This window comes from Lagenorhynchus albirostris, chromosome 2 (assembly GCF_949774975.1).
Source record: "Lagenorhynchus albirostris chromosome 2, mLagAlb1.1, whole genome shotgun sequence".
In the NCBI taxonomy this organism is placed as follows: Eukaryota; Metazoa; Chordata; class Mammalia; order Artiodactyla; family Delphinidae; genus Lagenorhynchus; species Lagenorhynchus albirostris.
In genome coordinates this window covers 45,584,603-45,728,781 of record NC_083096.1, presented here as the reverse complement: position 1 = coordinate 45,728,781, position 144,179 = coordinate 45,584,603, and the positions used below count along the sequence as shown (strand labels likewise).

At 37.9% G+C, this 144,179-nt stretch overlaps 1 protein-coding gene across 3 annotated transcripts; it reads right to left on the bottom strand.

Moving 5' to 3' along the window:
* Positions 1–51,137: 51,137 nt before the first annotated feature.
* On the bottom strand, positions 51,138–142,150 carry EDEM3 (ER degradation enhancing alpha-mannosidase like protein 3). 3 transcript variants are annotated; one of them, XM_060131743.1, is made up of 21 exons: positions 141,881–142,150; positions 137,314–137,359; positions 124,198–124,298; positions 123,626–123,665; positions 119,255–119,367; positions 118,134–118,287; positions 113,328–113,462; positions 110,522–110,627; positions 97,888–97,985; positions 96,145–96,270; positions 95,857–95,940; positions 94,694–94,777; positions 94,030–94,154; positions 89,786–89,951; positions 89,379–89,533; positions 87,951–88,107; positions 85,704–85,895; positions 84,229–84,394; positions 81,962–82,147; positions 54,687–55,117; positions 51,138–54,090 (listed from the first exon to the last, which is right to left on the bottom strand). In XM_060131743.1, the coding sequence occupies exons 1-20, from the start codon at positions 142,039–142,041 to the stop codon at positions 54,708–54,710; spliced, it is 2,805 nt and encodes a 934-aa protein (XP_059987726.1). In that variant the 5' UTR covers positions 142,042–142,150; the 3' UTR covers positions 51,138–54,090; positions 54,687–54,707. The 3 variants fall into 3 exon arrangements, with proteins under 3 accessions (XP_059987726.1, XP_059987744.1, XP_059987737.1); XM_060131761.1 differs by having other exon boundaries at positions 51,138–55,117; positions 88,008–88,107; XM_060131754.1 differs by having other exon boundaries at positions 51,138–55,117; positions 87,951–88,104.
* Positions 142,151–144,179: the final 2,029 nt, after the last annotated feature.

The window sequence follows — 144,179 nt, the reverse complement described above, 5'->3', positions numbered from 1 at the left end:
AATCTTCGAATAAAGGCTTTCCACCTGAGACTGTTTGTGGTCTGCTCTGCCAGGTAGGGTCCCAGGCAACCTGCTTACCAATCTGAACCTACTGGACGGTACAATGAATGGAGTTTATTCCCTTTGAATTAGTGTCCTATCCGTTTGCTAAACATGTTACCCAGATGCTGTGCTTGTTTCCTTCCTGGTGAGGGTCCGCTTGAAATTTCCAGGGCTACTTGGCCTGATTCCAGGCCCATGGAGAACTGATAGCTTCTTGGTCCACTTGTGCAGGAATCTCTCATGAACAGTAGGTAAGATGGTCTGTTGTCCCCAGGTTGAACTTTTCTCAACCTTTCATTCTGTAGCTTGAAATCAGTTTTTGGATTTAGCTGCTTATATTCAAAATAGAAGCCTGATAACTGATTCTTATAATGAACCAGCATTTTACACCCCCTTCAGAGGTGGAGTCAGTTAAATATTGTTTCTGGAAAACACACACAATTTTCTTTTTTTAGTCAAGGAGTGGTACCAGATCGAACAATGTTATGTTTTATGCCCTTTGTTAAAAATACGTGCTGATTTATGGCCCCTTTATGATCCTGGCAAAGAATGGCTGCATTCCCACCTGCTGTTGAGAACAGAAAAGAGAGTGCTCTCTTGGGCACTGGTAATCAGGAACCAATTGTGCGGCTTCTACCTCTCTACCTTCTGGTAGAATGACTTAGCAACAATTGCTGCTAAGCCCAGATCATTTTTGGCATATGTTCTTAAAAACATAATGTATCTATTTACAACTCCAGATAGCAGGTGAGCTCATTCAATTTCCTAGAGTTTCATTTTGTCGTAGGAAAGAATCTTTGTACTCTATTACAAGTTAATCACTAAAGGGATGTTGCCTGTAAGCTTAAATTATACATAATGGCCCATCTCTGGGAACCCTGCCTCCCAGATAATGAGCATTAAGCTAAAATACCATCATTTAGTTCACATGAAGCCTCTTGACCAGGCCCACCTGTGAATGACTGCAGGCAGGAAGAAATTAACACGACCCCTCCGGAGGCTGACGGGAACCAGGAAATGTTTGGCTTTACTCCCTCCCCTTTTAGTATAAAAGAAGCCTGAATTCTAACTCAGGCAAGATGGTTTTATGGCGGCACAAGCCTACCGTCTTCTCGGTCTGCTGGCTTTCCGAATAAAGTCGCAATTCCTTGCCCTAACAACTTGCCTCTCAGTTTATTGGCATGTTGGGTGGTGAGCAGTGTGAGCTTGAACTCAGTAACAATTTTTGGTGGGCAGCTGGCCCCAGTTGGGGAATTTGGGGTAAGGTTCTAGCAGCTGCCAGGACCACTTGTCGTGAGGACCTGCCCTTCAAAGTCGAAGCAGCACCCGCTGCCCCAGAGCTTGGCAGTTGGATCAAGGAATCAACATTTAAGAACCAACAGGCTCCATACACTAGGGTAAGTCGCTCCGGTGTGTGCAGCTGGAAACTTTATTTTCTCTCTGTTTGGGGCTTTTGCTCCAGAATAAGCAAGTTTGTTTTGTATTTGAGTGGGGTACCCTGTTGGAAAGAGGGAAGGGTTGTTGGACTTTTACCTGATTTGTGAACCGGTTCATTTCTTTGGATGCTAGCATTTGTGTGTGCTGTTTGTGTTTTGCCTTGTATTCCTGTCTCAAAAAATGGGGAATATTTCAACTATCCCTAAAAAGTCCTCTGAGGCACATTTTGCATAAGTGATCTGATTACAGCCATGAATCCATGAGTGAGAAGATACTGTTTTATTGTAGGTGCTATTTTATTGTAACAATGTGTAGTCCCAGTACCTGTCAGGATCTCCAGAGGGGTTTAGGCAGGATTATCTTGGGACCGTGTGCACTGTGTACTGCTACCCTTGCTGTGTTAATTACATCATTTGCAGTCTCCTGTGTCTGTGGTATACGTAAAACCCCAAGACCAAACTTGAGGGTTTATTTAGGATTTTCTGTTTTGTTCTTTGGATTGTTCATTTCAGTTTGTTTGGTACTGTTTCTCCATGTACAACCAAATCAGTTTTGTGATATTTAAAACGTTTACTGATGCCAAATGGGGGAAAGGAACAAAAAAGAAAAAACCTGTCTGTGGGACATTCCCAGGGAGAAGAGAAAAGTTCTACTTGGTTCCTAAAATCATCAAAAGCCCTAGCCCAGAATTCAGCCTCGTTGGTTGATGCCAAGGCAAAAGGGCATCCTTTTAATGGTTAGAGATGATCAATTGCTATTCATGGTTTTACAGTGGCTTTTGAATGACTCTATAGCTATTTGCTGAAGTGGGGAAGAATGACGAAGTCCTTTATATGCAAGCATTTGTGCTACTACATCAAGGAAAGTAAGGAAGGGAATGAAAGGGAGGATATGTTGCTTCAAACCTTAATTCCTCCACCTGGGCTAGCAGTCTTAGCCGCTCTGATATATCCACTCCTTCCCCCACCTTCCATTCGTATCTAGCCCCAGTTCCTGACACTGGGGCTCAGGACTGCCCCTCCTTATAGGGACCAATTAGAAAATCCTGTGTTAGCTCCTGGGTTACAGGGATTTGGTCTGGTATTGCCATCTAAGACCTGACAAGGCACCCAGGTTGGGCCAGGAGCCACTCTGGGGCAGAGCAATTTCCTTTATGTTTTTATCTCATGGGAGGCTAAATGCAAATGACCAGCCGCCTGGGTTTCTCAGGCTTGTTTAATTGGGAAGATCGCAAACCTCCTTACGGGAGGATCCTCTACACTTGAAGCGCATTTGGCAGTACCCACAGCTGAACCAAATTGGGACCCCAGTGAGGGAGGAACACCACTATTAGGGCTTCTTTGTGCATCTTTGGCAGGGCTTTAAAAAGGGGAACCAAAGCAAAAGAGTTTGAACAGAATTCAAGAAATGCAGCAAGAAAACGAAGACCCCTCTGAATTTTTGGAAAAGATTTATCAGGCCTACAGACAGTATACTAATGCAGATCCTGAGGCCCCTGAAAATATTAGAATGGTAAACTTGACCTTTTGGGGCAAAGTGCCTCAGATATCAGGAGAAAGTTGCAAAGATTAGATGATGCATTTGGAATGAACCCTTCTCAATGGGTAGATGTTGCTTTTAAAGTGTTCAACAGGGAACAGCGACAGAAGGAAGATGCAAAACGAAATGCCACTTCCGGGGCAGCAGCATTGGATGCCCGGAAGGTGAGTAACCCCGAGAGAGAAGTCACCACTGGGGAAGGAACAATGTGCTGCCATAAGGAGGAAGAACATGGGAAAACAGATTGCCTAGACTAAAACAACATAAGCTAAAATACCATCATTTAGCTCATATGAAACATCCTGACAAGGCCCTCCTGTGAATGACTGCAGGAAGAGAGAAATTAAACTTCCCCTCCAGAGGCTGACTGGCCAGGAAATGTTTGGCTTTACTTCCTCCCCTTTTAGTACAAAAGAAGCCTGAATTCTAGCTCAGGCAAGATGGTTCTTTGGAACACAAGTCCACCATCTTCTCAGTCTGCTGACTTTCTGAATAAAGTCACTATTCCTTGCCCCAACAATTTATCTTGCAATTTATTGGCCTGTCATGTGGTGAGCAGTATGAGCTTGGACTCGGTAACAATTTCACAACCAATTTCTACTGGAAGGAACCATTGCCGTTTAAAACGAGATGTGTGACAGGTATGTTAGAATTTTTCTGTAGATGAGGTAAATGTTTGCTAATTAGTACTCTGAATTTTTCTTCATTGTGCTCTCTGGTGAAAAACTTGAGATTCTCTGTGTGTGTGTGTGTGTGTGTGTGTGTGTGCATTTTGGAAAAATCTTAATTATTTTATAAAAAGACTCTTGGTCCTGCCCACAGGATATGCCTCCCTCCAACCTTTTTCTTTCTTCTTTTCTCAAGTCTTTCAACACCCATTATGTACCAGGCACTGTGCTAGGCACACAAGACAATGGTGAACAAAAGTGGCACAGATTCCTTCCCCCTAATAATTTTACTCATGTTGAATTAAGAGTCTTATGTTCAGCTCCTTAATTTTTATCAGAAGAGTCAAGCCTTATTTCCCACTTGGCTGGTCTTGAAATCACATGGACCTGCCTTCTGCAACATAGAATCCACGTCTGACTTCATCTCATATAACTCTGCTGTTCCAAAGTGTGTTTCAGATCTCTACCTCTGTTACTCTTAGACCTTAAGATCTAAACATTGTCAATGGTCTCTAAACTTTCTTTAAAATAGAGGACTATTGGGAATTCCCTGGCAGTCCAGTGGTTAGGACTCTGTGCTTCCACTGCAGGGGGCACGGGTTTGATCTCAGTCAGGGAATTAAGATCCTGTAAGCTGCATGGCCAAAAAAAAAATTTCTTTTTCATAAGAAAATTGATTTTGGCCAAATATGTTAAAGACTTTTTGAAGCTACTCTATTTCTATCTCAAAGTGGGTTTCTAACTGCCTCCCTGACTCTCCTTTCTCCAGAGCGCTGAGGACCCTGCTAAACCTAGTTGGAAAGCCACTGTCCTGAGGCAGGCTGATTTACCTTGTAAAATTGCTGTGGAGCTCTGCCTCTGGGGTCTGCCCTCTAGGCTGAATGATAATTCCAGGCTGAGAATCAGTTTGGCCCTCAAGCTTATCCTGGTTGTTTTTCTGTATATTTAAAAGTGGGCTGCCTACCTTTCTCAGAATCAATGGGCAAAATCACAGATTCTCATGTCCATCTGGTGTTCTGTATCATGTCACAGGCTACTGCAAAGTGATAGAAACTAGGACTCAATTTTGAAGGGAGAGGCAAGCAGTGCTGCTGTTGAAATAGGTTTTCCAATTCTTATGGTTCTGAATTTCTCATTCTCTGCAATGCTTGTTCAGGGAACCCCTCACCCCACTTAGTGTAACCGGCAGGTTCTTACTCTGTAGCCAAGAAAAAAGAAAACACTAGATAGCAGGTCAGTTCTCTGATATTTGCAGAGGATTGCAAGGTGAGTATTTTAGGAACATACTGCAGAGAATAAAAATGATACATCTGGTCCAGTGTTTGTATTTCAGGAGAGAAAGAGGAAGAGGTGGAAAGACAGAGACAAAAAGAAAGAGAGAGAATAAGAGGTTTCTAATTTTAATTAGAATTCTAATTCTAATTATTCAGAATAATTTCACCATCTGCTGGAAAGAGTCCTCATGGCACAAAATTCTGCAGTTTTCCTACTTCTCACACCCCCACACTGTTTCCAACTCATTGCTAGAAGAGGGTTTCTAGAGCTAGAAGAAGGTGAAAAGCTGTTAGTGGAGGAATAGTTTTATATACCACTTCCTGTGCCCCGAATCTTTCCTGGAGTTTGGGGGAAGGGAGGGCAAGGCAGTTTTGTTTTTGTTCTTAGTTTGTTTTAGAAACCTTCTTTTCCTGAATATAAAAGCAATACATCTGGCGATACCAAATGCTGGTAAGGATACAGATTCATAGGATCTCATACGCTACTGGTGGGAATATGTATGGACTGATGCGACCACTTTGGAAAAACAGTTTGAAGTTTCACATACCCTATGACAAGCATTTCCACTCACAGGTTTATATCCAAATTGGTATACAGGGACACTGGGAAGACATGTACAAGAATATCCATAGTACTGTTCATAACAGGAAACGTCTGGAAATAACCTAAAATACAGAAAGAACAGTAATATAGTTGCACAATAGAATATTGCATAGTAATCAAAATAGATGATCTCCAGTGGCATACACATCAATACAGATGAATTTCAGCAATATTAAGTGAATAAAGTCCTAGAAGATAATATATAACATACTACGCTCTTAAAGTTGAAGCCACCAAGATAAAAAAATATATGGCTTATATAGCTTTACAAAAGCATGTATCCATATACAACTTTATTAAAAGGAAAAGAAGGGAATTATGAGATTTGGGAAAGTGGTTATCTTTTTTTTTTTTTTTTGTGGTACGCGGGCCTCTCACTGCTGTGGCCTCCCCCGCTGCGGAGCACAGGCTCCGGACGCGCAGGCCCAGCGGCCATGGCTCACGGGCCCAGCCGCTCCGCGGCACGTGGGATCCTCCCGGACCGGGGCACAAACCCGCGTCCCCTGCATCGGCAGGCGGACTCTCAACCACTGCGCCACCAGGGAAGCCCAAAGTGGTTATCTTGAGTAAAGAAAAGTAGTGAGTGGGATAGGAGAAGATTCATGCCTAAATGCAAATTTTTATTTTAGTCCCAGCTTTTAGATTTAGTATAGTGTGTATGAGTACTTACTACACTGTAATAAACAAATGAATAAATAATGGCTATGCATGGACAAATGAGGAGGCTGTTTACTGAATTGATTAAGATTAACCCAATTCAGAGTGTCTCTGCATCCGAAAGAAAAACTGAAAGCTAAACTCATACATTCCTGTGAAGAATTTAGAACCTCGGCAAAGAATGGAAGAAAGACTCATCCCTAATTGTATCACTCCAGAGATAATCATTATTAACATTTTGGTATATTTCCTTTTTTTTATTGTTTTTTTTTTATACTTCAGGTTCTTATTTGTCATCAATTTTATACACATCAATGTATACATGTCAATCCCAATGGCCCAATTCATCACACCACCATCCCCACCCACCTACGGCTTTCCCACCTTGGTGTCCATACATTTTTTCTCTACATTTGTGTCTCAACTTGTGCCCTGCAAACTGGTTCATTGGTACCATTTTTCTACGTTCCACATACATGCGTTAATATACGATATTTGTTTTTCTCTTTCTGACTTACTTCACTCTGTATGGCAGTCTCTAGATCCATCCACATCTCAACAAATGACTCGATTTCGTTCCTTTTTATGGCTGAGTAATATTCCATTGTATATATGTACCACAACCTCTTTATCCATTCGTCTGTCAGTGGGCATTTAGGTTGCTTCCATGACCTGGCTATTGTAAATACTGATGCAATGAAAACTGGGGTGCATATGTCTTTTTGAATTATGGTTTTCTCTGGGTATATGCCCAGTAGTGGGATTGCTGGATCATATGGTAATTCTATTTTTAGTTTTTTAAGGAACCTCCATACTGTTCTCCATAGTGGCTGTATCAATTTACATTCCCACCAACAGTGCAAGAGGGTTCTCTTTTCTCCACACCCTCTCCAGCATTTGTTGTTTGTATATTTTCTGATGATGCCCATTCTAACTGGTGTGAGGTGATACCTCATTGTAGTTTTGATTTGCATTTCTCTAATAATTAGTGATGTTGAGAGCTTTTCATGTGCTTCTTGACCATCTGTATGTCTTCTTTGGAGAAATGTCTATTTAGGTCATCTGCCCATTTTTGGATTGGGTTGTTTGTTTCTTTAATATTGAGCTGCATGAGCTGTTTATATATTTTGGAGATTAATCCTTTGTCTGTTGATTCGTTTGCATATATTTTCTCCCATTCTGACAGTTGTCTTTTCGTCTTGTTTATGGTTTCCTTTTCTGCGCAAAAGCTTTGAAGTTGCATTAGGTCCCATTTGTTTATTTTTGTTTTTATTTCCATTACTCTAGGAGGTGGGTCAAAAAAGATCTTGCTGTGATTTATGTCAAAGAATGTTCTTCCTATGTTTTCGTCTAAGAGTTTTATAGCGTCTGGTCTTACATTTAGGTCTCGAATCCATTTTGAGTTTATTTTTCTGTATGGTGTTAGGGAGTGTTCTAATTTCATTCTTTTACATGTAGCTGTCCAGTTTTCTCAGCACCACTTATTGAAGAGACTGTCTTTTCTCCATTGTATATCCTTGCCTCCTTCGTCATAGATTAGTTGACCATAGGTGCGTGGCTTTATCTCTGGGCTTTCTATATTGTTCCGTTGATGTATGTTTCTGTTTTTGTGCCAGTAGCATATTGTCTTGATCACTGTAGCTTTGTAGTCTGACGTCAGGAGTCTGATTCCTCCAGCTCCGCTTTTTTCCCTCAAGACTGCATTGGCTATTCGGGGTCTTTTGTGTCTCCATACAAATTTTAAGATGATTTGTTCTAGTTCCATAAAACATGCCATTGGTAATTTGATAGGGATTGCATTGAATCTGTAGACTGCTTTGGGTAGTATAGTCATTTTCACGATGTTGATTCTTCCCATCCAAGAACATGGTATATCTCTCCATCTGTTGGTATCATCTTTAATTTCTTTCATCAGTGTCTCATAGTTTTCTGCATACAGGTCTTTTGTCTCCTTAGGTGGGTTTATTCCTAGGTATATTATTCTTTTTGTTGCAATGGTAAATGGGAGTCTTTCCATAACTTCTGTTTAAGATTTTTCATCATTAGTGTATAGGAATGCAAGAGATTTCTGTGCATTAATTTTGTATCCTGCAACTTTACCAAATTCATTGATTAGCTCTAGTAGTTTTCTGGTGGCAGTTTTAGGATTCTCTATATATAGTATCATGTCATATGCAAACAGTGACAGTTTTACTTCTTCTTTTCCAATTTGTATTCCTTTTATTTCTTTTTCTTTGATTGCTGTGGCTAGGACTTCCAAACTATGTTGAATAATAGTGGTGAGAGTGGACATCCTTATCTCGTTCCTGATCTTAGAGGAAATTTTTTCAGTTTTTCTTTTTTTTTTATACATCTTTATTGGAGTATAATTGCTTTACAATGGTGTGTTACTTTCTGCTTTATAACAAAGTGAATCAGTTATAAATATACATATGTTCCCATATCTCTTCCCTCTTGCATCTCCCTCCCTCCCACCCTCCCTATCCCACCCCTCCAGGTGGTCACAAAGCACTGAGCTGATCTCCCTGTGCTACGCGGCTGCTTCCCACTAGCTATCTACCTTACGTTTGGTAGTGTATATATGTCCATGCCTCTCTCTCGCTTTGTCACAGCTCACCCTTCCCCCTCCCCATATCCCCAGGTCCATTCTCTAGTAGGTCTGTGTCTTTATTCCTGTCTTACCCTTAGGTTCTTCATGACATTTTTTTTCTTAAATTCCATATATATGTGTTAGCATATGGTATTTGTCTTTCTCTTTCTGACTTCACTCTGTAAGATGGACTCTAGGTCTATCCACCTCATTACAAATAGCTCAATTTCGTTTCTTTTTATGGCTGAGTAATATTCCATTGTATATATGTGCCACATCTTCTTTATCCATTCATCCGATGATGGACACTTAAATTTTTTCCATTTCTGGGCTATTGTAAATAGAGCTGCAATGAACATTTTGGTACGTAACTCTTTTTGAATTATGGTTTTCTCAGGATATATGCCCAGTAGTGGGATTGCTGGGTCATATGGTAGTTCTAGTTGTAGTTTTTTAAGGAACCTCCATACTGTTCTCCACAGTGGCTTTATCAATTTACATTCCCACCAACAGTGCAAGAGGGTTCCCTTTTCTCCACACACTCTCCAGCGTTTATTGTTTCTAGATTTTTTGATGATGGCCATTCTGACTGTTGTGAGTTGATATCTCATTGTAGTTTTGATTTGCATTTCTCTAATGATTAATGATGTTGAGGATTCTTTCATTCTTTTAGTTTTTCACCACTGAAAATGATGTTTGCTGTGGGTTTGTTGTATATGGCCTTTATTATGTTGAGATAGGTTCCCTCTATGCCCACTTTCTGGAGAGTTTTTTTAATCATAAATGGGTGTTGAATATTGTCAAAAGCTTTTTCTGTATCTATTGAGATGATCATCTGGTTTTTATTCTTTAATTTGTTAATATGGTGTATCACATTGATTGATTTGCGTATACTGAAGAATCCTTGCATCCCTGGGATAAATCCCACTTGATTGTGGTGTACGATTCTTTTAATATGTTGTTGGATTCTGGTTGCTAGTATTTTGTTGAGGGTTTTTGAATTGATATTCATCAGTGATATTGGTCTGTAATTTTCTTTTTTTGTAGTATCTTTGTCTGGTTTTGGTATCAAGGTGATGGTGGCCTCATAGAATGAGCTTGGGAGTGTTCCTTCCTCTGCAATTTTTTGGAAGAGTTTGAGAAGATGGGTGTTAGCTCTTCTCTAAATGTTTGATAGAACTCACCTCTGAAGCCATCTGGTCCTGGACTTTTGTTTGTTGTAAGATTCTTAATAACAGTTTCAATTTCATTACTTGTGATTGGTCTGTTCATATTTTCTGTTTCTTCCTGGTTCAGTCTTGGAAGGTTATACCTTTCTAAGAATTTGTCCATTTCTTCCAGATTGTCCATTTTATTGGCATAGAGTTGCTTGTAGTAGTGTCTTAGGATGCTTTGTATTTCTGCAGTGTCTGTTGTAACTTCTCCTTTTTCATTTCTAATTTTATTGATTTGAGTCCTCTCCCTGTTTTTCTTGATGAGTCTGGCTAATGGTTTAGCAATTTTGTTTATCTTCTCAAAGAACCAGCTTTTAGTTTTATTGATCTTTGCTGTTGTTTTCTTTGTTTCTGTTTCATTTATTTCTGCTCTGATCTTTATGATTTCTTTCCTTCTGCTAACTTTGGGCTTTGTTTGTTCTTCTTTCTCTAGTTCCTTTAGGTGTACGGTTAGATTGTTTACTTGAGATTTTTCTTATTTCTTGAGGTAGGCTTGTATAGCTATAAACTTCCCTCTTAGAACTGCTTTTGCTGCATCCCATATGTTTTGGATAGTCGTGTTTTCATTGTCATTTGTCTCTAGATATTTTTCGATTTCCTCTTTGATTTCTTCAGCGATCTCTTGGTTATTTAGTAACCTATTGTTTAGCCTCCATGTGTTTGTGGTTTTTACGGTTTTTTTCCCTGTAATTCATTTCTAATATCATAGCATTGTGCTCATAAAAGATGCTTGATATGATTTCAATCTTCTTAAATTTACTGAGGCTTTATTTGTGACCCAAGATGTGATCTATCCTGGAGAATGTTCCGTGCGCACTTGAGAAGAAAGTGTAATCTGCTGTTTTTGGATGGAATGCCCCATAAATATCAATTAAATCTATCTGGTCTATTGTGTCATTTAAAGCTTCTGTTTCCTTAGTTATTTTCATTTTGGATGATCTGTCCATTGGTGTAAGTGAGGTGTTACAGTCCCCCATTAGTATTGTGTTACTGTTGATTTCCTATTTTATAGCTGTTAGCAGTTGCTTTATGTATTGAGGTGCTCCTATGTTGGGTGCATATATATTTATAATTGTTATATCTTTTTCTTGGATTGATCCCTTGATCATTATGTAGTGTCCTTCCTTGTCTCTTATAACATTCTTTATTTTAAAGTCTATTTTATCTCCTATGAGTGTAGCTACTCCAGCTTTCTTCTGATTTCCATTTGCATGGAATATCTTTTTCCATCCCCTCACTCTCGGTCTGTATGTGTTCCTAGGTCTGAAGTGGGTATCTTGTAGACAGCATATATATGGGTCTTGTTTTTGTATCCATTCAGCAAGCCTGTGTGTTTTGGTTGGAGCATTTAATCCATTCACGTTTAAGGTAATTATCGATATGTATGTTCCTATGACCATTCTCTTCATTGTTTTGGGTTTGTTTTTGTAGGTCCTTTTCTTCTCTTGTGTTTCCCACCTAGAGAAGTTCCTTTAGCATTTGTTGTAGAGTTGGTTTGGTGGTGCTGAATTCTCTTAGCTTTTGCTTATGTGTAAAGCTTTTGATTTCTCCATCGAATCTGAATGAGATCCTTGCTGGGTAGAGTAAACTTGGTTGTAGTTTCTTCCCTTTCATCACTTTAAGTATATCATGCCACTCCCTTCTGACTTGTAGATTTTCTGCTGAGAAATCAGCTGTTAACCTTACGGGAATTCCCTTGTATATTATTTGTCATTTTTCCCTTGCTGCTTTCAATAATTTTTCTTTGTCTTTAATTTTTGCCAATTTGGTTGCTATGTGTCTCAGCATGTTTCTCCTGTATGGGACTCGCTGTGCTTCCTGGACTTGGGTGGCTCTTTCCTTTCCCATGTTAGGGAAGTTTTTGACTATAGTCTCTTCAAATCTTTTCTCTGGTCCTTCCTCTCTCTCTTCTCCTTCTGGGACCCCTATAATGCGAATGTTGTTGCATTTAATATTGTCCCAGGGGTCTCTTAGGCTGTCTTCACTTCTTTTCCTTCTTTTTTCTTTATTCTGTTCCACAGCAGTGAATTCCACCATTCTGTCTTCCGGGTCACTTATCCGTTCTTCTGCCTCAGTTATTCTGCTATTGATTTCTTCTAGTGTAGTTTTCATTTCAGGTATTGTATTGTCCATCTCTGTTTGTTTGTTCTTTAATTCTTCTAGATCTTTGTTAAACATTTCTTGCATCTTCTCGATCTTTGCCTCCATTCTTTTTCTGAGGGCCTGGATCATCTTCACTATCATTATTCTGAATTCTTTGTCTGGAAGGTTGCCTATCTCCACTTCATTTAGTTGTTTTTCTGGGGTTTTATCTTGTTCCTTCATCTGGCATATAGGCCTCTGCCTTTTCATCTTGTCTATCTTGCTGTGAATGTGTTTTCTTTCCACAGGCTGCAGGATTGTAGTTCTTTTTGCTTCTGCTGGTATATTTCCTTCTGGCTACTTTTTTCTAATCCCTATTTTTGAACAAAATTGTAATCATGTTTAAACAGTAATCTTATACTTTACACTTAATATTATATAGATTTTCCCATGTGATAAAATAATCTGAATGTTTTTCACAGCTGAATAGTATTACATTATATGTATGCATCATAATTTAACAAATCCTTTATACACATTTATTTTGGTTCCACTTTTTTTTGTTATGGGTAAAGCTGCAATAAGCAATTTGCACATAAATCTAGGTGCCTTCTCTGATTTCATTAAGACTCTTAAGAGGAAAATCAAGGTGTGAAAATTTTTTAGTTATTGTCACATGTTGATAAATTGGAGGGCACTATTTCTGTGAGAAATTGAATAAGATAGTGCACATAAACGTGCCTAATATATACATGACAGACCTTCAGTATCCGTTGGATATGAAGCTGCATATAATTACAAGGTTAGTTAGAATATATTGGAAAAGGATAAACGAATATCTTCCTCATCTACCAGGCTATGAAAATTAGAAGACTTAGTATTGTGTCTTAACTTTTAGTGGAAATACAAGTGCATGCCATGGGAGTTTATTTTTATTAACTTTATGTTGCATTAATGATAATATAATTTATATATCATGTTTATTCTTTCAAAAATGTTTTCATATGCATCATCTCATTTGCTTTCCATGACAATCTTCTAAGGTATGTTAAATCACCCCCACTTTACAGATGAGGAAGTTGACACATGGGTTAGAATACTTACCCAAGATTATGAAGCTTAAAACTGAGTTCCAGGGACTTCCCTAGTGGCCCAGTGATTAAGAATCCACCTGCCAATGCAGGGGACCATAGGTTCGATCCCTGGCCCGGAAAGATCCCACATGCCACGGAGCAACTAAGCCCATGCACCACAACTACTGATCCTGCCCTCTAGAGCCCATGAGCCACAACTACTGAAGCCTATGCACCTAGAACCCATGCTCGGCAACAAGAGATGCCTCCGCAATGAGAAGCCCGTGCAGTGCAGTGAAGAGTAGCCTCTTCTCGCTGCAACTAGAAGAAGCCCGTGTGCAGCCAAAAATTAAAAAACAAAACAAAACTGAGTTCCAATTTCAGCAGTGGCAGAAGGGCTTATACTGAATGACTATTCTGAAGATAACACTTATACACTATGGACAAAATATTTTACCTAGTTGTTTCAAAGGCACCAGAGAAAAACTAAAAGCAGGCAGAAACTGAAAGGGAAATGTTTAAATCCAATAACCTAAGTTTCCACCTTAAGAAACTAAAAAAATAAACTAAACTCAAAATACATGGAAGAGATGAGACCAAGATAAGAACAGAAATCAAACAGAAAAAAAGCTGTGAAATTTAACACAACCCAAAATTTGTTAATTGAAAAATTTAATAAAATTGCTAAGCCTCTAGTGAGACTGATACAAAAAAAAAAAGGAAACAATTTATCAATACTGAAAATGAAAGAGGGAGTATCATTACAGATTTTACAGACAGTAACAGAATAATAAGGGATTATGGTGCACAACTGTCAATAAACTCGACAACTTAAATAAAATGCACAAATTCCTTGAAAAACAGCTCGCCAAAACTGACAAAAGAAGAAATGGAAACTCTGAATATCCATATATCTGTTATTTTAATTGAATTTTTTATTAAAACCTTTCCACAAAAAGGATTCCAGATCCAAACGGTTTCACTAGTAAATTCTATCAAACAAACAGTGAAGGAAGACATAACACCAATCTTAAATTCTTTCCAAAATTAGAAGAGGGAATATTCCTAACTTGTTTTGAGGCCAAAATAATCCCAACACAAAAGTTTTTTAAAGACAATACAAGAAAAGAGAAAAAAGCATATCTCTCATGAATAGTGACACAAAAAGTCTTATCAAAATATTAGTAAGTCAAATTCAAAAAGAAAAATACATCATTATCACATGAGGTTTATCCCTGGAATACAAGGTTGGTTTAATATTCAAAAATTAATCAGTGTAATTCACCATTAATAATATAAGAGAGAAACCACATGATCATTTAAATAGCATTAAAAGCATCTGACAAAATTCAGCAGCTATTCACAATACAATTCTCAGCAAATTAGAAATAGAGAGAAGTTACTCAACCTGAAAAAGGGCCTCTCTTAAAAAAAACTAACATCGCATATAATAATGAAATATTGAGTACTTTCTCCCTAATTTCATGAACAAGGCAATAATGTCAACTCTCACGTCCTCTATTCAACATTGTACTGGAGATACTAGCCAGTTTTATGTGGCCAAACAGTGAAATACAGTCATCAAGATTGAAAAGGGAAAAGTTGTCATTTTTTCACAGATAGTATGAATGTTTACATAAAAATTCCTGTGGAATGTACAAAAAGTTACTAGAACTAATAGGTGAATCTAACAAGGCTCTAGGATATAAGAACAATATACAAAAATCAATCATATGTCTACATATTAGCACCAATATATAACATTAATTTTTTAAATGTAAATAAAACTTTAAGACAATTTTATATCATAAACACAAAATAGGAATCAATTTAATCAAAGAAATGCAAACACTTTACACTAAAAACTACAAAATATTGCTGAGAGAAATTAAAGACCTAATTAAATGGGCAGATATGCCATGTTCATAGAAAAGATGACCCAACGTTAAAAATGTCCATTTTCCCAAAATTTCATCTCTCAATTCAGTACAATCCCAATCAAAACCTCATCAGACTTGTTTTTTGAAGTGACAAGTTACTCGAAAATTTATGTGGAAACGCAAAGGACCTAATATAACCAAAACAATCTTGAAAATAAGCTGGAGGATTCACACTACCTAATTCCAACACGAACTAGAAAGCTACATTATTAAAGAGAAAGTGAAATTTGCATAATTGCCATAAGAACCTGTTTAGTGTGACTGTGTAAGTATTGTTTAAGGCTCATTTCTGTGCAGTCTATCATTTCTTACCTCAGGACAAAAATGACCTCTCTCTATTTAAAAAACAAAACAAAACAAAAAGAGGCAGTATAGCATAATGGAGTGTTTTCCAAAATAAAACTCCCATACCACTGATCTGAAGATGATTTTAAGTGGTAGACAAGTATATTTATTTTTAACAGTCATGTATTTAAAGTTTATGCATGCTTAATGTTAAGAAGAATCTTTTTCCCTTAGTGATCATATAAAGTTTCCTTCTGAAATAAATTGAAGTTTTTAAAAAAGCAGATGGATTTTAGGACTAATACGGGAATGCTAACACCTCATTTCAGAATTAGGCAGAATTACCTGTCCCAGGACAGGCACAGCAGGAAAACCCAGACTTCCCTTCATCCACACACCTCTCCCCTCATAGGCTTAGACTCCTTTTACTACATAGTAGAAAGTAGACTGGGAATCATGTTTTCCATAGATAAGTTGGCTCTCAATTCAGTGATCTGGTGACATGGAGAGGCAAGACCGGTGTTACCTTAGGGAGGCTCCTCCCCATGGAAACACATGGAGTAGAAAATGTGTGCTCCCCCCGCCACACACACACACACACACACACATACTGGGCATAGACCTCCCAGCATCACCGCTTTCCCCAGCATCCCTGGGCCCAGTTGTTGTCACTGAGTCTCCAGAGACTGAATTGAATGGCTGACACCACTCTCATGTGAATAGATTCCAGGTAGATCCTGCCTGGAATTCAAAGCTCCAACTCACAGAATTTAAACTATAAGTTCACCCATGGCTGCAAGAGAGGCTGCAGAAGCAAGACCGCAGCAGAGAGCTTTTATTTCTACAGCGGCAACGCCATGGTTTGTGAGATGGAGCCCACCTAACAGAGAAAATGGAGGAAGGCATGTTGGGCAGAGAAAGCCAGGACTCTATAGGGGAGAAACCAAGTCTCAGCAAAGTTTGGTGACTTGCCAAGGTCATGAAGCAAGCAAGTGGTTCTGCATTTATAACATCAACTTCTTCCTAAGCAAGTTCTGGGAACCAGAGGCTTCAGGAAGGAATTTTGGTTCTTTGATGTAAGAGGAAATTTAGGAACAAAAACAAAAAAGATGCACCTCTCAGGAGCCAAGGAAAAATGATGTCCCAAGCTGAATCTGTAAGGCCCAAGGTTATGCCGGGGAGATGCTTTCCCCTACCTTTTCCGGGGAGATGAGTTGTGCAAAGTCCTTTTTTGATGGTGAGATTAGAATTCCTGGGAAAGTACCTTTGTTTTTGTTTTCCTTGTAAATTTAGTGTTTTATTAGAATAATTATCTTTTTTTTTAAGTCTCTTCTTCCTCTGTTCCCATATAGCTCTTTGGCAAATTTGGGCTCTTTCTCTGGTTTTAGAGCTTGTACAAAGAGGCCAGCACTCTGCAGCTCAGACACTCTGGCAGTGGTCATACCACCCTCTCTACATGGTGGAGGTTCTCCCCTATAATGCAGTTGCTTGGGTGGTCACCCTGTTTATCTCAGCCAGACTTATTAGGAGGCAGCCTTAGGGACTGCGTTGGAGAGCTAGTGAGCGTCCCTGCTTGGCAGGCCTGCTCCTGGGGATTCGTGGTGTAGCAACTACACTGGAGAACAAAAGCTGATGTCCCCAGTTCAAGCCTTCCCTCATGTGTACTTTGTTTCATGCCAGGATTCAATTTATGACTCCAGTCTCCAGTCACAGGAGATCTGTATAAACAATCCAGGCCATTCCTTATTGTTTATCCTCCAAATACTTGTCTTTTGAAAGATCCTTATGATTTCAAGGAATATTTTCTGGTGTTTTTTGAGAGATTGAGATGATTAGGTCTGTTTCCATTGGTGGGATGCTCTCCCTACATCTCTGCCTGGACCAATCAGAGGTTGAAGGACATATCACTGGGCCACAGCTGCCACTAGTGATGACCAGAACTGATTAATACAGTTAGAGTTTGTAGGTGGAATTCAAGGGCAGCAATCTGCTGGGAGAGAGGCTGACGCAAGGAGGGGACTTGAAAGCACATTTATTGGGGTGGCCAAAAACTTTGTTCAGGTTTTTCTGTAAGATGTTTTGAAAAACCCAAACAAACTTTTTGGCCAACCCAGTTACATAGCACTTTATACATTAGCTGATGATAACTATCATGTTGAGATCCCACAGTGAGTATGGCACTGAGCTAACTGCTTTTAAACACAGCTGTTCTTTGAGATAGGTTCTATTATTATACCCACTTTACAGATGGGGAAACTGAGAGACCCAGTTCAAGGTCACATAGAGTAAGGGGTGGAGCCAGGATTCTAATCTCAGCAGTCTGGCTCCAGAGTCTGTACTCAACTTCTACATCCTACATAATAAAGATTGAGAAAATCTTCCCTCCCCCAGCTCCCCTTGGTGTCACCACTAAAACCCTTCAAGATATCTCTCCTCTCCAGTATCTCTGCACCCCACCTCTACTTTACTTAGCCAGAGTGTGTTTATTTGAGTTAACTCCAACTGCTAAGCCTCAGTTTTCTCATTGGTAAAATGAGAATTATAATGGTACTTGTCTCATATGGTTGTGTAAATTCTAAGCATGGGGTAAACATCCAATAAATGATCCTTGTTATTACAAGCTATTAGGAAGTTTTACAGAAAATACTGGCTTAAAATGAGATGTCTCTGGCTTCATTAGTCTAGAATTCTCCATCACTGCTTTACTAATATAGAGATAATCAGGTTGTTTATCATTCTTTCCTGCAGCTCTCTGTCTTACTCAGAATTTCAAACTTAGAAATTTCAGACTCAGCGATTCAGGTCTAAAGGGCACCGTTTTGCCATCACCGCAAAGCAAGCTTGGGCCCCCTTGGGTTTTTGAGACCCACAAGAGGGTCCTCCCAGCAGAGGATCTTGGTCTCACCACTTGAGCTCTGCCCACACACATGTTAATTCAGATGGATAACAGCACAAAAGAAAGTACACAGCACATTCTTTCATTAATGGGTTTATTCATCAGGAAAGGAAGAGAATAAATGCTGCCAATGAGAATAGCCAGTTTTCAGGGAATTAAAAGACATTTTAGCTTGAATGCGCTAAAAGTTTAAATAACCAGCGATAAATTATCTAAGTTTGTAGTTTTCAAACTGTGTTCAGTGGAGCCCTGGAGTTTTGCAAAGGTACCTCAGGGGCAGAGCTGAAGTTAGAAATTATCTTACCGGCTGAATGTTAACTTGCAAAGGAATGAATATACTGAGACTATAAAGCATGTGGAATGTCATTGAAACAGAAGAACCAGAACCTTCCTGCATCCTAAAGGCAACATCAGTCCTAGATATGTGTGACCTTGGTCAAGTCAATTCCCACCTCTGGCTTCTGTTTCTTTTCTGTCCAAGGATGAGAATCAGCGATGTGATGATCAGAAAGATCTTTTGGCTCTAAAGCTCTGAGACCACTACCTGTTCTCTTCAACATCTACTTCCAGCAAAAAATATTTTTAGGATTATCTTTATACAACTCTCTTCAAAGCTGATACATCATTTCTTTGACATTTCTCAGTGATTGCAAATCCTAGGTCATTCAGGATAAATGTGATTTTTGGAACTGACCAAAACAAAACCAAACAACACCACCAAAAAAACCCAAAACAAAAAAACAAAAAACCCCACATTCACTATTTCAGAACCAGACTGTGAAATTCATATTTTATGGCAAGACAGGAAAAATTTAAACATAAAATGATTTCTCTGCCCTTTGGCCTCCTCTTTCCCCTCTGCTGTGCATTGTGTATCTGCGTTATGCATCGACCAAACCTCCCCACTGGCAGAAATATCTGCTCATCCATAAAGAGCAACATTCTCCTAGCATTGACAAGAAAACTCCTTAGAAGATAACATTCCCTTCTAATCTTGTAAGGGGCCACAATGACCCAGAACCCACTACCCGCTAGATTGTGTAAACTGTCAATAATATACCATTTAATGGATAACCCTCTGTCTCAAACTTATATAACAGTGTTTTGACTTCTAATGGGCAGAACAGTTCTCTGAGTTTTCTGAGCTGTTCCTGGGTTATAGTCTTCAATTTGGCTCGAATAAAATTTTACATTTCTTTCTCTTAGATTGACTGATGAATTTTTTCATCGACAAAGTATTTCATTTAGTGCTGCACAAGTGTTTAGTGAGTACATTTCAAGAGCCAGGTACTGGTGTAAGTGAGACAAAGGTGAATAGGCCAGACTTTTCTGTTTTCTCAAGGGGGTCCCAGTCCAGTGATGAGCTGGTGAAACACACTTGTATTAATTTCTTTTGTGGTTTATAGATGTCTCCTAGTTCTGGCCATTCTGACTAGAGAAGACAAAATGTTTAAGCCAATGATTAGAGAAACGAGTAGTTGCCTTGGAAAGAGGGAGAACTCTCTCTCCTGTCTACCATTTGGAAGGGTTTTTTATAAATATCCTCTAGCTCAGAGACCATAACGCCTGAATCTGTAAGCAGTGCCTTCTTCTATTCCCACCCCTTCAGTAAGTGCAAAATACCTTCAATTCCCAGATCCTTTTGCTGGCTGGCTGGTTGGCAGTAAAACATTGTTTACAAGGATCTCTAAATCAGCCTCGTTGGGCAGCCATATTACACTTGGTTCAAATGGATCATTGTACAGAGATAGGAAAGGCAACCTGTGTAATAGAAATCTGATTAATCTAGGCTCAAGTCCCAGATCCATCTAACTGGCTTTGGGGCTTTGGGCAAACCAGTTAACTTTGCTGAATTTGATTTTTCCTTATCTATAAAATGAAATTACAGACATTTCACAATGTTGCCAAATGGATAAGGAATCACCTCTATTGAGTGCCCACTATATGTTAATACCTAGTGAGGATTCAAAAAGTGGAGGTGGCGTGGACATATATACACTACCAAATGTAAAACAGGTAGCTAGTGGGAAGCAGCTGCATAGCACAGGGAGATCAGCTCGGTGCTTTGTGACCACCTAGAGGGGTGGGATAGGGAGGGTAGGAGGGAGACGCAAGAGGGAGGGGATATGGGGATATATGTATTCATATAGCTGATTCACTTTGTTATACAGCAGAAACTAACACACCATTGTAAAGCAATTATACTCCAATAAAGTTGTTTAAAAAAAAAAGTGGCAGTTCTTTTTATTATCAGGTCTGCAAGGAGGGCGTTAGTCATCACACTGCCTGTGAGAGGAAAGCTGACCTGGATCAGTTCTCTTAGCGTTGCTGGAACTTGAGGGAATCACCATTGAGCTGAGCAGAGGCTTATAAAGGTATCCTAGGTGGGTATGTGGCTCTGATGGGGCTCCTGGAGATGGGGAACTCCCAGGAACAACAGAAGGAAGAAGTTGAGGTGAAGCTGAGTCAGCATTCTGGCCAGAGCAGTTGATGGAGGCAAGGTCTGAACTGGTACCTCCATGGTTGACATTGGAACTGTAGGAAGGTGAATGGATGAGGCACATTTTTCCATTGACTTACTTGATTAAGCCAGTCACCTATAGTATTTGGAAAGCCACATAATCACCATCTGAGACGTTAAGCCATCAGAAAATCTCAACAGTTGGAGGAGGCCTTCAGTGTCCCTAATAGATATAGAACTGGATATTGGCAATTGGTCCCTTGAAAATGAAGTCTTCTCTCCACCTAGACAGGTGGAGGTAAGGGTCTGCCAGCTCAGAGGTTGCAAACTGGAGGCTTTTGTTGTCACATCTGTTTTGACTTGAACAGTGTTTAAAATAAGGTTTCACTGGGATTTCTGGCTTTTCTCAAATGTTAGAAGGTGGAGCTACACCGAACCTACACTCTGGTGCACCAGAGGTTCACTGACACCAACTCTTTTGGGGTTTCAGGTTATTCACAGCTCCTTCCTTGAAATGATTATTTCTTGTGGTTTTTATAACACTGCTCTGTCCTCATCTTCCTCCGCCCTCTCCATCTGCTTTTCCATTCTGTTTCATACAAGCCCTTCTTCCTCTGCTAGTCCTTAAATGCCAGCAATCTCAGGGCTCTGTTTCAGATCCTCGTTTCTTTTCCCCAGTCCACATGCTTTTCTTGATAAACCTCATCTCCTCCCAGTGTTTTGAATCCCAGCTATATGATGCTACAGGCAAGGAAAACCTTAACCTTCTTCCCTTCTAGGTTCTTTGGCTGGTCTAATAATTAAATTGACATAAGACAGATTAACAGTAGAGAAAACAAATTTAATTCCTATGTACAGGAACTCATAAAAATATGAGACTCAAAGAAGTGACCAAAGTAGGAAGCTTTTATACCTTTTAGACACAGAAACAAATTGCGAAGAATTGACGAGACAAAGTGGTTTGGGCTTGGGGTTAGCAAATTAGTGACGAAATAAAAGATTTGCTTATATAGCCTTTCTTGTCCCTAAAGTGCCTGTCTTTGGCGATAAGGATGTCTTGTGCCCTCCTGGTACAGGGAGGGTAGCTTTGACATGGGAGATTTATTTCCTGCTTTCAGGAGGACAAAGGAGGGTCAGAGTGTCCTTGCACTGACTGTTTCTTAAGTGACTTTAATTCAAAATAATCAATATGCCAAAGCAGCATATTATGGGGGTGGCATATTCTGCTCCCCTTCATTGCTGATGTCCACAGTAGCACGTGGTACAGAGGGGACTTGAATTGTGCAAAAGCACAAGATAGGAGGATTCTGGTGTGATGTTTTTCTTTTTCCCTTTCATCCTTTAACTGACCTAGACTGTTGTTATGTTTTTTTGCGGTACACGGGCCTCTCACTGTTGTGGCCTCTCCTGTTGCGGAGCACAGGCTCTGGACATGCAGGCTCAGCGGCCATGGCTTACGGGTCCAGCCGCTCCGCGGCATGTGGGGTCTTCCCAGACCGGGACACGAACCCGTGTCCCCTGCATAGGCAGGCGGACTCTCAACCACTGCGCCACCAGGGAAGCACTAGACTGTTTTTTAAAAATTTTATTTTATTGAAGTATAGTTGATTTACAATGTTGTGTTTAATTTCTGCTGTACAGCAAGGTGATTGTTACAGATACATGTATTTTCTTTTTCATATTCCTTTCCATTATGGTTTAGCACAGGATACTGAATATAGTTCCCTGTGCCATACAATAGGAGGACCTTGTTGTTTATCCATTCTATATATCAATTGTTTGCATCTGATAATCCCAAACTCCCAATCCATCCCTTCCCCAAGCCCCCCTTTCTTGGCAACCACAAGTCTGTTCTCTATGTCTGTGAGTCTGTTTCTAAGATTAGTTCATTTGTGTCGTATTTTAGATTCTACATGTAAGTGATATCCTATGGTATTTGTCTTTCTCTGTCTGACTTACTTCACTTAGTATGATAATTTCTAGATCCATCCATGTTCTTGAAAATAGCATAAATTCATTCTTTTATGTGGCTGAGTAGTACCCCATTGTGTGTGTGTATATCATTTAGGTTGTGTCCATGTCTTGGCTATTGTGAACAGTGCTGCTATGAACATAAAGGTGCATGTATATTTTTGAATTATAGTTTTGTCTGGATATATGCCCAGGAGTGGGATTGCTGGATCATATAGCACTCTGTTTTTTCTTACAGTTGTCCACATAGATTAATTTATTATCATTAATGGACTTCATTCATTTATCATTTCCATGCTGGGGTCTGTGCTGTGCACACACAGATAAATCAGGCATCATCACTACCTTCGGAATTCACACTCTTGCCAGGAGTTGAGGTAGGTAGGTAGGACGTAGGGAACCCAACACATACATAGTTACAGCCCAAGGTAATGGGACAGCAGCCAAAGCAGGTACGAGGCTCTCTGTTGGCCCTGGCTGGAGTGATCACAGAATCCTTCCATAAGGACAGGTGTTACACATCTGTGCATCCATTTGATTGTACAGATATTCACTGAGCACGTCTCTGTGTCAGACACTGCCAAAGCTGGGAGGGGATCTAAAGATGAATAAGAGTTGGTCCCTGCCTTTAGGATCTCACACCAGAGCAGATGTGAGTGGGAGCTGGGGAAGGGTGGGTGCACATAACTCATCAATGTCTTTACATGAGGCAGAGCGTGAGAGGTGGTGAGAGCAGTATGGCCGGGTGCTGTAGGGGTGCCCGCAAGGAACAGGGATTCTGCTCTGGCAATGGATATGATGGCCTCTAAGTCGATGTTTGGAGGCTTGAGTAGAATTTTCATGTGGCAGATGGGGAAGGGCTTTCTGGGTTGAGGGAACAGCCTGGGCAAAGACATGGAGGCCAGAAACTTCAGGGCACATTGAGGACTACTGGTGAGGACCAGCCTTGGTCATGAGCCCATTGGTCACGTGACCATTTATGACAGCCAGTGCATGGCTGCAGCACGGATATGGGGTGGGGTCGGGGCAGCCATAGAGTGAGAGATGAGTCTAAGGAACTTGGCAGTAACTAAACCGTGGGGGCCTTGAATGCCATGCCAATCTCTTGGGCTCTGTTCTGTAAACACTAGTTTTTTGGTGTTTTTTTTTTTTAACACACACACACACACACACACACACACACACACACACTGTATTTTATTTTTACAAGGGATAAATAAACTGTCACCAAGCATTGTAAATGGATGACCACAGCAAAAGCAATGATTGCAATTACCAAACATGAAACACACTCATACTATGTCATAATATTGACATTCAGTCCAGTAATCCTCCACTGTAACAGCTCCTTTACTTTGCAGTGAAAATTGATTTGTATATTTTTTGCCTCTGAGTCCTTGTGGGATTTTTTTTTATTCAAACAGAAAGTCACAAATTATAATCATCCTCATCAGTTCACTCAGTCCCATGTAATTAATTTTTTTCATCTTGATCTATTGTTAGCACTTTTATGAATTCATCAGTTTTCCATTAGAGTTCTGAAAATGCTTATTCATTCAGTTCAGCAGTATAGTCAGTTACCAGAAACCTGTACTTGTCAGAGTCTTTTCCATGAATTCCTTGAAGATGAAACCCTTTTATAGGAACATTTTTGCAAAAGCATCAGAGTACACCCAGAACTGTCTGTAAATGACAAAAGACTTAGAAATGACCACGGTTAAACATTTGATGAAAGTTGATAATAATGCAACTGACAAGGAAATTTAGTTATTTCTGAGATACACATTTTAGAGTAATAACTAGAATTATGACTTAGAACATATAAGATTTTTAGAAATTTCATGTAATGTCTGAAACATTTATATTAACATATTTCCATATAAATAACCCAAGGAAAGTTTAGTATTAGTTGGTTTTTTTGTTTGTTTGTTTTATACTGCAGGTTCTTATTAGTCATCAATTTTATACACATCAGTGTATACATGTCAATCCCAATCGCCCAATTCAGCACACCACGATCCCCACCCCCACCGCGGTTTTCGCCCCTTGCTGTGCATACATTTCTTCTCTACATCTGTGTCTCAACTTCTGCCCTGCAAACCGGTTCATTGGTACCATTTTTCTACGTTCCACATAAATGCGTTAATAGACGATATTTGTTTTTCTCTTTCTGACTTATTTCACTCTGTATGACAGTCTCTAGATCCCTCCACGTCTCAACAAATGACTCAATTTCATTCCTTTTTATGGCTGAGTAATATTCCATTGTATATATGTACCACATCTTCTTTATCCATTCGTGTGTCGATGGGCACTTAGGTTGCTTCCATGACCGGGCTATTGTAAAGAGTGCTGCAATGAACATTGGGGTGCGTGTGTCTTTTTGAATTATAGGTTTCTCTGGGTATATGCCCAGTAGTGGGATTGCTGGATCATATGGTAATTCTATTTTTAGTTTTTTAAGGAACCTCCATACTATTCTCCATAGAGGCTGTATCAATTTACATTCCCACCAACAGTGCAAGAGGGTTGCCTTTTCTCCACACCGTCTCCAGCATTTGTTGTTTGTATATTTTCTGATGATGCCCATTCTAACTGGTGTGAGGTGATACCTCACTGTAGTTTTGATTTGCATTTCTCTAATAATTAGTGATGTTGAGAGCTTTTCATGTGCTTCTTGGCCATCTGTATGTCTTCTTTGGAGAAATGTCTATTTAGGTCTTCTGCCCATTTTTGGACTGGGTTGTTTGTTTTTTCAATATTGAGCTGCATGAGCTGTTTATATATTTTGGAGATTAATCCTTTGTCCGTTGATTCGTTTGCGAATATTTTCTCCCATTCTGAGGGTTGTCTTTTCGTCTTGTTTATTGTTTCCTTTGCTCTGCAAAAGCTTTGAAGTTTCATTAGGTCCCATTTGTTTTTTTTGTTTGTTTGTTTTCATTTCCATTACTGTAGGAGGTGGGTCAAAAAAGATCTTGCTGTGATTTATGTCAAAGAGTGTTCTTCCTATGTTTTCCTCTAAGATTTTTATAGTGTCTGGTCTTACATTTAGATCTCGAATCCATTTTGAGTTTATTTTTGTGTATGGTGTTAGGGAGTGTTCTAATTTCATTCTTTTATATGTAATGGTCCAGTTTTCTCAGCACCACTTATTGAAGAGACTGTCTTTTCTCCTGTCCAGTTTTCCCAGCACCACTTATTGAAGAGACTGTCTTTTCTCCACTGTACATTCCTGCCTCCTTTATCAAAGATAAGGTGACCATATGTGTGTGCGTTTCTCTGAGCTTTCTATCTTGTTCCATTGATCTATGTTTCTGTTTTTGTGCCAGTAGCATATTGTCTTTTTTTTAATTAATTAATTTATTTATTTATTTAATTCTTTATTGGAGTATAATTGCTTTACAATGGTGTGCTAGTTTCTGCTTCATAAGAAAGTGCATCAGTCACCCACACACATATGTTCCCATATCTCTTCCCCCTCGCGGCTCCCTCCCTCCCACCCTCCCTATCCCACCCTTCTAGGTGGTCACAAAGCACTAAGCTGATCTCCCCGTGCTATGCGGCTGCTTCCCACTAGCTATCTACCTTACGTTTGGTAGTGTATATATGTCCATGCTACTCTCTCACTTTGTCACAGCTTACCCTTCCCCCTCCCCATATCCTCAAGTCCATTCTCTAGTAGGTCTGTGTCTTTATTCCTGTCTTACCCCTGGGTTCTTCATGACATTTTTTTTCTTAAATTCCATATATATGTGTTAGCATATGGTATTTGTCTTTCTCTTTCTGACTTACTTCACTCTGTATGACAGAATCTAGGTCCATCTACCTCACTACAAATAACTCAATTTCGTCTCTTTTATGGCTCAGTAATATTCCATTGTATATATGTGGCATATCTTTTTCATCCATTCATCTGATGATGAACACTTAGGTTGTTTCCATCTCTGGGCTATTGTAAATAGAGCTGCAGTGAACATTTTGGTACATGACTCTTTTTGAATTATGGTTTTCTCAGGGTATATGCCCAGTAGTGGGATTGCTGGGTCATATGGTAGCTCTATTTCTAGTTTTTTAAGGAAACTCCATAGTGTTCTCTATAGTGGCTGTACCAATTCACATTCCGACCAGCAGTGCGAGAGTGTTCCGTTTTCTCCACAACCTCTCCAGCATTTACTGTTTCTAGATTTTTTCATGATGGCCATTCTGACTAGTGTGAGATGATATCACATTGTAGTTTTGATTTGCATTTCTCTAATGATTAGTGATGTTGAGCATTCTTTCATGTGTTTGTTGGCAGTCTGTATATCTTCTTTGGAGAAATGTCTAGGTCTTCTGCCCATTTTTGGATTGGGTTGTTTGTTTTTTTGTTATTGAGCTGCATGAGCTGCTTGTAAATTTTGGAGATTAATCCTTTGTCAGTTGCTTCATTTGCAAATATTTCCTCCCATTCTGAGGGTGGTCTTTTGGTCTTCTTTATGGTTTCCTTTGCTGTGCAAAAGCATTTAAATTTCATCAGGTCCCATTTGCTTATTTTTGTTTTTATTTCCATTTCTCTAGGAGGTGGGTCAAAAAGGATCTTGCTGTGATTTATGTCATAGAATGTTCTGCCTATGTTTTCCTCTAAGAGTTTGATAGTTTCTGGCCTTACATTTAGGTCTTTAATCCATTTTGAGCTTATTTTTGTGTTTGGTGTTAGGGAGTGTTCTAATCTCATACTTCTACATGTCCCTGTCCAGTTTTCCCAGCACCACTTATTGAAGAGGCTGTCCTTTCTCCACTGTACATTCCTGCCTCCTTTATCAAAGATAAGGTGACCATATGTGTGTGCGTTTATCTCTGAGCTTTCTATCCTGTTTCATTGATCTATATTTCTGTTTTTTGCCAGTACCATACTGTCTTAATTACTGTAGCTTTGTAGTATAGTCTGAAGTCAGGGAGTCTGATTCCTCCAGCTCCATTTTTCTTTCTCAAGATTGCTTTGGCTATTCGGGGTCTTTTGTGTTTCCATACAAATTGTGAAATTTTTTGTTCTAGTTCTGTGAAAAATGCCAGTGGTAGTTTGATAGGGATTGCATTGAATTTGTAGATTACTTTGGGTAGTAGAGTCATTTTCACAATGTTGATTCTTCCAATCCAAGAACATGGTATATCTCTCCATCTATTTGTATCATCTTTAATTTCTGTCATTAGTGTCTTATAATTTTCTGGATAAAGGTCTTTTGTCTCCTTAGGTAGGTTTATTCCTAGATATTTTATTCTTTTTGTTGCAGTGGTAAGTGGTAAATCAAATGTTCTCTTGATTTTACTTTCAAATTTTTCATCATTAGTGTATAGGAATGCCAGAGATTTCTGTGCATTAATTTTGTAACCTGCTACTTTACCAAAATTGTTGATTAGCTCTAGTAGTTTCCTTGTAGCATGTTTAGGATACTCTATGTATAGTATCATGTTGTCTGCAAACAGTGACAGCTTTACTTCTTCTTTTCCGATTTGCATTCCTTTTATTTCCTTTTCTTCTCTGATTGCTGTGGCTAAAACTTCCAAAACTATGTTGAATAATAGTGGTGAGAGTGGGCAACCTTGTCTTGTTCCTGATCTTAGTGGAAATGGTTACAGTTTTTCACCATTGATGACGATGTTGGTTGTGGGTTTACAATATATGACCTTTATTATGTTGAGGAAAGTTCCCTCTGTGCCTACTTTCTGGAGGGTTTTTATCATAAATGGGTGTTGAATTCTGTCGAAAGCTTTCTCTGCATCTATTGAGATGACCATATGGTTTTTCTCCTTCAGTTTGTTAATATGGTGTATCACATTGATTTGTGTATATTGAAGAATCCTTGCATTCGTGGAATAAACCCTACTTGATCATGGTGTATGGTCCTTTTAATGTGCTGTTGGATTATGTTTGCTAGTATTTTGTTGAGGATTTTTACATCTATGTTCATCAGTTATATTGGCCTGTAGTTTTCTTTTTTTGTGACGTCTTTGTCTGGTTTTGGTATCAGGGTTATGGTGGGCTCATAGAATGAGTTTGGGAGTGTTCCTCCCTCTGCTATATTTTAGAAGAGTTTGAGAAGGATAGGTGTTAGCTCTTCTCTAAATGTTTGATAGAATTCACCTGTGAAGCCATCTGGTCCTGGGCTTTTGTTTGTTGGAAGATTTTTAATCACAGTTTCACTTTCAGTGCTTGTGATTGGTCTGTTCATATTTTCTATTTCTTCCTGATTCAGTCTTGGCACGTTGTGCATTTCTAAGAATTTGTTCATTTCTTCCAGGTTGTCCATTTTATTGGCATAGAGTTGCTTGTAGTAATCTCTCATGATCTTTTGTATTTCTACAGTGCCAGTTGTTACTTCTCCTTTTTCATTTCTAATTCTATTAATTTGAGTCTTCTCCCTTTATTTCTTGATGACTCTGGCTAATGGTTTATCAATTGTGTTTACCTTCTCAAAGAACCAGCTTTTACTTTATTGATCTTTGCTATTGTTTCCTTCATTTTTTTTCATTTATTTCTGATCTTTATGAATTCTTTCCTACTGCTAACTTTGGGGTTTTTTTGTTCTTCTTTCTCTAATTGCTTTAGGTGCAAGGTTAGGTTGTTTATTCCAGATGTTTCCTGTTTCTTAAGGTAGGATTGTATTGCTATAAACTTCCCTCTTAGAACTGCTTTTGCTGCATCCCATAGGTTTTGGGTCGTCGTGTCTCCATTGTCATTTGTTTCTAGGTATTTTTTTATTTCCTCTTTGATTTCTTCAGTGATCACTTCGTTATTAAGTAGTGTATTGTTTAGCCTCCATGTGTTTGTATTTTTTACACATCTTTTCCTGTAATTGATATCTAGTCTCATAGCGTTGTGGTTGGAAAAGATACTTGATACAATTTCAATTTTCTTAAATTTACCAAGGCTTGATTTGTGACCCAAGATACGATCTATGCCGGAGAATGTTCCATGAGCACTTGAGAAAATGTGTATTCTGTTGTTTTTGGATGGAATGTCCTATAAATATCAATTAAGTCCATCTTGTTTAATGTATCATTTAAAGCTTGTGTTTCCTTATTTACTTTCATTTTGGATGATGTCCATTGGTGAAAGTGGGGTGTTAAAGTCCCCTCCTGTAGTTGCGTTACTGTCGATTTCCCCTTTTATGGCTGTTAGCATTTGCCTTATGTATTGAGGTGCTCCTATGTTGGGTGCATAAATATTTACAATTGTTATATCTTCTTCTTGGACCGATCCCTCGATCATTATGTAGTGTCCTTCTTTGTCTCTTCTAATAGTCTTTATTTTAAAGTCTATTTTGTCTGATATGAGAATTGCTACTCCAGCTTTCTTTTGGTTTCCATTTGTATGGAATATCTTTTTCCATTCCCTCACTTTCAGTCTGTATGTGTCCCTAGGTCTGAAGTGAGTCACTTGTAGACAGCATATATATGGGTCTTGTTTTTGTATCCATTCAGCCAGTCTGTGTCTTTTGTTGGGAGCACTTAATCCATTTACATTTAAGGTAATTATCAATATGTATTTTCCTATTCCCATTTTCTTAATTGTTTTGGATTTGTTATTGTAGATCTTTTCCTTCTATTGTGTTTCTTGCCTAGAGAAGATCCTTTAGCATTTGTTTTAAAGCTGGTTTGGTGGTGCTGAAGTCCCTCAGCTTTTGCTTGTCTGTAAAGGTTTTAATTTCTCCATCAAATCTGAATGAGATTCTTGCTGGGTAGAGTAATCTTGGTTTTAAGTTTTTCTCCTTCATCACTTTAAATATGTCCTGCCAGTCCCTTCTGGCTTGCAGAGTTTCTGCTGAAAGATCAGCTGTTAACCTTATGGGGATTCGCTTTTGTGTTATGTGTTGTTTTTCCCTTGCTGCTTTTAATATGTTTTCTTTGTATTTAATTTTTGACAGTTTGATTCATATGTGTCTTGGCGTATTTCTTCTTGGATTTCTCCTGTATGGGACTCTCTGTGCTTCCTGGACTTGATTAACTATTTTCTTTCCCATATTAAGGAAGTTTTCAACTATAATCTCTCCAAATATTTTCTCAGTCCCTATCTTTTTCTCTTCTTCTTCTGGGACCCCTATAATTCGAATGTTGGTGCATTTATTGTTGTCCCAGAGGTCTCTGAGACTGTTCTCAGTTCTTTTCATTCGTTTTTCTTTATTCTGCTCTGCAGTAGATATTTCCACTATTTTATCTTCCAGGTCACTTATCCGTTCTTCTGTCTCAGTTATTCTGCTATTGATCCCATCTAGAGTATTTTTAATTTCATTTATTGTGTTGTTCGTCGTTGCTTGTTTCATCTTTAGTTCTTCTAGGTCCTTGTTAACTGATTCTTGCATTTTGTCTATTCTATTTCCAAGATTTTGGATCATCTTTACTATTATTATTCTGAATTCTTTTTCAGGTAGACTGCCTATTTCCTGTTTATTTGTTAGATCTGGCGGGTTTTTATCTTGCTCCTTCATCTGCTGTGTGTCTTTCTGTCTTCTCATTTTGCTTGTCTTAGTGTGTTTGGGGTCTCCTTTTTGCAGGCTGCAGGTTCGTAGTTCCCGTTGTTTTTGGTGTCTGTCCCCAGTGGCTAAAGTTGCTTCAGTGGGTTATGTAGGCTTCCTGGTGGAGGGGACTAGTGCCTGTGTTCTGGTGGATGAGGCTGGATCTTGTCTTTCTGATGGGCAGGTCCACGTCTGGTGGTGTGTTTTTGAGTGTCTGTGGCCTTATTATGGTTTTAGGCAGCCTCTCTGCTAATGGGTGGGGCTGTGTTCCTGTCTTGGTAGTTGTTTGGCATAGGTTGTCCAGGACTGTAGCTTGCTGGTCGTTGAGTTAAGCTGGGTGTTGGTGTTGAGATGGAGATCTCTGGGAGATTTTCACCATTTGATATTATGTGGATCTGGAAGGTCTCTTGTTGAACGGTGTCCTGAAGTTGGCTCTCCCACCTCAGAGGCACAGCACTGACTCCTGGCTGGAGCACCAAGAGCCTTTCATCCACACAGCTCAGAATAAAAGGGAAAAAACATAGAAAGAAAGTAAGAAAAGAAAGGAAAAAGAAAGAAAGGAAGGAAGGAAGAGGATAAAAGAAAATTAAAGTAAGAAAAAATAAAGTTATTAAAATAAAAAATAATTATTAAGAAAAAAAATTTTTCTAAGTGAGAAAAAAAAAAAAACATGGACGGATAGAACCCTAGGCCAAATGGTGAAAGCAAAGTTATACAGACAAAATCTCACACAGAAGCATACACATACACACTCACAAAAAGAGGAAAAGGGGAAAAAATAATAAATCTTGCTCCCGAAGTCCACCTCCTCATTTTGGGATGATTCATTGTCTATTCAGGTATTCCACAGTTGCAGGGTACATCATGTTGATTGTGGAGCTTTAATCCGCTGCTTCTGAGGCTGCTGGGAGAGATTTCCCTTTCTTTTCTTTGTTCACACAGCTGCCAGGACTCAGCTTTGGATTTGGCCCCGCCTCTGTGTGTAGGGCGCCGGAGGGTGTCTGTTCTTTGCTCAGACAGGACGGGGTTAAAGGAGCCACTGATTCGGGGGCTCTGGCTCACTCAGGCCAGCGGGAGGGAGGGATTTGGATGCGGGACGAGCCTGCGGCGGCGGAGCCCAACATGACATTGCACCAGCCTGAGGCGCGCCGTGCATTCTCCCGGGGAAGTTGTCCCTGGATCCCGGGACCCTGGCAGTGGCAGGCTGCAAGGCTCCCCGGAAGGGAGATGTGGATAGTGACCTGTGCTCGCACACAGGCTTCTTGGTGGAGGCAGGAGCAGCCTTAGTGTCTCATGCCCGTCTCTGGGGCCCATGCTTTTAGCCGTGGCTCACGCCCATCTCTGGAGCTCCTTTAAGCAGTGCTCTTAATCCCCTCTCCTCGCACACCAGGAAACAAAGAGGGAAGAAAAAGTCTCTTGCCTCTTTGGCAGGTCCAGACTTTTCCCCGGACTCCCTCCTGGCTAGCCGTGGTGCACTAACCCCCTGCAGGCTGTGTTCAGGCAGCCAACCCCAGTCCTCTCCCTGCGCTCCAACCGAATCCTGAGCCTCAGGTCACAGCCCCGCCCGCCCTGGCGGGTGAGCAGACAATCCTCTCAGGCTGGTGAGTGCTGGTCGGCACCGATCCTCTGTGTGGGAATCTCTCCACTTTGCCCTCTGCACCCCTGTTGTTGTGCTCTCCTCCGCGGCTGTGTAGCTTCCCCCCTCCGCCACCCACAGTCTCCACCCACGAAGGGGTTTCCTAGTGTGTGGAAACCTTTCCTCCTTCACAGCTCCCTCTCACTGTTGCAGGTCCCATCCCTATTCTTTTGTCTCTGTTAATTCTTTTTTCTTTTGCCCTACCCAGGTACGTCGGGGAGTTTCTTGCCTTTTGGGAGGTCTGAGGTCTTCTGCCAGCGTTCAGTAGGTGTTCTGTAGGAGTTGTTCCACGTGTAGATGTATTTCTGGTGTATCTGTGAGGAAGAAGGTGATCTCTGCGTCTTACTCTTCTGCCATCTTCCCCCTCTCCGTCCTTAGTCTATTCTTCCATATTGTCTTGATTACTGTAGCTTTGTAGTATAGTCTGAAGTCAGGGAGTCTGATTCCTCCAGTTCCGAGTTTTTTCCTCAAATGCTTTGGCTATTTGGGGTCTTTTGTGTCTCCATACAAATTTTAAGATGATTTGTTCTGGTTCCATAAAACATGCCATTGGTAATCTGATAGGGATTGCATTGAATCTGTAGATTGCTTTGGGTAGTATAGTCATTTTCACTATATTGATTCTTCCAATCCAAGAATATGGTATGTCTCTCCATCTGTTGGTATCATCTTTAATTTCTTTCATCAGTGTCTTATAGTTTTCTGCATACGGGTCTTTTGTCTCCCTAGGTAGGTTTATTCCTAGGTATTTTATTCTTTTTGTTGTAGTGGTAAATGGGAGTGTTTCCATAATTTCTGTTTCAGATTTTTTCATCATTAGTGTATAGGAATGCAAGAGATTTCTGTGCATTAATTTTATATCCTGCAACTTTACCAAATTCATTGATTAGCTCTAGTAGTTTTCTTGTGGCATTTTTAGGACTCTCTATGTATAGTATCATGTCATATGCAACCAGTGACAGTTTTACTTCTTCTTTTCCAATTCGTATTCCTTTTATTTCTTTTTCTTCTCTGACTGGCATGGCTAGGACTTCCAAAATTATGTTGAATAATAGTGGTGAGAGTGGACATCCTTGTCTCCTTCCTGATCTTAAAGGAAATGCTTTCGGTTTTTCACCATTGAGAATGATGTTTGCTGTGCGTTTGTCGTATATGACCTTTTTTGTGTTGAGGTAGGTTCCCTCTATGCCCACTTTCTGGAGAGCTTTTATCATAAATGGTGTTGAATTTTGTCAAAAGCTTTTTCTGCATCTATTGAGAAGATCATATGGTTTTTATTCTTCAATTTGTTAGTATGGTGTATCACGTTGATTGATTTGCATATATTGAAGAATCCTTGCATCCCTGGGATAAATCCCACTTGATCATGGTGTATGATCCTTTTAATCTGTTGTTGGATTCTGTTTGCTAGTATTTTTTTGAGGATTTTTGCATTGATATTCATCAGTAATATTGGTCTGTAATTTTTTTTTTTTTGTAGTATCTTTGGTTTTGCTATCAGGGTGATGGTGGTCTCATAGAATGAGTTTGGGAGTGTTCCTTTATCTGCAATTTTTGGAAGAGTTTGAGAAGATGGGTGTTATCTCTTTTGTAAATGTTTGATAGAATTCACCTGTGAAGCCATCTGGTCCTGGGCGTGCATTTGTTGGAAGATTTTTAATAACAGTTTCAATTTCATTACTTGTGATTGGTCTGTTCATATTTTCTGTTACTTCCTGGTTCAGTCTTGGAAGGTTATACCTTTCTAAGAATTTGTCCAATTCTTCCAGGTTTTCCATTTTATTGGCATAGAGTTGCTTGTAGTAGTGTCTTAGGATGCTTTGTATTTCTATGGTGTCTGTTGTGACTTCTCCTTTTTCATTTCTAATTTTATTCATTTAAGTCCTCTCCCTCTTTTTCTTGATGAGTCTGGCTAATGATTTATCAATTTTGTTTATCTTCTCAAAGAACCAGCTTTTAGTTTTATTGATCTTTGCTACTGTTTTCTTTGTTTCCATTTCATTTATTTCTACTCTGATCTTTATAATTTCTTTCCTTCTGCTAACTTTGGGTTTTGTTTGTTCTTCTTTCTCTAGTCTTTAGGTGTACGGTTAGATTGTTTACTTGAGATTTTTCTTGTTTCTTGAGGTAGGCTTGTATAGCTATAAACTTCCCTCTTAGAACTGCTTTTGCTGCATCCCATGTGTGTTGTATCATCGTGTTTTCATTGTCATTTGTGTCTAGGTATTTTTTGATTTCCTCTTTGATTTCTTCAGTGATCCCTTGGTTATTTAGTAACGTATTGTTTAGCCTCCATGTGTCTGTGTTTTTTACTTTTTTTTGTTTTTTTCTGGTATGCGGACCTCTCACTGTTGTGACCTCTCCTGCTGCCGGTCACAGGCTCCGGACGGCATGCTCAGCGGCCATAGCTTACAGGACCAGCCGCCCCACAGCATGTGGGATCTTCCCGGACTGGGGCACGAACCCGTGTCCCCTGCATCAGCAGGCAGACTCTCAACCACTGCTCCACCAGGGAAGCCCTGTGTTTTTTTTTTTCCCTGTAATTCATTTGTAATCTCATAGTGTTGTGGTCAGAAAAGATGCTTGATATGAGTTCAATTTTCTTAAATTTACTGAGGCTTGATTTGTGACCCAAGATGTGATCTATCCTGGAGAATGTTCCATGCGCACTTGAGAAGAAAGCGTAATCTGCTGTTTTTGGATGGAATGTCCTATAAATATCAACTAAATCTATCTGGTCTATTGTGTCATTTAAAGCTTCTGTTTCCTTGTTTACTTTCATTTTGGATGATCTGTCCATTGGTGTAAGTGAGGTGTTAAAGTCCCCCATTAGTATTGTGTTACTGTTGATTTCCTATTTTATAGCTGTTAGCAGTTGCCTTATGTATTGAGGTGCTCCTATGTTGGGTACATATATATTTATAATTGTTATATCTTCTTCTTGGATTGATCCCTTGATCATTATGTAGTGTCCTTCCTTGTCTCTTGTAACATTCTTTATTTTAAAGTCTATTTTATCTGATATGAGTATAGCTACTCCAGCTTTCTTTTGATTTCCATTTGCATGGAATATCTTTTTCCATCCCCTCACTTTCAGTCTATGTGTCCCTAGGTCTAAGGTGGGTCTCCTGTAGACAGCATATATATGGGTCTTGTTTTTGTATCCATTCAGCAAGCCTGTGTCTTTTGGTTGGAACATTTAATCCGTTCACGTTTAAGGTAATTATCGATAGGTATGTTCCTATGACCATTTTCTTAATTGTTTTGTGTTTGTTTTTGTAGGTCCTTTTCTTCTCTTGTGTTTCCCAGCTAGAGAAGTTCCTTTAACATTTATTGTAGAGCTGTTTCGGTGGTGCTGAATTCTCTTAGCTTTTGCTTGGCTGTAAAGCTTTTGATTTCTCCATCGAATCTGAATGGGTTCCTTGCTGGGTAGAGTAATCTTGGTTGTAGGTTCTTCCCTTTCATCACTTTAAGTGTATCATGCCACTCCCTTCTGGTTTATAGAGTTTCTGCTGAGAAATCAGCTGTTAACCTTATGGGAGTTCCCTTGTATATTATTTGTCATTTTTCTTTTGCTGCTTTCAAATATTTTTCTTTGTCTTTAATTTTTGCCAGTTTGATTACTATGTGTCTCAGCATGTTTCACCTTGGGTTTATCCTGTATGGGACTTGCTGTGCTTCCTGGACTTGGGTGGCTATTTCCTTTCCCATGTTATGGAAGTTTTCGACTACAATCTCTTCAAATATTTTCTCGGATCCTTTCTCTCTCTCTTCTCTTTCTGGGACCCCTATAATGCGAATCTTGTTGCATTTAATGTTGTCCTAGAGGTCTCTTAGGCTGTCTTCATTTCTTTTCATTCTGTTTCTTTAGTCTGTTCCGCAGCAGCGAATTCCACTATTTTGTCTTCCAGGTCACTTATACGTTCTTCTGCCTCAGTTATTCTGCTATTGATTCCTTCTAGTGTAGTTTTCAGTTATTGTACTGTTCATCTCTGTTTGTTTGTTCTTTAATTCTTCTAGGTCTTTGTTAAGAATTTCTTGCATCTTCTCGATCTCTGCCTCTATTCTTTTTCCGAGGTCCTGGATCATCTTCGCTATCATTATTCTGAGTTCTTTTGCTGAAAGGTTGCCTGTCTCCATTTAGTTGTTTTTCTAGGGTTTTATCTTGTTCCTTCATCTGGTATATAGGCCTCTGTCTTTTCATCTTCTCTCTCTGTGAATGTGGTTTTTGTTCCACAGGCTGCAGTATTGTAGTTCTTCTTGTTTCTGCTGTCTGCCCTCTGGTGGATGGGGGTATCTAAGAGGCTTGTGCAAGTTTCCTGATGGGAGGGACTGGTGGTGGGTAGAGCTTGCTGCTGCTCTCTCTGGTGGGCAGAGTTCAGTAAAACTTTAATCCACTTGGATGCTGATGGGTGGGGCTGGGTTCCCTCCCTGTTGGTTTTTTGGCCTGAGGCAACCCAACACTGGAGACTACCTGGGCCCTTTGGTGGGGATAATGACAGAATCTGGGAGGGCTCATGCCAAGTAGTACTTCCCAGAGGTTCTGCCACCAGTTCCCTGTCCCCACAGTAAGCACAGCCCTCCCTCCCACCCCCGACCTCTGCAGGAGACCATCCAACACTAGCAGGTAGGTCTGCTTCAGTCTCCCCTGGGGTCACTGATCCTTCCCTTGTGTCCCAATGCACACACTAATTTGTGTGTGCCCTCCAAGAGTGGAATCTCTGTTTCCCCCAGTCCTGTTGAAGTCATGCAATCAATTCCCACTAGGCTTCACAGTCTGATTCTCTAGGAATTCCTCCTCCTGTTGCCGGACCCCCAGGGTGGGAAGCCTGACGTGGGACTCAGAACCTTCCCTCCAGTGGGTGGACTTCTGTGGTATAAGTGTTTGCCAGTCTGTGAGTCACCCACCCACCAGTTATGGGATTTGATTTTACTGTGATTGCGCCCCTCCTACCATCTCATTGTGGCTTCTCCTTTGTCTTTGGATGTGGGGTATCTTTTCTGGTGAGTTCCAGTGTCTTTCTGTTGATGATAGTCCAGCAGCTAGTTGTGATTCTGGTGTTCTTGCAAGAGGGAGTGAGAGCATGTCCTTCTACTCTGCCATCTTGGTTCCTCTCCTCCATATAGCACTTCCATTTTTAGTTTTTTGAGGAACCTCCACACTATTTACCATAGTGGCTGCACCAATTTGTATTCCCAGCAACAGTGTAGAAAGATTCGCTTTTCTCCACACCCTCTCCAGCATTTGTTATTTGTAGACTTTTAATGATGGCCATACTGATAGGTGTGAAGTTGTACCTCATTGTAGTTTTGATTTGCATTCCTCCAATAGTTAGCGATGATAAGCATCTTTTCATGTGCCTATTGGCCATTTGTATGTCTTCTTTTGAGAAATGTCTATTTAGGGCTTCTGCCTGTTTTTTGATTGAGTTTGGTTTTTTGTTGTTGTTTTTCAGTTGTGTGTGTATATATATATATATATATATATATGTATATTTGTAAACATCATTATTGGAGTATAATTGCTTTATAATGGTGTGTTAGTTTCTGCTATATAACAAAGTGAATCAGTTATACATATATATATGTTCCCATATCTCTTCCCTCTTGCGTCTCCCTCCCTCCCACCCTCCATATCCCACCTATCTAGGTGGTCACAAACCGAGCTGATCTCCCTGTGATATGCGGCTGCTTCCCACTAGCTATCTATTTTACATTTGGTAGTGTATATATGTCCATGCCACTCTCTCACTTTGTCACAGCTTACCCTTCCCCCTCCCCATATCCTCAAGTACATTCTCTAGTAGGTCTGTGTCTTTATTCCCATCTTACCACTAGGTTCTTCATGACCTTTTTCTTTTCTTTTCTTAGATTCCATATATATGTGTTAGCATATGGTATTTGTTTTTCTCTTTCTGACTTACTTCACTCTGTATGACAGACTCTAGGTCCATCCACCTCACTACAAATAACTCAATTTCGTTTGTTTTTATGGCTGAGTAATATTCCACTGTATATATGTGCCACATCTTCTTTATCCATTCATCTGTTGATGGACACTTAGCTTGCTTCCATGTCCTGGCTATTGTAAATAGAGCTGCAATGAACATTTTCGTACATGACTCTTTTTGAATTATGGTTTTCTCAGGATATATGCCCAGTAGTGGGATTGCTAGGTCATATGGTAATTCTATTTTTAGTTTTTTAAGGAACCTCCATACTGTTCTCCATAGTGGCTGTATCAATTTATATTCCTACCAGCAGTGCAAGAGTGTTCCCTTTTCTCCACACCCTCTCCAGCATTTATTGTTCTAAATTTTTTGATGATGGCCATTCTGACTGGTGTGAGTTGATATCTCATTGTACTTTTGATTTGCATTTCGCTAATGATTAACGATGTTGAGCATTCTGTCATGTGTTTGTTGGCAGTCTGTATATCTTCTTTGGAGAAATGTCCATTTAGGTCTTCTGCCCATTTTTTGATTGGGTTTTTTATATTTTTGATATTGAGCTGCATGAACTCCTTATAAATTTTGGAGATTAATCCTTTGTCAGTTGCTTCATTTGCAAATATTTCCTCCCATTCTAAGGGTTGTCTTTTCATCCTGTTTATGGTTTCCTTTGCTGTGCAAAAGCTTTGAAGTTTCATTAGGTCCCATTTGTTTATTTTTGTTTTTATTTCCTTTTGTCTAGGAGGTGGGTCAAAAAGGATCTTGCTGAGATTTATGTCATAGAGTGTTCTGCCTATGTTTTCCTCTAAGTATTTGACAGTGTCTGGCCTTACACTTAGGTTTTTAATCCATTTTGAGTTTATTTTTGTGTATGGTGCTAGGGAGTGTTCTAATTTCATACTCTCATATGTAGCTGTCCAGTTTTCCCAGCACCACTTATTGAAGAGGCTGTCTTTTGTCCACTGTATATTCTTGACTTCTTTATCAAAGATAAGGTGTCCATATGTGCGTGGGTTTATCTCTGGTCTTTCTATCCTGTTCCATTGATCTACATGTTTGTTTTTGTGCCCATACCATACTGTCTTGACTACTGTAGCTTTGTAGTATAGTCTGAGGTCAGGACGCCTGATTCCTCCAGCTCCATTTTCTTTCTCAAGATTGCTTTGGCTATTCGGGATCTTTTGTGGTTCCATACAAATTGTGAAATTATTTGTTCTAGTTCTGTGAAAAAATGCCAGTGGTAGTTTGATAGGGATTGTACTGAATCTGTAGATCGCTTTGGTAGTAGAATCATTTTCACAATATTGACTCTTCCAATCCAAGAACATGGTATATCTCTCCATCTATTTTTGTCATCTTTAATTTCTGTCATCAGTGTCTTATAATTTTCTGCATACAGGTCTTTTGTCTCCTTAGGTAGGTTTATTCTAGATATTTTATTCTTTTTGTTACAATGGTAAAAGGCAGTGCTTTCTTAATTTCACTCTCATATTTTTCATCATTAGTGTATAGGAATGCCAGAGTTTTCTGTGCATTAATTTAGTATCCTGGTACTTTACCAATTCATTGATTAGCACTAGTAGTTTTCTGGTAGCATCTTTAGGATTCTCTATGTATAGTATCATGTCATCTGCAAACAGTGACAGCTTTACTTCTTCTTTTCCGATTTGGATTCCTTTTATTTCTTTTTCTTCTCTGATTGCTGCAGCTAAAAATTCCAAAACTATGTTGAATAATAGTGGTGAGAGTGGGCAACCTTGTCTTGTACCTGATTTTAGTGGAAATGGTTTCAGTTTTTCACCATTGACGACAATGTTGGCTGTGGGTTTGTTATATATGGCCTTTATTATGTTGAGGAAAGTTCCCTCTATGTCTACTTTCTGGAGGGTTTTTATCATAAATGGGTGTTGAATTTTGTGGAAAGCTGTATCTGCATCTATTGAGATAATCATATGGTTTTTATTCTTCAATTTGTTAATATGGTGTATCACGTTGATTGATTTGCATATATTGAAGAATCCTTGCATACCTGGAATAAACCCCACTTGATCATGGTGTATGATCCTTTTAATGTGCTGTTGGATTCTGTTTGCTAGTATTTTGTTAAGGACATTTGCCTCTATGTTCATCAGTTATATTGGCCTGTAGTTTTCTTTTTTTGTGACGTCTTTGACTGGTTTTGGTATCAGGGTTATGGTGGGCTCATAGAATGAGTTTGGGAGTGTTCCTTCCTCTGCAATTTTTTGGAAGAGTTTGAGAAGGATAGGTGTTAGCTCTTCTCTAAATATTTGATAGAATTTGCCCGGGAAGCCATCTGGTCCTGGGCTTTTGTTTGTTGGAAGATTTTTAATCATAGTTTCACTTTCAGTGCTTGTGATTGGTCTGTTCATATTTTGTATTCCTGGTTCAGTCTCGGCACGTTGTGCATTTCTAAGAATTAGTCCATTTTTTCCAGGTTGTCCGTTTTATTGGCATAGAGTTGCTTGTAGTAATTTCTCGTGATCCTTTGTATTTCTGCAGTATCAGTTGTTACTTCTCCTTTTTCATTTCTAATACTATTGATTTGAGTCTTCTCCCTTTTTTTCTTGATGAGTCTGGCTAATTGTTTATCAATTGTGTTTACCTTCTCAAAGAACCAGGTTTTAGTTTTATTGATCTTTGCTATCATTTCCTTTATTTGTTTTTCATTTGTTTCTGATGTGATCTTTATGATTTCTTCCCTGCTTCCAACCTTTGGGTTTTTTTGTTCTTCTTTCTCTAATTGCTTTAGATGCAACGTTAGGTTTGTTATTTGAGAAGTTTCCTGTTTCTTAAGGTAGGATTGTATTGCTATAAACTTCCCTCTTACAACTGCTTTTGCTGCATCCCATAGGTTTTTGGTCATCATGTTTTCATTGTCATTTGTTACTAGGTATTTTTTGATTTCCTCTTTGATTTCTTCAGTGATCTCTTGGTTATTAAATAGTGTATTGTTTAGACTCCATGTGTTTGTATTTTTTACAGATCTTTTCCTGTAATTGATATCTAGTGTCATAACATTGTGGTCAGAAAAGGTACTTGATACGATTTTAATTTTCTTAAATTTACCAAGGCTTGATTTGTGACCCAAAATATGATCTATCCTGGAGAATGTTCCATGAGCACTTGAGAAAAATGTGTATTCTGTTGTTTTTGGATGGAATGTCCTATAAAAATCAATCAAGTGCATCCTGTTTAATGTATCATTTAAAGCTTGTGTTTCCTTATTTATTTTCATTTTGGATGATCTGTCCATTGGTGAAAGTGGGGTGTTAAAAGTCCCCTACTATGATTGTGTTACTGTAGATTTACCCTTTTATGCTTGTTAGTATTTGCCTTATGTATTGAGGTGCTCCTATGTTGGGTGCATAAATATTTACAATTGTTTTATATTCTTCTTGGATCGATCCCTTGATCATTATGTAGTGTCCTTGTTTGTCTCTTGTAATAGTTTTTATTTTAAACTCTATTTTGTCTGATATGAGAATTGCTACTCCAGCTTTCTTTTGATTTCCATTTGCATGGAATATCTTTTTCCAACCCCTCACTTTCAGTCTGTATGTGTCCCTAGGTCTGAATTGGGTCTTTTGTAGACAGCATATGTACGGGTCTTGTTTTTGTATCCATTCAGCCAGTCTGTGTCTTTTGGTGGGAGAATTTAATCCATTTACATTTAAGGTAATTATTGATATATATGTTCCTATTACCATTTTCTTAATTCTTTTGTGTTTGTTATTGTAGGTCTTTTCCTTCTCTTGTGTTTCTTGCCTAGAGAAGTTCCTTTAGCATTTGTTGTAAAGCTGGTTTGGTGGTGCTGAAGTCCCTCAGCTTTTGCTTGTCTGCAAAGGTTTTAATTTCTCCATCAAATCTGAATGAGATTCTTGCTGGGTAGAGTAATCTTGGTTTTAAGTTTTTCTCCTTCATCACTTTAAATATGTCCTGCCAGTCCCTTCTGGCTTGCAGAGTTTCTGCTGAAAGATCAGCTGTTAACCTTATGGGGATTCGCTTTTGTGTTATGTGTTGTTTTTCCCTTGCTGCTTTTAATATGTTTTCTTTGTATTTAATTTTTGACAGTTTGATTCATATGTGTCTTGGCGTATTTCTCCTTGGATTTATCCTGTATGGGACTCTGTGCTTCCTGGACTTGATTAACTACTTCCTTTCCCATATTAGGGAAGTTTTCAACTATAATCTCTTCAAATATTTTCTCAGTCCCTTTCTTTTTCTCTTCTTCTTCTGGAACCCCTATAATTCGAATGTTAGTGCGTTTAATGTTGTCCCAGATGTCTCTGAGACTGTTCTCAGTTCTTTTCATTCGTTTTACTTTTTTCTGCTCTGCAGTAGTTATTTCCACTATTTTATCTTCCAGGTCACTTATCCGTTCTTCTGTCTCAGTTATTCTGCTATTGATCCCATCTAGAGTATTTTTAATTTCATTTATTGCATTGTTCATCGTTGCTTGTTTCATGTTTAGTTCTTCTAGGTCCTTGTTAAATGTTTCTTGCATTTTGTCTATTCTATTTCCAAGATTTTGGATCATCTTTACTATTATTATTCTGAATTCTTTTTCAGGTAGACTGCCTATTTCCTGTTTATTTGTTAGGTCTGGTGGGTTTTTATCTTGCTCTTTCATCTGCTGTGTGTCTTTCTGTCTTCTCATTTTGCTTGTCTTAGTGTGTTTGGGGTCTCCTTTTTGCAGGCTGCAGGTTCGTAGTTCCCGTTGTTTTTGGTGTCTGTCCCCCAGTGGCTAAAGTTGCTTCAGTGGGTTATGTAGGCTTCCTGGTGGAGGAGACAAGTGCCTGTGTTCTGGTGCATGAGGCTGGATCTTGTCTTTCTGATGGGCAGGTCCACGTCTGGTGGTGTGTTTTGGGGTGTCTGTGGCCTTATTATGATTTTGGGCAGCCTCTCTGCTAATGGATGGGGCTGTGTTCCTGTCTTGGTAGTTGTTTGGCATAGGTTGTCCAGGACTGTAGCTTGCTGGTCGTTGAGTTAAGCTGGGTGTTGGTGTTGAGATGGAGATCTCTGGGAGATTTTCACCTTTTGATATTATGTGGAGCTGGACGGTCTCTTGTTGAACAGAGTCCTGAAGTTGGCTCTCCCACCTCAGAGGCACAGCACTGACTCCTGGCTGGAGCACCAAGAGCCTTTCATCCACACAGCTCAGAATAAAAAGGAGGAATAATAGAAAGAAAGAGGATAAAGTAAAATAAAATCAAATAAAGTAGGATAAAATAAAATAAAGTTATTAAAATAAAAGATGATTATTATGAAAATATTTTCAAAGTAAATAAAAAATAGAAAACGGACAGACTGAATCCTAGGACAAATGGTGAAAGCAAAGCTACACAGACAAAATCTCACACAGAAGCATACACATACACACTCACAAAAAGAGTGAAAGGGGAAAAAATAATATATCTTGCTCACAAGGTCCACCTCCTCAATTTGGGATGATTGTTTGTCTATTCATGTATTCCACAGATGCAGGGTACATCACGTTGATTGTGGAGCTTTAATCCACTGCTTCTGAGGCTGCTAGGAGTGATTTCCCTTTCTCTTTGTTCGCACAGCTCCCGGGGTTCAGCTTTGGATGTGGCCCCACCTCTGCGTGTAAGTCACCTGAGGGCGTCTGTTCTTCACTCAGACAGGATGGGGTTAAAGGAGCAGCTGATTCAGGGGCTCTGGCTCACTCAGGCGGAGGCAGGGAGGGGTATGGAGTGCGGGGCGAGCCTTCGGCCACAGAGGCCAGCGTGACATTGCACCAGCCTGAGGAGTGCCATGTGTTCTCCTGGGGAAGTTATCCCTGGATCACAGGACCCTGGCAGTGGCGGGCTGTTCAAGCTCCCTGGAGGGGAGGTGTGGATAGTGACCTGTGCTCGCACACAGCCTTCTTGGTGGCGGCAGCAGCAGCCTTAGCGTCTCATGCCCGTCTCTTGGGTCCGAGCTGATAGCTGCGGCTCGCTCCCGTCTCTGGAGCTCCTTTAAGCAGCGCTCTTAATCCCCTCTCCTCGTGCACCAGGAAACAAAGAGGGAAGAAAAAGTCTCTTACCTCTTCGGCAGGTCCAGACTTTTCCCCGGTCTCCCTCCCGGCTAGCCGTGGCTCACTAGCCCCCTTCAGGCTCTGTTCACGCTTCCAACCCCAGTCCTCTCCCTTTGATCCGAGCAAAGCCGGAGCCTCAGCTCCCAGCCCCCGCCCGCCCTGGTGGGTGAGCAAAGCTCTCGGGCTGGTGAGTGCTGGTCGGCACCAATCCTCCATGCGGGAATCTCTCTGCTTTGCCCTCCACACCCCTGTTGCTGCACTCTTCTCCCCAGCTCCAAAGCTCCCCCTCCGCCACCCACAGTCTCCGCCCACGAAGGGGCTTCCTAGTGTGTGGAAACCTTTCCTCCTTCACAGCTCCCTCCCACTGGTGCAGGTCCTATCCCTATTCTTTTGTTTCTGTTTTTTCTTTTTTCTTTTGTCCTACCCAGGTGCGTGGGGAGTTTCTTGCCTTTTGGGAGGTCTGAGGTCTTCTGCCAGCATTCAGTAGGTGTTCTGTAGGAGCAGTTCCATGTGTAGATGTATTTCTGATGTATCTGTGGGGAGGAAGGTGATCTCCGCATCTTACTCTTCGGCCATCTTCTCCTCCACGTCTTGTTATTGAGCTGTATGAGCTGTTTGTACATTTTGGAAATTAATCCCTTTTTGGTTTCATCATTTGAAAATTTTTTCCCATTCTGTAGGTTGTCTTTTCATTTTGTTTGTGGTTTCCTTTACTGTACAAAAGCTTGTAAGTTTGATTAGATCCCATTTGTTTACTTTTGCTTTTATTGCCTTGGGAGACTGACTTAAGAATTAATTGGTACAATTTATGTAAGTTTATGTTTTGCCTGTGTTCTCTTCTAGTTTTATGGTGTCATGTCTTTAAGTCTTTAAGCCATTTTGGGTTTATTTTTTGTATGGTGTGAGGGTGTATTCTAACTTCATTAATTTACATACAGCTGTCCAACTTTCCTAACACTGCTTGCTAGTGATGGACTGTCTTTTCTCTACTGTGTACTCTTGTCTTCTTTGTTGAATATTAATTGACCATAGATGAGTGGTTTATTTCTGGGCTGTCTATTCTGTTACATTGATCCTTGTCTGTTTTTGTGCCAATACCATGCAGTTTTGATTACTGTAGCTTTGTAGTATTGTCTGAAGTCTGGGAAGGTTATGCCTCCAGCGTTGTTCTTTTTCCTCAGGATTTCTTTGCCAATTCTGGGTCTTTTATCATTTCATATAAATTTTAGGACTATTTGTTCTAGTTCTGTGAAAAATGTCATGGGTAATTTGATAGAGATTGCATTAAATGTGTAGATTGCTTTGGGTAATATAGCCATTTTAACAATATTAACACTTGCAATCCAAGAGCATGAGATATCTTTCCACATCTTTTTTTTTTTTTTTTTTTTTGCGGTATGCGGGCACCTCACTGCTGCGGCCTCTCCCGCTGCGGAGCACAGGCTCCGGACGCGCAGGCCCAGCAGCCACGGCCCACGGGCCCAGCCGCTCCGCGGCATGCGGGATCCTCCCAGACCGGGGCACAAACCCGCGCCCCCTGCATCGGCAGGCGGGCTACCAACCACTGCGCCACCAGGGAAGCCCTCTTTCCACATCTTTGAATCATATTCAGTTTCCTTTATTAATATTCTATAGTTCTCAGCATATAAGTCTTTCAACTCCTTTGACCTAGACTGTTTTTATTTTTAAGACCATAATGTTCATTTTGGAAATTTATCCAAACACAGCTAGTTATAAATAAACAGAAATTGCCTATAATCCAGAGATAACCATTATTAATATTTTGGTTATTTAAAGGAGAATTGTTTGCTATGCTGATATCCATCACTATCCTCTCACTGTAAGTTCTTTTTCTTCATGAGCTCATTATCATATTTACTTACTACTTTATTTTCTATCTTCTTTACTATGTTTAGCCCACTGCTGCAAACCCCAGGCCCTATAATAATGACTGGGACACAGGAGGTGCTCAGTAAGTTTCTGTTGAATAAATGAGTCTCTTTTTATATATAGAACAGAGCTGAGGTCATACTTTACATACAGGTCTAAATTTTTATTCATTTAGCATTATATTTCATCATGCCACTGACTAGTTTAAAACCCTTTCTCATTACCCTTAGAGCAAAGCCTAAAATCCTTACTACATCCTGAAAGATGTTGGTCTTTGGAAAGACACACAATCCTTATCTTTGGAGCTACAGCATCTCAAATCCTCAGAATCAACATAGCCCAGCTCCAGGCTTTCCTTCCCATTTTCTCCCTTCCAGCCATGCAGGGCTCCTTATAATTTCCACCAACACACCATACCCTCTCTTGTCTTGGGGCATATTCGTTTTCTAGTGCTGCTGTAACAAAAGTACACTGGGTGGCTTAACAACAGACATTATTTTCTCACAATTCTGGAGGCTAGAAGTCCAAGACCAAGGTGTCGGTAGGGTTCATTTCTTCCAAGGCCTTTCTTCTTGGCGTATAGATGGCTGTTTTCTTCATGTCTTCACATGGTCTTTCCTCATGCGTATCTGTGTCCCAATCTCCCCATCTTATGAGGACACCAGACACTCTAATTACCTCATTTAACCTTAATTACCTCCTTAAAGATCCTGTGTCCAAATACAGTCACAGACTGACGTATTTGGGATTAGAACTTCAACATAAGATTTTGGGGTACATGATTCAACCCATAACACAAGGCTTTGAACTAGTTGTTCCTTCTGTCTCTCCTCTTATTTGAGATCTCAGCTTAAATTTCACTTTTCAGACAACTTTTCCATGACAGCGACCAGACTAGGTCCCCACTTTATATGCTCCCATAGCATCAGTGTCATCCCCTTTTAAAACCCTCATCACGGGCTTCCCTAGTGGTGCAGTGGTTGAGAGTCCGCCTGCTGATGCAGGGGACACAGGTTCGTGCCCCGGTCCGGGAAGATCCCACATGCGGAGCGGCTGGGCCTGTGAGCCATGGCTGCTGAGCCTGCGCGTCCGGAGCCTGTGCTCCGCAGCGGGAGAGGCCACAACAGTGAGAGGCCCACGTACTACAAAAAACAAAAAAACCAAAAAAAACACAACCCTCATCACATTTGTAATTACTTGTTCCATGTCTGCCTTTTGGATTCGACTGTAAAATACATGAGAACAAGACTTGGAACTGTGTTGAACATCACCTTCTTCCCAGAGCTTAGTTCAGTGCATGGTGAATAGGAAGGGCAATAAATCTTTGCTCAATTAATCCAAATTGAAGAGCATGCTCTTAGATATTAAAAAACTTTTTATAAACATTGTTTTAATGAATGCACATTACTTTTATTGATGGGCCCTACTGTTCTTAATATTTACCCCATAGACATCTATATTATATCCAAATTTTTACTCTTATTCACAATATTAGGATGGAAATCTGTATCTGTCCCTCTATTTCCTTAGATTCCTAGTAATAGGTAAACTGAGTTAAAAGGAAATAAACCATTTTAAGGCTTTAATGTATACTGCTGAGTTGATTTCTAAAAAGATTGAACGAACTTAATACTTCTGTTAGCAGTAAAAATAAAACAAAAATAAGCATAAACTGATGAAAAGTATATGGAAAAGAGCTTGTTAAATAAAATCTTGAATATTTTATTGCCCAGTTTCTCAGAAAGGAATGTAAATCTGTTTTGTAGGTTTGGGGGAGAATTAGATTTCTGGATCTTGAGGCATCCCTGTGTATGTATGGTGTCTGACATTTATTTTCACAACTCCCAGTGATGGAGATAATTTAATGCTCCCTTCAGTATTAGAATACACATATGGGAGGGAATAGTAAGGCGGGGGTGGGTGGGAAATCCTTCACCTTTGTGTTTGAGTCTAGCGGCCTGATTTTTCTATTTTTCAGTACCTCTAGTTCGAGTCTGGGGGTTCCTGCTCTCTAATTATCAAAGTAGAAAAAGTGGATGATTGTCCTAGAATATGTGTAGGGAAATTTCCATCAAAATAAATGCAAATAAAGTCATGTGGATTCAGTAGGTAGAGAAGTTGGTGGAAGTTGAAGTCATTCTCATCTGCATCTATTTTCTCAATGAAATATATGTGGTGAGGTCATCACGTGAGTGACAGGAGGAGCATAGGATATTTGAAAAGAAAGGTGGTGTGAAACTGTAGTCTCAGAGTGGGAAAATAAATTAGCTAGAGAAATGTGGTTGGAATTGCGGGAAGTATTGAATCTCATTTGAGATTTGTGTTCATGATTTAAAGTCAGGCCAGTCAGTGCTGGTGGTGTGATTTCATCCAGTTCCAACAGCTACTTAAGTTTAGGTGAAAATCAGTGAGTAGTTGGGTTTAATAAGATTTAAAGTTTTGCCAAGTTTGTTCAAAAGAAGAAGAGACATTAATGGTGGGTAAATTGGGAAGTGAGGTCATGGGGAGGGGTGATGGATTCTGAGAAACTGGAAGAATCAGTGGATTGTAGGTCCTGAAGAACTATCCAAGTGAGTGGACAAGACTGAGTTGAAAGTAATGATTAGAGACTGAGATCACAGGGCTTAAACATATTTACATATTTTGTTATTAATATTAATGTAATAAGACACAATTGGGGCTGGAATTCTCTTAGCTTAAGACCTCAGGTAATAAAGGACTAATGAACAGATTAGTCCTTCTAAAGGTAGCAGCTGTCTAGGACTGCCTTGAGAACTTCATCTGCTCTACAGTGGAGGAAGCTGGATGGGAGAGTGGGGAAAGGTTTAGGACAAGCTAGCTGGCAGTGTTTGTCAGATTGCCTCTTGACCCAAGGTCAATGGCTTTTCCCAGAAATTGGGAAAAGATAAAGTAGGGGGTTCTTGTGTAGGATGTGCCTCCAGTTGCTGCACAACTCCAACACCAGCGTGGTGGTGGTGGTGGTGGTGGTGGTGGTGGTGGGAGGGTAGCAGCCAGGCCCTTGGTGTTGTTCTTCTTCCTCTATTTAATGACTTTGGTTCTCTCCCTTAACCTGTGAGGAAGGTTTTCAATCTTTTAAGAAACCCCATCCTACTATTACATCCAAAGTATTTTTTCGTTATTACCTGCTGCTGCTATTTCTTAAGACGGTACCACTTCTTAGACAGCTGAGACTGAAACAAGGATAGAAATGCGCTCTAACACCATAGGACTTCTAAAGTTATTTCTCCCACTATCATCTGGGATGATGAGTGCATTCTTTTATGGATTAAGAGAATCACCAGGGTTCTATCAATCAGTGGCCTCCCATTGACTACTTCACTGTAAAGGATGGATAGAAACTGTAGACCTCCAGGCTTATTAGGCTAACTTAAGAGCAAGGCTTTGAGAAGTATAAGCCTTCCTAGCAGGTAGATGCTGACACTTACTCGTTTCAACCCTTAAATTACTTAGCTTCTCTTAGTAGACAGACCTCTTAAAGCTTGCTTTACCCAGAAAAGAGAAGCAACCTCCCCTTTGAAATCTTCCAAGAGATACTCCTGGATCCTTTAACTCTTCCTGAAATAGCGGTGCTTTGTCCTAGAGGAATGGAGGCACGCTGAGACTGGAATTAATGCCCAGAGAACCTGAGAATGGATGCTAACATTTCTAAACTTCAATCCCAGGTGGGGAGAAAGTGGTCAGGTGGGAAGGTAGTGGCTGAGCAAAAGGTGAGCAGAAACTGAAATGGGGGTGGAAGGAGGGGTGAGAAGGACTGAGAAAGGAAGGGAGAGGGTGGCACACCGGAAGGAGCATAGGCTCTGGAAATAAACCAGGGCTCCTGTTCCATTGCCCAGGCACAAAATGTCGGACTTCATGTAAGATGCTTAGAACTTGTTCAACTCTCAGCTTGCTGATCTTAAAACAATTATCAATAAATAATAGTGATTATTATCAGATCTTTCAAGATATCTGTGTTCAGAAACCCTGGAACAGTACAGATGAAAAGCATAGTATCACAGTATCTGAAAGTGGCTGCTAAATGAAATGGTCTCACTGGAATTAACAAGAGAGGTCAGTATTACTCTTGATAACAATATTAAAAGGACAAATGATTTTATTAAATATTAGTAAACTCAAAAAATAAACACGTTACCAATATTGACACTGTGAATTACTAACTCCACTCTGAGGGTCCTAGTTGAGTTGTGGAACTGTTCAACATATGTTTGCATGTCTATACTCTAAGTTGTCCCCCAAATTTACTCTCGTAGGGTAAAATGAAAATTAAAGGGACGACAGTGGTGAAAAAAATTTAAAGATATCAAAGTATAAAGATATGCAAAGTGATGCTAAAAATTAAAATTAAAACTAGACCAGGATATTTACATATTTTATTAATCTTTACAATCAGTCATTATAATCAAATACACAATTATATACAAGGATTATATACATTTTGCCCAGACTTTTACATCACAGTACATAGTTTCCCTTAGAAATATTGTATACATTTATCACCAAACAATAAAATCCAACAACAGTAGTGTTACAGCACCTGTTAGTACAGACATCTTTTTCATAAATTACATCATAAGAAAATATACGGCTGTAAATTGGGCTTTTAAAAATGTCTTTTATAAAATCTGAACATACAATATTTCATTCACAGAATGTTATTTTTTTCTATGTTCTGACTGAAGCCTTGTGCATAAAACGACCGGTTGGAATATTTATTAAATGCCCCCACCCCCGCCTCTACAATTATAAGCACTATTTGAATTACTGACGCTGAGCTTTCTTTATGATGAATTTGGCATGGGGTTTGGTGAGGGAACAAATGCTGGTTTTACTATTATAAGGGCTGTGAGATGGTAATTTAAATTTAAAAAATCTCGAGAGCATATTAGAGAAGTTAAAATCACAGAGTGCACAATTTTTTATTTTACCCTCTTAACACTGTGAAGAAAAAGGGAAAAGTATAATGTTAAAAAAAAAATTGTTCTGAAACAACTGTATTCTTGTTGGAAGCCTATTAAAAGTTAAAAAGAAAAAAGAAAACCTACCCAACAAAATATCCCATCCCAAACATATCTGGTAAATTACAATTCTTTCACATCTAAAACTTTATGGGAAAAGCACTGCAAATTAGGGTATATCATTTTAATGGACCTTCCTAAGCAGAAAAAACTATAACATTTTTAGTAGGTAAACAAGTGAAGTTTTAAAACTTGAAAATACCTGAATTAAATACTTTCTCTAATATCTAACTTTTAACTTTCAGATAAAATCCTTACTTGATTCCGGGTTTGTAAACATTGTATAAATCCTTCTTAGTCAATCTTATGGCTGTGGTGATCACTTCAGCTCTATCTCTATGCAGTCAACATCTAACTGAGGTAGACCAGATGTTTCTAAAATTCAGGGTTACATAGAATCCCCTGAACCTTTAGGAAGTAAATAAAATGCTATAAAAGATTTAAAAACAAAACATTTTAAAAAATGCCTAATGATGTTGAAATTTTTTAACGAAATAAAAAACTTTGTGGCAGTATGTCAGTTAAGAATGGAGAGTCAATGACAATGTTGGAGTTTTGAAGCTGAACACTATACCTTCTTTTCCTAGCTAGGGAAACATCACATATAATTCCTTCTGGGTATTAAGTATAATTTGTTTCCTTTCTGGGTATTAAGTATAATTTTTTTCCTTTCTTTTTTTTAAGGATTCATTTTTCTAAACAAGCCAGCAATTTGCTTCTAAACCACAATGAATTGCAACAACTCCCCCTAATGGCCAAAGAAAGGGTAAGTGGCAGTAAGCTGGCTTTTCCTTGTATGCCACAAGATCTCTGCTGGAAATAAAATTATGTTGCTTTGATAACTTAGAAAATTTAGATTTAGACAACAATGGCTCTGAGATACAAAAAGAAAATCAAATCAATGTATATAAGGCTTCTGTAATCCAAGTCTTAAAGGAACATCTCCTTTTCTCCAAGCCCCAGTCCTATAAATCAAGGCAAGTCAAGTAATTAAGCTTCAGCTATTTTGGCAGCTTTGCAACTAAGATGAACAAAGCACTATGTCTATCCTTCTGTATACTATATGTATTATAGTTCTATCTTCTTACACCAAATTTCACATGCAGAGAGACTAAAAATATCCATTTTGGTGTCAGGTTTAATTAAGGGCCAATAAAGGTCTGGTATACTACTCTTTTTTCCCCCCCTCAAAGTGAATTCTCTATTAGGTTTATTACTCACTGACCCAATTAAGTTTAGCTGGAATTTTTGAAAGCAGCTATTTATCCCCTTATAAAATAACATGTTTACCTGGGATCTAAGACATACTGTACATGAATATACATAACTACAATACAGCACTGCTGTTCTTTTAACAGCTCCATATACAGTTTAAGTTCATCAGTACCTCAAAAACTATGTTTTAAGAAAAAGGGTTGTTATACAATGTCATGGTACAGAAAAAAGAAATTAAGTCTCAAATATTCCTTTAGAACTGGTTCAGGTAAGTTTAAAAAAATAAATAAAATGAGTAAAGCCATGATTTCAATTACAGGGCTGTCTACAGATATCAACAACAAAGTTTTTAAAACTTAAATGTGGCCAGCACCAGACTGCCACACACACACACACACACACACACACACACACACACACACTCACGCAAAGGAAAAAAAATTCTCATTAAGCTATATGGCTATACGTTAGTTGCTACTGTGTGTTTTACACAGGTTACTGTAGACTAATTTTCAAGTCCATATCAAAAGGAATATTTGTTTAAACAAAAAGCAAACTTAAAAAAACCATGATTCAACAGAAAATGTGACAGACTCCTTAGGTGCAACTTTAGAAACTAGTTTCAAAGGAGGAAAAATAGTAGTTACTCCAGAATTTTTAGATCACTACCACAGTTTTATCATGGCTCCCTAAGATAGAAAAATGGAACAAAATGTATTCAGCTATTGGCAACATAGGCCTTGTGGCTCAAAATGCATTCTAAACATGGGATGGAGTAAGGCTGATGGCTAGAGGTAATCACCTCCAATGAAATGAACTGGAAAAGATTTATAATTTACCCTACAAAGATATAACTTTAAGTTCCATTTCAGAGTAGTCACAGCTTTCCTTATGGAAGGCCCAATGGCAAGTTCATATTGCAACATTATAGTTTCTCCCTTGCTCCATTTTTCAAAAGTATTAAGTAACCAATTTCCACGATATATGACCTTTTTACCTGGTCCCAATGATTAGTCTTTATGCAGAGAACTCACTGAGAAAGTACACTGGCTTCACCTTTGGTTTAAATGAAAAGGACACTGTTAAAGAGGGGAAAAAAAAATCAAGTCATCTTGATCATGTTACACAATGAAGCAAGTGAAAATGATGAGCAAAGACTGTTTCCACCATGAATGTATTTGCTTCATAACCACTTAGGTCACTTTTGAGTGTTTCTGTGAAGGCAGCATAACCAGAATGCCCAAAATACTCCTATGTGTTTTCCCCAAAGAGCCTCTAACCCCAGAACCAAGAAAACCGAGAGCTTCCTTCAATTAGAAAGTTGTACAAATTCGTATTCCCCACCTCACAGTTAACTGAATTTGTTTCTTATCTACCGTCTAGAGAGTGCAGAAATCTGGTTCCTAGAAACGCCCAATAATCTTTTCTTGGCCTGAGATGCAGCAGGATGGTGCAATGCTGTCACCTGAGGGGGAAACTGTGAGTTTGCATTTTTGATGGGACAGTTATAAACAAGGTCAGTTCCAACACAGCATGTTCCAGATTCCTATGATAACTAACTCTCCCAGTCAGAACGTGGTTGTTCATCACCATACTCAGAGCCTCCCATGAGAGAGCCTGCTTAGTATCAGGGTATCTATTATCCACAGTTTACCTTCTCTCTTGAAATACCTACCACCAGGTAGACTTTAGTGAGTCAGAGCTCATCCTTCTCCATCATTTCAAATGCTTCTATATCTTCATTCCAGTCTGCTAATATGGAGTCTATAGGTTGGACCTTTTTACCCCAGCTAACATTAGGATTGGAATCCTCCTCAGTTTCTGATTGTTCTTGAAGTTGGTTATCTAAATCTGTACATTCATCATCAAGACTTGTAGTCTCATGGTTTTCCGTGGGATTAGAATTCTGTTCAGAAGGAGAAATGCTTGCAGCATTGTCCGTATCTGCTGGAGACAAAGATTCTGGGTGAGAGTTTAGAGAACTTTCCTCAGGAGACTCCTGACCAACCAAATCAACCTCCTGAGAACCTGATGCAATCTGTTCAGCACTCTGATTCTGAGAATCATTTTCAGAGGATGGTTGTTCTTCATTTTCCATCTCAGGATCTGTAGATGAAAGAAACAAACTTCATGCTACTTTCCCCACAAAACATGTACTATCACAGTCTCAAAACCATACTGGTTTTGATAATAAAAGTTAAAGAAAATCATGTTAATGCAGAATGACTCTAATAACTAATAAGACTGCCTTCAATGGGTATTAGTAAGTGTCAAAAAATATACTAAACAATAATACTATGAAAATGCATATAAATTTGTATTATGTCTCAGATTTATTAAATATTTAAGTTCAGGAAAGCCTGCACATGAGAACATATTAAATAGAATACATTTTATTTTAATTATTTATTTTAAACATCTTTATTGGAGTATAACTGCTTTACGATGTTGTGTTAGTTTCTGCTGTATAACAAAGTGAATCAACTATATGAATCAACTATATGTATACATATATCCCCATATCCCCTCCCTCTTGCATCTCCCTTCCACCCTCCCTATCCCACCCCTCCAGGTGGTCACAAAGCACTGAGCTGATCTCCCTGTGCTATGCAGCTGCTTCCCACTAGCTATCGATTTTACATTTAGTAGTGTATATATGTCAATGCTACTCTCTCACTTTGTCTCAGCTTACATTTCCCCTCCCCGTGTCCTCAAGTCCATTCTCTACAACTGCGTCTTTATAAATAGAATACATTTTAAACAGCACATGACATTGCTGTATTTTAAGATAATATTCTTTGAAAAATGAAATTCCCACTCAGTAAACCATGAAAATGCAGATAATACAAAACTTTGAATGATTCATGGATATCAATGTGATTGATCAAATACAATATTTTCATAAAACCAGATTATTTACAAAACTTCTATTTCATTATTGGAGATCTATGAATTCTAAGATATAATCATCAAATCCACTGGAAAGATGAAAAGCAGTTTAAACTTCTTGTAATGAATATAAAATAAAACCACTAGAGGCATTTTATTTAGGGCTCCTACAAGAAAGTGCTTAAATATTAGCGTCGACACCCACATGCTGCATTCTCAGACTCTGCAGTCAGTTGGTAAAGATCTCCCGAGTGTCCACCGTGTGGCAGACACTGTGTAAGGTGCTACGGATAAAACGAGGTGAAAACAAACATCTGACCTGCCCTTCTGAATCTTATAGTCCAGCTGGGGAAAACAACGTTTAGGAATAATCACACAATAGAAAACTCTGTGACACATGTCATGGTGTTAGGAAAGAATATGGAGATTTGAGGGCTTCCTTCAGAAAGTGATACTTAACTGTGATATAAAAGATAATCAGAGTTAATTAGTCAAAGAAGAAAGGGAAGATGGACTTATTATAAAACCAGAAAAACTGAAGGAAAATACAGGCATTCAGGGAGGTAGAGGAGGGTGTGTATCCATATACCCTAATTAGGTAGGATTACCTGACTAGGGAAGTTTAAGATAGTTCTTAGGTGGGGTTTGTCAGGGGGAAGGAGGGCAAGGGGGAGGAGTCCCCACACATTCTCTCAGCTGTGGAAAGGGTACATTTTAATTTGACATCAAGGCAAACTATGGTGGGGCCCAAAGAAAAGAAAGCAGTGTCTGGCTGCTTAGGGCTCATTTAGGCTAGGCTACCCTAAGTTTGAGGGAGAAGGGAGAAGAACCTTCAACTTTGTTTCTAGATTGCATTAATCTAGCTTAGAAGAATAGGAAAAAGTGTAAGGTTATTTCTTCTAGTAATAAAGACTGATTTTGGCAAAAAATCACTCTAGGGTTACATGTTATATAATATTATTTTGGAAATCTAGTTAATAAAATGGAATAAGAATAGTATAGGCTCCAATCAAGATGGCAGCGGTGAAGAACGTGGAACTCACCTCCTCCCACAAATACATCAAAAATACATCTACAAATGGAACAATTCTCACAGAACACCTACTGAACACCGGCAGAAGACCTCAAACACCTGAAAGGACAAGAAAGAGCTCTACGTAACCAGGTAGGACGAAGCAGGGAAAAAAAAAGAGGAAGTGGGACGGGACCTATGCCCCTGGGAGGGAGCTGAAAAGAGGAAAGGTTCCTGCACCCTGGGAAGCCCCCTCAGATCAGCTGGGACAGAAAGGCAGCTTCAGAGGCGCAGAGGAGAGTGCAACAATCAGTTTGTGGCAGGCAGGAGAGAGACCCACACAGACTGCTGTACCGCGCTACCCTGCGCACCCCAGCCTGAGACATGTGCCCGCTGGTACAGGCAGGGGCCGAGTGCTGATACTCAGAGTTTAGAGGACAGACCTAGGGAGAGGACTACTGTTGGATGTTCAGAGAAAGCCTGAAGGGGCTGGAGTGTGGTATGGCTACAGCCGGGGGTGAAGTCCAGACCTGCCACAGAACTGAAGAGCCATTGTCAAGTGGGGCACAAAGGGAAGGGGGCCATGGCAGCCCCTTTCTCCACATGCCAGCCTCTGCCTCCACAGACTCTGGGACACTGCACACCAGCCACAGCCTCAGGGGCTCCAGACTCAGCAGATTCCTGCAACCCAGCTGCCGCCTCAGGCTCCCACCTGGGCGGGCTCAGGGGTCCCAGCCACCGCCTAGGCTGGCACCTGCACCAACCACCACCTCGGCAGGCCCCAGGAGCAGACACCAGTGAGCTGCCCACGCACAGAAACAGGCCTGAAACCACAGCTGAGCCCCAGGGGCCGCGTGACTTAGGATGCAGGGTTGCAATCTCTCCCTGCAGCCGTGTGAGCCGTGTATTTACACCTTCGCTGCTGGCTTTGTAAATTCAGCATCTGCAGGACATCCGAGTAGACAATAGGTGCTCCCATGCTGGGCTGGGTCTGGCCTTAGCAGCTGTGGGCTTTGCGGGCGCGTGCACATGGGGGCTGGGCTGGGCCTGGGTTTGAGCTGCCTCCATAGCTCCCACAGCAGGTCCAGGTGTGCAACTACTACAGTCCTGGGACCCGGCTTTAGTGGATCTGTGCTGGTGGCCTTGTGAAAACAACACCTGAGGGACACCAGGGCTGATTGCCAGCATTCCCAAGGTTGAGACGGGGCTGAGGGCAGTATACTTTGTGAGCCCACACAATGGGTGACAGGTGACACAACAGAGCACACTCACTGGTGAACAGCTCTGGTAGAGGAATACTCAGTGGCTCCTCTCCCTGTGGGAACGCTCCAATCCCACCTACCTCACACTGCAGCTCAGAAACGGATCTGGGGGCTTCTACTCCAACAGCTAGGGAACAGACCCAGCCCCTGACAGGGAAATAACAACCACAGAGCAAAAGAGGAGGCCCCAATCAATATCCAGTGCAGGCTCTGGTCACCACAACACCAGTCACACCTCCTATGAAGGGGATAACAGCCAGCATACACAGGAAAGAGGCAACAGGCATCCACACTAAAAACAGCCCTCACACCAAAAAATATTAAACCCACACAGGCTATACAGGGACGCTCCCACATAAAAACAGCTCTCCAAGACCACATAGATAATTGTTTCTCCTAAACTCATAGAGCAAGAGAAGTATAAGTAAAATGAAGAAGCAGAGGAACCACTCCCAATTACTAAGATCAAGAGAATTCCCCTGAAAGAACAAACAATGAAACAGGCCTCTTCAGTCTAATAGACATCGAGTTCAAAAAGGAGATAAGAAGGACTATTGATAGAAATGCAGATTACTATTACTAGAAACTATAAAAAGGAACCAAGAAAAATTAGAGAACTCATTCACTGAGACAAAAGCTAAGCTAAAGGCAATGAATAGCAGAAAAAATGCAGAAGAACAAATAAGTGATCTGGAAGATAGAATAATGGAAATCACCCAGTCAGAACAACAGAAAGCCACATGAAAAGTAAAATGAAAGCAATATAAGAAAGCAATATAAGAATAAATAAAGCATGCCAATGTACACTTAGTAGGGATCCCAGAAGAGAGAGAAAACAGGATTGAAGATGTCTTTGAAGAAATTATGGCTGAAAACTTCCCAAACCTAACAAAGGGAACAGATATCCAGGTACAAGAAGCACAGAGGGTCCCAAACAAGATAAACTCAAACAGACCTACACCAAGACATATTATAATAAAAATGGCAAAAGTTAAAGAGGATTCTAAAGGCAGCAAGAGAAAAACAGAGTTAATTAGAAGGGAAACCCCCATAAGGCTATATATCAGTTGCTTTCTCTACAGAAACATTGCAGGTCAGAAGGGAGTGGCAAGATACATTCAAAGTCCTAAAAGGGAAAAACGTGAAATGTAGGATACTCTGTCCAGCAAGATTATCAAATTTAAAATCAGAGAGAGAAAGAATTTCCTGGACAAGCAAAAACTAAAGGAATATAGGAATATTAAACCTATCCTAAAGGAAACATTGAAAGGTGTTCTCTAAATAGAAAAAAAGTTAGAATCTTTAGGGAAAAAAATCATAAATGGAAAGTAAATCATTTAAATAAGCCAATAAAATTTAAAAATCACAATTAAAAAAAAATTTTCTGTGAAAGCAATGATAACCACAACGAACAGCAAAAGGATGAAGATGTAAAAGAGGACATCAAAATCATAAAATGTAGGGGAGGAGAGTAAGAAGATGTAGATTTATTTTTTCTAGAATGTATTTGAGCCTACATGACTACCAGTCTAAAGCAAGCAGATATAGGAAGGGGTTAATATACTTGAAAAACAGGGTAACCACAACTCAAAAACATACAATAGATACACAAAAACCAAAACCAGATTTTATGAATCTATCACATACAACAGATTCATAAAACAAAAGAAAATCATCAGACCACAAAAGGAAAAATGGAAAGAAAAAGAAAAGGACAAAGAAGAAATATAAAATCAACAGGAAAACAAGGTTTAAAATGGCAATAGGAGACTTCCGGGAAGATGGCGGAAGAGTAAGACTCGGAGATCACCTTCCTCCCCACAGATACACCAGAAATACATCTACGCGTGGAACAACTCCTACAGAACACCTACTGAACGCTGGCAGAAGACCTCAGACCTCCCAAAAGGCAAGGAACCCCCCACGTACCTGGTTAGGGCAAAAGAAAAAAATAAACAGAGACAAAAGGATAGGGACGGGTCCTGCACCAGTGGGAGGGAGCTGTGAAGGAGGAAAAGTGTCCACACACTAGGAAGCCCCTTCACGGGCGGAGACTGCAGGTGGCGGAGTGGGGGAGCTTCGGATGCGGAGACTGCGGGTGGTGGAGTGCGGGACCTTCAGAGACGCGGAGGAGAGCACAGCAACAGGGGTGCGGAGGGCAAAGCGGAGAGAGCCAGGAGAGGATTGATGGCGGCGTTAACACAGCCTAAGGAGGAGGACTGTTGGCGGCGTGAACACAGCCTGCAGGGCGTTAGTGCACCACGGCTAGCCTAGCCGGGAGGGAGTCCGGGGAAAAGTCTGGACCTGCCGAAGACGCAAGAGACTTTTTCTTACCTCTTGTTTCCTGGTGCGCGAGGAGAGGGGATTAAGAACGCTGCTTAAGAGAGCTCCAGAGACGGGCGCGAGCCGCGGCTAAAAGTGCGGAGCCCAGAGACAGACATGAGACGCTAAGGCCGCTGCTGCCGCCACCAAGAAGCCTGTGTGCGAACACAGGTCACTATCCACACCCCCTTCCAGGGAGCCTGTGCAGCCCGCCACTGCCAGGGTCCCGGGATCCAGGGACAACTCCCCCGGAGAACGCATGGCGTGCCTCAGGCTAGCAACGTCACGCTGGCCTCTGCCGCCGCGGGCCAGCCCCGCACTCCGTGACCCTCCCTACCCCCGGCCTGAGTGAGCCAGAGCCTCCGAATCAGCGGCTCCTTTAACCCCGTCCTGTCTGAGCAAAGAACAGATGCCCTCCGGCAACCTACACGCACAGGCAGGGCCAAATCCAAAGCTGAGCCCCTGGGAGCTGTGAGAACAAAGAAGAGAAAGGGAAATCTCTCCCAGCAGCCTCAGAAGCAGCGGATTAAAGCTCCACAATCAACTTGATGTACCCTGCATCTGTGGAATACATGAATAGACAACGAATCATCCCAAATTAAGGAGCCCTGTGGATGAAAGGCTCTTGGTGCTGCAGCCAGGAGTTAGTGCTGTGCCTCTGAGGTGGGAGAGCCAACTTCAGGACACTGGTCCACAAGAGGCCTCCCAGCTGCACATAATATCAAACGGCGAAAATCTCCCAGAGATCTCCATCTCAATGCCAGCACCCAGCTTCACTCAACGACCAGCAAGCTACAGTGCTGGACATCTATGCCAAACAACTAGCAAGACAGGAACACAACCCCACCCATTAGCAGAGAGGCTGCCCAAAATCATAATAAGGCCACAGACACCCCAAAACACACCACCAGACGTGGACCTGCCCACCAGAAAGACAAGATCCAGCCACATCCACCAGAACACAGGCACTAGTACCCTCCACCAGGAAGCCTACATAACCCACTGAACCAACCTTAGCCACTGGGGACAGACACAAAAAACACCAGGACCTACGAACCTTCAGCCTGCAAAAAGGAGACCCCAAACACAGTAAGATAAGCAAAATGAAAAGACAGAAAAACACATAGCAGATGCAGGAGCAAGATAAAAACCCACCAGACCTAACAAATGAAGAGGAAATAGGCAGTCTACCTGAAAAAGAATTCAGAATAATGATAGTAAAGATGATCCAAAATCTTGGAAATAGAATAGACAAAATGCAAGAATCAGTTAACAAGGACCTAGAAGAACTAAAGATGAAACAAACAATGATGAACAACACAATAAATGAAATTAAAAATACTCTAGATGGGATCAATAGCAGAATAACTGAGGCAGAAGAACGGATAAGTGACCTGGAAGATAAAATAGTGGAAATAACTACTGCAGAGCAGAAAAAAGAATGAAAAGAACTGAGGACAGTCTCAGAGACCTCTGGGACAACATTAAACATACCAACATTCGAATTATAGGGGTTCCAGAAGAAGAGGAGAAAAAGAAAGGGACTGAGAAAATATTTGAAGAGATTATAGTTGAAAACTTCCCTAATATGGGAAAGGAAATAGTTAATCAAGTCCAGGAAGCACACAGAGTCCCATACAGGAAAAATCCAAGGAGAAATACGCCAAGACACATATTAATCAAACTGTCAAAAATTAAATACAAAGAAAACATATTAAAAGCAGCAAGGGAAAAACAAGAAATAACACACAAGGGAATCCCCATAAGGTTAACAGCTGATCTTTCAGCAGAAACTCTGCAAGCCAGAAGGGAGTGGCAGGACATATTGAAAGTGTTGAAGGAGAAAAACCTGCAACCAAGATTACTCTACCCAGCAAGGATCTCATTCAGATTTGATGGAGAAATTAAAACCTTTACAGACAAGCAAAAGCTGAGAGAGTTCAGTACCACCAAACCAGCTCTACAACAACTGCTAAAGGAACTTCTCTAGGCAAGAAACACAAAAGAAGGAAAAGACCTACAATAATGAACCCATACAATTAAGAAAATGGGAATAGGAACATACATATTGATAATTACCTTAAATGTAAATGGACTAAATGCTCCCACCAAAAGACACAGATTGGCTGAATGGATACAAAAACAAGACGCATATATTTGCTGTCTACAAAAGACCCACTTCAGACCTAGAGACACATACAGACTGAAAGTAAGGGGATGGAAAAAGGTATTTCATGCAAATGGAAACCAAAAGAAAGCTGGAGTAGCAATTCTCATATCAGACAAAATAGACTTTAAAACAAAGACTATTAGAAGAGACAAAGAAGGACACTACATAATGATCGAGGGATCGATCCAAGAAGAAGATACAACAATTGTAAATATTTATGCACCCAATATAGGAGCACCTCAATACATAAGGCAAATACTGACAGCCATAAAAGGGGAAATGGACAGTAACACATTCATAGTAGGGGACTTTAACACCCCACTTTCACCAATGGACAGATCATCCAAAATGAAAGTAAATAAGGAAACACAAGCTTTAAATGATACATTAAACAAGATGGACTTAATTGATATTTCTAGGACATTCCATCCAAAAACAACAGAATACACATTTTTCTCAAGTGCTCATGGAACATTCTCCAGGAGAGATCATATCTTGGGTCACAAATCAAGCCTTGGTAAATTTAAGAAAATTGAAATTGTATCAAGTATCTTTTCCAACCACAACGCTATGAGACTAGATATCAATTACAGGAAAAGATCTGTAAAAAATACAAACACATGGAGGCTAAACAATACACTGCTTAATAACGAAGTGATCACTGAAGAAATCAAAGAGGAAATAAAAAAATACCTAGAAACAAATGACAATGGAGACACGACGACCCAAAACCTATGGGATGCAGCAAAAGCAGTTCTAAGAGGGAAGTTTATAGCAATACAATCCTACCTTAAGAAACAGGAAACATCTCGAATAAACAACCTAACCTTGCACCTAAAGCAATTAGAGAAAGAAGAACAAAAAAACCCCAAAGTTAGCAGAAGGAAAGAAATCATAAAAATCAGATCAGAAATAAATGAAAAAGAAATGAAGGAAACGATAGCAAAGATCAATAAAACTAAAAGCTGGTTCTTTGAAAGGATAAACAAAATTGATAAACCATTAGCCAGACTCATCAAGAAAAAAAGGGAGAAGACTCAAATCAATAGAATTAGAAATGAAAAAGAAGTAACAACTGACACTGTAGAAATACAAAAGATCATGAGAGATTACTACAAGCAACTCTATGCCAATAAAATGGACAACCTGGAAGAAATAGACAAATTCTTAGAAATGCACAATGTGCCAAGACTGAATCAGGAAGAAAGAGAAAATATGAACAGACCAATCACAAGCAGTGAAATTGAAACTGTGATTAAAAATCTTCCAACAAGCAAAAGCCCAGGACCAGATGGCTTTACAGGCAAATTCTATCAAACATTTAGAGAAGAGCTATCACCTATCATTCTCAAACTCTTCCAAAATATAGCAGAGGGAGGAACACTCCCCAACTCATTCTATGAGGCCACCATCACCCTGATACCAAAACCAGACAAGGATGTCACAAAGAAAGAAAACTACAGGCCAATATCACTGATGAACATAGATGCTAAAATCCTCAACAAAATACTAGCAAACAGAATCCAACAGCACATTAAACGGATTGTACACCATGATCAAGTGGGGTTTATTCCAGGAATGCAAGGATTCTTCAATATATGCAAATCAATCAACGTGATACACCATATTAACAAATTGAAGGAGAAAAACCATATGATCATCTCAATAGATGCAGAGAAAGCTTTTGACAAAATTCAACACCCATTTATGATAAAAACCCTGCAGAAAGTAGGCATAGAGGGAACTTTCCTCAACATAATAAAGGCCATATATGACAAACCCACAGCCAACATTGTCCTCAATGGTGAAAAACTGAAAGTTTTCCACTAAGATCAGGAACAAGCAAGGTTGCCCACTCTCACCACTCTTATTCAACATAGTTTTGGAAGTTTTAGCCACAGCAATCAGAGAAGAAAAGGAAATAAAAGGAATCCAAATCGGAAAAGAAGAGGTAAAGCTGTCACTCTGCAGATGACATGATACTATACATAGAGAATCCTAAAGATGCTACCAGAAAACTACCAGAGCTAATCAATGAATTTGGCAAAGTAGCAGGATACATAATTAATGCACAGAAATCTCTGGCATTCCTATACACTAAGGATGAAAAATCTGAAAGTGAAATCAAGAAAACACTCCCATTTACCGTTGCAACAAAAAGAATAAAATATCTAGAAATAAACCTACCTAAGGAGACAAAAGACTTGTATGCAGAAAATTATAAGACCCTGTTGAAAGAAATTAAAGATGATACCAACAGATGGAGAGATATACCATGTTCTTGGATTAGAAGAATCAACATTGTGAAAATGACTCTACTACCCAAAGCAATCTACAGATTCAATGCAATCCCAATCAAACTACCACTGGCATTTTTCACAGAACTAGAACAAAAAATTTCACAATTTGTATGGAAACACGAAAGACCCCAAATAGCCAAAGCAATCTTGAGAACGAAAAACGGAGCTGGAGGAATCAGGCTTCCCGACTTCAGACTATACTACAAAGCTACAGTAATCAAGTCAGTATGGTACTGGCACAAAAACAGAAATACAGATCAGTGGAACAGGATAGAAAGCCCAGAGATAAACCCACGCACATATGGTCACCTTATCTTTGACAAAGGAGGCAGGAATGTACAGTGGAGAAAGGACAGCCTCTTCAATAAGTGGTGCTGGGAAAACTGGACAGGGACATGTAAAAGTATGAGATTAGATCACTCCCTAACACCATACACAAAAATAAGCTCAAAATGGATTAAAGACCTAAATGTAAGGCCAGAAACTATCAAACTCTTAGAGGGAAACATAGGCAGGACACTCTATGACATAAATCACAGCAAGGTCCTTTTTGACCCACCTCCTAGAGAAATGGAAATAAAAACAAAAGTAAACAAATGGGACCTAATGAAACTTAAAAGCTTTTGCACAGCAAAGGAAACCATAAAGAAGACCAAAAGACAACCCTCAGAATGGGAGAAAATATTTGCAAATGAAGCAACTGACAAAGGATTAATCTCCAAAATTTATAAGCAGCTCATGCAGCTCAATAACAAAAAAACAAACAACCCAATCCAAAAATGGGCAGAAGACCTAAATAGACATTTCTCCAAAGAAGATATACAGAGTGCCAACAAACACATGAAAGAATGCTCAACATCACTAATTAGAGAAATGCAAATCAAAACTACAATGAGATATCATCTCACACCAGTCAGAATGGCCATCATCAAAAAATCTACAAACAATAAATGCTGGAGAGGGTGTGGAGAAAAGGGAACCCTCTTACACTGTTGGTGGGAATGTAAATTGATACAGCCACTGCGGAGAACAGTATGGAGGTTCCTTAAAAAACTACAAATAGAACTACCATATGACCCAGCAATCCCACTACTGGGCATATACCCTGAGAAAACCATAATTCAAAAAGAGTCATGTACCAAAATGTTCATTGCAGCTCTATTTACAATAGCCCAGAGATGGAAACAACCTAAGTGTCCATCATCGGATGAATGGATAAAGAAGATGTGGCACATATATACAATGGAATATTACTCAGCCATAAAAAGAAACGAAATTGAGCTATTTGTAATGAGGTGGATAGACCTAGAGTCTGTCATACAGAGTGAAGTAAGTCAGAAAGAGAGAGACAAATACCGTATGCTAACACATATATATGGAATTTAAGAAAAAAAAATGTCATGAAAAACCTAGGGGTAAAGCAGGAATAAAGACACAGACCTCTTAGAGAACGGACTTGAGGTTATGGGGAGGGGGAAGGGTGAGCTGTGACAGGGCGAGAGAGAGTCATGGGCATATACACACTAACAAACGCAGTAAGGTAGATAGCTAGTGGGAAGCAGCCGCATGGCACAGGGATATTGGCTCGGTGCTTTGTGACAGCCTGGAGGGGTGGGATGGGGAGGGTGGGAGGGAGGGAGACGCAACAGGGAAGACATATGGGAACATATGTTTATGTATGACTGATTCACTTTGTTATAAAGCAGAAACTAACACACCATTGTAAAGCAATTATACCCCAATAAAGATGTAAAAAAAAAAAAAAAAATCCTCCAAAAATACTAGCAAACTGAATCCAACAATACCTTAAAAGGATCAGACACCATGTTCAAGTGGGATTTATCCCATGGATGCAAGGATTCTTCAACATATGCAAATCAATTATTGTGATATACCACATTAACAAACTAAAGAATAAAAACCATATGATCATCTCAATAGATGCAAGAAAAGCTTTTGACAAAATATGACACGAATTTATGATAAAAACTCCAGAAAATGGGAAGAGAGGGAACCCACCTCAACGTGATAAAGGCCATATATGACAAACCCACACCTAACATCACTCTCAACAGTAAAAAGCTGAAAACATTTCCTCTAAGATCAGGAACAAGACAAGGATGTCCACTCTCACCACTTTTATTCAACATAGTTTTGGAAGTCCATAGTTTTGGCAATCAGAGAAGAAATAAAAGGAATCCAAATTGGAAAAGAAGAAGTAAAACTGTCACTGTGTGCAGATGACGTGATACAATACATAGAAAATCCTAAAGAGGCTACCAGAAAACTACTAGAGCTCATCAATAAATTCAGTAAAGTTGCAGGATACAAAATTAAAACAGAAATCTCTTGCATTCCTATACACTAACAACAAAAGATCAGAAAAAGAAATCAAGGAAACAATCTCATTTCTGATCACACCAAAAAGAATAAAATACCTAGGAAAAAACCTACCTAAGGAGGCAGAAGACCTGTCCTCTGAAAACTATAAGATGTTGATGAAAGAAATCAAAGATGACTCAAACAAATGGAAAAATATACCATGTTCTCGGATTGGAAAAATTAATATTGTCAAAATGACTATACTTCCTAAAGCAATCTACAGATTCAGTGCAATCCCTATCAAATTACCAGTGGCATTTTTCACAAAACTAGAACAAAAAAATTTGAAATCTGTATAGAAATACAAAAGACCCCAAATAGCCAAAGCAATCCTGAGAAGGAAAAATTGAGTTGGAGGATTCAGATTACCTGACTTCAAACTATACTACAAAGATACAGTAATCAAAATTGTACGGTACTGGCACAAAAACAGAAATACAGATCAATGGAACAGGACAGAAAGCCCAGAAATATATCCACACACCTATGGTCAATTAATCTATGACAAAGGAGGCAAGAATATACAACAGAGAAAAGACAGTCTCTTAAATAAGTGGTGTTAGGAAAACTGGACAGCTATACATAATAGAACGAAATACGAATATTCTCTAACACGACCCAAAAAAAACCCCTCAAAATGGATTAAAGACCTAAATGTAAAGCAGGATACTGTAAAACTCTTAGAGGAAAACACAGGCAGAACACTCTTTGACATAAATCATAGCAATATCTTTTTGGATCCACCTCCTAGAGTAATGAAAATAAAAACTAAAATAAACAAATGGGATGTAATTTAACCTAAACACTTTTGCACAGCAAAGGAAACCATAAACAAAATGAAAAGACCACCCACAGAATGGGAGAAAATATTTGCAAATGATGCTACTGATAAGGGATTCATCTCCAAAATACACAACCAGCTCATGCAGCCCTATACCAAAAACCAAACAACCCAATCAAAATATGGGCAGATCTAAACAGACATTTCTCCAAAGAAGACATACAAATGGCCAACAGGCACATGAAAAGATGCTCAGCATTGCTAATTATTAGTGAAATGCAAATCAAAACTACAATGAGGTGTCACCTTACACAGGTCATAATGGCCATCATCAAAAAGTCTACAAACAATAAATGCTGGAGAGGGTGTGGAGAAAAGGGAACCCTCCTACACTACTGGTGGTGCAGCCACTATGGAGAACAGTATGGAGGTTCCTTAAAAAACCAAAAATAGAACTACCATATGATCCAGCAATCCCACTCCTGGGCATATATCTGGAGAAAACCATAATTCTAAAAGATATATGCACCCTGGGAAGACCTTCAAGATGGTGGAAGAGTAAGATGTGGAGATCACCTTCCTCCCTACAAATACATCAGAAATACATCTACACGTGGAACAACTCCTACAGAACACCTACTGAATGCTGGCAGGAGACCTCAGACCTCCCAAAAGGCAAGAAACTCCCCACGTACCTGGGTAGGGCAAAAGAAAAAACAGAGACAAAAGAATAGGGACGGGACCTGCACCAGTGGGAGGGAGCTGTGAAGGAGGAAAAGTTTCCACACACTAGGAAGGCCCTTCACTGGTGGAGACGGTGGGTGGCGGAGAGGGGTAGAAGCTTCGGAGCCACAGAGGAGAGTGCAGTAACAGGGTGCAGAGGGCAAAGCGGAGAGGGAGAGATTCCCGAGGTGCTGACCAGCACTCACCAGCCCAAGAGGCTTGTCTGCTCAACCGACGGGGCAGGTGGGGGCTGGGAGCTGAGGCTCCGGCTTCCGAGGTCAGATTCTAGGGACAAGACCGGGGTTGGCTGCGTGAACACAGCCTGGGGGGGGGGGGTGGCTAGTGTGCCACAGCTAGCTGGGAGGGAGTACGGGAAAAAGTATGCAACTGCCGAAGAGGCAAGAGACTTTTTCTTGCCTCTTTGTTTTGCAGTGCGTGAGGAGAGGGGATTAAGAGCACCGTCTAAACGAGCTACAAAGATAGGTGCAAGCCGTGGCTATCAGCAAGGACCCCAGAGATGGGCAGGAGACACTAAGGCTGCTCCTGCAGCGACCAAGAAGCCTGTGTGCGAGCACAGGTCACTCTCCACACCTCGCCTCCCAGGAGCCTGTGCAGCCCGCCACTGCCAGGGTCCCAGGATCCAGGGACAACTTCCCTGGGAGAAAATATGGCGTGCCACAGGCTGGTGCAACATCACGCTGGCCTCTGCCGCCGCAGGCTCACCCTGCATTCCGTACCCCTCCCTACCCCCTGCCTGAGTGAGCCAGAGCCCCCTGATCAGCTGCTACTTTAACCCCATCCTGTCGGAGTGGGAACAGATGTCCTCAGGTGACCTATACACAGAGGTGGGGCCAATCCAAAGCTGAACCCCAGGAGGTGTGGGAACAAAGAAGAGAAAGGGAATCTCTCCCAGCAGCCTCAGGAGCAGCGGATTAAATCTCCACAATCAACTTGATGTACCCTGCATCTCTGGAATACCTGAATAGACAACGAATCATCCCAAATTGAGGTGGTGGACTTTGGAAGCAATGATATGTATATTTTTTTCCTTCTTCTCTTTTTGTGAGAGTGTATGTGTATGCTTCTGTGTGTGATTTTCTCTGTATAGCTTTGCTTTTACCACTTGTCCTAGGGTTCTGGCTGTCCGTTTTTTTTTAGTATAGTTTTTAGCGCTTCTTATCATTGGTTGATTTGTTTTTTGGTTTGGTGGCTCTCTTCTTTCTTCCTTTTTTAAAATTACTTTTTAATTTGTAATAATTATTTTTTATTTTAATAACTTTATTTTATTTATTTATTTATTCTTTCTTTCTTTTTTTTTCTCTCCCTTTTATTCTGAGCCATGTGGATGACAGGGCCCTGGTGCACTGGCTGGTGTCAAGCCTGTGCCTCTAAGGTGGGAGAGCCGAGTTCGGGAAATTGGTCCACCAGAGACCTCCCAGCTCCATGTAATATCAAATGGTGAAAATCTCCCAGACATCTCCATCTCAACGATAGACCCAGCTCCACTCAAGGACCAGCAAGGTACAGTGATGGACACCTTATGCCAAACAACTGGCAAGACAGGAACACAACCCCACCCACTAGCAGAAAGCCTGCCTAAAATCATAATAAGGTCACAGACACCCCAAACCACACCACCAGACGTGGACCTGCCTACCAGAAAGACAAGATGCAGCCTCATCCACCAGAACACAGGCACTAGTCCCCTTCACCAGGAAGCCTACACAACCCACTGAACCAACGTTAGCCACTGGGGACAGACACCAAAAACAACGGGAACTACGAACCTGCAGCCTGCAAAACGGAGACCCCAAACACAGTAAGTTAAGCAAAATGAGAAGACAGAGAAACACAAAGCAGACGAAGGAGCAAGGTAAAAACCCACCAGACCAAAAAAATGAAGAGGAAATAGGCAGTCTACCTGAAAAAGAATTCAGAGTAATGATAGTAAAGATGATCCAAACTCCTGGAAACAGAATGAAACATTTAACATGGATCCAGAAGAACTAAAGAGCAAACAATGATGAGCAACACAACAAATGAAATTCAAAATTCTCTAGAAAGCATCAATAGCAGAATAACTGAGGCAGAAGAACGGATAAGTGACCTGGAAGATAAAATAGTGGAAATAACTACTGCAGAGCAGAATAAAGAAAAAAGAATGAAAGGAATTGAGGACAGTCTCAGAGACCTCTGGGACAACATTAAATGCACCAACATGCAAATTATAGGGGTCGCAGAAGAAGAAGAGAAAAAGGGACTGAGAAAATATTTGAAGAGATTATAGTTGAAAACTTCCCTAATATGGGAAAGGAAATAGTTACTCAAGTCCAGGAAGCACAGAGAGTCCCATACAGGATAAATCCAAGGAGAAACACACCAAGACACATATTAATCAAGCCATCAAAAATTAAATACAAAGAAAAACTATTAAAAGCAGCAAGGGAAAAACATCAAATAACATACAAGGGAATCCCCATAGGTTAACAGGTGATCTTTCAGCAGAAACTCGGCAAGCCAGAAGGGAGTGGCAGAACATATTTAAAGTGATGAAAGGGAAGAAACTACAACCAAGATTACTCTACCCAGCAAGGATCTCATTCAGATTCGATGGAGAAATTAAAACCTTTACAGACAAGCAAAAGCTAAGAGAATTCAGCACCACCAAACCAGCTTTACAACAAATGCTAGAGGAACTTCTCTAGGCAGGAAACACAAGAGAAGGAAAAGACCTACAATAAGAAACCCAAAACAATTAAGAAAATGGTAATAGGAACTTATATATCAATAATTACCTTAAATGTAAATGGATTAAATGGTCCAACCAAAAGACATAGATTGGCTGAATGGATACACAAACAAGACCAGTATATATGCTGTCTACAAGAAACCCACTTCAGACCTAGGGACACATGCAGACTGAAAGTCAGGGGATGGAAAAAGATATTCCATGCAAATGGAAATCAAAAGAAAGCTGCAGTAGCAATTCTCATATCAGATAAAATAGACCTTAAAATAAAAACTATTACAAGAGACAAAGAAGGACACTACATAATGATCAAGGGATCGATCCAAAAAGAAGATATAACAATTGTAAATATTTATGCATCCAATCGGAGCACCTCAGTACATAAGGCAAATGCTAACAACCATAAAAGGGGAAATGGACAGTAACACAACTACAGTAGGGGACTTTAACACCCCACTTTCACCAATGGACATCATCCAAAATGAAAGTAAATAAGGAAACACAAGCTTTAAATGATACATTAAACAAGATGGACTTAATTGATATTTATAGGACATTCCATCCAAAAACAACAGAACACACTATCTTCTCAAGTGCTCATGGAACACTTTCCATGATAGGTCATATCTTGGGTCACAAATCAAGCCTTGGTAAACTTAAGAAAATTGAAATTGTATCAAGTATCTTTTCCAACCACAACACTGTGAGACTAGATATCCATTACAGGAAATAATCTGTAAAAAATACAAACACATGGAGGCTAAACAATACACTACTTAATAACCAAGAGATCACTGAGGAAATCAAAGAGGAAATCAAAAAATACCTAGAAAAAAATGACAATGAAAACACAATGACTCAAAACCTATGGGATGCAGCAAAAGCAGTTGTAAGAGGGAAGTTTATAGCAATACAATCCTACCTTAAGAAACAGGAAACATCTCAAATAACAAACCTAACGTTGCATCTAAAGCAATTAGAGAAAGAAGAAAAAAAAAAACCCAAAAGTTAGCAGAAGAAATCATAAAGATCACATCAGAAATAAATGAAAAAGAAATGAAGAAACAATAGCAAAGATCAATAAAACTATAAATTGGTTCTTTAAGATAAACAAAATTGATAAACCATTAGCCAGACTAATCAAGAAAAAAAGGAAGAAGATTCAAATTAATAGAATTAGAAATGAAAAAGGAGAAGTAACAACTGACACTGCAGAAATACAAAGGATCATGAGAAATTACTACAAGCAACTCTATGGCAATAAAATGGACAACCTGGAAGAAATGGATAAATTCTTAGAAATGCACAACCTGCTGAGACTGAACCAGGAAGAAACAGAAAATATGAACAGACCAATCACAAGCACTGAAAGTGAAACTGTGATTAAAAATCTTGCAACAAACAAAAGCCCAGAACCAGATAGCTTCACAGGCGAATTCTATCAAACATTTAGAGAAAAGCTAACACCTATCCTTCTCAAAATCCTTAAAAATATAGAAGAGGGAGGAACACTCCTAAACTCATTCTATGTGGCCACCATCACCCTGATACCAAACCAGACAAAGACGTCACAAAGAAAGAAAACTACAGGCCAATATCACTGATGAACATAGATGTAAAACTCCTCAACAAAATACTAGCAAACAGAATCCAACAGCATATTAAAAGGATCATACACCATGATCAAGTGGGGTTTATTCCAGGAATGCAAGGATTATTCAGTATATGCAAATCAATCAATGTGATACACCACATTAACAAATTGAAGGAGAAAAACCATATGATCATCTCAATAGATGCAGAGAAAGCTTTCGACAAAATTCAACACCCATTTATGATAAAAACCTTGCAGAAAGTAGGCATAGAGGGAACTTTCCTCAACATAATAAAGGCCATATATGAAAAACTCACAGCCAACATCATCCTCAATGGTGAAAAACTGTAACCATTTCCACTAAGATCAGGAACAAGACAAGGTTGCCCACTCTCACCACTCTTATTCAACATAGTTTTGGAAGTTTTAGCCACAGAAATCAGAGAAGAAAAGGAAATAAAAGGAATCCAAATCGGAAAAGAAGAAGTAAAGCTGTCACTGTTTGCAGACAACATGATACTATACATAGAGTATCCTAAACATGCTACAAGAAAACTACTAGAGCTAATCAATCAATTTGGTAAAGTAGCAGGTTACAAAATTAATGCACAGAAATCTCTGGCATTCCTATACACCAATGATAAAAAATCTGAAAGTGAAATTAAGGAAACACTCCCAGTTACCACTGCAACAAAAAGAATAAAATACCTAGGAATAAACCTACCTAAGGAGACAAAAGACCTGTATGCAGAAAACTATAAGACACTGATGAAAGAAATTAAAGATGATACAAATAGATGGAGAGATATACCATGTTCTTGGATTGGAAGAATCAACACTGTGAAAATGACTCTATTACCCAAAGCAATCTACAGATTCAATGCAATCCCTATCAAACTACCACTGGCATTTTTCACAGAACTAGAACAAAAAATTTCACAATTTGTATGGAAACACAGAAGACTCTGAATAGTCAAAGCAATCTTGAGAAAGAAAAACGGAGCTGGAGGAATCAGGCTCCCCGACTTCAGAGTATACTACAAAGCTACAGTAATCAAGCCAGTATGGTACTGGCACAAAAACAGAAATATAGATCAATGAAACAGGATAGAAAGCCCAGAGATAAACCCACACACATATGGTCACCATATTTTTGATAAAGGAGGCAAGAATATAAAATGGAGATAAGACAGCCTCTTCAAAAAGAGGTGCTGGGAAAAGTGGTCAGCTACATGTAAAAGAATGAAATTAGAACACTCTCTAAGAGCATACACAAAAATAAACTGAGAATGGATTAAAGACCTAGATGTAAGGCCAGACACTATCAAACTCTTAGAGGAAAACATAGGCAGAACACTCTATGACATAAATCACAGCAAGATCCTTTTTGACCCACCATCTAGAGAAATGGAAATAAAAACACAAATAAACAAATGGGACCTAATGAAACTTCAAAGCTTTTGCACAGCAAAGGAAACCATAAAGAAGACCAAAAGACAACCCTCAGAATGGGAGAAAATATTTGCAAATGAAGCAACTGACAAAGGATTAATCTCTCAAATTTATAAGCAGCTCATGCAGCTCAACAGCAAAAAACCAAAAAACCCAATCCAAAACTGGGCAGAAGACCTAAATAGTCATATCTCCAAAGGAGATATACAGATTGCCAACAAACACATGAAAGAATGCTCAACATCACTAATCATTAGAGAAATGCAAATCAAAACTACAATGAGGTATCACCTCATACCAGTCAGAATGGCCATCATCAAAAAATCTACAAACAATAAATGCTGGAGGGGTGTGGAGAAAAGGGAACCCTCTTGCACTGCTGCTGGGAATGTAAACTGATATAGCCACTATGGAGAACAGTATGGAGGTTCCTTAAAAAACTATAAATAGAACTACCATACGACCCAGCAATCCCACTACTGGGTATATACCCTGAGAAAACCATAATTCCAAAAGGGTCATGTACCACAATGTTCACTGCAGCTCTATTTGCAATACCCAGGACATGGAAGCAACCTAAGTGTCCATCGACAGATGAATGGATAAAGATGTGGCACATATATACAATGGAATATTACTCAGCCATAAAAAGAAACGAAATTGAGCTATTTGTAATGAGGTGGATAGACCTAGAGTCTGTCATACAGAGTGAAGTAAGTCAGAAAGAGAGAGACAAATACCGTATGCTAACACATATATATTGAATTTAAGAAAAAAAATGTCATGAAGAACCTAGGGGTAAGACAGGAAAAAAGACACAGACCTACTAGAGAATGGACTTGAGGATATGGGGAGGGGGAAGGGTAAGCTGTGACAAAGCAAGAGAGAGGCATGGACATGTATACACTACCAAACATAAGGTAGATAGCTAGTCAGAAGCAGCCGCATAGCACAGGGAGATCAACTCAGTGCTTTGTGACCACCTAGAGGGGTAGGATAGGGAGGGTGGGAGGGAGGGAGACGCAAGAGGAAAGAGATATGGGAACATATGTATATGTATAACTGATTCACTTTGTTATAAAGCAGAAACTAACACAACATTGTAAAGCAATTATACTCCAATAAAGATGTAAAGAAAAAAAGAAGATGTGGCACATATATACAATGGAATATTACTCAGCCATAAAAAGAAACGAAATTGAGTTATTTGTAGTGAGGTGAATGGATCCAGAGTCTGTCATACAGAGTTATGTGAGAAAGAGAAAAACCAATACTGCATGCTAACACATATATATGGAATCTAAAAAAATAAAAAGGTCATGAAGAACCTAGGGGTAAGACAGGAATAAAGACGCAGACCTACTAGAGAATGGACTTGAGGACATGGGGAGGAGGAAGGGTAAGCTGGGACTTAGTAAGAGAGTGGCATGGACATATATATACTACCAAATGAAAAATCGATAGCTAGTGGGAAGCAGCTGCATAGCACAGGGAGATCAGCTCAGTGCTTTGTGACCACCTAGAGGGGTACAATAGGGAGGGTGGGAGAGAGGGAGATGCAAGAGGGAAGAGGTATGGGGATATATGTATATGTATAGCTGATTCACTTTGTTATAAAGCAGAAACTAATACAACATTGTAATGCAATTATACTCCAATAAAGATGTTAAGAGAAAAAAATGATATATGCACCCCAATGTTCATTGCAGCACTATTTAAAATAGCCAGGACATGGAAGCAACCTAAATGTCCATCAATAGATGAATGGATAAAGAAGATGTGGTGTACACACCACTTAAAGCAATTATACTTCAATAAAGATGTAAAAAAAAAAAAAGATGTGGTGTGTGTGTGTATACACACACACACACACACACACACACACACACACAATGGAATATTACTCAGCCATAAAAAAGAATGAAATAATGTCGTTTGCAGCAACATGGATGGACCTAGAGATTATCACACTAAGTGAAGTAAGTCAGAGAGACAAAGACAAATACCATATGATATCACTTAACATGTGGAATCTAAAATATGACACAAATCAACATATCTACAAAACAGAAACAGACTGTCAGACATAGAGAACAGAGTTCTGGTTGCCAAGGGAGAGGGGAGGTGGTGGAGGGAAGGACTGAGAGTTTGGGATTAACATATGCAAACTAGTATATATAGGATGGATAAAGAAACAACAAGGTGCTACTGTATAGCACAGGCAACTATATTCAATATCCTCTGATAAACGATATTGGAAAAGAATATATATATATATATATAACTCAATCAGTTTGCTGTACAACAGACATTAACACAACATTGTAAATCAGCTATACTTCAATTTAAAAAAGTAACAGTGTAATATAGGAAAAGGAAAGATCAAGTGTATTTTCAAATTGTGTTTTATACTTAAACTCAAAGCAACTCAATTTTTAAAAACACTATCAAGATAAAAGAATTTGATAAGGAGGGTAAAAATAAGTAGGCAAATACAAATAACCCCAATAAAATACAAATAATGCTAATAAAATACAAATAACCCCAATTAAAGTAGAAGCTACAACACAGAATTAAATTTATTAAGAAATCTTATTGCTTAATACTATAAAATCTCAATGAAAACTTAAAACAAGATCTGATTCAATTTACAGGTAAGTGTATGTTCCTGGATGGAAAGTCAATATTTAACAAAATTTTCCTGTTTACATGTAAGGTGTGCAATTATACAATTCCAAAATGAATCCCAATTCTACTTCTTTTTCTTTTCTTTTGGGACCAGATAGAATTATTTTTAAATTCCTATGGAAGAGTATACATCACAGAGAAGTCAAGAAATTCTGAAAAGTATTAGTGACAGGAGAGTTGCCTTATCAGATAATAAAATTTATTCAAAATAGCAAACTTTTATTATTGGCACAGGAATAAACAGATTAGTGGAAAAGAAGAGCAAGTCCAAAAACAGATTGAATATATAAGAATATCTGATATATAGCAAAGTGGCAACAACCAGCTAAATAAAAATGGCAGTTGGAAAAGTACAAAAAGGAAGAAAGAATCTACCACACCACTACAAATCTTCATTCTAAGGTGCCTGCTGTCACAGTATGGAGTATCATAGTCCTAAGAGTGTAATGACTACATCATTACATTCAGGAATGGTGTATCAGAAACACAGGAAGCAAAAAGAAAAAAAAGAATGAAAAAAATCTCAAGATACCAAAAAAAAAGAAAAGTACTAAGTTTTAATAATGAGAAGACAAAGGAGCCTTGGCAAAGACTTCGAGACTGGATGTTCTACAATCATTCATTCATCCACACAACCAGCATTTACTGAAAGCCAGGAATACAGAGCTGACACACAGGTAAAGAAGTACAATGTAATATAAATGTCAAAGTATCTGTGCAACCATATTAAGATGTCCATACATTTTATCTATGAAAATAAGAGAAAAGTTCATAGAAAAGATAGCATTTAAAATACTTGGTATTTAGAATGACTGAACGTTTTTAAAGAGGAAAAGGTTGTGGGAGTGGGATAGGGATTAACAAGGCATTTCCAGAAAGACGGAAGAGATGAGCAAATGCAAAAGTGCATGAGAAAACACGCGGTGGTTGGAGAAGAGAAGCTGGGGTAGGTAAGTATTAATTCTGCTAATGTTTCAGTTGCCCCTTTCCAGGCAAAGATGCCATCTGTTTGCATACTAGATTTGTCTCCTCAGAATCAAATTCCTTCCAATAGCAGTCTAAGTTGTACAGATCAACCAAAGGACAGATTCACTGCTATCAAGTTGAGTGGAGGATAATCTTAGGAAAAGTAACACTGCCACACTTAAATCTTGAGCAGTTCAAACCATGAGACCTTTCTTTTATTTCCTGTTTTCTCTGTCTGCCTCTTTACCAGACAGACACAAATATAGGAGTAGCCCTGAGAATATCTGTCTATAGCTCTTAAGGCATTGGAATTCTACACTATAAACTATAAGTATGACAATGTATTGAAATTTTTAAATGCTGATGTTTTTTTCCCCATTGAGAAATACTACTGGGAAAAGTCAATTGAATCTCAATTGTAAATTGTTTCAATTTGGATCTAAGGGTAAACAACACAGTGTCCTTTGTTTGTGGGCACAGGGTGGGAATTATTATTAAGTACCTTTACAAATTCTTGAAATTTTGGAAACGGACACATGACAGACACGATATTAACACTCCTATGGATAACTTAATTTTTAGAAGTGTGACTGGTTTGATCTGAGGAAGCAGCATTTCCACTTGATAAATTATTAATGCTTTATTTCGGAAGAAGAATGTGTAGTAAGTTATCTGGACATTTTTGCTAGCAGATAGGACTGTTGCAGATACTTCTATATTAATAGCTGGGACTTATCAGAATTAGAAGGTGGGAGTAGTGGCTTGTTCTGGGGTTTCTGTTTTCTGTCTTAATACGTGGGAAGAATGCCTCAATCAAAACTGTGTGACTTTTTAAGGGAAATACGTATCTGTGGAATGAGATTTTTAGAAAAGCCAATCTGGATGACATGTGATCGTTCGGATTTAAGGCTGCTATGATTTGGTGTACTTATATAATCCCACCTAGTACCCCTGATGGCACAATACGGCCAGATACAGAGTTAGGAGATAAAAAAAGAGGGGCGTGGGGTGCCTTCTTGGTCTTGTTTAGTGTTTCTCAAAGTATAGCTGTGTGCAATTAACTGGGATGCTCGTTTAAAATTTCAGATTCTGATCCCCCACTTTCAGAGAGTCTGATTCAATACTCTGGAGTAGGACTCAGGAATCTACACTTTTAACTCCTACATCAGCTGATTCTGATGCAGAAGAGAAACACTGATGCATGCAGTAATGGCAAAGGACAAATTAATGATAACCACTACAGACGTTAACTTAGAGTATTTTCCTAAGTGAATAAAGCAGTTGATTTAATAAAACTATTATCATTGACTTTAGTTACACTGATAAATATTAACAATTATACTATAACTCATTGCTGATAGTTAATAATGCCGTACAGTTCTTTAAAAAGCTATACCAAAAGGGCAATTTTTCAAGACTTTTTGTCAAAATATCACTCTATAACAGAAATACAGTTCAAAAAATTGACTATCAAAACTTAAAAAAAAATATATAATTTAAATAAAGCCCTTTTATTTCAAGGTCCTTAAGGGAATACTGTTACGCTGTTCAGACTTTTTTTAAACAGTAGAACTGATCTTTTTTCATATCTTTTCTCTGGTATAAGCAGCACATGCTTTACCACAGTCTTCCAGTCCTCACCCCACACACTCCTACACATATACGGGTTTTTTAAACAAGTCGATCTTTTAAATATTTTACACTGCATTCAAATAAAAAGTAATCAAAAATAACACGTGCCATACAACGTCTTTGTTAGAGTGACTCTTGCATTGCTATGGACTACTGAGTTCACCTATTAGATATTTCATTGATACATAAATAAACTAATTTATAGATCAATAAAGAATCATGATTATGGGGGCTTCCCTGGTGGCGCAGTGGTTGAGAATCTGCCTGCCAATGCAGGGGACACGGGTTCGAGCCCTGGTCTGGGAAGATCCCACATGCCATGGAGCAACTAAGCCCGTGCACCACAACTACTGAGCCTGAGCATCTGGAGCCTGTGCTCCGCAACAAGAGAGACCGCGACAGTGAAAGGCCTGTGCACCATGATGAAGAGTAGCCCCCGCTCACCGCAACTAGAGAAAAGCCCTTGCACAGAAACGAAGACCCAACACAGCCATAAATAAATTAATTAATTTTAAAAAAAAAGAATCATCATTATGGGACAGCTGACTAGACATGAAAATAATCTAATTACTTTAAACCAGATATTATCATGGTAGCCACTGAAATATATATATGTGCACACACATGTGTGTATATACATGTATACATACACATACATATATGTAATTTAAGGCTTATTAAAGATACTTACTACTATTAATAATGTAGCTCGGAATCATTTTACCTTTTAATATTGCTGCTGAAATTCCAATGGTAGCACAAAATAGGGGGGAAAAAAGCAAAGGCATTAAAGAGTTATATGGAATAATATTTTGCCTGTGTTTGATGTGCTTAAATGCATGTATATAGGAAAGAAGATCTGAGTTGGAAAAAAGGGCTCAGAAAAAAAAAAAACAGGCACATAGGCAGATTTAAGAAGATCAGAAATCCTTTCTACTGTTTCTATTTATACATCCTTACATACATCCTACTCACTCCACAGTCCTTAAATAGTTGACATCTCAATGAATCTCAAAGAATAAAGCAATACAAGAAGACAAGACAAAACACTAATTTGGCTAGCACTAGATTATTGCTAAACTTTTTTTTTTTAATTGTTCCACTTGGAAGATATACTGAATTGAAATGAATAAGTTTCCTACCTATCTACCAAGCAAACATCCCAACATCAACAACCAGATTATACAGATTATACAGATTATACAACTTTATCCATTTAAGGGGGGGTGGGAGGAGTACTGCTCTCTCTATAGGTATCTCCAGTGGATAAGAAAGACTGCTGTTATAAGCAGGATTTCAGTCTATATCTGATGGTTCACTTTCCCTCATTTCTCCTCTATTCCTAGATGTGAAACTATGAAAGAATACTAGTTAAGACCTTGCATTTATACAGCAATTTGGGTTTCAAAGAGCTTTCAAGTTACTAACAAACATTTTGGCCTAGAGAGGACTATATCATGAATTAAGGCATGCTATCTTGTTCTTCAGGCATCAGCCATGTATAACTCTTGTAACTTATAAATACCTATGTGATGAACTTGGATCTCAATGGAAAGAAGCTGCTAGATTTCTATTGCCTTCATCAAGACAGTGGTCATTTGATTATAGGTGGCCTGGTAAAACCCCACTACTATTATATTGTATACAACACCCTTCTATACAATCTCTTATTATTCCTTATTAAAAAAAAAGAAGATGTAGTATCAGTGAAATTGAATGGTGAACATCTGTGGATATTAAAAATGACTCAGTGTAATCTCTTGTATTTTTATCACTGGGCAGAATTATAGCAAAAATTATAAATTACATACAAAAATATAATTCTAGAAACATTCTAACTCAGCGAACAAAGCAAAATAAACATTTTACTACCCTTTTTTCCAAAAGAAAAATATATTTTGAAACCATCTTCTAAAAAGTTTACTTCTTTTAACCAGTGAACCATAAATAATCTTTTTGTAACTCATTTTTGTTATCAAGTTAGGAAAATTAATGCTAAGCTGAATACAAATGATTTTTTACCCTTACCTCGATCTTTTGCTTTGTCAGAAAGGAGGACCTCTACCTCCTCATATTCCCGGATGGCGTCCAATATGATACTTCCTTCTTTACTGAATAAGAACAGCATGGGAATTGTGATGTCATCTGTGTCCTTTCCATCACCTGCCATCTGGAACAGAGGGGCAGTATCACTGCTGCTCCCCTCATTGTCATCTAGCCAGAAAATGAATACAGCAAACATAAAAACGTTCATCCATTAAAAAGGTCTAGCTACCAATCTTTACTGTTGTTTACCTGTTGACAGCATTAATTTTCTGCATCAAGAACCACAGAAACACTCATACTTTTGGGGCCCACTAATTCTACTCCTAGAAATCTATCCTGAGGAAATAATTCAAAAGAAGCAAAATGATCTATGCCTGAAAAAGTTTACTGGAGTGCTTTTTGTAACTGTCAACAACTGTAAACTATTGTAAGTAAATTATAACGAACTACCTGAGGGAACACACAGAAAAACAAAATGTTATTATTACATAAAAAAAGTAGAACACAAAATTCTAGGATTACGACTATAAAGATTTCACATGCTTATGAAAAAGCCTAAAAATGGAAAAATTCAAAGACTTGAATTACAATGATAGAACTATGAAATTTTATTGTTGTTTAGGATTTCTTCGAATGGCATTATATTGTTTTACCAAACTACAAATTGACGGTTCTTTTTAAGATACTGTGCACAAGGAATAATTATGACTATACTGTTTTTTCCTCTGTAAGTTGAATGAAACACTATTGTTACTTTATGCCGGCTAAATAATAGGAGTACGACTGCTAAATACTGTTTTACTGGTGATGCCAGTTATGTCCAGCCCTAATCTTACATGCCTGTCTCCCTGGAGAACTTGCCCATCCCTTCACAGACGGCTTGCGTGGATAGGCCCTTCTAAGTGGAGAATACCATGTAGAACCCATCCCCTTAGCAGTAACTGACTAGACAAAGGATGGTTACCTGACCTTCAGTCTCTCTGCTGCTTGTCACTGTTACAACCACTCAACTCCACCACTGTAGCTTGAAAGTGGCTATAGATGACATGGAAACAAACTGACATGCTGTGTTGTAGAAAACTTTCATTTACAAAAACAGGCAGTGAGCTGAACTTGGCTTGCAGGCTGTAGTTTGCCAACCACTCATTTAAGTTATGAAGCAGAATTTCTCCTAATACTTACTTAGACTAATGAAATTCATGCATTCATTAAATTAACACTGGCGTGCCGATATGAGATAAGCAAATGGCATAGTAAACAATGTTTCACTGAAATAAATCCTACTGTTTTATTTTAAATCTCTTAATGTTTATTTACCCTGGGTTCAAAAAGGAAATCTATCCTAATTAGAAAGAACAAATTCAAAATGGAGTTCCCCTGGGAGACAATCTATACAGAAGAACTAACTTCACAAATAGGATGTGACTTCAGGTTTTCCAGTTCTTTCTGAATGTAAACTCATATTTACTTAAAACATAGAAAAATTTATATTTTCCCTGATAGTCATGCCCTGCTTGTCACGATATCAGTGATTTTTCTGTGGAAAATGAAAAGGCAAACACACTGGTTGAAATACATGCGTAAAATAATTTGAAGTTTGTAATTTCAGTGGAAAAAGACCCAAGGAGATAAAAACTTGCTAGCAACTAGTGCTTATACCCATGATATGTCAGTTATTTTAGGAAATTTTATATATACTATCTTCAAACCTTACAACCACCTAAAAGATATTTATTACCATTTTCACTGGAGCTAAAAAATACGCTATGGAATAAACAGATGAAGAAACTAAAGCTGGGCCAAGGTTACACCATGATTTTGTGGTGGAGCCAGGAACTACAACCCCACGTGTCTGACTCCACAGCTGGCACCCATGTGGAGTCATGGATACTTTCAGTGACTCCCCACTGGAGGTGGCAGGGTGTAATTCTTGCTCCTAGGGGGCTTTGGATCTCATGGGCCCATTTTTTTATCCGTGGTATTGGGTGTTTTTAGCACTCACTCCTACTGCACCTTCACACCGGACCCCAAGTACTTTTATTGGCATTAATATACAGAAACCCAAATCTAGACTTTCAAACAAGGTATGAGATATATACACATTCTTAAGAGAGTTATTGGATTACCTATCCATTATGCCAGCTAGTGAAGTAAAAATAATGCCAAACTCTGATAAAAGTTTGGAAAATGAAAGGAAAAATCCTAAAAATTATGTCTTAGTCAACACAATGACATGGAGGCTTACTTACCAATAACAATGCCACCAATGGCTCCAGCATTCTGGATGTTGCGTGCCTTTTCTGCAAACATGCACTGTCCTCTTTGTATCAAAGCAATCTTTCCCATCACTGCCTCAGGGTTAGTAAGCTCTGAACAACCATTGTACGGTTTACTGCTTGCAACAAATCCTCTTGTCTGGCAGAAATAAAAGTAACTTAAGTAATCTTTTATCTTCTCCAATCACTACCTAGTCATTAAAATTCAATATCTAGAGCTTTAAGTAGACTTCACTTCTTTTCTAATGATAACATATACAATATATATTTAGCATAAATTTTTGTTTTGAACATTTTGTATATTATAGTACCCAACCAATATTTCTACTGTGCTTTGCAGTTTATGAAGCATTTTTACGTAAATTACTAAACCAGATCTTTATAATGACTCTGAGTGAAGTAATACAGATGATATTTCCATTTTACGTATGGGAAAACGGAGATTCAGTTTACATAATTTGCTCAAAGTCACTATGTTAGTAAGTGGTAAAGTTGGAACCTCAGGCTGACTCACTACGTACCCATACCTACACTTACAAGAAGCTGGGAACCATTTTTAAACCATCACTGGTAACAGGAAAAATTTTTGAAAAGAGGGGAAAAATGGATTTAATCTACATGAATCTGCAAGCAGTTCTTCTTCCTAGAAAAATTAAATCCACCAGAGAACTGATTTTAAAGATGTGAGTGTAAAGATGTTTTAAGATCCTTCTCTCTCTTAGAAGGTAAACTCCATGAGGGCATAAATCTTCACTGGTTTTTGTAAACTTGATACATAGCAAATATCTAAAATACTACCTAGAATAAGAGTTATTGAATAAATGAATCAACTATAAACCTACATAGCTTTAAAATATACACTAGAAAAAGTTTAAATTGGGGGTAACAGAGTTCAAAGGCCACTGGCTTTAGATGATCAGAATACTTGGGTTCTGGTCTAGTGGCTAGCTTTGCTACCAGTTAGTCAGACAGTTGAACCTGTGAACTTCATTTCCTACAGTAAAACTAATAGGATAGACTAGCTTAATGGCCTTCCAAATTTGCTCAGTGGAACCTCAGTGTCTGATGCTCTCCACAGCCACTTGTCCGGAAGCACCTCTGCTTTAGCTGTTCCCTACATTAAGCCTCTGAGTTAGATTTTTGTTCAAAGAAAGGTTTCAGTAGTTAAAAAGTTTGAAAACCATTTTTAGATAAGTTAAAGGCATTGAATTAGAGAACAATATCTGAACATTTTAAGTAAAATTCTATAACCATACTGCATACATAAATTATGACTCAATATTTTCAAGATACACTTTTAATTTTAATCTACTTTAATCTGGGAGATTAAATATTTAGGTGTTTTAAATAAGTTAAAACTACTAAATTAGAAAAGAGACTAAGAAATTAGACAATACTTAAATAATATTTGAGTTCAATTTCAACAAGCATATTATAGGTGTACATACCTCTTTATGTTTAGACAGATCTAGCCCAAACTGAGCTGGACCAGCAGTTAACACTACCCGGCCAAAAAATGGGTGAGAAACAATTTGTACAGCTCGTGGAGGCAGCTGCTGCTCTTTTTGTTGTTGACTTGACAATTCAATCATCTCCTGCATAAACCTCAACCCATCTTCCGCGTCAATTGAACTAGCAGCCTAGGAAAGAAACAAATTAATTTTATCCTTTCTTTCTGGAAACTTTCAACTTTTTGATTTCTTAAATACTACTGCACTATAGTTTTCTACTCTAAAATTTATCCTATCAGTTTTGGTCTCTACCAAATGTTTATGGCCTTATTTGTTCTCAAAAATATTACTTCTGGAAATATTTTCTGAATATAACATCTGTAATTTTTATTAATGTCTCTTTCACTGTCCTATAAACCACTTTTGGTACAAATTGAGAAGTGCACTTCCACTAAATGCTCACTTTGCTTGTTCTCTCCTCTGGTTGCCCTTTTAAGAAATAAACCTCATAACTGACCCATATTCCCCACCTTCTTCGAAATTATGAACCAACAACCAGATTAAATTCAAAACATAAGTATCAGGCACCTATTACATCTCAGTACTTGACTAGGCACTAGGGTCATAATCTTTTACTTTAAGAAGTTTGTATCTAGAGGAGAGAGACATGTAAAATTAGCTATGAAAAAATTTCTCGGGTGGGAAAGTGGACTAGTAACATAGACAAAGGAAGGACTGATTCTGTCAGTGTGTATCTGGGAAATATTTGGAATGATTCAAATTGAATCTTAATAGAGGAAAAGTTGAACAGTGCCTGACTACAGGAGGAAAAGGATGAATTCCTAACACCTTATAGAAAAAGTCAATGGAACCTGACAAGGGATAGAGGATAGAGGAGAATGGAAAGGAGCTGGGAGAAAGAAATGCAAGCCCATTCTGAGATTTCTAGTTTTGGTGACTTAGAGAATGATGATAGGGTTGACTGAGATGGAGAACGAAAGGGCAGAGAGACAGACTGTAGTGGGAGCAGGGAGAGAGAACAGGTTTGGACAGATTGAGATTGAGATGCAGAAATGTATGACAGGTAGATTATACCTGGGTTTAAAAAGTAAAGTAAAGTTGGGTTTAAGAAGTAAAGTAAAATCAGGATTACATACATGTATCACGTGTACAAAGATGACAGCAGAGCTTGTAGAAATAGATGACACTATTGAAGAAAAGTATAGTAAGAAAAACATACGATCCAGATTCTTTGGTAGTGCCTACACTGAGTCGTGCCCAGAAGAGCTGCAAAGGAATCTACAAAATATTGCACAGAGTATTTGGAAAGGTGTTGCTGGAATACCCTGGAAGCCAAGAAAGGGGTAGGTTTTAAAAAGAGGCCAGCCAATAGTTACATAAAAGTTCAATCAGAGGAGGACTAAGGGGCTACTGGCTGGCAATTATGTCACTGGTGACCCATGTGAAAGCAATGTCATCAGGGATGTCATTCCCACCGCTGGGGAGTGAGGATGAGTGAAACGTAAGGAAGCAGACAGAGTCTTGTTAGGGAAGGAGGGATGACGTGGCAAGAATAGGGATGAGACAGAAACCTGAGGGGAAGGCAAGGTGAGGAGAAGGCAAGGTGGTGGGAAGGCTGAATCCGAGATTATGGGGTATCCGAATATGGTTCTACGTTGAAATTATTTCTCAAACTGTAGTTTTCTCAGAATTAATGTAGTAATAAGGTGAATAATTTAAAGCCCTCGGGTTATGAAAGCTTTTAAAGCAAAAATCAATAAAAATTTCCCAAAGAGGTATGTTATGTTTCCTAGGCATAGATAAATAAATGCATATTTTGATTTCTATAATGAATAAAAGTATTTAAATTCAGCTCTTTGGAAACTAAAATAGTATAAAATAGAGATATAAATATTAAAATGAATTATTAGCTTTTAAGATTATGTTCTAAATAAAATAGTGGAAAGACAAGCGACTGAGAAACAGAAAACTTAGATCTGAGTCCTATATTTGACCATATTAACGTAAGCAAATTACTCAACCTACTTGTGACTTGATTGATTTATACTACAAAGGGGTTGAATCAGATGGCTTTCCAAAATACTTCCAAGTCCTAAAATTCTGATACTCTGACTTTAAACCACACACTGAAGGTTTTTAAAAAGCCAAATGTCATTATCTTATTAAAGCTACTGAGACCAAAGAAGACAGAGATGGTAGCTAATTAGTACAGCAATGTCTTACTTGGATTGCATGTTGAACCAACTGGACTCTCCCATCTTTGAGGTGAATCAAACTCACCCCCATCTTCTTCAAGATTTCTAAATGCTCAGGGTTAGTGGCCATGAAATCTCTGGCTCTCAGAGGGGGTTTAGCTCCACTCCTGAAACTCTCCTCTCTGCTAAAAGTAATTATAGGCAAGGCTTAAAAAAACCCACAAGTCAGAATTGGGAAAAAAAGCATAAGGCAAACAAATTGCTAGTTTTAAACTAGTGAAAAATGGAATAACTAGAAAGAGTTACTTACCTACATATAACTTAGGTTTTTAATAAGTAGTATAGCTTTCAAATATATTTTACAGTTACAAAAGCTTGTATATTATCTATAAGGCAGTATTAATCAACAGCATTACAATTATTTGAAGGTACACAATAGGTTGGCTTAGAGGTTTATTACTATTTATTTCTCCCTCAAAAATCAGATGTTGGGGCTTCCCTGGTTGCGCAGTGGTTGGGAGTCTGCCTGCCTATGCAGGGGACCGGGTTCCTCCGGTCCAGGAGGATCCCACATGCTGCGGAGCGGCTGGGCCCGTGAGCCATGGCTGCTGAGCCTGCGCGTCCGGAGCCTGTGCTCCGCAGCGGGAGAGGCCACAACGGTGAGAGGCCCGCGTAACGCAAAAAAAACACAACCCCCCCCCAAAAAAAACAGATGTTTCTCTCAATATTTTAAAAGCAAAACAATACTTATATCAGTGAACAATAACATTCACTTAAGAAAAATAATTTTTTAAAATTTCCTAGTAATGGTTTTTCTAATGTAACTATTTGGAAGAAAATGCACTCATTAAGGCAAAAAGTTTTATTCAACAACCAAGAATAAGTACCTCGTCAAAAAAATCAAATCAAAACACTGTTATTTTTCCTATACAGAAACTACAGATGAAAGGAAAAATATTTTCTACATATATAAAACGTGGAAATATTTGATGAAACTGTTGTGTAAAAATGTGCTCTGGATCTAGAGGGGTGGGATAGGGAGGGTGGGAGGGAGATGCAAGAGGGAGGAGACATGGGGATATATGTATATGTATAGCTGATTCACTTTGTTATAAAGCAGAAACTAACACACCATTGTAAAGCAATTATCCTCCAATAAAGATGTTAAAAAAAAAATGTGCTGTGGAAGTTACAAACTATCATACGCTGCCATTATTACTTGGTTCATTAAACAAAAGATACACAGAAAATTTCCATAATAATAAAAAGACATTACTGCAGAATAAACTTTGCTATCTAACTTTACTCACCAATTTTTAATTTTAATCAGTGATAAGTACATAATCAATATTTTTTAAATCTAAATGAATTCTTGGCTGTTATATGTTCCTTACATTCTCTGTCATTTACTAAGAATTAATTTTGATATTAACAAATATAAAATAAGACATCTTACACTCTGATGATGCCTCTAGGACAGCTCTTGTCCACCACATTTTTCAAGGGTTCACGAATGCTCTGAGCATACAGAGGGTCATTAGGGAAGAGAATCTGAGTGTTTGGACAAGTCCAATCAAAATTACTGTCATCCAGTTCTGTATATTCTGAAGTCTAAAAATATAAAAGAATGTTATGTAAATAATTATTTTACTTTATAGTTTGTTCAAAGGAAACATTAAGTGAAATGTAAGTATACACAGGATGTAATACAAGAAAACAAAATAAGAAAACATCAAGGGTACTTCTCCTACCACACTATATTTATAGAATTCTAGTCATGGATTACTTTTTCCTTGGAAAAACAAAACAAACACACAGGAGTAAAAAAGAGAGTAAGACATTTAGTTGAAAAACATAACCTACTGTGTTTTTTTTAGAGATTCTTTGATTTGTAGTAGAGAGCCAAAGAGGTAACAGATGAGCTTCTGTTGTAAAAATGTAATCTTCTATGTCAAAAATAACGTCTTCTTTATCCGCGAATAACAGGTAAAGATATTTAAACATTTCGGCCAAGAAGAAGGAATCCATTCTAAAATAAAAGGTTACAAATAAATCTAAGAACATAAAAATATCCAAATGTCAACTATCTGAAAGCCACAGAATCAAGGTCAATAAACCTGTCTACACCAGTACAGACATCCAAAGAACTATAGAATGTATCTATCCCCTGGTGGTAATAGCCTTGACTCCAAGCACATTCCAAGGAAATGAAAAAGACCAGAAGGGCTGCCTACCACATAGGTGCACTAAATCTTGTCAATACTGCAGACAAGGTTTTTCTATGGACCTTCTGAGGGAGTTTTCCATTTCTTCTACAGGGAACCAATAGCAGGGAGGTAACACAGATGATCTTTACTACTGAGGACCATATAAGAATCTTCAATTAATATTAATTGAACTGGATAAAGTGATACGATTTTGATGCAGCCATTTAAGTGATAATCAAGAAGGCTTAAAAGTAATCATTTACAAAAAGTTACATGAAAAAAGTACAACACAAAATCACATGGACTATGATGATAACTTTGTAAACATTTAAATACCTGCCCAGTGTGACTTTACAAATGATTTAATGTTGTAACGTTTTAATAAACACTTCAAAGGAAAGCTTTTATAAAAAGTATAGGTAAAGAGCACAGTCGTTAGATGGAGTTACAATAACAAGGAATTTAATTATATGTGCTACTTCCCAAAGCATCCTAGCTTTTAGCAGTTACTAGACAGGCTGCATAGTTTCGTAACCGGCCAAGCACAATTCCTGGCACACAGCTGGCACTTGATAAACGTTTGCGAATGCAAGTTTAAACAGCATTACTAACGAATGAACTGGAGAGGCAGCTGGACACAGCGGTAAAGAGCTGGGGCTTTGGAAATAGAAAAGAACTTCTGATGACGAGCTATGTGACCAAGGGGGATATTACATAAGGACTGTGAGCTTCAGTTTATTCTGAAAGGACATAATAACAATACATGCCTAACAGTGGTGCAAAGACTAAATGACATACTATAATGTCAACTATTTAGCAGAGCACCCGGCATGCGTATGAGCTCAAAAACAGCGCTATCATTATTTTTCCCAGACATAAATGATGTTTTATTTTGGAACAACAACTGTAATGTTTCAACACTTCTTTGAACATTTTGGATGTTAATCATTTTATAACGGATAAAATACTTCCCTGTCAATCCGCAAAACACTTACGGTAATTTAACTTTTTCTGGAGGACTGATGGTTATTACCATAAGCAAATGTTAGCTTAAGAACTGTAAACTGATGTGCAAGATTTTGATTTTTGGCAAATTCCACAAGTGATTCTGAAACAGATGATTTGTAAATGCTTAGAAAAGACTAGAGACGTGGTAAGATCACTGCAGTATGAGTTGGGTAGAGCTAGCAAGTTTGGGTATCGTATCACATAATCTATTTTGTACTTTAAAACCATAAATATGTACACAAATGCAAACACACAGGCATGAAAAATGTCTGGAAGACTGTTTCTAAAACTGCCAACAGTGATTATCTTAGGATGGCAAGTGGGGAAAGTATCGTAGGGAAGATTTTCATATTTTTTTGCCATTTAAATTCTTTAACTGTTCATTTATTATAAGAAAAATACAGATATTTCTTTTTTGAAAACTGTGTGTGGGGGGCCAGGGAATGGAGACACTGGTGAGCCAGACAACAGCACTGGTAGCTCCGTAGGGGAACAAGCAACCAAATGCAAAGAGCATTACATGGAAAATTTTAAGGCATAATTATCTAAACCCCAGATCCCTGAAAACAGTAATTTAGCTAATACATTAGATGACTGAGATGAAATTTAAGCCTTCTTTTTGGTCTAGAAACGCATACACACACACAAAAAAAAAACCCAACAAAATGAAATTTTGCTGGGATGAGTATTAAGTTCTAAGTTTGCACTTTTAAAAAATCAATCAGTTTCTTAAGAGCAGGGTAGAGAACACCCATTTGTCAGCAAGTCATTGTCAAGTATCTGAGGTCAACTGGCCATAAGTTCACTGTCTGTTAAACGTAAGAAAGCTGCTAAAGCACATCCAAGAACGTGGTCAGACAAGGATTAGGAGTCCTCAACCTTTTGTTGGGCCAACTGCATGGGAGAGACGCAACACTACCACGAGGAACAGTGAGCAGACCCAGTGGTGATCCTCAGGTGGAGAAAGGCTGTAAGCCCACCAGCCCCTCAGAAGATGACCCATCTTGCGCCTGGACCCAGACGGCAACAGCGCTGCTGCACCAAGTGCACCTCGGGCATCGTTAACGCTGGACGTGATGCTTCAAGGGGCACTCTGCACACTAGACTGTGCAACCAGAGTGCGGCACGGGCCGTCAGAGATGCAGAAACAGCGCCGCGGGAGGGACACTCAGCAGGAGGAAGAGGAAGGAGGCTGAATTTAGAAACACGGAACTCTGAACAGAGCAAATCATGTCTTCCTCTGTAATTCCTCCACCTGCTACGTTTCCTTCTGCTCTAGCGCTCATCACGTGGCTGTGATTACTTCTTTACATACCTATCTTCTTCACTGACCATAAGTCACAGGCGGGCAGGGACTGATTCTAATTTATCTTTTCATCCTCTTACCCAAGTGCAGCGTCTGGCGCACAGCGGGCGATTAATTTACTGTTCCTTGAATGAGCTGCCAGTAGAGCATATAGTCAAAAGCCTATCTGCCTTAATTAGAATTAACCTTACTAACTGTGTGACCTCAGGCAAGCTCCCCAACTCCCTGTGCCTTGGTTTCTTCATCTATAAAATGAAGATAATAATAGAAATTATACTTCAGAGGGTGGCTGTAAAGGATCAAATGAATTAAACATAGAAAGTGCTTAATTAGAAGAGTGCCTGAAATGTAGGAAGCAGCCAGTAACTGTTACAGATAAATACAAGAGCTATCTGCTTTCATTTCTTGCTGTTTTCTGTGTGTCTGCTTCCAGAAACCTATCCATTTCTTATCAGCTGTGGTCAGGGAAGGAGGTCCCAAGCCTAATTAACTATTATCTAAATGCTCCAAGAGAAGGACTGAGGGTCAATTCTGTGAGTAGATAATGAGTGTTGTATTTCACCTGTCCCTAGTTCCTCTGCCGGAAACTCCTTTTACTACTTTCCTTTTTCTAGTTTTCTAGTCCTGATCCTTCAGGACACAGGACGCTCAAGTGACTGTCATATCCCAATCTGCATTTCACGTCCCTTTAGTATGTTTCATAGCACATATACAATGCTTTAAAGCCTGTTTATCTGCCTGCCCCCGTGATTCAATGATAGAAAAGACATGTCTTTTTATCTTTAATCTTCAAAACCGAGTATAACTCTGGCACATAAGACACCTCAGTAAATATTTGTGGAATGAACACTTGCTAACCAAATGAACAAACTTTAGTGTTCATTTAGAAATGTGTTGCTATGTTCTGGACAGTTAAAATAACAGAACCAAATGATCTCAGAATAACTGGAATGTTAGTGAATATCGTATTAACCAAAGGGTGCTTTTCATATCTTGAATATTCCATGTCGACTACATCTATCCAGTATCCAATGAAATAGAAACTGCCACTGAGCCTCCCCAGCTCTCCAAATCAGCAACACAGTAAGAATATACACATTAACCACGACAACAGAATAAGAATATACACATTAACCACGACAACAGAATAAGAATATACACATTAACCACGATATTGCTTTTGAGGAATTCTTGACTGAACAGGAATCATAATCCAGATCATTAGTCATCATCTTGATAATTTCTAACATTTTACATAATATAAAAAACTATTAACAAAGAAGAAAACCCCAACTTTCCTAAAACTCCAAAGACCAAGGTTCTGAGGTTTAACAATCATTTATTCATCTATTTAAAAATCATTTGAGCACCAACTATATGCCAGGCACCATGGTAAAAACACAGACTTTTCAAACAATTTAAAATAAGCCTATTCAAGAGAGTTTAAAAAATAAGCACAATGAACTAAGGTTTGCATCTTCAAATACCCTTTGTAAAAGCATTAAGCTGATCTGAAATCTGACTCATAATATTTTGTGTTGTTTCAGAGTTACCCTGAGGAAAGGGGAGGTTAGGAATTGTTTTACCTGTCCTCATGACTTCCAGTACGAACATCCTTCATGGCAGCAAATCCGCAAGGCACTCTAGCATATTTATTTAAATTTTCAATAAGTGTTTTCCCTACTTCAAGGTAGTAAGGATCTCCTGTAGCCTATTAAAAAGGAGAATATATGTATACATATACATAGCTTACATAGTACCATATAACCATTTATTTATCAAATATTTATTGAGTACCTACCAGGTGCCAGGCATTATATCAGGCACTAGAACACATGTTACATAGAACCTAGCTCTGAAAGTAAGTCATGGATCTGCTTTATGAATTTCTTAAATACACAGCTGGAAAGCTGCACAACTGTACATCTTAGGCTTTGGATGAAATTTCTAATGCCCAGAAAGGTTGCCTGATTAAAGGAAGGCAAGAGACATGCTTTAGAAAGCAGCTCTAGAATATAAAATTTCTCTTTAAAGAAATGCTTCGTAAGTATTTTGAAAAGGCATAAAACTTAGATGTCAGTTCTTGCATCTTTCAATAACTCTATGAACTGGGTGAATAAGAACCATGATATATCCAATCATTATAATATTAAACAAGAACTTTGAAAGCCGATACTATTACTATAAGATAGTGAGTTATCCAACAGAGAACAGGAGCTAAATAGCAAAGAGAGAGTTAAATTAGCTTACTTTATACAAGAAGTAGGTACTTTCTGCAAATTCTGGCCTTAAAGGATGTTGAGCCCAATGCACCCTGAAATCTGTGGTAAATGCCTAGACAAAACAACACATAAATAGGCATAAAAATGTGATTTAAAAAAGTATGTAGTTGTAGAATATATAGTATATAAATTAGATCATAAACAAGAAAAAATAGTTAAAATATTGATAACAATTTTTATATATAAAATGAAAATTATCACTGCTTAAAATCACAATTCATTTTGTGAAGGCTGTTATTTTTACCAATTAAATGGAATTCCTTTTTTAAATGATCACTTTGGCTTATTAGGAAGCTTAGGAAAAGCTATGACCTCATTAATGCCACTACACAGGTCCTCATTGTCTGCATAATAGTGTTCTCTTCTTTTTTCTTATCTCCACTTTTTTCTCTTAATTATTAAGTCTCTCACTCTCCTATTTCTATTTTAGCATATGCTTTTTTATGAGTCTCAAATCCTCTGTGGCTTGAAACAAACACTTTAGGAAGCCTTCTAAATTGGTGAGATGCTTAGATATCTCACAGAGGGTAGTCAATAAGTAGGGATAGAACAAGGCCATACACAAATTTGGAAATTTTTAATGGTACATTTCTGGAAAGCCAAAAGGTCTGCTATTAAAATCTTATGGTATCAAGCTAGCAAGAATACTTATTACTAACATATAAAAACCAGGGAGAATAATTCTTAAGCAGCGTGAAGAAGAGCTAACATTTCCAAATTTCCAGGGAGCATGTGTGATCAGCAAGAGTATGTTCAATGTATACTGTTTTCATAAAATAAGCTTTAGAAAATAAAAAGTACAAAAGTCTCCCTAGCTGGTGGATAAGTGTAAAAGTTAGAATGAGACACTATGCAATGGCATGGATTAGAAAAGGTTGAGAAATACCAATTTGGGATTTTTTTTAACATTAAATTAGTAAACTATCAGCATTATCCTAAACTAGACTTCTCTTAATACATAAGGAAAAGGAAAAACATATACAATACTGTGTAAACCAAAAATATATTAAATAAGCTATTTAACCAGGAAAAATGAAAAAGAAGAAACCAACCTTGAAGATGGCATTTTCTACCTTTAAATTAGCAATCTATAGTATATGTAAACTAGAATTCCAAAGATGATTTGCTTACCTCTGGTAGAAAATTATGTTTTTTAATCACCTGATACAACATTTCATGAGTTTCAATAGCAGGTCTAATATCCCCCTTTAAGACCTAGAAACCAACAATAACAACAAAATTATCCAATAAAATATGAGTTGACTTTATCTATAATCATTATATAAACAGAAAAATGTAGATTAATACAATTTTGAAGTGTGACTCTGTTTTGGTAATTCAATTTTAGAGATCACAAATGCACTGAATTATAATCATTTTACTTTAATATTAAGAGAAATAAAAGAGGTTTTTTTTTACCTGCAAACCTGGAAAAAAGGCAAGCAAAGCATCCATCCAAGTCCGAGCATTCAGCATTGGCTTGTGGATATGCACATCAAGTAGAAGAGGTGGCTGGCTTATGTACCTCATTATGGCATCGTAGTGCTAAAAAAGGTCACAATATGTGTTCATGAAAGTAGATGAAAAAAGCTGTACTATTCTAAACACAGCATATCATTAAATATATGAAGAAATGAAACCCGAATTTACATATGAATAAATTTACTAAGTAACTGTTAATTAACTATGGAAATAGTTAAATTCCTTTAGATGGAAATCTTTGTAAAATATACTATATATACTCCCCTGTGTTCTTAAACTCTGATGCAGAGTACTAAAAACTATAGATAAAATGGGACCTTCTGAAGGGTATAGACCTGAATATCACTATCCTGCAGGATTGTGGCCCAAGGATGCTCTTACGTCCTCTTGAAATATAGTTACAGGCTTCTATATCACAGAATTAGATTCATTTTCTCCTTTGTCTAGGAAGTTTGCTCCCTAGGCAGCTAACATAACATTCTGGTGCTTGTCTACCTAAACTAATGCATCCCATCACTGTTGCCACTCTTACGGTCCACTACCTCTGCCTTTTATGGTCTTAAAAACTCTTTTCCCCTTCTTTTATCTTCTCCTAGATATTTCTCAGCCTTGACAACAGGTTGAGCTGTCAGAGTCAATGACTGATAAAAAAAAACCAATAAAAAAAAATCTGTCCTCATGCACCTCAAGAAAATCTTGTTATAATCTAATAAATGATATATTAAATGATATATGTAATAGTGTTTCTAAAAGTATTCAGTGATGACTTATTAGGACTTTTACCAGGTTTTTCCCCTAACTCATCTATTATTTATTAACTATTATTGAGTACCTGACAGATCTTAAAGCACTGTTCTAATCAGTTCATATGCATTAGCTCATTTAATCCTCCCAATAAATAGTACTAGCATTCCCATTTTGTGGATAAGGAATAGAGGAAAATATCTAAGTTACTTGCCCAAAGCCACAAAACCAGTGGCACAACCAGGATTTAAACCCACACAGGAGAACTCTCATACTTTTAACCACTATATTGTACTATCTCACAATAATGTGGGTGAACTCATGGGTGGGCAAAGAAATGGTAAATTATTTTGAAAAGAATGTACTGACACAGCTGATGAGTTTACTAGTTAATTTCAATTTGCTTTAATTACAGACAAAGGCGATCCAATAGGGTTCAATAATCTCTCCCTTCTCCCCTAAAAACATGCCTGTGAGTCTGATCCACACTTAAGACTTAACAGACCTTCTTTTGAAATGAATACCCACTGGTTTGTTCAAGTCTCCAAAGCCCTGCACACTTGGTGTGGTCAAGGACTAGGCCAAACTTCCAAATTATTCCAAAAAGAATTAGAATCCAAAGGAGAAGAAGGCTTTGGATTTCAATAAATTCCCTTCCTTGTGTAAAAGATTAGGTAAAACTCAAATCTACATATTACTCACTGGAAAATCTTGAAAACTTCTGATAGATGAAAATAAAACGACTTTGTAATCTAGTTTTTGCAATGTATGTAGTGTTTACCCTGTCCCTGTCCAACATCATCAGGGAATACTGACCAAAAAACTACTACACATTTAAAAATAATTTTTCAGAATGTCACTTAGATGATTGAGTTTCTATCAAAATCTGGCAAATTAAATTGGTTCTAAACTTAATACAAAATTGGAACAACTTACTGTATTAAATCTTTCCAGAAAGCTGTCATCTCCAAGCAAGACGTAGGCTTTCAACAGATATTCATAATATGAATCAATCCCTGCTCCAACTCCACTATCTATGGAAAATACATATAAATGTGATTTTTTTATTAAACAAGTCTTAAAAATTCTTCATAGAATATAGTAAAGGTACCAGTACACTAAGAATGAAAAATTAGTCTAAACATGAAATTGTTGAAAGTAAAACTTACACATTTACAGAAATATTAACCTTACTACATGAATAATAGTTCCTTTGTTGACAATAGTTTGTATGTTAAAAAAAATCTTGCTTTGCAAAATTGGCTACAGAAGTCTTATTTTAAAGTCTTATTTAAAAGCAGAAGATACTAGTTTTAAGAATATTTTTAAAGCTTACTTTCTTAATGAGGAACTTCAAAGAGAAAGCACTAGCAGGTATTATTATGCAATTACTGGATCCTTAATCAGTTAGACATCAATCCTTACAGTTATAATATATATGAAAACAACACTGCTGCTGTTTGAAGGTGACAGTTCTAATTGCTGAAGCTAGCACAACTGCTGGCTTCTTCCTCTAAGATCATCATAGACGACCAAAGAAAGAAAATAACAAGAAGAAAACTGTTAAGAACTTGGTGGGGGATGGAGGGGGAGGGCTTTGTTCTGGAGCAGAAGCAGCCAGGCATAGCTATGGAAGGATCAAACAGTAGAAAAACTGCTGGAGCTTTGCTCCTGCCTCTCTCCTACCACTGCCTTAAGATACAAAGTCTCCTCCCATGCCTGCTACAACTCAGATCTATGCTCCAGGTAGCCTCAGGAATAAAATCAGGGCACCACAGAAGTCCTGTGTGAGGAACTGAACTCAAAAAGAGGTGGGAACTAATTTTAGACATTCTCTTCCCCACCCTTTCCCCTCCAAACTCTTAAGGCTGGTGAATCACAATCTAAATTATAATTACAATTACAATCTTAGAAATCCCTATACTCAGGGCACACTCCAGGCCAATCAAATCAGAATCTCTAGGCGTCAAGGCATTGGTATTTTTAAAAACTTCTTAGAATTCATCCCTAAGATAACTGGGGCTGATAGGGATTGGAATTTGACCTCCCCACAAAGTAGGTGACAAGTGAACATGAACTTATAGGACAAAAACATTTAAGATGCATGACTTTTTGAAAAGAAGAAGAAAGTACTGGAGTAGGAGTTTATCAGAGGAAGAAAATATTAGAACAGGCAAACCAAGAACTTAAAATTAATCTAATGGGGGGACGAGGGGAAGATGGCTGAAGAGTAAGACGCGGAGATCACCTTCCTCCCCACAGATACACCAGAAATACATCTACATGTGGAACAACTCCTACAGAACACCTACTGAACGCTGGCAGAAGACCTCAAACCTCCCAAAAGGGAAGAAAGTCCCCACGTACCTGAGTAGGGCAAAAGAAAAAAGAATAAACAGAGACAAAAGGCCAGGGATGGGACCTGCACCAGTGGGAGGGAGCTGTGAAGGAGGAAAGGTTTCCACACACTAGGAAGCCCCTTCACCGGTGGAGACTGCGGGTGGCGAAGGGGGAAAGCTTCGGCGCCGCGGAGGAGAGCACGGCAACAGGGGTGCGGAGGGTAAAGCGGAGAGATTCCCGCACAGAGCATCGGTGCAGACCAGCACTCACCAGCCCGAGAGGGTTGTCTGCTCACCCGCCAGGGTGGGCGGGGCTGGGAGCTGAGGCTCTGGCTTCGAAGGAGTGCAGGGAGAGGACTGGGGGTGGCGGCGTGAACACAGCCTGCAGGGAGTTAGTGCGCCACGGCTAGACAGGAGGGAGTCCGGGGAAAAGTCTGGACCTGCCGAAGAGGCAAGAGACGTTTTCTTCCTTCTTTGTTTCCTGAGGAGAGGGGATTAAGAGCGCTGCTTAAAGGAGCTCCAGAGATGGGCGTGAGACGCGGCTAAAAGAGTGGACCCCAGAAACGGGCATGAGACGCTAAGGCTGCTGCTGCCGCCACCAAGAAGCCTGTGTGCGAGCACAGGTCACTATCCACACCCCGCTTCTGGGGAGCCTGTGCAGCCCGCCACTGCCAGGGTCCCGGGATCCAGGGACAACTTCCCCGGGAGAATGCATGGCGCGCCTCAGGATGGTGCACGTCATGCTGGCCTCTGCCGCCGCAGGCTCGTCCCGCACTCCGTACCCCTCCCTCCCCTCGGCCTGAGTGAGCCAGAGGCCCCGAAGCAGCTGCTCCTTTAACCCCGACCTGTCTGAGTGAAGAACAGATGCCCTCCGGCGACCTACACTCAGAGGTGGGGCCAAATCCAAAGCGGAGCCCCTGGGAGCTGTAAGAACAAAGAAGAGAAAGGGAAATTTCTCCCAGCAGCCTCAGAAGCAGCGGATTAAAGCTCCACAATCAACTTGATGTACCCTGCATCTGTGGAATACATGAATAGACAACGAATCATCCCAAATTGAGGAGGTGGATTTTGAGAGCAAGATTTATGATTTTTTTCCCCTTTTCCTCTTTTTGTCAGTGTGTATGTGTATGCTTCTGTGTGAGATTTTGTCTGTATAACTTTGCTTCCACCATTTGTCACAGGGTTCTATCCGACCTTTTTCTGTTGTTGTTTTTGGGGGTTTTCTTTTTTCTTTAAAAAAATTTTTTTCTTCTTAATAATTATTTTTTATTTTAATAACCTTATTTTATTTAATCTTACTTTATTTTGTTTTCTTTCTTTCCTTTCTGCCCTCCCTCCTTCCTCCCTCACTCCCTCCCTCCTTTTCTTTCTTTCCTTTCTTTCTTTCTCTCTCTCTCTCTCTCCCTCCCTCCCTCCCTCTCTCCCTCCCTCCCTCTCTCTTTCTTCTTTTTCTCCCTTTTATTCTGAGCCGTGTGGATGCAAGGCTCTTGGTGCTGCAGCCAGGAGTCAGTGCTGTGCCTCTGAGGTGGGAGAGCCAACTTCCGGACACTGGTCCACAACAGACCTCCCAGCTCCACATAATATCAAATGGTGAAAATCTCCCAGAGATCTCATTCTCAACACCAGCACCAGCTTCACTCAACGACCAGCAAGCTACAGTGCTGGACACTCTATGCCAAACAACTAGCAAGAGAGGAACACAACCCCACCCATTAGCAGAGGCTGCATAAAATCATAATAAGTCCACAGACACCCAAAAACACACCAACAGACGTGGACCTGCCCACCAGAAAGACAAGATGCAGCCTCATCCACCAGAACACAGGCACTAGTCCCCTCCACCAGGAAGCCTACACAACCCACTGAACCAACCTGAGCCACTGGGGACAGACACCAAAAACAATAGGAACTACGAACCTGCAGCCTGCAAGAAGGAGACCCCAAACACAGTAAGATAAGCAAAATGAGAAGACAGAAAAACACACAGCAGATGCAGGAGCAAGATAAAAACCCACCAGACCTAACAAATGAAGAGGAAATAGGCAGTCTACCTGAAAAAGAATTCAGAATAATGATAGTAAAGATGATCCAAAATCTTGGAAATAGAATAGACATAATGCAAGAAACATTTAACAAGGACCTAGAAGAACTAAAGATGAAACAAGCAACGATGAACAACACAATAAATGAAATTAAAAATACTCTAGATGGGATCAATAGCAGAATAACTGAGGCAGGAGAACGGATAAGGGACCTGGAAGATAAAATAGTGGAAATAACTACTGCTGAGCAGAACAAAGAAAAACGAATGAAAAGAACTGAGGATAGTCTCACAGACCTCTGGGACAACATTAAACGCACCAACATTCGCATTTTAGGGGTTCCAGAAGAAGAAGAGAAAAAGAAAGGGACTGAGAAAATATTTGAAGAGATTATAGTTGAAAACTTCCCTAATATGGGAAAGGAAATAGTTAATTAAGTCCAGGAAGCACACAGAGTCCCATACAGGATAAATCCAAGGAGAAACATGCCAAGACACATATGAATCAAACTGTCAAAAATTAAAAACAAAGAAAACATATTAAAAGCAGCAAGGGGGCTTCCCTGGTGGCGCAGTGGTTGAGAATCTGCCTGCTAATGCAGGGGACACGGGTTCAAGCCCTGGTCTGGGAAGATCCCACATGCCGCGGAGCAACTAGGCCCGTGAGCCACAACTACTGAGCCTGCGCATCTGGAGCCTGTGCTCCGCAACAAGAGAGGCCGCAATAGTGAGAGGCCCACGCACTGCGATGAAGAGTGGCCCCCCGCTTGCCACAACTGGAGAAAGCCCTCGCACAGAAAGGAAGACCCAACACAGCCCTAAATAAATAAATAAAGAATAAAAAAGTAAAAGCAGCAAGGGAAAAACAACAAATAACACACAAGGGAATCCCCATAAGGTTAACAGCTGATCTTTCAGCAGAAACTCTGCAAGCCAGAAGGGACTGGCAGGACATATTTAAAGTGATGAAGGAGAAAAACCTGCAGCCAAGATTACTCTACCCAGCTAGGTTCTCATTCAGATTTGATGGAGAAATTAAAACCTTTACAGACAAGCAAAAGCTGAGAGAGTTCAGCAGCACCAAACCAGCATTACAACAAATGCTAAAGGAACCTCCCTAGGCAAGAAACACAAGAGAAGGAAAAGACCTACAATAACGAACCCAAAACAATTAAGAAAATGGGAATAGGAACATACATATCGATAATTACCTCAAATGTAACTGGACTAAATGCTCCCACCTAAAGACACAGATTAGCTTAATGGATACAAAAACAAGACCCATATATATGCTGTCTACAAGAGACCCACTTCAGACCTAGAGACACATACAGACTGAAAGTAAGGGGATGGAAAAAGATATTCCATGCAAATGGAAACCAAAAGAAAGCTGGAGTAGCAATTCTCATATCAGACAAAATAGACTTTAAAATAAAGATTATTAGAAGAGACAAAGAAGGACACTACATAATGATCAAGGGATCGATCTAAGAAGAAGATATAACAATTGTAAATATTTATGCACCCAACATAGGAGCACCCCAACACATAAGGCAAATACTAACAGCCATAAAAGGGGAAATCGACAGTAACACATTCATAGTAGGGGACTTTAACACCCCACTTTCACCAATGGACAGATCATCCAAAATGAAAATAAATAAGGAAACACAAGCTTTAAATGATACATTAAACAAGATGGACTTAATTGATATTTATAGGACACTCCATCCAAAAACAACAGAATACACATTTTTCTCAAGTGCTCATGGATAGATCATATCTTGGGTCACAAATCAAGCCTTGGTAAATTTAAGAAAATTGAAATTGTATCAAGTATCTTTTCCAACCATAACGCTATGAGACTAGATATCAATTACAGGAAAAGATCTGTAAAAAATACAAACACATGGAGGCTAAACAATACACTGCTTAATAACGAAGTGATCACTGAAGAAATCAAAGAGGAAATAAAAAAATACCTAGAAACAAATGACAATGGAGACACGACGACCCAAAACCTATGGGATGCAGCAAAAGCAGTTCTAAGAGGGAAGTTTATAGCAATACAATCCCACCTTAAGAAACAGGAAACATCTCGAATAAACAACCTAAACTTGCACCTAAAGCAATTAGAGAAAGAAGAACAAAAAACCCCTAAAGTTAGCAGAAGGAAAGAAATAATAAAAATCAGATCAGAAATAAATGAAAAAGAAATGAAGGAAACAATAGCAAAGATCAGTAAAGCTAAATGCTGGTTCTTTGAGAAGATAAACAAAACAGATAAACCATTAGCCAGACTCAGCAAGAAAAAAAGGGGAAGACTCAAATCAATAGAATTAGAAATGAAAAAGAAGTAACAACTGACACTGCAGAAATACAAAAGATCATGAGAGATTACTACAAGCAACGCTATGCCAATAAAATGGACAACCTGGAAGAAATAGACAAATTCTTAGAAATGCACAACCTTCCAAGACTGAATCAGGAATAAATAGAAAATATGAACAGACCAATCACAAGCACTGAAAGTGAAACTGTGATTAAAAATCTTGCAACAAACGAAAGCCCAGGACCAGATGGCTTCACAGTTGAATTCTATCAAACATTTAGAGAAGAGCTAACACCTATGCTTCTCAAACTCTTCCAAAACATAGCAGAGGGAGGAACACTCCCAAATTCATTCTAGGAGGCCACCATCACCCTGATACCAAAACCAGAAAAGGATGTCACAAGGAAAGAAAACTACAGGCCAATATCACTGATGAACATAGATGCAAAAATCCTCAACAAAATACTAGCAAACAGAATCCAACAGCACATTAAAAGGATCATACACCATGATCAAGTACAGTTTAGTCCAGGAATGCAAGGATTCTTCAATATACGCAAATCAATCAATGTGATAAACCATATTAACAAATTGAAGAAGAAAAACCATATGATCATCTCAATAGATGCAGAGAAAGCTTTTGACAGAATTCAACACCCATTTATGATAAAAACCCTGCAGAAAGTAGGCATAGAGGGAACTTTCCTCAACATAATAAAGGCCATATATGACAAACCCACAGCCAACATCGTCCTCAATGGTGAAAAACTGAAAGCATTTCCAGTAAGATTAGGAACAAGACAAGGTTGCCCACTCTCACCACTCTTATTCAGTATAGTTTTGGAAGTTTTAGCCACAGCAATCAGAGAAGAAAAGGAAATAAAAGGAATGCAAATCGGAAAAGAAGAAGTAAAGCTGTCATTGTTTGCAGATGACATGATACTATACATAGAGAATCCTAAAGACGCTACCAGAAAACTACTAGAGCTAATCAATCAATTTGGTAAAGTTGCAGGATACAAAATTAATGCACAGAAATCTCTTGCATTCCTATACACTAATGATGAAAAATCTGAAAGTGAAATCAAGAAAACACTCCCATTTACCATTGCAACAAAAAGAATAAAATATCTAGGAATAAACCTACCTAAGGAGACAAAAGATCTGTATGCAGAAAATTATAAGACACTGACGAAAGAAATTAAAGATGATACCAACAGATGGAGAGATATACCATGTTCTTGGATTGGAAGAATCAACACTGTGAAAATGACTCTACTACCCAAAGCAATCTACAGATTCAATGCAATCCCTATCAAACTAACACTGGCATTTTTCACAGAACTAGAAAAAGAAAATTCACAATTTGTATGGAAACACAAAAGACCCCGAATAGCCAAAGCAATCCTAAGAACGAAAAACGGAGCTGGAGGAATCAGGCTCCCTGACTTCAGACTATACTACAAAGCTACAGTAATCAAGACAGTATGGTACTGGCACAAAAACAGAAAGATAGATCAATGGAACAGGATAGAAAGCCCAGAGATAAACCCACGCACATATGGTCACCTTATCTTTGATAAAGGAGGCAGGAACGTACAGTGGAGAAAGGACAGCCTCTTCAATAAGTGGTGCTGGGAAAACTGGACAGGTACATGTAAAAGTATGAGATTAGATCACTCCCTAACACCATACACAAAAATAACCTCAAAATGGATTAAAGACCTAAATGTAAGGCCAGACACTATCAAACTCTTACAGGAAAACATAGGCAGAACACTCTATGACATACATCACAGCAAGATCCTTTTTGACCCACCACCTAGAGAAATGGAAATAAAAACACAAATAAATAAATGGGACCTAATAAAACTTCAAAGCTTTTGCACAGCAAAGGAAACCATAAACAAGACCAAAAGACAACCCTCAGAATGGGAGAAAATATTTGCAAATGAAGCAACTGACAAAGGATTAATCTCCAAAATTTATAAGCAGCTCATGCAGCTCAATAAGAAAAAAACAAACAACCCAATCCAAAAATGGGCAGAAGACCTAAACAGACATTTCTCCAAAGAAGGTATACAGACTGCCAAGAAATACATGAAAGAATGCTCAACATCGTTAATCATTAGAGAAATGCAAATCAAAACTACAATGAGATATCATCTCATACCAGTCAGAATGGCCATCATCAAAAAATCTAGAAACAATAAATGCTGGAGAGGGTGTGGAGAAAAGGGAACAGTCCTGCACTGCTGGTGGGAATGTGAATTGGTACAGCCACTATGGAGAATAGTATGGAGGTTCCTTAAAAAATTACAAATAGAACTACCATACGACCCAGCAATCCCACTACTGGGCATATACCCTGAGAAAACCATAATTCAGAAAGAGTCATGTAACCAGAATGTTCATTGCAGCTCTATTTACAATAGCCCGGAGATGGAAACAACCTACGTGTCCATCATTGGATGAATGGATAAAGAAGATGTGGCATATATATACAATGGAATATTACTCAGCCATAAAAAGAAACGAAATTGAGCTATTTGTAATGAGGTGGATGGACCTAGAGTCTGTTGTACAGAGTGAAATAAGTCAGGAAGAGAAAGACAAATACTGTATTCTAAGACACATATATGGAATTTAAGAAAAAAAAATGTCATGAAGAACGTAGGGGTAAGACAGGAATAAAGACACAGACCTACTAGAGAGTGGAGTTGAGGATATGGGGAGGGAGAAGGATAAGCTGTGACAAAGTGAGAGAGTGGCATGGACATATATACACTACCAAACGTAAAATAGATAGCTAGTGGGAAGCAGCCGCATAGCACAGGGAGATCAGCTCGGTGCTTTGTGACCACCTAGAGGGGTGGGATAGGGAGGGTGGAAGGGAGGAAGATTCAAGAGGGAAGAGATATGGGAATATATGTATATGTATAACTGATTCACTTTGTTATAAAGCAGAAACTAACACACTATTGTAAAGCAATTATACTCCAATAAAGATGTAAAAATAAATAAATAAATAAAATAAATAAAAAGAATAAAATTAGTGTAATAAACACACTAAAGAGATAGGGAAGATATCAGCAACACAAAAGGAGAAGAAAATAAATCATTAATTGAGAAGAAATTATGGAATAAAAATATAACAAAATTCCATAATAGATGCGATACACAGCATCTAGGATACAGCTGAAGAACAAATTAGCAAACTATAAGACTGCATGTAATAAAAGGAATTGCAAAAAGAGATATATAAAAATGAAAGAGATAAAATAACTTTTTAAAAAAGATCAACTTTCAGCAATTAAAAACACCAATTATATATTGAAAGGGCCCACAGAATACCAAAAGGAGAGATAAAGAAAATTCTACACATAAAATTATTGTGACATTTTCAGAAATTTCTCTTTGTCACTGATATTCTTAATTTTCCAGAGAAAAAGATCACAAATAAGGGCATAAAAATCAGAATGACAGATTTTTTTAACAGGATATAAGAAAACAATACAGTTATATTTTCAAAGACTTGAAAGAAAAGAACTTGAACAGAAAATTATTTACAGCCTAACAGTCTCTCAAATATGAAAGCATAATAAAATTATTGTTAGACATGTAAGGCCTCAGAAGCTATTAAAAGCTACTGAGAACAGTTTGGGATAAATACTTATATAAGAAGAGAGGCAAATCTAAGAGATGTTGCAAGAAATATACAAAGTACAGGTGACAAAACACCTTGTTAAAGTTTATTATCTTTAAAGAAAGAGGGAGGGGGCAGCACTAAGAGCAAAAGAAAAAAAAGAAAACATTCATAATCAAAAAGAACTAAATATCTATATAATATCAACATAACAGAGGATGAGGGTTTGAACAGAAGGAAACAAAAGGATGGGAGAGCATGCTAAAGTTCATGTCTCACTAGAAGGTAAATATAGCTTTCAATTAAAAACAAAAGGATTAAAAGGAAACAGAAAAGGTGAGACACACTGAAATAATAAGGTAGTATAAATAAACCCAAATATATTTAAAATACCAATAAACAAGAATGGACTAAATTTACCAATTAAAAGACAAAGACTGACAAATGGATTTTTGTCAGTAAATCTGTAAAATCTATAAATTTTACAGAAGTTACACTTATGGCATGAGCCCCTGCAAACATTGAAAGTAAAAGGACAGAAAAAGACTTATCAGGCAAATATTAAGCAAAATAAAGCCAGTGTAGCTGCACTACCAACATATAAAATAGACTTTAACATAGTATTATTAGAGATGGTCACTGCATAATGATGAAAGGTTCAACTAAGAAGAGACAGCAATTTTAAATGAATGCACCCAATGTATAAAGCAAAAATACAACTAAAAGGAGATACTAATAGGTCCACAATCATTATCAGAAATTTTATCCACCTTCTTTAATTCTTGATATGTCAAGCAAACAGAAAATCAGCAAGGACCTGCACAGCATTATTAACTGAACAAACTGACATATATAGAATTTTATAACCAAAAATTAGAAAATATATATATTTTTTCTTAAGCACAAGTGAAAGCTGACCATGTTCTAGGGCAAAAAGATAACCTTAATAAATTTCAAAGGTATAGGTATCACATAGATCATAAGTATCATATAATATCAATAATATTTTTTAAAAGCACAAGTAACCCAATAGAAAATGGGCAATATATGAGAACATCCACATTAAAAAATAAAAAAGGAAACATATATAGCCAATAAATACGAAGAAGTGTTCAACATCATTGGTGATCAAAGAAATACAAATCTAACCACTATGGGAAATCATTTGTACACCCATCTGATTGGCAAAATCTTTGAGTATGACAATGCAAAGTGTTGGGAGAGGATGCTGATCCACAGGATCTCTTTTATGTTGCAGGTGAAAGTGTAAAGTGGTGAAACAACTTTAGAAAACAATTTGACATGTCTCCTGAAGTTGAACTTTAACTTATCCTATGACCTAAAAATTCTACTCCTAGATATACAGACAAAAGAAACTTTTATACATGTATAACAGAAGAAACAAAATATTCATGGCACTAGGGTTCACAAGAGTAAAATCGTAGAAACAATCTAAATGCTCATAAATAATGGTTTATTCACACAATAAAATATTATGCAGCAGTCAAAAAGAAAGAACTACATGCAACAATGTGCAAGAATTGTAGCAATATAATTTTAAGTGAAAAGTCTCAAAATGTCTCATACGACATGATGCCGTTTTATAAGTTAAAAACAAAACAAAAAATATATTTTTAAGGAATACATATAGATGCAATAAAACTGTACTAAAAGGAAAGCAAGGGAATGATCAATACAATATCAGAATGATGGTTATTTCAGTTAGAGACAGAGGTATGAGATTACAGAGGTATGGAGAGTCAAGGACCATATGCAGAAGTAGTATGTTATCAAGTTAGTTGCTTTTATAATGGATGGTCCATCTGTGGGTGGTTACTACATTATTAAAAATGACTAAATAAAATAGGCCATGCATGGGCCAATGAGGAGAGTGAAATAAGAATTAACAAAAGAAATTATAAAATTCTGAAGCCAGGATTCAGATCAGTTTCAGGAAGGGACCATTTAGATAACACTTTGAAAAATTTTAGACAATATTGCCTCTATTAGTGAATAGAGGCAATAATTTTATTTTAATATGTTCAAATTAATATTTATATCATTTTCATTCATTTAAATATATGCAGTTATTTATTTTATATATAACATAAGCCTTTAGGAAAACAGAGAAATGTGTAAATTAGACAATCAAATCTCATTAGGAATAGTCTAGTATATTTCCATTTGTCTATGCCTGTTTTATAGGAGTGTCTTATAAAGATAAAATATTTTTTATATGATCTTACATCCTGTTTGTTCATAAAACATTGTTATATGCTTTGTCCCCTGATCCAATTCAATTTAAAAACTTACTGTTTCAACACTGATGCGAAATAATTCTCAAACACTGATGTTATTCTTTACTGGTGATCACTTAGACTGTTTCCAAGTTTTCCACTACTACAAATAATTTTATGTGATTAACATCTTTGGGAACAAATGATTTTCTACCTTTTATATTGTTTCCTCAGGCTAGATGTCCAAAAGTGAAATTCTTAATCAAAGGAACTAACATCGTGAGCACTTACTTCATAGTAAGTGTAGCATATGCCAGGCACTGTTATAAGTTCTTGACATTAACTCATTTAATCATAATTCTAACTGATTCACTTTGATGTATAGCAGAAACTAACACAACATTGTAAATCAACTATACTCCAATAAAGATTATATAAAAAAACAAAACAAAAATCATAATAACTCTATGAAGTAAGTACTATTATCCTCATTTTACAGATACAGAGGCACACAGAGGTTAAATAACTTGCCCAAGATCACATGGCTTCAATTCCAACAATATGAATCCAGGGTCTATGCTCTTAGCTACCATGCTATATACTACTTCTGGAGGTAGGAAGAAAAAACATAAGGGTTGGTGATAACATTATTAAATACAGATTTCCACTTAATTACACCTTGATATGAGATGGCTGAGGTATTCTGATCCTCTAATCTTCAAAGAAATTAGTTCTATTGTTTCATCTATAATGCTATAAGGCATGAAATAGTACACTTAGCCATCTAGATTAAGTGTGCTATTATTATTTGGCACCAAGGAAGAAAATTTGGCTACACTGGTTAAAATTCTAGCAATCTTGTTGAGAAACTATGCTTTATACTGTCATAAAGACTATTTTAACAAATAAAAATCCTTTATTTCCCAACCATTTTGAGGATGACAAGGCTTAATTTGAAAAGCCCAACTTACATACCTTTTCGTACCCAATCTCCAGTATGAATATTTATAGTCACGCCCACTAAATTACTACTTCGCTGTCTTTTCTCCCAGAGAAAATCAAGAGCTTTTCTTGCATATTCCTATAATAAAAAAAGAAAAGTATACTTGAAGAACTGCATACCTTTGGCAAACAGGAAACAAAGAAACAAAAATCAAAGGCCCATAGTATATTTCAAGGATTAAGAAAAATTCCAAAGATACTTATAACATACATTAAATTTCCTTGCAAGTCAAAACTACTGGCTCTTTCAGCCAATTGAGTTTAGTTAAAAAGAATGACTCTAAAAATGCTATTTAGTGCCAATGGTCTCACTTTGAGACCATCCTCGTTCATCTACTCTTGTAGTACAGGTCTGCATTCACACACATGTATTATTAAAGTAAAAAGAACTGGCATAATTAAGTTAACTTATTAAAACAATTTCTATCTTTTATTTTTTTTTTTTGCGGTGCGCAGGCCCAGCAGCCATGGCTGACGGGCCCAGCCGCTCCGCGGCATGCGGGGTCCTCCCAGACCGGGGCACGAACCCACATCCCCTGCATCAGCAGGCAGACTCAATTTCTATCTTTCAAATGCAAAGTAAAAATCTCCTTAGATACTCTAATTTACAAAACTGGAAGAGAATTTCAAAGTTGGTATGCCATCTTTGAAACAGAATAGACATTTCAAATCCTACATTTTAAACAGCCAGCAACTTCATTAGTGAAGAGTAAGTAAATCAGCTAGTATTCATTTGACAATACCAAAATTATAACCTTATAATAATATTTTTCTCTTCTTTTTTCATTTATTTTTGTCACTTAGACACTAAATTAAAATTATTTCTGGTCAAATTCTTGGCTTTGGATGAAAAGATGTTACAAAACAAAAGCAAAGAACATGTACAAAAGAGTTTCTAAGTTAAAATTAATTTCAGAGCATGAATCTACTCAGCATTGCAGAAGTACTTCTATAAAAGAAATCATTAAACCAATTTGTCACTCTGCAGATTGAAGAATAGGATGTAAAATAGTCTTAATTCTTGACTATTTATGCTGAATTTTTTAAACAAAGGCAGATTGCAACTTTACTTAATGGTATAATTTCAGAGCTGGAAAGTTTCATAAAGATTACATTTCCCTATTCCTATCTTATAGCTAAGGAAAGAGGCCCAGTGAAATCAAAGATTTAACAAAAGTTTAAAACCGAATAATAGGACAACTAATATGAGAATTCAGATCTCTTTATATAGCAATATATTAGACCAAAAAGTCAACAAACTTTTTTCTGACAGGGGCCAGACAGTAAATACTTCAGGCATTATGGGCCATTCAGTCACTGTCACAATTACTCAACTCTGCCACTGTAGCATAAATACAGCCATAGACAAAAATAAATCAATGAGTGTGGCTGTGTTCCAATAAAACTTTATTTACAAAAACAGGCAGTGGCTGGATTTCACCTCAGACTGTAGTTTACCAGCCCTGTATTAGCTTGAGTCTCTGTCAACTGCATTAGGTTGCTTCTCTCATAATAAATCACTGTACATTCAAGAAGTTAAAGAAAAATCACAGTTTTAAAATATAAAATAACCCAGTGAAAAAAGGTTGGGCTTTGAATTCAGAAAGGCATGGATTCTAATTCTGGTTCCACTCATTCACCCTTTAGTCAAATATCTTTGAACCTCACTTTTCTCACGTGTAGATGCATCAGTATCTCAGAGTCTGTAGATCAAATTAAATTAGAAAGTATGCAAAAATGACATTTTTGTAAATGAAGGGAAAATATCACAGCAAGTTATAGAACAAAAATTAAACCAAACAAGATAAACTTGTCCTTAAGATACTTTGAACATACAACCACACAAAGACCATTTAACTTGCTTTATTTACACTCAGATCCAAGGTCTCTAATGCTAGTATACAGTCCCTATTTCTGATTGTTCTATGTGTACCATTTGCTGAATTTAAAAAAATTCTTCTAGGCCTTCCCTGGTGGTGCAGTGGTTGAGAGTCCGCCTGCCGATGCAGGGGACGCGGGTTTGTGCCCCGGTCCGGGAAGATCCCACTGGCCGCGGAGCGGCTGGGCCCGTGAGCCATGGCTGCTGAGCCTGCGCGTCCTGAGCCTGTGCTCCACAACGGGAGAGGCCACAACAGTGAAAGGCCCACGTACCGCAAAAAAAAAAAGGAAAAAAATAAATTCTTCTAAGTTAAATGTTTTAAAAATTGGCTGTTACTATTGCACTCCAATGACATGGTTAAACAATTAGCTAAAATAAAAACTGCAAGACATAGCTAGTCCACAACAAACTATTTGGGGGACATTAAGTCTTTGGATGATGAATAATATTTCCCCTTGGAGTAAACAAACTTACAGATGAGACTTAAGTGCAAAAAACAAACTCAATGAGACTTAAGTGCAAAAATTTCACTATGTTTTAGAAGATAAGTGAAGTTTTCAGAAATGAAATAGGCCATCTAGAAGTATAACAATAAAACACAGATAGTATTTCATGTAAGACATTTGTGATATCAAATTTCATATAGGTAATATGGCTAAAACATTTTGTAAGAATAAATCTAAAAATTTACTTTATAGTTCGTGAACAAAAAGCAAAGTTGTACTTAATATAACTTCTATGTTTTTCAAAATTAAAAACTATGTGCTGGAATTTAGACAAAAAGTTCACTAAAATAACAGAAATCATCCAGTTCATTATCTTAATACTTGATCAATGAAGAAAAGCTATAAAGTTAGTTATGCCCAATACCCAAGAAATCAAAGACTATGAAAAGCAAACCTCAAATATCGTTGCTCCCGTGAATCGACTTAAAGCAGCAAACTCAAGGATCAAGGTACCTGCACAAGCTGTACAGGTATCTGTTTCAGTTCCTGTCCGAGCTTCTGGTTTTCTGATACCAAACTTTAAATTAATCTAAATAAAATCAGAAGATTATCATTAGCAATTATCAAGAGATAATGACTTCTGGATAAGAAACCATTTTTCAAACAAGACTTTTAATCAAGTCATGAAAATAACTGATAAAATAACTAAACACTGAAATTTTATCTGATGATCACTGTGACCCAATTAACATCTAGGGAAGTACATTATAAGCACATAATATTCATGGGATAAATACGTTTTCACTTAGCTCCTTCCTCAATGATATCAAAATTCAATATCATTATAATAATTACACAGAGGAAATACCTTCTATTACAATCCTGTTCTCTGGACAGTTTGAACTAGTTAGTACCAGAATAGAAACCATACCAGTCCTAAAAGAAATTAGGTTTAATTCAGAATTTGTGAAAAAGCAGTACTATATTAAATAGTCTTTCACAGAGAAAAACCTAATTAAGTTATAGTATATATTTAAAAGGAGATTAAAATTTTATTTACAGGTTTAAATAATTTTGAAATATAGAGTATATTACCTTGCTGATAGACTAACAAATAACACAAAGAAAACTTTTTCAGCCGGCCAAATAATACCACAATATAAACCTGGATTAACCAAAACCAACCTGACCAGAAACTAGCTTTAAGGTTTTATGTGAGTTTTAAAAATGACTATTGACAATTACAGTAGCATTTCTATCCAGCAAACACTTCTGAGTTAAACCCATTAATGCAAATGCTATCAATTATGTATTCATATCCAAGAGGTTGATTGTACAAATTTTCATGAGCAAAAGAAGTATTTCCTAAGCGTGTTTAAGAAAGGATGGGAAGGCAGTTATATTCTACCTGTAGTCCTCTTCGAAGAAAGTAATCTTTAAAATTTTCTTGAGAAGAATCAACATTGTGAAAATGACTCTACTACCCAAAGCAATCTACAGATTCAATGCAATCCCTATTAAACTAACACTGGCATTTTTCACAGAACTAAAACAAAATATTTCACAATTTGTATGGAAACACAAAAGACCCCGAATAGCCAAAGCAATCTTGAGAACGAAAAACGGAGCTGGAGGAATCAGGCTCCCCGACTTCATAGTATACTACAAAGCTACAGTAATCAAGACAGTATGGTACTGGCACAAAAACAGAAAGATAGATCAATGGAACAGGATAGAAAGCCCAGAGATAAACCCACGCACATATGGTCACCTTATCTTTGATAAAGGAGGCAGGAACGTACAGTGGAGAAAGGACAGCCTCTTTAGTAAGTGGTGCTGGGAAAACTGGACAGGTACATGTAAAAGTATGAGATTAGATCACTCCCTAACACCATACACAAAAATAAGCTCAAAATGGATTAAAGACCTAAATGTAAGGCCAGACACTATCAAACTCTTACAGAAAAACACAGGCAGAACACTCTATGACATACATCACAGCAAGATCCTTTTTGACCCACCTCCTAGAGAAATGGAAATAAAAACAAAAGTAAACAAATGGGACCTAATGAAACTTAAAAGCTTTTGCACAGCAAAGGAAACCATAAACAAGACCAAAAGACAACCCTCAGAATGGGAGAAAATATTTGCAAATGAAGCAACTGACAAAGGATTAATCTCCAAAATTTACAAGCAGCTCATGCAGCTCAATAACAAAAAAACAAACAACCCAATCCAAAAATGGGCAGAAGACCTAAATAGACATTTCTCCAAAGAAGATATACAGATTGCCAACAAACACATGAAAGAACGCTCAACATTATTAATCATTAGGGAAATACAAATCAAAACTACAATGAGATATCATCTCACACCAGTCAGAATGGCCATCATCAAAAAATCTACAAACAATAAATGCTGGAGAGGGTGTGGAGAAAAGGGAACAGTCCTGCACTGCTGGTGGGAATGTGAATTGGTACAGCCACTATGGAGAAATGTATGGAGGTTCCTTAAAAAACTACAAATAGAACTACCATATGACCCAGCAATCCCACTACTGGGCATATACCCTGAGAAAACGATAATTCAAAAAGAGTCAGGTACGAAAATGTTCATTGCAGCTCTATTTACAATAGCCCGGAGATGGAAACAACCTAAGTGTCCATCATCGGATGAATGGATAAAGATGTGGCACATATATACATTGGAATATTACTCAGCCATAAAAAGAAACGAAATTGAGCTATTTGTAGTGAGGTGGATAGACCTAGAGTCTGTCATACAGAGTGAAGTAAGTCAGAAAGAGAAAGACAAATACCATATGCTAACACATATATATGGAATTTAAGAAAAAAAAATGTCATGAAGAACCTAGGGGTAAGACAGGAATAAAGACACAGACCTACTGGAGAACGGACTTGAGGATATGGGGAGTGGGAAGGGTGAGCTGTGACAAAGTGAGAGAGTGGCATGGACATATATACACTACCAAATGTAAGGTAGATAGCTAGTGGGAAGCAGCCGCATAGCACAGGGATATCAGCTCGGTGCTTTGTGACCACATGGAGGGGTGGGATAGGGAAGGTGGGAGGGAGGAAGATGCAAGAGAGAAGAGATATGGGAAAATATGTACATGTATAACTGATTCACTTTGTTATAAAGCAGAAAATAACACACCATTGTAAAGCAATTATACCCCAATAAAGATGTTAAAAAAAATAAAAATAGATAAATTGAGTTTCATAAAAAAAAAATTTTCTTGATACTTCAGAGGATAAGAAAATAATACAATTTTCTTTGTTTTACTATAGTGCTCTTAGTAGCTTCTGTTTCAATTTCTTGTCTGCTTCTCGTGTTATGGCAAAAGTGAAGACATGCCAGATTCTTCAAAATTCAGTGCCTCCATTTATAACAAAAACTAAATATATTTACTAAAAGTAAATTTAATTAAATAAACATCAGATGGTTTAAAATAACTTTGCTTTCAATTTTAATATGCTAAGAAAACAAAAAGATTAACAAGTTTAAACCACACTAATAAGCAAAGAAATTTCAAATTTTAAACCACACAAGCAAAGAAATTTCAAATTAGAACATGTTTCCATTTTTTTCCTCCTTAAATTCGCAAAAGAATGATAATATACAGTGTGGGCAGCAGTACGACACATGCACTTTTACACAACACAGGAAGTATAAAAGTAGAACCTTTCTGGAGAGCAACTGATCAGTAAGTACACAAAGCCTTAAAAAGCTCTCCCTGTTTTATGACTTGTTATTTCCTCTTCTAGTAATTTATCCTAAGGGAGAAATAAGTTAAAAAGATGTATATAAGGATATTCAAAGAAGAGCTGTTTAAAAATATCACAAACTAGAAATTTAAATAAGAAATTTAATACTAGTCTGTTTCTTAAAAAAAATAAAAAATGGTGTTGGTCATGATCCACTAAATCAATGGGTAAACGAATGAGCTGTGACCTCCCCGTTTGAAAAGCACGCTATATCATGCTGGATCTCCAGTCAGAGATTTCTTGATGGAGGAAATGAGTCTTATTTATATTGGTAGAGAAGTTACTCCAGCAAGCCAAAAGGCAAGGAAATGAAAACAAAAACAAAAACAAAAAATCCCTAGGTGCTTTGGGGAACACAAATAGACTATTCTGGCTGAAATGGGACATTCATTTCATTGGAGTATGGGGTATGAAAGAACTTCAGAAAGAAAGTCTATTGTCAAACCATAAAGAAACCTGAAAGCTAAAGGACATTCAGTGCAACAGGCAGAGTCAGTAAAATTCTGAGAGTAGTGTAATTTGATAAAAGTTATGTTTTAGTAAGATTAATTTTTTAAGTCTCTGAAGCAAAAACCAGAGAGAAAAGAGTAAAATAGGTATTTATAATAGCTTAGGAATAAAATTATATTAGTTTCAACAAGCATAGCAGCAGTAAGAAGAGAAAAAAATTAATAGAGCTTGGTAATGGCTGAGGTGTCTGGCCTGGATAAGAGGGAAAGAGTAGTAGTGTTAATAAAGAATGAAATATACCAGGAGAGCGTTCTTTCCATCTCAATGGCTTCTTTCCCTCTGCCTTAAATATACAATTTTCTTGGGGAGAAAACAACAAAACTCCCTCAACTGACTCTGTTGCCAACTCTCTTTAACTACCAACATAGAGGAAATCTCAAAATGAGATTCCACCTACTTTGAATCCTTCTTCCCCCTTTATTCTGCCACATTATATCCTTCAAGGCTCTGTTCGCACCTAATTCTCCTAATGTTTGCTGGAACATCTCCTTTTGAAACTCTCTTTTTAGGAATTAATAATACCTTACACTACTTTGTGGTTCTCCTCCTCAGTCTCCGAACAATCTCCTTTTCACTGCTCTACTTCCTCCTCATTCCTCTCTGTTCTATATTCTCTTTATACCCTCTCCTCTGGAGAGTTAACACCTACTCTTACGCTTCCACCGTATCTCCTGCACAAATAATTCTGTGCCCAAATTCCAGTCTGGCATCTGTTTCTTCCTTCTGCAGCATAATCTATTGTGTTATGCAATGACACATAAAAAGCTTTAACTAATCTAAATTCTCACACCATTCAAATGCAAACTAACTGAAATGTCAATATAAATTTCTTATATAGCTTGAAGAATTTTTTTCCCAGCCTCAAGCAGGTGAGGAACAATGGCTGGATCACAAAAATTGATTTTTTTTTTACAATAGTGAAGAAGGATACAAAGACTGCCATATTTTTCAGAATTACTTACTCTTGGATAAGGAAGGCCACTGGTAGTATTGAAAGCTGGTAAAAGTTTGTAACCCAATTGCTTTGCCATTTGGAGAAGTTCATCATTGTACCACTGCATGTACTCGCCTTTTTCTTTCAGCATGATGGCCAATGAGTGTCCACCCAAAAGACCCCTAAAATCACAGAGGTGAAACATTAGCCACATTGTACAGATACTTAAACATCATCACCTAAAAAGATGTGGGTATCTTATTATCAACAATTTAGAGTACATAAGCAAAGATCACAGAAGAACTTAACTTTTTCCCTAACTCTGGCTACTCATTTTGTGGCAAACCATATTACATAGCCAGTATTAAAAAAAAATAAAAATCAGATGTTTTATCTGTTGTAAAGTGTTTGGCATTCTTAAATACCTTAAATTTTCTTAAAATAAAAAACATCCTAGAAATCATTTATCTTAACAAATTTAACAGATTTGATTTTAAGAAATTTTAAATTTACTTATAGTATCATGAAATCTCTGACTCTTAGCATAACATTAAAAAAAAAAACAACTCCCCACTCTGTATTAAATGTAATAGACTAATACACTCTGTGAAAAACTACAAAGCTATTTCTTAAATTTAACTGAAGAATAGATTCACTTTATCTGAAAAAGGAAATGAGTTACAATAACACAAAAGTAACCATTAAATATAAAACTACATGTTGAAACGTGAACTAATAAATCCTGTAATTCCTGTGTTCCAAGAATATTTCAAACTGTTTAGTTCAAAGGTAATCCTATAAATTCAGTTTCATTTGGCTTGAAGAGGTGCTGCTTAAGGTTAGTAAACTAGATAATCTGGCGAAAAACCTGCGACGTAGCTAATACTCAAATATTCAACCTATAGTCAGTCATTTTTTAACAACAAACAAAGATTGCCTTTGATTTGAGTCTACAACTATTCCCAAAGCCTGTTGCTCTCTGTGCCTCATATAATGCAGGGTCATCCCACAGCCTCTGTGTTTTATAATACCCCAACTTTTATCTTTCAAACATAAGAAATTTCTTGCTTTATTACCATCAAGAAATAAAGAGTGTACCCTTGGCTTTTCTGTTATTAAAATTAGAGCTTTAGTGTCTCACATACTTACCCAAGAACTCTGATGTTTGTTTCAAAGACTGATACAACTACATCATTATCTAAATTAACATCTCTTAAAACTTTTCTCACCGCATCTTCAAATTCTTTAGTTTTATTTAATACCTAGGAAAAGAAAATTATTGAAAACAAAGTCTTTTTTGACCAAGACATAGAGAAATACCCTCAAAATGAGCTGCTAATAGCAAGTTAATACCTTAAGACTCTAAAAAGTAACACATACAAAAACACATAAAAATGTGATACTATCGAAAACTGAAAAAAATTAAATGCTTATTTATATTGCAAGGAATCTTTATTTAGACACACTTCTTTTTTTAGACACACTGAAATATCACTAGGACTTTAAAACAATCATCATCCGAACTGTTAGCTGGTGTGTATGACCCATGACTTAGAGCTACAAGAGGTGAGCTCTACTGGGATTTGGCTTCCAAGTCAAAACAACAAAACAAAAACCGCCCTATTCACCAAACATCATTTAAAAAGTTGCTTAGTCTCAGAAGAAAGCACATCCTTCAACTGATCCTAAATCATACACCACTTGCCGTCTTCACCCCATGGATGCCGCAGCCCCTAACTAAGGAGGCAGTGCAATGTTGGGGTCAAGACCAAGCCCTGATTTGAATTGTGGTTCTTACTTCTATCTCTGAGCCTATTCCTTCATCTACAAAAAGAGGGAACACCTACTCTCATAGGTTTGTTTTCCTAAATGAGGTAATGTATGTAAAGTACTTTTAGTAGAGCACCTGACTTAGTTAAGTGCGTAATATCATTACTATTATTACCATTATTACCATAAGGGTCTACAATCCTAAGTTAAGAACTCTGGATGCTTGCAATGAGCTCCATGAAGGGGGGGGGGGCGGTCACTGTCATTACACAGGTTACTTTAATTTTTCAGTCTAAATTAAGGCTGCACAAGTAGATGTTACTTAGATCCCAGGTCCATTAAAAGTGGTTTCCCTTTACTTGACTGTTTAATCTTTTTGTTTGATAATATTTTATAGTGCTTTCTCACTTGATTTGATACTTCACTAAAAATTCTAATTTAGGTATTAAACATTCCATAAGAGCGTCTGACTAAAATTCAAGTAAAATTTAGGGTAAGCCTTGAGTAAAATATAATACAAAACCTGATTTTAAATTGAGTGCTTTCCCTTCTTAATCTCAAAGTCCGTGTAAATTCTGCACCCACAAATGCAGATGCGCACAGCCCTCTATCACTTCTAGAAGGAAACACAACTGTTCTACTCACTCCTTACACACACACCCCTTCTTAGTATCATTTTGTTCATTTTATTCTTCCAAAGTCTATCTCCCGAGAACTGTTCCCAAGAATAGTGCCAACGCTATTTGTTTCAAGGGAGAATAAAAATGGGAAGAGTTCTTTGTCCATAATTAGCTAAAAATTCATTCTAACATCTCCATTAGTTGATGAGTTTCTTAAGCACCTAGCTGATAACAAAGAACAAATTCAGGTCTCTTCCCTTCCCCCATTATCTTTAATTTGTTCAATATCTTTCTTTCTGTAGATTTCATGGCCATGTTGAATTTAGTGGTAAATTTAAAGTTTTAGTGCTTGACTTCATTACAATCAATAGAAACTAGATGGCTAGAATTATGAACAAGAGTTTAAATTGAAAGATCAAACTTGACAAGAGAAGTTCTACTTTACATATTATGGTATGACCAAAATAAAAACAATAAGGTTGCATCCTGTCCCAAGTGATATGTCCTCTAAGATTTTCAAATAAACAAACCACAAATCAAAAAATGATCACAGGGGCTTCCCTGGTGGCGCAGTGGTTGAGAATCTGCCTGCTAATGCAGGGGACACAGGTTCGAGCCCTGGTCTGGGAGGATCCCACATGTCGCGGAGCAACTAGGCCCGTGAGCCACAAATACTGAGCCTGCGCGTCTGGAGACTGTGCTCCGCAACAAGAGAGGCCGCGATAGTGAGAGGCCCACGCACCGTGATGAAGAGTGGCCCCCGCTTGCCACAACTAGAGAAAGCCCTTGCACAGAAACGAAGACCCAACACAGCAAAAATTAATTAATTAATAAAATCCTATACCCAACATCTAAAAAAAAAGATCACAAAGTAAATTAGAAATATTAATAGTTGTATTGATAAAATGTACAAGATAACTTTCCTTCTAAACGTAGGAAACAACTTCCAAACTACTTTAATTTCTTCTACTACTTCTGTTTAAATAGGTATCTATTGATAGATATCTTAGATATCTAATCTAGGTCCTTCTGAAGTGAAAACAGGGGCCCAGAGAAGCTAAATAATTTGGCCAAGGTCACATATCAATATTAGGTGATCACTTCTTGGTACTCCCGGCTACGAGGAGTTAGAACTCAAGTTACACCAAACATTACTGAAAGTGTGGTCCACGGACCAGCAGCAACAGCACCACCAAGTGGCAACTTACTAGAAACACATGTCCTTGGGCCCCATCTTCAGTCTACTGGATCACAATCTGCATTTTATTTTAGCAAGATCCCCAGATGACTTGTAGTACACTGAAGTTTAAAAAGCACTGCATTATTACACAGTGGTTCTCAAAGTTTAGCATACGTTAGAATCATCTGGAAGCTTGTTAAAAAAACAGACTGCTGGGCCGTACTCCCAGACTTTCTGATTCAATAATGTCTGGGATGAGGCCCTATAATTTGCATGTCTAACTAGCTGCCAAGTGATGCTGATGCTGGTGGTGCTGGAATCATATTTTGAGAACCAATGTCGAAGTGGTATAACTTCAAAGCAGAACAGAACCTTTATAATAATGGCTGCTCAATTAGAGACCAATAGGTTTCTAAATATAGGCAAGTTAGGCAGCCTAGAAACACATTTTCTCCTTCATTTCTGATAAAAATTTTAAAAACACAGAGAATATCTGAGGTCCATGTTCATAAAAATTAGTAAGAGCTTACAGAGAGATGATGGAGAACCTACTGTATATAAGGATAAAGCCAAGATGACAGTATGAGAAACAAACTTAAGTCCACCTATGGTCTTTCCTAATACACAGCTACTGCTCCTCACTCACCCTACCATATCAAGATCGAGCTGATGTGCATCATCCAGCTATACCTATAAATAAATAACACCACTTAGCTTCTCCCAGGGTGGTAATTTGTGCCTCCTGGGATACTTGTTTATCTTCTTCTCTTCTATTACAGCAGAACACTATACCAAAAATAAGACCACTAAACCAAAAATAAGGTACACAATATTCTCTCTCATTCTCATAGCCATTATAACATGGTTCACACATTCCTTTAATCTCTGAAAAATGAAGTCACAACTTTCAAAACCCTGATACAGCTAAAAAGGTCTAAACAACCACGGTCTTCCCAACAAAAAAGGTCTTCTCAACCATGGCTGAATTTTATAAGCAAGAAGAAGCTTTAGAGGAATAAATAATAATGCCCAGTCCCACTCCAGGAAAATTAAATCAGAGTAACTTGGGAGAGAAGTATATTTTTTAAAACTTCACAGGTAATATTTCCAAGGTGCTGATATAGTTGACAGTCTCTGGTTAAAAAAGAAAAAGAAAAAAGAATCACCCAGTGAAAGAAGAATGTAGAATCAATACTGGGAAGAAAAGCCAGGTTCTGGAAAATTTCTGCCACCACAAAGGTTTTTTGTCTTTTTAAAAAAATATTAATCAATACTTCAGACATTAACTCAAAGTTGAGAACTATGCCTTAAGGAAAATCCTGAAACAAGCCTAATTTTTATACCATAAATGATCTGAGAGTGAAGAACTAGAAAGATACTACCTTTAGAAATCATGACATCTGGAATTCAATCATTCCCCTCTGCCATCACAAACTGTCCCCAACTAGAATTAATTTAAATGATTTTGTATCCCATGAGGTTTAAAAGGAGTGCCAAGTAGTGATCACTTGGTGCTAAAAATCACTTCTGATAAAAAATTTAATTTTTAATGAACATAACACATAAAAATTCTAATTTAACAATTTTAATATGATTGTGGCACGTCTTTCTGGAACAAGAATATCAAGGGCATTTTCTAGAATTACTTTCTTCCAATATCATCAACCTCCTTGTCCAAAGGGAAACAACTTTCCTGATTAAGGGGCCATCACATAAACTGACAATACCTATAAATTATTTGAGTATCTCCATGACTCTACATAATTTCACTTGACATTCACATGACGTTATCAATTCAAGAGTGTGAAAGATTTATTTAGAAGCAAAGATCAAATCATCTTAAATTCTGAAGGCTTCTATTTCAGACTTACTGTGTAACGATTATATTTGTAATGCTTGAGTGCACATATTAAGAAATATATAAAATAATTCAAGAAGAATCAAACCTACCACAAGAGTGTCCAAAGAATCAATCAGTGTCAGGGAAAATCTAAGAAACAAGTATAGTAAGATATACATTAGAATTCTGAATATCTTATCCATGAATGTATAAGCAGACATATCTACATCCTACTGACTGGAAGCTTCCATTAATTAGTACTTCCATGCATCTACAGTACCGTGTAACTTGTAAAACACTGAAAGAACCTGAAAAGCCTTAACATCACATTTATGTTCAGCGTAACTACATATCTTTCAAAATGAACAGAAATATTCATTAGCTCTTTTAAAAGCAAATAAAAATACTAAAGCATCAACATCTTATAACACATCAATGACTTTATATACATTCTAAAAGTTACATCCATCTTAACAAACTACTCAACTTTTCACTGATCTAAGAGGTAAACTGATTAATATTTTACAAAAGATAACAGAAAGGAATAAATGAACTTAATGTAATACTTAAAGCAGTCTTTGAAATTTAACCAATCCCCAGATATACAACTGTACACTGCCTCTGAGATGTCTTAAGACTTGGGAACTCTCAGATGCCATGCCATCCCTTTGTTAATACTCACTTTCCCAAGGCATCATCAACATCACCCCGACTTGGCTCCTGGCCTCTAACTCGACCTCTGCAGGTCAAAGGCATGAGTTCATCAGCTGGGTACGCATGTTCCTGCAAGGAAAATCTCAGTGAGTCACTAAGGAAAACAAGAGAAAGCACCCATCATTTAGAGAACACAACTTTTCACAGGTTTTTTTTTTTTTAAGTAAAATAAAAGTTAATCAAAAATTCTACTATCCTTACAGTGTATGGAACCTTAAAAGAAAAAAAAAACTTTTTAGCTATAAATACAATACATGCTTGGAAAAAAAATACAGGAAAATATTTCTTTGAAAATCTGACAATCCGTTTCCCCTCCACCCAATCTCACTCCCCAGAGATAATTACTGTTACAATTGGCATTTATCCTTCCAGATTTATCCACACACACTGAAATACATGCACATATATCATTGAAAAATTTCATTTACAAATAGGTACTCATGCCATATGCATACACTGTCCTAAATTTGTTTACTTAAATCACTATGGGGTTTTCCATGCTGGAATTTTACAGATGTATTTTATTCTTTTTAATAACTGCAAAGTGATAATATTAGTTAGTATTATTGAGTACTTATGTTCTAAGCACTGTTCTATATACTTTATCACACAACCCTCTGAAACAGATTCAATTATTTCCATTTTATAGATGAGAAAACTGAGGCCCAGAAAAGTTAAGTAAGCCTATGTTATGCAACTAGTAAATGATGGATCCAGAATTCGAACCTGGCAACCCGACTCCAGAGCCTATACACTTACTTCATAGTACTTGCTCCTCATATTCTATTCCAAAGAATGAATATGCTAAAATTTATTTATTTATTCCTCTATTGATGAATGTGCAGGTTGAACTCAATTTTTCACTGTATAAAAAATGCTTCAATAAACAGCTATATGCCCACGTCTTTTGTACATATGCTTGTATTTCTATGGATTAAATCCCTAAAGCCAGACCCAATGGGTCGAAGGTATGGATATTTAATTTTTGATAGCTACTATCAAACTGAAGACACCGATTTACACTCCTACAATACTCTAACATAGGAGATGATCAATAGTTTACATTTTGCCAATAGCATGGATAAAAAATGGTATCTCAAGTTTCATTATTAATGAGGATAAATATCTTTTTGTATTAGCCATTGCTATTTCTTTTTTTGAAATGTCTCTTTATACCCTTTGTTCATTTTCTATTGGTTGTCTTATTAGCCAAGAGACTCCTTATACACTGTTATACACAGTAAGCATTTTTCTCCCGTCTTTCATTTGGCTTTTAACTTTGTTTATGGTACTTTTTACTTTAAGCTTTATATATGTAGTTATATCTATTAGTCTCTTTCTTCATAGTTTCTAAATTTCAGGTATGGTTAAGAAGGCTATCTTGAGTCTCTGAAAACAGTACTCTTATAATTTTATTTTTATTATGTCTAGATATTTACTCCACCTGGAATCTAATCTTGTTTATGATGTGAAATAGGGATGTAACTGTATTTGTTCCCCCAAATAGCCAATTTCTTACATATCACCTTTTAAAATATTCATCCTTTCCTTAATTGCTTGAAATACAGCTTATTAGTTCAAAAGTGTCTACACAAACATACAGTTGTGTAGCCTCTACTTTGTTCCACAAACCTACTTCCTGCTTCAAAACCATTATCTTAATCATTCTATCTTTGCAACATGCCTTGCTACTTGGTTAAGCAGTTCACTCCCCTCAATTATTTTCTTCTAAATTTTCTTAATGACTTTTTCAAGTTTACTCTTCTGGATAACTTTAAAATTTCCTTAAAATTCCATTGAGAGTTTAATTGGAAGAGCTTAAATTGGGGAGAATTGATATCTTTACCAATTAAATCTTCCAATCTAGGAATACTACATCAATGTATTAATTCAGATCTTCTTTTATGAATTCAGTTTCCTCATATAGGTCTCACATATTTCTTAATATTTCTTAATAGGTGCTTTTTTATTGAAATAGGTTGATGTACAAAATTATGTCAGTTTCAGATGTACAACAGTGATTCAACTAATAGGCACTTTATAGTCTGGCATACTACTGAATAGATTTTTTTAATGAATGATCATGACACAGTATTTCTAGTCTAGGTGATAATGAAGCACATGCAAGAATCCTCCCTCCTGTCTACTACACACAGTGAAATGTTGTATAAATTTTTAAAATTCTTTTTAATACATAGCTGAGCTTGAGAATGAGGAAAGAAATGTTCAAGTACTAAAACTGAATAGCTGAGTGTAGAAGGTGAAGCTGCACTGACCACAACATGGGCATTAGGAATAAAAAGACAGGCCTTAGTGGGAAATATGTTAATGCCCAAAGGGTATGAGATTTGATGCTGTTGGCCCTGCACGCATGGCCATAAGCCAGTGAAGTAGGTTCTTTAAGTTGGGTAGTTGCTTCAATGAAACTGGACTAGAATATCTCCACCTACTGGTTGAGGGTCTTAACAGAAAAGGAGGGAAATAAGAAAAACCTGCTGAAGTTTGTATTTTCTTCACCAGGGGAGTGTCCCTAAAAGATTCTTCTAAAATTAATAAAATGTGACTATGAGAAACATTTAGAAGCTAGAATCACTGTATTTACATATTTCAAATTTAGACAATATTTACTGACTACTTGACAAGAATAATAGGATTAATATACTCATACCTTTCCCCAATTCAACTCAGGATTTTTATCAATTATATTATTATAGGCAGTTTTGACTTTGCATGTTTTCACTATACACTTAAAAAATTGAGATCCACAATTTACTTAAATAAACTCTCAAAAACATAGTTCAAATCTCAGGTACCACTGTATTATTAATTGCACAGAATGCAAACTTTGATGCTTGTTCTTCAATCCACAGATCACTATGTAAATAATCAGTGATCAATCACACAACTCCTTTCAAAGTGGAATTAGTGACTATCACTGTGTATCTATTGTTTAGTTCACAGACAGCAAGCATGAAGTTATGTGCCTCCTTGTCACCTAGTGATAATCCTACATGACAGTTTGACAATTTATAAAAATAAATAATCAAAAGAGGAAATTAACCAACGAGGATGAAAGTTCACAAAGAAATGAAAAGTGATAACACTGTAAGTGAAATTCAAATTGAACATAAAAGGGGTTATAGAAGAAACAGCTGACCATGGAATGTTGATACTGCTGCCATTCAAACAGTATCTAGATATGCAGCCAGAGGAATTTAGTGAAGGCCAAATTATCCACGTACATGAAAAAACTGGTTGTGACATAAAAGGATAAAGACATTGCAGAGGAAATATTGCCTGCAGAAAACTCCCCATTAAAGGAATTCCCAGAGATATTTCATGACACAGAGGGCAAAGGATAAAATTTTTGAAGCTGATCCAAATATTGAAATTTTTATACCTTCTATACAAGGTATAGCAGAGATGTATGGTCCGTATCTTGAGTTATACAATGAGAAGAAGGCAAGCAAGGCAAGCACTGTTCTAACTTAGTGAAGCTTTTGCAAAGAAATAACATTTTAAATTTCAAAGTCTCTAATATTTTGAATTATGGTATACTAAATAATAGTTTCAGCTATTTAAAAAATTTCTCTGTACATTTATATTCATCAGAAAGAAAAGTTTTAATGTTTGACAAAGATTTTAAAAGGTTTATAACATTTGTATTCTGGTCTGGAACTATAATTCCCACAGTTGCTAGTGTTAGAATTCTACTTAAATGGAGTCAACACACACCATTTTTCTTTGGCTTCTCCATTCTTGAGTTTTTATTTTGATTCATCTCTTGGTTGCCTGAACTTTGTTCTCATGTAAGTTATTTTTGTTTAGTTATTTTAAAATAGTGTCATCAGTACTGTTATTTTTCTGGTACTTCTGGGTTAGGCTGGCTCTTGCCTTATACCTGAAGAACAATCTAATGGTTATAAAATGCCTGCAACATATCTTTTTTGCTTCAGAAATTTGAAAATACTATTCCACAACCTTCTTGTTCATTAAGTATCACCTTGGCAAAGTTTCTAAGACTAGTCTGATCTTTTGTACCTTGAAGATGACTTATTCCTCCTATACCTGTATGTCCACATGATTCTTAATTCTCAAAATTCAGCAAAAATATTCCTGATTCCCAATGTCCAACTCTATCCTACTGCCTCTCACTAAACTCGATTATCTAGATTCCAAACTCACAGCACATTAGCAGCAGAAAAACAGAACAGAGGTCAGGAACACTAAACACATGGTGAACACAAAGGGAAAGATCAAAAATAATTTTTTTAAATTAAAGGGCTTCCCTGGTGGTGCAGTGGTTAAGAATCCGCCTGCTGATGCGGGGGACACGGGTTCGAGCCCTGGTCCAGGAAGATCGCACATGCCACGGAGCACCTAGGCCCATGTGCCACAACTGCTGAGCCTGCGCTCTAGAGCCCACGTGCCTACAGCTCGTGCTCTGCAACAAGAGAAGCCACCACAATGAGAAGGCTGCACACCACAACGAGGAATAGCCCCCACTCGCCGCGACTAGAGAAAACCTGTGCGCAGCAACAAAGACCCAATGCAGCCAAAAATAAATTAATTAAATTTTTTTTTTAATTAAAGTAGACTAAATACAAAAAGCACCGCAGACTGCAATCCTTCAGGTATTTTAAAAAGTTTTGTGCTCTACAATGATTTATTTCCTGAGGAAAGGATTCCAGGCAACAAATGTTTTGATATAATTAGAATCCACATGCAGCTACTAAATTCTGAATTCAATATTTCATAATATTAATACTATATATATATTTTTAGTATAAATTCCTAATTACTTTTACATGTGTCTTTTAGATGTCAAGTTCCTAACTACTTTTTCCGTTAATTCCAATAGAACCGTGATTTATCAGAATGCACAATGTTTTTATTGCTTTATAGTTTTGTTTTTGTTTTTACATCTTTATTGGAGTATAATTGCTTTACAATGGTGTGTTAGTTTCTGCTTTATAACAAAGTGAATCAGTTATACATATACATATGTTCCCATATCTCCTCCCCCTTGCGTCTCCCTCTCACCCTCCCTATACCACCTGCTTTATAGTTTTATATCTAACACATATAAACAACACTTAGAAGTAACTCAAGATAAGTAATATTTTTTAAAACTTGCTGATATATTTTGCAAGGTACTTTGTAAGAGATCATTCAAATGTTAATCTGATTGTAAAGAGCTCCTGACTTTTTAAACCGCTGCTTATAAAGCTTAATACTACTATTTTTAGGGTTTTGCAAAACACTCACAAACATACACAAACACCTTTGTCTGAAATAAATTCAAATCCGAAGCTCATCCAGGTAAGAAAAATATTAATAGCAACTGCAAACCAGAATAATCAAATAAGGGAGTTTTGAACCAGGTGTAAAAATACTTTATGTCCCTGTTTCAACATTAACGATAGAAACAAAACCACAGCCTTTTCTTTGGGTTAACCACAAAGCTAACTACAGTTGGTTTGCATAAATTCAGAGAAATGCATACATGGCACATAAACAGCTGTATTACAGTTCAAACATCCTGGCTATTTGAGGTTACAGTAATGCCTTCTCTTCACAATGTATTGCCAAGACAAAGGATAAGAAATTCATACTGCTATGACTCAGAGCCAGAAAAAAAAAACCTTTAAAAATTATCACTCAAAATAAAACTCAGGTGATAAAAGAGTCCTATATCAATTAAGTAGAACAGGTGCCTAGCTAAAAGTAAGAGCAAAAACATAAAATAAAACAAAACATAGTAGACTCTCCACATCAGATTCTAAATTTACTGCCACTTTGATATAACTCTGCTTCAAAACACTCAAATCAAAGTGGCATCCAAAACTGACTTTTTAGTAAAACCAATTCCAAAAACTAGGCAAAGGGAAGAGACTTTATTCTACTAATAAGACAAAAGTATTATTTATAATAGTGAGTTATTGAAGATATCAAATCTATTTAATTTCCCATAAAGTTACATACATTTCAAATGGTTTATTCCAGATCCTTATTGTTAAACACCTCCCTCCTTGAGGCAGGTAAGGTATTCCTTCCTAAAATAAAAACTAAATGATACTTAATAAAAGATAGATGTATCATATATTGATAGCATATGCTAATTACTGATTGAACTTGCATAATTTCTCAGTTCTCTTTTCACTCCAAGTCAAATTTTCCTTTTTCCTTTTGTTCACTATTTATACTCACTTATTAAACCATTTTTCAGGTGTTAAGGATTCCATTTATCTAAACTATTAAATTATTAATACTTCTACATTGAACATATGATCCTTGGAGGTAACATATTTTCTGGAACGTTTCTCAGCGCTGAGGAGAAATAAGTAACAAAACTGCAGTTGTCTCATAAAATTTTAAATTAATCACAACAGAGTAGAGTGTTAGCATGTTTTAAAAGTTTCTAATCAAAATACGATGAGAACAAAAGTTTCCAAATTCTTCAATATATGTTAATCAATTTGGTTTTGATCAATGATGAAATTAATTGAACTTATGAAATAAATAAATGATAATAAATAATGTTATAATGAAATAAAGTCCTGCTACCAACAGATTGTTTTAGGAAGATTGTTATCAATAATGCAGAAAAAGCATTTGACATAATTCAATAAATACCCTGTGATGATGAAAATTCTCAGCAAACTAGAAATAGAAAGGAACTTAATATAGAGCATCTATGAAAAACCTACAGCCAATATCATACTTAACACTGAAAGGCTAACTGCTTTCTCCATAAGATTAGGAATGAGACAAGGATCTCACCACTTCTTTTCAACATAATACTGTAAGTCCTAGCCACTGCTATAATAAGAAATAAAAGGCACATAGTTTGGAGGAAGGAAGAACGAAAAGTCTTTGTTTGCAGATGACATGATTGACCATGTGGGAAATCCTAAGGAATCTACCAAAAAAGCTACTAGAAATAAGTGAATTTAGCAAGGATCTAAGGTTATCAGAAAAAAGTTGTATTTCTGTATAACATGGACAATTGGAAATTAAAATTTGAAAAACTACCATGTACAATTGCATAAAAAATGTGAAATAATTATGAATAAATTTAACAAAAGATGTGCAAGACCTGTACACTGGAAAGTACAAACCATTGCTAACATTAAGAACTAAATAAATGGACAGAGACATCATGTTCATGGATTGAAAGACTTGATACTGTTAAGAAGTCAATCTCTCCAAATTGATCTATAGATTTCAACATAATCCCAATCAATAGCTCAATAGGCTTTTTTTTGTAGAAATTGACAACATGATTCTAAAATTTACATGGAAATACAAAGAACCTAAAATATTCAAAACAATTTTGAAAAAGAACAAAGCTGAAAGACTTACATTGCCTGATTTCAGGACTTAATATCACGTAACTCAAGACAGGGTGATATTGATGTACAAATAGATATTTACCAGTGGAAAAAAATACAGAGTCTACAAACAGATCCATGCATATACAGCTAATTGATTTTACAAAGGTGCCAAAGTAATTCAGTGGGGCAAGGAAATACTTTTTTCAACAAATAGTGCTGGAATAATTGGATATCCACATAGAAAAAATATATATATAAAGAAACCTTTACCTCACATCATATATACAAACATTAACTCAAAATGGGTAATAGATCTCATTGAAAAAGCTAAAATTATAAAACAGCTAGAAGAAAACAAGAAAATCTTTGTGACCCTGGGCTAGGCAAATATTTTTTTAGGTAGTCTATAAAAGAGATGAATCATAAAAGAAAAAGGATAAATTGGACTTGGTCACAATTTAAAACATTTGCACTTCAAAAGACATTAAGAAATTAAAAGGCAAAGTACAGACAGGGAGAAAACACCTGCAAAACACATATGTGATAAAGGACTGATATCCAGAAAATATATATCTCTTATGACTCAGTTATAACAGGACAAATGACCTGATTTTAAAATGGCAAGAGATCTGAACAGATGTTTCACCAAAAAAAGATTTACTAAGCACATGGAAAGATTTTCAACATCATTAGTCATCAGAAAAAAATCAAATTAAAATCACAACAAAATACCACTACACACCCACTAGAATGGCTAAAATTAAAAAGACTGAAAATACATAGTGTTGGAGAAGGTGTGGAGCAACTAAAATTCTTATAATTGCTTGTGTGGAATGCAAAATGTTACAGTCACTTTAGAAAAGTTTGGCAGTTTCTTATAAAAAGTTAAACTTAACCTTCCCATATGACCTAGCAATCCCATTCCTAAGTATGAAAATGTATGTCCACATAAAAATTTGCATTCACAGGTTCACAGCAGTCTTTTAGTAATAGCCAAAGACCAGAAACAAGCTAAATATTTATCAACTGGTGAATGAATAAATAAACTGTGTTCTATCAAATCAACGAATACTACTGAGCAATAAATAGGAACTACAATATCTCCAACAACATGGACAAATCTCAAAAACAGCACGCTACAGGAAAGAATGTGAACCAAAACACTACATACATATTTTAAGATGCCACTGATATGAAATCCTAGAAAAGGGAAAACTAGTGACAAAGAGCCAATCACAATGGTTGCTAGAGGTCAGAGGTGGAGAAAAGGAACTGACTGCATAGGAGCATGAGGAAGCTTTTTGGGGTGATGGAAATGTTCTAGATCATAAATGTGGTGGTGGTTAAACAACTATATACAACTGTCTGACTCAGAACCATGCATTTGAAATTGGAAATCTTTTTCTCTATAAATTCTACCTAAATAAATAGAAAGACCTGGTTCTATTAAAATCCTACATGGAGTATCAGAGTGTGATTTAGAAAAACAAAAACTATGAGAGGATACTAGAGAATTTCTTAAGTCATTGGCAGATTTTTAGGATGTTCTATAAGTAGAGGCCAAGGAACAATGGTTAATAAAAGGTAGTCCTACAATCGTCTATGCAAAAAAATGTACATACATTTATATCTTCCCTCCTCCCAACTATTAATATCACTTCTAAACTACTTTACTTACAGAAGTACTCTTTTTGATGAAGAAACTATCAAAAAGAAACATTAGGTACACAGTTTCAAAAAGGAAATATGAAAGAGTTCTAGAGATGGATGGTGATATTTACACAACAATGTGAATGTAATTAATGCCATAGGACTGTACACTTAAAAAGAGTTAAAATGGTAAATTTTATGTTATGTATATTTTACCACAATAAAAAATGTTTTTAAAAAATTAGAAAAAAAATAATTCTAAGAAAACTTACATAAATCTAAAAATCCACAAGAAAGTTACATTTTAAAACAGTTCCTTTTATTTAAATGATAAAGACTGATCTCTTTCTCTGAACTGTGCACTCACAAAATCAAGCTTAAAAGTGGTTATTGGTATGATGCTACTAGTTAAAGGAAACTGTGCTTACCAACGATTTTAGAGTTTATAATGTTTAGGGCTCTACCAAAGTAGTTTCTGCTTATAACAGTGAATAATTGAGTTATCTACAGTAGACAGGAAAAACATTACAAGACAAAGATCAGATCAGAGAGCTCAGATCCAAAATGGTTATTTGGTGGCCTAAATACATGTATTTTGTCATCTAAATTAATCTGCAAACAGACCTCAGTACAAATACTAAAAACATGCTAATAGAAGCCCTAAAGTAGCTGTGGTCTAAGGTAAATAAGGTCACTCAAGAACTGCCAAAACAAACATCTAATTTCATGCTATTTGGGGAAAAGAGAAAGCCATCTGTGCAATTCATTGTGGATCAACTGCAGTCTAATTGGGGCTATGGGGCTAGAGATCTGTCAAGTACAGTTGTTACGATTGTCGGTACTTATGCTATTAATTGATAAAATCAGAAAATTCCTGGATGTAACACCAAGAGATGGTAGAGATGCAGTAATCTACCTAAGGCTGGCAGGGCATTGTTATTGAAAAACAGCATTAATAGAACCTGGGGAGTCATTAAAAAAAAAAAAGCTCAAAGGCTGCATGCCTAGAACAAGGAAAGAATGAGTGTGTTTGAAGAAAGTTCTATGCACAATCTGGGGAATGAGTTCTGAGTTAAAGCCTCGACAAATTTTAGGAGGGCAATTTCAATCTCAGGTAGAGAATGAATTACTAGTAGCAGTGATGGTAGCAGCAGCAGTTGGTAGCAGTAAACTCTTACACAGTGCTTCCTATTTGCTGGACACAAGTTCTAAGCACTTTAATTGTATTAACTTGTTTAATCCTTACAACAACATTGTGAGGCAGGTGAACCATTTTAGAGAGATGAAGAAATAGGTTCAGGGAGATTTGGTAACTTTCCCATTGTAACCCAGCTGGTAGGTGGCAGAGCCACCTCAGGGTGTCGTGCTTCATTTCCAGAGTTTTTGCTCTTAATCTTTGGAAAATAACAGTGTTTTCCCGGGAACCAAGAAAGTTAAAAGGAATTGCTGTAATTGTATACTAGACTGGAGAGAAATATTTTTAAAAACTAGTAAGAAATGAAAAGTTTTCAACATTTATTAAATGCCTACCATGTGCCAGGCATTTTACATTTTAGCATACTAGGCAACTGACTACACCAAAGTAAACAGAGTTATAGATCCCCAAATTTACCATTAACTTGTATTTTTAATAAAATTTACTAAATGATTTCTTTGATTTTAAAAGGCAAAGATATATCACAATAATCAAATGCAAAAAAAAAATCTGATTACACCTTCACAAGAATTCAATTCAGTTCTTTCAAAACCAAAAAACCAAAACATAAGACTATGTACCAGGCATGATGCTAGCTAGACACAGGCACAGAAGATGAATTTATTAAAAATTAAAGAAAATGGTCTCTTGTTCTCAAAAATCCTAGAATCTACAATAATCCTTTGTACTTATCCCCATTTTACATAGGAAGACACTGCTCAGGGGGATTAAATGATCTGTTTAGGGTCCAAGCTAAATAGCTGAGATAGGATTTGAACTCAAACCTGTCTCACTATAAAACCTATATACACTTTTACTCTACAGCAAGCTAACAGTGTTTCTGAGTATAGGAACTAGAAAAAATTTTCAGCTGACTTCATATAACAAGTACAGGGCACCTGGTCTCTGTTTAATATTTTAGAACTGTTTCATGTTAGTTGAGAACTTGAAAAGGGGAAGTGTGAATTCTAGACTAAATCTTGGGTTACAAACCTCACATAAATTGAGCATAGCACAAGTACATTGCAAGAGTCACTCATGTTGTAAAACAGTTGAATATTTTAAAATACATATTGCAGTAGACTGCAGATGGGTGTGACTCCACTGGAAAAATGGAGAGGGGTGTTAATTCCAGGAGTTTCCAGTCTTTGGAATTGAAATCCCTCTCTTTTAGATCTTATAGGCAGGTAGGTATAATAGAAAGTTACCCAGTTAGGGTCCAATAAATAGGAATTGGACCAGGAAGTCCTCTGAGGGCTGCCCTTGGTAGCTGCTCTGTGAGAAACCCATTTCTATAGTAGGAAAAAATGTACTGATATAACTTTCAGCTGTTTACCTAATAAGGCACAAGATGTTAAAGATACCGTGCTTTACAAAGAGAGGACCCTATTCAGAGTGAGATGTATTGAATTAATCCAGCTGTACACCACTGCATTCAACTTTGGAACGAAAAGTACGCACTTATGACATGGCTTAGGTTTGAGGGTGTATCCTGGACCCACTTGGCCGCCTTAAAACTACTAGCTTAGATTTGTTAAATTATGCTTTGCCCAAACTGAATTAACCAGGGATAAATGATTTTGAAAGAAATGTTAAGGGAATGGCTGAGTCTTGAGAAATGAATTCAAAACTGTGTTTTCAACATGGTTAAAAATACCTGAAACTTCATCTCCATCATGTCCTAAAAACATTTAAGAACTCAGTATGTACTCTTAAAAACTGTACAGTATAAAAGGGAATAATAATTATCAAATATAAGACATGTTTAAAAAATACAAAAATGCATAAAAGCATATGTACTTACATGTTCATAAAGATAATGTCAATATATAAAGATTTTTGGGTAACAGAAAAATAGACTCAGAATCAGTTGAAAAATTCTTAAAGCAGAATCAATTAAAGTTAGTTCTCTGCCAAATTTTTCCCAACTACATTTTATAGGCCTTAATCATAAAAGAAGATCTGCTGACATAACAAGGCTTAAGAAGTAATTCTCAGAATAATTTGATTAAACTCTTCAAAATTATTACACAAATTTACATGTAAAATTATGTCTTGAACTCTAAAATTTGCTGGCTAGTTATCTTTTAAAAATTATTAGCACTATGTTTTTGCAGTTTAAGATCATTTTATTGAGTGGCAAGAGGTGGCCAGGGCGGGGGAGCAGCTACAGATGTCCTTCCTCACCTCCTACCCCTGTACTATAGGGGGATTAAATTTTTAATTGTGGTTCAAAACATGTAACAGAAAATTTACCATCTTTAAGTGTAAGTTTAGCAGCGTTAAGTATATTCACCATGGCGCAACAGGTCTCCAGAACTTTTTCATCTTGTAAAACTGAACTTGCTACTTCATCTCAAGTGAGCACTAAGACATTTTAAAACAATATGGATCAGCATATCTAGAAAGCAAAATATATTCAAATCAAGGCATACTATGAGGATATAATTTGGACAGAAACTAGGTGACAGTTTGACTCTCTTAAGCAATTGTTTTTTTCAGACTGAATAAAGTAATTTTGTAAATAGTTTTTTTTTTAATTAAGAGAATCATTTTCCTTAAGGCCAGAGATAACATCTTATTCATGTTTACATCCACCTTAACTATATATTTAATAAACACTGTTGATAGCATCAAAGGAAACTATTTAAATACAAAGTTTCATAATCTAATTCAATTTATTCTTACCTATTCAATAAATTGGTTCTCTAAGAACCAATATCAGGAATACTCTGTTAGCCTATGTTTGTACTATTTTTTAAAAACTTCCTTTAAAAAAATTAATAACAATTTTTTAAAGGAAATAAAACTTATTAATTCAGGTTTTAAAATTCCCAGTTGACTGTGCTCACATAATAATCAGCTCTCATAAATAGTATATAAAGATAAGCTTTCTACTTACCATGTAGTTACCATAAGCATGATCAAACATTTCCAGTACTTGATTCCTAATTTTAAAAGAGCAGAAATGGGAAAAAGTTAAGTATATTCTATTTATTGTCTTTCAAAAAGTTAATGCTCCTTCATAAACTTATACCAATAAAAAACAAAAGAAAAATTTAGTTAGGAAGGAACATAAAAAGGGTCAGGAAATACACCTATGTTAGTAGACAAGCTTTCATGAATCACGCAGAGATGAGCCAAACTTTTCCTATTCTAGCAATTTATGTAAAAGTCATTTTATAATATTTCCTAAGAAAACTGCTGAATGATACATGCCATGCAGAGAGAAGAAAATCTGATGATGAAAAACAATTACCTCTTAACAAGATTATTTAACATAAATGTCTTGAAAGGGGAAAATATTGAAGAGACCCAAAAGAAATAATTGTTACCATTTATTGCTTATACTATACATTCTACCAAAAGAAAGGGGTTGGTGTGTGTATTGCTATGAAATAACGATACTCTATGAAGCCTCTGCCTTTCCCCTTAAATGAATAAGATCACTAATGCCTAGTTTAACACATTTCTGTTAATGTTTGTCGTATTTCCAAAAGATACATTTTATGATGTACCTTTGGCTCCTTTAAAAAACTCTGTCAAAAGTCAAATAAACAATATTCACCCCTGATATGAGAAAACTAATCCTCGAAAAGAGATCTGTGTATTTTGGCTAACTCTGTTTCTCAAAATCCCCAAAATGACTGTGTAAAATGTAAATTTCTGATCCCCACACCAGATTTACTAAGTCAAAACCTGCAAAATTGGGACCAAGGAATCAGTCTTTCAATTAAACACTCAAACTGGGGGAGTGAGGGTTATAGGAAAAACTGCAAAAAAGGAAAGGCCAAGTCTCTCAATAGTTAGCAGAAGAAAAATATTTTAATAATCTTTTATTAATTCTTACTATTATTCCCAAAGTTCCAATCACTAATGGCAAGAATTGAAGAGAATATTAAGAGAATATTAAATATTAAAGTATATTTTTACTTTACCTCCAGTTATATTGCAATTATCATTTTAAAAATTGTAATCATGGATGATGAAATGCTGGTAATAATATAGCTAGCAGACAGAAAAGGACTTACTTCCAGATCCTGGCTATAATAACCAGCAGAATCAAGTACACTCAAACTTGTGAACTGAACAAGCTAAGTCCTGACAACTTTTTACAAATAATAATCATTTAAAAACACCTAATCATTAACAAGGTGATAAGTCACTTTGCCAAAACACTAATTCTTTATATGTTTATATGTATGATAGAATATGGATCAAGTTATCTCAGAAAAATTACAGAGTATCTCAAAAAATCCTTCTAGACTTTTTTTTTATTATATTGCAGGTGATAAAGAGCTCTCAAATTAGCTAATAAACAAACAAAAAAAAGGAGCTAAATTTTCCCTTCAAGCACTGATATCAATAAATGGAATATGGAAATTCTTTTTTCCTTCCCCTGAAACAGAATACAAAATTACTGTCAAGAAGTAAATTTCTGTAACTGGTAATAGTAGTGCCTAGACACGTGTATTACAGGTAACATAAGCTTTAACTTGTGAACCCAACTTTGCAAGCATTCAAGCTTCAAGACTATGAATAAATCACGACTGCAAACAAGGACACATTATTTTCCAATCCTTACACTTATGTAGAACATGATCATCAAATTTCACAACAAATACTTCAAAGTGGAGGTATTTAATATCCAGTTGAGCTCTCTCTCTTTCCTAATTACACATATAAGTCCTAACACTCATTTAAATACAGAATGGTAGAATAATTACTATATTATACAGAGATTTTTTTTTCTATAAGGTTTTATATCTATTCAACAACTGGATAAAAATGTATTGGAAATTAGATCTATAAATCAGCTTTTTCTATAGTTACATTGCTTGCCAACATGCTACAGAAATTGAACTGTTTTATACTTCATTTTTTAAGTAAAAACATTAACAACTTTTGTAACATTTAAAAAACAAAAAATGAATTCCAGGAAGTATAAGACTACATATAACCAGGTAAATAATTCCATAAACTATAAACTGCAAGCAACCGAGCAATTGCTATTACTATTCATGATAATTTCAGTCTTTATCATCAGTTTAGTTTGGGCGGGGGGTAGGGAAAGGGATAGGCATTTTCTGTTTTTTATCATAAATCATTATTTGGATTTTCAAAAAAAATTGTACGGGTAAACCTAATAAATCATAGTTTCGTTTCCTGAAAATTCCTGGATGAGAAAGCAGTCAAGCAATGTGTATTTGTGGTTTGTAGCTATAGACTCTTATTCTACTCTTACCCTAGAGTAAGGCAATCTAAATTAACAAGCCTAAATAATTGTAACTTCACTTTCATAAATGATCTCAAAATTTGAGCTGAAATCTCAAGCCAATTTGGTTGGAGCTCTACAGTTAAAAATTTATTTTGGTCAAAAATGAGTTATCCAATGACTTTTCTTCAAACAAACATTTTTAACAAAAAAAGGAGAAAGGGGAGTCGTGATCAAATAAAAATACTTGCTGTCCTTAACAGACTTGAAGCTTCTCTCTCCAAGTCTTATAGAAGTGTAGCAGAGTGGAGTGAGCACAGGCTCTGAAGTCATACAGACCCGGGTTTGAATACTGGCTCCACCATTTACTTAGCTCTGTAACGTTGAACAAGTCAACCTTGAGTCTCAATTTCCTCATCTGCAAAATGGGGATCGCATCCACCTCATTAAGAAGTAGAGAGGATTACAGAGATAGTATATGTGAAGTGCCTGGCACAGAGTAGGGTATTCAGTAAAGCAGTTATCAGTGATACATTAAATTCACAAAGAGAAAATTTAAGACACTTATTAGAGTTTACTGGTAATTTTGTGTTGATAACTGACACTTTAAATTTTCCAACAAGTGTCTTTTATTGCTGTTTTATTTAAAAACTAAGACGGGCTTCCCTGGTGGCGCAGTGGTTGAGAGTCTGCCTGCCGATGCAGGGGACACGGGTTCGTGCCCCTGTCCGGGAAGATCCCACATGCCGCGGAGCGGCTGGGCCCGTGAGCCATGGCCGCTGAGCCTGCGCGTCCGGAGCCTGTGCTCCGCAGCGGGAGAGGCCATAACAGCGAGAGGCCCGCGTACCGCAAAAAAAAAAAAAAAAAAACTAAGACAAGACTCTTGCAACAATTTAAACAATATGGAAGTCTGTATATGTCGATAAAATAAAACCTGATGGTTTGACCTCACCTCCATTGTAACTCTGGGAGGTAGTCATCCTTCCATGTTTTTCTGAGCTTAAGCAATTTCTTCTCCGTTTTTTTGTTTTTTTTTAAACATGGGATACTACATATAGTATTCTACAGCTTACATCTTTTTGGCCTTGGGAGTATATTCTGGGTAGCCTTCCGACGACCTAACTCCTCCTTAATATCTGAATATTATTCCGTAATATGGATGCTCCAAGGAACAGCTCTGTTCTTTCAAAATGCAAATCCCTGTACACCTATCTCTACTTTAATAGTGCTTTTATTTCTGTAGGATAGATTCCCTGAGATGGGATTAATGAATCAAAGAATACATACAATTTAAATTTTAGGAGACTGTCAATAAATTACAGCAATTTACACTCCCACCAAGTTTCTTCTCACACCTCAACTATCCAGTCAGTACTCCATCCATGTATTGTGTTTTGTATTTACCAGCCTGATGGCAAAAAACCCAGCTATTTCATTGTTTTAGTCTGCATCTCTCACATTTATGAGGTTGAGTAACTTCATGTTTATTGACCATTTGCATTTCCTCTTGTGTGAATTAACTCTTCACGCCCTTTGCCCATTTTCTACTGGTTCTTAGCTTTTTCCTTATTCATTTGTGGGACCTGGTGTGTATTAGGAACACTTACTCTAAATTAAATGCTGTACATATAACGGATGATTTTATGACTTTCAAAACTGATAAAACTACTTTGAGTAAAGTGAATAGGTATATTTAATTGAGGCTTTTGAATACTACCATCAAATATTGTTCTACTATGAAAATGCAGTGCAAAAAACCACTGCAAGGAAATGGTAAAATGTGTAAAGTTCAAGTTCCAATGAACGCCCCCTATTCCGTAACAGGTGTAAACATGATTTCCTTAACTGCTGTGAGATCAGCAACATTTCCCACCTGGGAGCTCACTTGTGCAAGAAATCTAACCACGTCTCTGATGAAAGGCAACCTCGGAACTCTCGCGCGCAGGGAAACGGTGTGTAGCCCCCTTCACGGGCCAGTGACATGGCAGCCGCGTTGACACACCGCGGCTGGCCTTAAGGAGCCTGCACGTGTCACAGACGGCCCGGGCGACACCCCGACAGTCCCGCGACGTAGCATCGCGGGCGGCGACCCCCACTTTCCCGGACCCTGTCCACCCCGCCAGGGTTCTTTCGAGGCAACAGCCGTCCCAATCGCGACAGGAGAGGCCACTGGGCGCCCGGGTCGCAATGACAGGCACCTCGCCCGTGGTCAGCCTCACGAGGAAACCCACCCCAGGCTTCCAAGCACCCTTACCCAAGCTTCTGTTTCTCCTCCCTACTCATGGGCGAGGCCCCCGCCGTCCACACAGACGTGGCCGACACCAGGCAGAGCGCGGCCGTCGCCGCCACCAGGCTCCATGGCGCTCGCTGGGGGACCGAGTACCCAAAGCCCCGGCCGCCGCCGGCTTCGCTCATGGCCCCGCGGTTCCGCGCACGCGCAGCTGCTACGCCCGGCCAGTGGGACACATTGCCGGACGCCGGTGGCAAAGGAGCTGCGAGCCGTGTCGAGGCCGGGATGCGGAGGAACGCGAGCGGCCGCCGTCGCCGAGCTGCTTCCCGAAGCCACTGAGCCGGTCCCCAGCGCCAGCGCTGCCACCGCCCTCCGCTCTCAGCAGCCCAGAGCGCCTCCCCCAGCTTTCCGGTGTCGTAGTCTAGGAAACCACCTCCCCAAACGCTACTTCCGGGTAGGGCCCAAGACGCTGAGCCTCAAGGCCAATGGGGGCCGGATCGGAGAGGTGCTGGGCCCGGGGGACAGGAGAGAGCATTGGCTGGGAGAAGTGAGACGTGGACAAAAGGCGGGACCGGGGAGGGACCTTTCGCCTCGGCCATCCTCCGACCCGTGAACTTGAGGCCTGAAAACTACCGCTCCCAGTGTGCACTGCTTCCTCCGCGGCTCTCTCGCAATCCGACTCCACCGGGCTAAATTTCCACTCTGGGTGGGCGCGCTGCACCCTGTGACGTGTGGTCCCCCGAGGGGCTCGGGCGGTTCCTGCGATCCCTCCTCCTCCGGCTCCCTGCAGCCAGCCGCCCTACTCCGTGGGCTGCCGAGTCCCGGAGAGCCCGTCAGCTCTTTATCCCTCTTCCTACGTGTGCGTTTCGCTGAGGGCTGGCAGGATGAGGCTCAGACGGCCTCAGATCAGTGCTGCACACCTTAGGGAAAAGTAGTCCTATTGGAGTAGTCTTCTACCTTCAGGGAGATTTCAATACTGTAACAGCAAAAATGAATTGAGCCTTTGACGGCAATGTGCTGAGAGTTTTACTTGCATTCTCTCATGCACTCTTCTCAACTCTAATAGGTGAGTACCACCGCCCCCATTTTGCAAACGAGGAAACCGAGGCCAGAGAAGTTAGGTAATGAGCCTCGTCACACTGCTGGGTTAGATTCCAGCCAGCCTCTGTGACTTGGAAGCCCTTGCATGTAACCATAAGAGTGAAGGAGGGCACGGGGGGGGCTCGTACTTGATTAATAATAGTCATCTAGAAAGCTCAATGTAAGGAAGCTAGTGTGAGCTGCAAAGAAAGTTTAATGAAAATTGGTACTTGCAATTAATTTTGATGGCCGAGGGAAAATGAGGAGTAAAATCCTCTTGAAAAACCACACTGTTTTTCTTGTGTAATAATTCAGTAGGTAGGTGCGGAGTTTAGGAGCTTGGTCGTGACCTCTGTGACCACAGGAAATCACTTACTCTTACCCTCAGCAGCTCAGCTGTTCTTCCTTGATTTCTATCATCTTACATCCTCTGCTTCCCTCTCAGACCGACCATTCAGGTGACACCAATGACTCCTCTACCTTTATTACCCCTCTCTGTCTTAAAATTTTAAGGTTTTCTTTTCGTTGGTTTCTCTTTGTACCATCATATCCCTGTGGTTGATTTCTAACTCAGTGTCTGTCCTGATCTCCAGACCCACATTTCCACCTCCCCACTAGAAATTCCCTTATGTCTGGCCCAAGGGTAAGCTCAAATATAATAATGTTAACTGACTCAATATGTCAGAATCATCTTCAACTCATCCTCCTCCTTCACAGTCTATGCCCAATCACTTGACAATTACATAGATTCTACTTCTGCTATCACTACCTTTCTTTCTACTCCTGCTTCTTTTCAGTTTAAGCCTCCATTACCTCTTCCCTGAACCATCACAATAGCCTCCTAAATTATCTCCTTGCCACCCTAACTTTTCTCTACATTGCTACCAGAGTTGGCATTCAAGGACATCTACAAATCCTCTGAACATGTTATCTCCCTTCTACCCCTGCCCTGCACTCAAGTCCTATGAGAAAACTAACAGATTCTCATACTATATCCTTTCTATGCCTTTGCTGTTACCATCCCCTCTGCTGTCCCACCATCTTTGTCTGTAGAATACTCACTACCCATTAAGTCTCTGCTCAGATTCCACCTCAACAAAATCCTTCCAAAACCTTCCAGCCATTAGACATCATCCTCCCATTGTATTCTGTGTCCTTATTATTGTGTTTTTCACAGTCAGCCATGTCCACTACATTGTGACTGCATGGAGGGTATTGACCTTACCTTATTTATATGTATGTT

Coding starts and splice junctions, on each gene's coding strand:
- EDEM3 (XM_060131743.1), bottom strand. CDS start 142,041: ATGAGCGAAGCCGGCGGCGGCCGGGGCTTTGGGTACTCGGTCCCCCAG. Junction 97,986..110,521: donor TGGAGATTGGGTACGAAAAG/GTATGTAAGTTG, acceptor TATTTTCCATAG/ATAGTGGAGTTGGAGCAGGG. Junction 89,534..89,785: donor GAATCTCTAAAAAAAACACA/GTAGGTTATGTT, acceptor TTATATTTTTAG/ACTTCAGAATATACAGAACT.